This window comes from Perna viridis, chromosome 2 (genome assembly GCF_037379345.1).
Source record: "Perna viridis isolate PV_CMFRI_1.1 ecotype Kerala chromosome 2, ASM3737934v1, whole genome shotgun sequence".
In the NCBI taxonomy this organism is placed as follows: domain Eukaryota; kingdom Metazoa; phylum Mollusca; class Bivalvia; order Mytilida; family Mytilidae; genus Perna; species Perna viridis.
In genome coordinates, this window is record NC_142446.1 from 19,760,738 (window position 1) to 19,884,992 (window position 124,255).

Genomic DNA, 124,255 nt, shown 5'->3' on the forward strand with positions numbered 1-124,255 from the left:
TTGCCCTTTGTGGACATTTTTTTTTTTTTTTTTTTTTTTTTGGGGGGGGGGGGGGACTATTTTTGATTACATAACCTTCAAAAATCGTCTCCTAAGAAACTACATCACAGGAACATGGCTGCTGTAACTAAAAATAGAATATATGGGTCAGACAGCAGTTTTTCACATATATCTTCAAAACAGTTTGGGTTAGCCAAAATCTGACAGGGTACGAGTGTTCAACAAGATGAAATCTGCTTAAATTTAAATCAGTTATTCCATGCTGTAGTAACTGCCTTCTGTGAACATTTTTTTTTGGCTATTTTTGATTGTACAGAACCTGGTAAAATCAAGTTTTTAAAGCAAAATAATTTATTTGAATAACAGATGCAGTCACATATCTTACAACTACAAGTAAAAACAATGTCAATAATCAGTTTAACATGTGATTTTCACACTACACAATGTTCTCAGTCATTGTATGACCCTAAATACATGTACTACTGTATGTATCATTTACCTGCTTTGGTCTTGTAGTAATTCAACAATTAGGCAAATGAATGAAGAGAACAAAAACTTCCTCATTAATTGTCAATTTAAAACAAAATAATCATCACTTCACAAAAGTACAAAATAGTCTAATTGTGCATAAATGTTACAGAAATTTACTCCGATGTAAAAGTGTCATCAAAAAGGCTGTGTAATGATGGACAACCAATATATCTGTAGGTTGGACTTAAAAAATGAGTCCAACAACTATAAATATAGTATTAAGATTAGATACATATATACAGGGTCATCTTAGCACTAATAAACAAAGAATGCAACATACAGACGTTTGACCAACTACTGGTATTTTCCAGCAGTATCAATAATTAAGTAACAATAAAAAAGCACCAAAGTCATTGCACTACCTTGAACTGTATGTACACATTTGATTAACTTTGAATTACTCAAATGTTCTTAGTTATAAATGAGAACTAATAAGGTGCATGTGAGATTAAGGGGGTTGACCTAGGGTATGGGACACAACTCATTGGAACTTTTGTATTCAGCATTTTAAATCAATCTCACGAAAGCATCAAAGTAACTTGGAGTGAAAGAGTAACATAAAAAAGTAAACTAAAGGTGAAAAAGAAACAAGGCATACAGAGGCCAGAAATTCCTGACTTGGGAGAGGCGCAAAAAATGTGGGGGTTAAAGTACTTTAAATATATCACTTATTTCAAAAGTTATGTCCCTTACCCTAGGTTCACAATAGCATTGAGAGAAAAAAGATTCCCTATGCAGAAAAAGTCCAGCAATCTTTAAAGTGAATAGATAGAACTATATAGTGTCTACAAAACAGGCTGTATAATGATTATAGATCCCCGAAATTTAAAAAAATAAAAAGACAATGGTCTCCAATCCTACATATCATGGAATACTAGGTATATGTATGATAAATTAGAAGAAAACATCATGATCAATAAACAGATCATTGAACGACTTAGCCAACAAGATATCATCATGATGTAAAAGTCTCAGTCTCAGATTAAAGTGTGAAATTTTTACAAAACCCATTACACAGCCTATTGGGCAGAAACAGTTTTTAATTACTATCTTTGTTGAGGTCATTTAAGTTCACATTTTATTTATATTATTCAATTCTTAAAACCAGAATATCTTCACAAGCAAAATTTTATGAAACAGCCAGTAATAGTATTATGTAACTGAAGAGATCATGCTTTCCAACCAGACTTTTAAACAGGATAATTCCAGGAAGTGATAGCCCAGAATATGATTTTATTGCGACTCCAAGTTTCATAAATAAGATGACATTACATGTGTAAGAATAAAAGCTAAGATTTTATTGATGGATAAATAGAAGGTGGACAGAAGGGCAGAAGGGCATTCCAATCACGACATACTACCCAGCTTTAAATCAGGGTATAATAACATCAGAAAGGATGGCTACAACCGCTGATACAATACACATGTATTAAAATTCTTCACACTTTCTGAAACACAAACATACATTAACAAAGTCACATCTTATAAAATGTACTGTAATTTTAACATAAATAAATATATACCAATAAAAAATTTGATTAAGAATAGTTAAGTATTTAATGCTGACACATTTTCCTCTTTGAATACTGAATTACATGTATTTCATAATGATAAACCTAACAGGATAAAAAATATACAGCTATGGATTTGGAATAAAATGATAGAAATTGTTCATAATTCAAAATATACAGAAAATATCAATACTAAGTTTGTTTTTACATGATATTTTGTGTTTTAGGAAGCATGCAATTATCTGTACAGGGGAAACTATCACAGCAAGATAAAAAAGCACATCAATAACATTGAGAAAAGGCTGGAAAGTAGTCAAAAACACGGAAAATATTCTTTTTGACGAAAAGATGAAACAGTGACTTACACAAAAAACATGTATTGCAGTATATACAAAAAGTATCAGAAGTTGAATTTGATCATTGAAAGCATAAATCTGTATAAAAAAGAATGATTTCTAACATGTAATCAATATCATTCTGATCTTTTAGCTCAGGCCAAAAAATATGATGAGTGCTTCCTAGTATGCCTTCGAAATAATGGAGTAGGTACATGTACATGTAGGTAGGGATTTTTTTTTTATTTCATTACAGTATGTTGAACACTTCAGTCTTTTGAAGAAAAATTCTTAACATTTTAACAGTGCTTATCGAAAAATTACAAAAACACTTCAAGGTACACTATTTTAGCTGAAAAAATAGGGTGGGTAGGATAATAGGAAATAGACAACTTTTTCTTTAATTTAGCCTTAAAAGAACAAGATTTACCCATGACACCTATCATACATGGACTGATTTTGGTAGTTTAACTTGTTTTGATATGAAAGAGCTATTTGAGGTAGAAAAAAAAATTGATGCAACATTCACATATTGAAAGTGCTTGTGGCACAATTATAACAACACTAAAACTGTGAATAGTATCAAGGGTTCAGATCATATCTCCTGATTCTAACCTTCTGTTTGTAATGGTAGTACATTAAATATCCTTTCATAGATCTTGGAAGGGGAAGTTGATTTATATCATCATATTCTATTCTGTCACTAATAGCAGCACGACATAAATGCTGAAGTGAAAATGGAAAGTTACGATGAAGTGGAATTGTCAACATTGGCTCAAAGAACATACAACAGTTGGGATCTTTGTAGTGTTCTATCAGCCCACATACTGAATCAGAGGCAAACACCCCTGGATCATGACTGTCAAAACTGAACTTGTGGTTCCACTGCTCAATTCTAGCATGTAGAGATCGTCCATAACGTCGGAAACTGACAGAAAACAAATAATCTTCCTGTGCACTGTCTCGTAATAGGAATGTTCCTTCGGGTTTATTATCCAAAAGTTGTTCTGCTTGATATCTGTCCATAACACCCCAGTAAAAACTACAATTGGTTATGGCATTAATATCTGGTACCAGGCAGTGTATATAGTCAACTTGTGAGTGAGATTGTAATGGGTGGCTCTTTGGTCTATTCAATTGTGGTTGTGACAACATGGCTCGGGATGCAATCATTTCATGGGAAGTCATAAGAGAAGCTGGCAGGAATCTGCCTCGCATCTGCAGAGATAAAGCAAACTGGGCAATTCATAAATCAATAAATCAAATCATTTGACAAATGTTTCATGAAATAATTATTACTTAACATACAAATCATCTTCATCAGCTAAAAGGCACATGAATGTATTTAATACATGTAATAACTGAATCATTTTAAAAAAAAGAATTTACAATTACTGTTACATTGTAACTTGTTAATGTTTTTTTCCCAAAACTTACTACCCATCATCCTCTTTTAATATTAAGAGAAATTCAAAAATATGTTTTAATAGTTCATTTTTTTAAATTGAGGTTTATAGGTTTCATGATGAGTGAAAGTTGAATATCACAATATATCAACTTCAACATAAAAAAAAAAAAACGAGCCTCAATGCCTAGTCTATGACATCACCAAAGGTGTTGAGAAAACAACATTGCTTTTGAGTTTCAACCAGTTTGTGGAGATTTGTACTCATTTTAACACGGGTAAGGCATCTATATTTGATTATTTAACACTGAGTGACAGTGAGGTGTTAAATGAGAATATAAATGCAAACCTAAATGTTAAAATGAGTACAAATCTACCCCCAGAAGGAATTATTTGACAAAAATGGTATTATTTTGTGACAAAAATTTCCCTAGACGTAGCCAAAATAAAGGCTGTTCCATTTAACCTCCCTTGTATGGAAGTTGGATGAAATTTGTATATTTATGTCATCATATGTGTTCAATGTATGTATTTATATAATTAATTTCAATTAGATAACATCTCCGCCTTTAAATCATCACGTAATAATTTTTAAATGAGTGTTTTGTCTCGAAGTGACAGTGAAAGAAAAGAGACAGTGCGCAGGTGCTAAAGGTGGGGTTGTACAGACATATACTGTTTGATGATATGAAGATGTCATATTAGAAACCCTTGTATTTGTATTTAAAATCATTAACAACATTTGTAAATCATAGACAATTAATCAATGTACAGAAACATCCTATTTAACTTCTAATTGGGAAATGATTAAGAACATTTATATTTATATGAATTTAATTCTTCAATTACTAACACTACAACATACAGGACAGGGACTGGTATGCATAAGAGGGCGGACCTGAGCAGAAATAATTTGTCAACCTCCAAAAATGTTCTGGCTTCCCTTAGCTCAGCTTTCTACTCTATTTATGTCCCTAACCTTAAATCCGGGATCTGCCTTGGAATAAAAGCATTAATGTTGCACAAACTAGTCCCCATGTCAACTCGAGTAGGTCACTTACTTACGCTTAATTCTAGTTTCCTTTAACTATTGAAATAATGATACCAAAAATAGTTTTATTAATTCACCTACCTGAGGATATGACAATTCTCCATAGAAGTCATCCCTCCCATTACTGCTAGATCTGGACAATGGCCTATGGAAAGTATCAAGATTACCACCTACAGCACCTAGCAGAGGACTTTGATGAACCCAGACATCATTCACATCTATACCCTCCTCCATTTCCCTTGCCCTTTGAGCAATTCGCTGCTCATCAATATCTTCTGTGGGGTAAAGCTCATCAAAGTTTATCCTTTGATTAATTCTTTGAGACAAGAGTATGAAGTCTGTCTGACTCCATGGAGTATTTTGTCGTACTGGAGTTCCATTCTGACTAGTATCATTAGACATTGGAAGTGATCCTGTAGCACCTAAACTACAAGATGCTGAAGCCCCAGTTTCATTTTTCTGTCTATATGATGCAATAACACACTTTTTAGTATCTGAAGATGCGTCCCTATCTTGTTCATTGTTTTTACGAGATGCTTTTGGAGCATGAAGACGTCCACGTAGCTTTAGAGTAAAAAACTTTTTCCTCATTGTTCCTTTTTCTGGTCCATTTTCTGATTTTTTGCGTCTACAACCAGACAAAGGTTGTCTACGTACAATTCTTTCTGAAGCAACTTTGTCTTCTATACACAAAGCATTCATAAGATCACTTTCTTCTTCTTCATCATCTGTTATGTCAACATATTCTGTCTCTTCTGTACACTCATTAGGAATTTCTATGAATTCAGAAATACTGTTTAATGAAAACTGACTCCCACAACAAAAGAATGGTCTAACAGCAGATCTGTAAAGTCGTTGATTGCTCATATTAAATATTGCATTATTGCTTTGCTGGCATTGTTGAACTTTGTTTGATGTTTTGTTGGATGTTTTTTTATCCCAGTCTTCAAAATCTCCCTTATCATCTCCTAAAATGGAAATAATACAAATAGTGTTTATATCATCCAGTTAATCTAATACACAAAATCCTTCAAACTATTGACACATGATATTTATAGGCCAATCCCTATTTTCCTTCTGACAATAATGTGAATGCCTAGCATGCAACACTCATACTGTTTTGATATTCCATTCATAGAAACTTGTTGACGATTGTTACATTGATTAGCATTATATGAGGTCATTGACTTGGCAAGGCTGAGCTGATGTAATATAGGGAAAGCTACACAAATAAATGGTAAAAATTATGAAGATCAATATCCATAATAACTTGCATTAATATCTATTTTGAATAATTAATGATACATACATCTGCATACAATCAAGAGGGATTTTTTTTTTAATGACGACAAGGCATTATTAGTGCAAAATTAATATCTAAATTGTAATGTAAACCTCCAGGAAAAGCTAGCAATGTTTTAATGAGACTGTATTGGAAACATGAATGAGATATCACTCAGAAACAAATGATAAGAATAAATACTGGGTGTAAGTCATTAATAAAGTCCAAGTAAAAATAAAATTCAACAGTAAAAAAGTCATGATATGGGGAAAAAAAATAATTTGCATGTAACATTTCCACATAAAGTAAAGTTGATTTCCCCAAATACCTAACAGATCTCAATAAAATTTTATTCATGTACAAATGTACATAAATATTACTTTTTTCATGAATAACTCTATTTTGGGATTATGGGAAGAATACGGGAAGTTTCAAGTACCTTTACTAAAAAGTCAAAACAATTAAACCATTTTATGGTTCTTATAGAAAATTGTTAAGGATATAATGCCCTGGCAATACAAGTGATTGTGAGTTAAAAAAATATCACTTGCACTTAGTTTTAGCAATAATTTACAAATGTAGTCTTCATTAAGTACTTTATTGACTAACGTTCGAATATTAAGCTAAATATGATAACAACTGCCAATACAATACAAAATACAAAAGTGTGCCAATACGTGATTATTAGGCCAATCCCAATACCAGTTTTACCTGTTCTACACATCATATTGGCCTGGTTAAGATCAATATAGACCTAGGCCAATATGACCTATTGGATTACTTGGTCAATGGAGGTATAATTGTGTAAGGTTTTCTATATTGGCTGAATTATAGTATGGCTAGCCTTGGACCAATAACTAAGTTTTTAAACATGGGTAACAATAAATAAATATCCTAAAATAGCTTGCGGCATATAAAATTTGCTGACAGATCCTGTGAGAAAATCAATACAACCATGATACAATCAGAAATGCAGAACTCACATGATTCCAAATACAGCACCTCAGACAATGTGATTCCATGTAAGCATAATTTATCCCTACCTTTCTTGCTGAAAGCAAAGCATCCATATAATAAAGTCATCATTGATGAAATGCATACTTCAGTCTACTTTTTGAATAAGTAAAATGTATAAGTATCTGATGCTATAAACACAAGGAATCTTTACCAGTTTTCCCACTTGATGTTACTGCCTTAAGACATATGTTGTTGTAATTATCAATTTCCTGTACTTGTTACTCTGACTTCCTGTTTACACACAAAGCATTTGTAAAATGTGACATGTAAATTCAATTAACTTCATCCTATGGTTTTTAAGAAAGCCATTTCCTTCATTTTCTATCTGTTTCCATCTCCATAGTTAATTACTCAATTAGTGATTTCTGTCTGCTCTTAAGTGCATGACTGTATGACTACTTACAGTTTTTTTTTCTGTATGATGAAACACATCTGTTCAGTCCCTTTCTATCCATCTGTTGCAGCCATTAATTACTCTTATATGCATGAAATGATTTGATGGTTTTTATTTCACTGTTATATAAATTTCCAATAGTTTTACAACAGCAATCATCATGAAAACTTTAAATATATAATTTCCAAACCTAAAACACTTGTATTAGCATCAAATGCTTCCCAAGGTAGGACTTGATATGACTACAGAAGTCAAACCCTAACCACTTGGGACAAGAATGAAAACAACTTATGAAATTGATACAGCATTAATATTTGACAAGTTTCTGACCAGCATAAATATACTAAATGGTCTAAGAACTTTAGAAGTGTGTATGCATGTATATATGAAATAAGCAATTTGTAAAAGTTGAAGAAAATGCTGTTTCTGATGCCTTTTTTGTCCCTCATTCCACTGAGGACCATTACCCTATACATGTATAGCCATCAAAGCCCTCCTTTTGAGGGGTGGAACCTAATAGTACAATTAGCTGAAGAGGATGATTGTGACCTTCAGTCCATGTATTGGATGCCAAAATTCCACAAGAACCCATAAAAAATGCTTCATAGCTGGACCAACTACCAAGATGCTTGCAAAATTAATAATTTCCAAATTTAATGTGAATCCTAAAAAAATTCCTAAGATCTTCTTGAAACCCTAAATGCTAGATTATTATCAGAATATAGTAGTATCAAGACCTATGATTTTTCAACCCTTTATACTCATATTCCTCATACTCCTGACTCAAAAGCATTATACATTGTTGTTACTAAAAATAGATGGAACTCCTACATTGTTGTAAATACAAATAAGTTGTACTTAGAAGAGACTCAATATTTGGTAAGAAACAATCCAAATCATCTTTCAAACATACCGAGGAAGAAGTTTTCAAAATGCTGAAACTTTTTATTGACAGCATATTCCTTGAATCTCAAGCCTACCCTGTATAGCAGTGTTCTGGGATTCCTATTTCCCGTTACCCGGGGCAAGTGAAATTTGGGTCAGGGAAAGTTAGGTACTTAGTTACACTTTCCCGTGGCAAGTTGAAAATTTCATATGCTGTAAGGATTTGTTTGGTTAGGAAAACAGTTATTGACTGTGGGAAAGTTGATTTTATATGGATTTTTCCCGAGCAAACCTCAATTTCTGAAAAATCCTAGAACAGTGTATAGATGACATAGTGTCTTTAAACAATCGTAATTTCAGGGATTTTATACAACACATCTACTAGAGATAAGGACACTATTAACACTATGAAGTCAGCCTCATATGTGGACCTACACTTCGAGATCAATGGAAGGGAAAAACTAAACGAAAAATGCAATGACTTTTCATTCCATATTGTCAACTTTCCTTTAATCTGTGGCAAAATCACTTCAGCACCAGCCACCTGCATATGGTATTTTCATATTACAACTCATATGTAATGCCAAGCTTGCAAAACTACACAGACTTTTTATACCTTGCTAGATTCTTACAATTAAGCTTCTGGAACAGGGTTACTCTGAAAGTACCTTAATTAGTGGATACCATTTTTTGTGGATTCTTGAATTCGTGGTTCTGAGGTTTTCAGTTTACTGTATACATCTATGGAAATCTCCTTTTTGTTGGGAACCAAATTTCGTGGTTTGGTGTACCCATCAAAACCATGAAAATTGGTAACCCATGAACTAAAGTACTTACACAGTACCAGTATGTTGCTATAAGTTTAAAGGCATCACTAAAGAGGTTTTATGGTCATCATCATAAACGTGTGGAATTAGCCTCAAATCAATCCTGGCATCACTTTAATAATAATATTGAACCTTGCGGGATAATTCCATAGACATTCAATCACTTTCACACAAATTATTGTCCAGACATCAGGAAAATACTTGTTTCTGGTTCATTTTTGTCACATGATCAAATCACAACCCTTAAAATCAATCCTTTCGGTTCAGCACCCTGTGCCTGTGGTTCATTTCTTAGGATCTAATCTTCCATATGTTTGTACTATAGTTAATTACATGAAATGCTTATTTCTGGCCCTTTCTTGGCATAATAATTCCAAGACAGTTAGGACCATAACCCCAAAACTTCAAGAAAGCAAATTGTACAATTCAAACCATGATATTAATCAACTTCAGAATGATTAAGAGACAGAAATTTACGCTAACTATGAATACATATAAATTACAAAACATATATGGTAATACCAGAAGTAAAATCTTTGATTTTCTTGGTAATAAAGCATTGAGCTGTAAGTAGTACAATGCACAATTGTGGAGATGGAGTTTTATATCAACAAAACTCTGACTGCACAGAAGATATACACCTCCCATTTAGGTTTATTCAGACTTAATGTAAATAAGTTTAATTTTATTGTCATCCTTGTTTTTGTACATGTATATTTTTTTTTTTATCTAAAAATTCCCTTTCAAAGATTATTTATTAAACAAAGGAATTGCTCAAAATACCCTGCAAAAAATTGTACATGCAAGTTTATCAAATTTATCAAGGTAAAAACCAAAGTACTCATGTACTGAATCAGTTTATATTGATCGTTTAGATTTTTATGTCTCATATAATCTTTTAAAATTGCAAAAATCGGGGATAAAATAAACTGACAGGGATTGAATTAATATGTTTCAAACATGAGCTTATTGTTGTAAATGGTAGATATTGATTGCTTTGTTTTATTTTTAAATTCACCATTCTGATTACAAAGGACCATGATACATGTACATTACAGTAGTGTGCCAGCTTGCGTAATATCCACATTCTTTGTCTGTTTACATGGAACACCTTGATGAATTAAAACAAAACTCTCTGACATAGTATATAATTGAACTACGATCTACTAGTTGGCCTTTCCCAGTTTCTAAATTTTCAAGTCCAAAATCAATTTTTTGTCTTCTATCAAATCATTCAAACTTTAGCCACACTCATTGAAATAAATCATGTCTACAGATAAATGCCCTCCATCCCCCCCCCAACTTTATAAATTTCTTAGTAGATAAGCTATATAGCTCAAGTGCTACAAGTCATCACATTGATAAATATGTATCATGTAAAAGGCTTACTTTCGGGGCACCTAGTTCCAGAGACACCTACATTAACATTAAAGTCAGTCCTAGAATATAATTTCAACAATTATTTCTGGTGCAATTAACACTAGCCATGCACATTTACGGCCCTGAAGCACCTACAGCTCTACATGTATTATCATAACACATGGCCAAATAGCCAAATAGAATGATTATTACATTAAAATGCTTTGCAGGGTGTGGCTTGATATTTATTACATTAAAATGCTTTGCAGGGTGTGGCTTGATATGACTACAGGGATCGAACCTGAATAGTTGTGGTTAGTATGGATACACCATTCAAACTTGATACAACTTTGAATTTTGATTACAGTTAGATATATAACACAGCTGAAACTTGCAAAATCAATCCCAAACTTCCTTGGGGATATGGCACCTTGTACAATTTAGAAGTGGTTACTTCCCTTTCATTCGAGCTATCTTCCAGAAATCATTAAAAAACCTAGTTCTTAGCCCCTTTTTGACCCTTATTTTAACTTGGCATAAGTCACAACCCCAAAAATCAATCCTGGTCTTTCTTTTCTGGTATTGCATTTTGTACTTAAAATTATATGAGATTCATTCACTTTAATACAAGTTATTATCCTGACCTAAGGAAATACTTGTTTCATGTCCCTTTGTGACCCCTAATTTCTGAAAAGTTCAAGTCTGTTCCTCTAAAATTTATCCAAGTCAGAGCAATGTATTATAGAATATTGAACAATATCATGAGGGCATTCCAATATAATATATCACCCACTCGATTTTGAGCAGGTGTTGCACTGTATACCAGAACTAAACATTTTACATAATGAACTGCTGACACACTTTACTGTAACTTACATGTATGATCTTGTTTGATTAAAACTCATGCTCAGTTGGTTTCATCTTTCATATACATGTATTCATGCAATTGCTATGCTGCTGTAGCAGTCACTCAATATGTATTTTATGGACCTAAGAAACCTGTACAAAAATATGCCTATAGCTTTAATCTGCAAATTCATAGGTCCACAAAATCATATATTGAGTTCTACATGTACAAATGACTACAATTGTATTTGATTTAACCCAACTATCTGGAATGATTAAAACAGAATGTAGTCATACGGTAAACAAAATGGATAACACCCATATCCAAGCTGAATGCTGAAATTTCTCTTAAACATTTCTAAAGCTTATAACTTTTATAATTAGTTGTGTTTAAGTGCTGTTATTTCCAGTATCATAACTGCAAGGTGTTACATGCAAACTAAAATAAAGAACTACATGTTTGTCTTTTATGAATAGTTTCACATTATATATTTTGGGGCCTTTTACAGCTTCCTTTGTGGTATGGGTTTTGCCCATCATTGAAGACCATGTTGTGACCTTTGCTTGGCAATTGGTGGATGACAATCTCATTGGCAATCATAAACATAAACTATTTTTATATGTTCAATGTACATCCACAAATTGAAATGTGAATATCCCAACTAACAAAATCTTTAAAGAGAACTGGCAAAATGCCCAAAACTGCAATTTGATCCCTATAAGTGAATGAATTTAAGGATAAATACTTACTAAAAGCAAGTTATAAAATTCAATCTATATTCCCCAGATATTAAAAATTTAATTGTAGAATTCTATTTGAACATGTATTATACCCAAAAAAATGATAATTTTCAGTACCTGTTAAATTTAGCTAATGCCAATAATGGAAACATTTCTTAAATTCAATCCATGCCTGTATAATCTTAACAGTGCTCGCCTTTAGCCACTAGCCAAAAGCCAGGGGCTTTCTAATTGAACATCAAAAGTCAGTTCATTGTAAAGAAAATGTCTTTAGATTTGTTTACAAAAGCATGTCATCGGATGAAAAAAAGTGCACATTTACAGTTCTACAAGCTAATTGAATTATGTTTACACAAGAGCCAATGAATCTACCACTTCTTTTTTTAACAGTGAGCACATGTGCAAGTAAGCAGCGTGAAGAATGATGAGAACAAAAATTCATTATCCAGAAGTGACATGTCATCGAGAGAATCTAAAATAACAATAAATGTTCCCCATACTTTTTTTTAAAAACTAAATTGATTTTTTGAACATCTAAAAATCTAACTTAAACAGCAAAAGAGGATTGCAAGTATACATGTATGTACAATGTTCACATTATCACTGTCAGAACTTCATATTGTTAATGTTATCCCCTTTAGTTTCATCCCAAAGGACAACTGCAGTACAAATGCATTATTAAATAAGTGGCAAATACATACATGTATGCTGTTTAAAACCCACAAATACATGTGACCAAAATATGTCATATGTCATACAAATTAACTATGGAAAGTCAAATTAATGAAAAATGAACATTTTCTGAGGACTTGACAAATTAAAATATCAAACATATTTTCCTTCGTCTTAAAAACATTCTGCTTAGAAAAAATTAATGGAAATTAATAGTTAAGCAATATTTAACATTAGAAAATTTTCACAATGAACAAATTTAAGCTAATTTGGGATATTTTTTTTCATTTACAAATATATAAAAAATGAAGAAAAAACAGTATCACCCTGATGCTTAGAAATCTGCCTTCAATGCAGTACCGAAAGGATATTTTTGTTTTAGTTTTTTGGCTGCTGTTGATTTTATAAAAGTTGTTCAAATGTATAAATAAATTTAAGTAAGAATTAATTCAAATGAAAAAGAAGTTGCACAAAATGGTACATGAACCGGAAATGCATGGATTTAGGATACGACAACAATAACGGCAGATGATTGGCATTTGATTTTCAATCACTGGTGTAATAATTAAAGACATACACGTAACATAATTTACTGAAGTGGAAAGTAGAATGTCAGAATTTTATTTTAAAACATAATAATAGCGTAGTCTGGTCAAATCGGTAACTTGACTGAAAGAATATTATTTTGACCAACAGAATGGGGGTACTTCGTATATTTTAATGATAATTTTATTTCAAATAAATATGAATGGTAAATGTTCACTGCTGACTAACCTGTATACCGCTCATGCATGTGCCTTTAATTAACTATTTGTCACTTTCAGTGAAACCTAATACTGGTAAAAAAGAAATGCTATAATGGCTTGTAGGTACTGGCTACTCCATGTCAAGACAATAACAAAAGAACCGACATAGTGCTATATATACCTGCTTTTAATATGTTGAACCTGGGGCTGGGCCCTACTGTCCCTAGGCCTAGCCAGTTCGGCTGAAGTATTTGTGGGTTTTTATTCGGAGAACAACAAAAATACATTTGTATTTACCTTTCTCCGCCATTTGGTGTTAAACAGGTCTCTTTATTTTCATGTTCTCGTGAACGAAACAAGAAAGTGTGTTTGCGTAGGTGTGTAAAGTGACGTCATGTCACAATGATGTTGAGAATCTGGTTTCAGACCACAGATTTCCCATCTATAAAAGATCGATCATGAACATGAAACCAGTATTTACTAGATGAAAAATTATGTAGAATTCAACCACTACCGCTCTTCGTTTACAGGGAAAGAAAAGGATACCAGTAAAAGGCTACTGTGAAGTGCTGATATCTAAAATGATTAGAAACATAGATAGGAATTATATTAGAAGTGGTATACATAGTTGACCGAAGAAACAATGCCAGGTGATTAAAAGTTTGCAGATAGGAATTTTCAGTTCTCATGGTAGAAACCCCATTTTAGTTTGAGTATGGTAAATGTAAAGTCAGTAAGGGATGACCATTTGATCCTGACCCTGAAGTGGGGGCCTGGCAGATATTCCTCCTAGAAAATAAATAAATAAATATTCTGAACAACTGTCCCTAATACTTCATACAGTGAAATGGTAGTAAATAATTTTGCCCCGATGTGGTTGAAAATAAATTTTCTGACCCACATAATTTCCCAAATAAATATTCTGTCCTCAGAAATTTTGCGAGGCCCGCCTTAGAATTAAATGGTGTCCCCAAAAGAGTAAACAAGGCAAATAAGATTCCAGTAGATACCCCCAAAAAAATGCATATAGGAATAAAGTCTAGACAGGGAAAACAAACACACACAACCAGTTTTCAAAAATTGGGACAAGCCCTGAGTGACTAGCCAATGCTGGTAAGGCTTGCATAAATTTTGCTTCCAAGCCAATGTATTTGATATAAAATTCTTTGCAGATTAAGGGTAGGTCCTTATTGTCTGAAATTTAGATGACAGACTCAGCACAACACAAAATAACCAAACTAACACATACAAAGAAACAAAATAAATGTCCAGTAAATCTGGGGGCATGGACCAGGTCCACCAATAGGGTAAGTATCTTGTAGAAACACCTGCTGATTTGCTCATAAAATGTCACATCCAGGGCAGAAGAAAGAGAAAGAAAAACGGACATGGTGAACAAATCGGTTCTCATGATGCAGATGGATACACCATAACAATCCACTAGACCATGATGATAGTGAAAAATGTCTAAACATCCACATAAAAACACATGGCTTTGTAAGTCATAACACTATCCGGATGAAATCTTATCCTGTGGAAATTATTTCACATTAAGTATTTTCTGGAGGATTTATTTCACTATGGAAAAAACTTTCCACACCTACATGTATTATGGAAAAACTTTCCACACCTACATGTATTAAATTGTGTCCACTACTTGAACAATGAAATTTTTAAAATATAATTTATTGTGGAAAAGCTAGAGGTATTCACAATTGTGCACAGGATATTATTTCATATTATTTAATAATATCCTGAATATAATTCATATATCAATGATTTATTCCATTTCGTCCATGGGTGGACATAGGGCGACTACAGTTTCTCTCCATTCGCTTCGGTTTTGGGCGATGGTGTTACAATTCTTCCACGTTAGTTCTACTCTTTTCAGTTCAGAGTTCAAACCCCTCCTCCAGGTGTTCTTTGGTCTTCCTCTTTTTCTTTGCCCTTGGGGATTCCAATCTAAAGCTTGCTTTGTAGTGTTTTTATTGTTCTTCCTTAAAGTATGACCAATCCATTTCCATTTTCGGGTTCGAATGGTGTTTTCTATTGGTTGTTGTTTTGTTCTTTGCCAGAGTTTCTTGTTTGTTATTTTTTCTGGCCATCTGATATTCAGTATATTTCTTAGGCACTTGTTAACAAAGACTTGTATAGATTTCATGGTGTTTTCTGTTTCTCTCCAGGTCTCGCAACCATATAACAGGACAGACTTAACATTGCTGTTGAAAATTTTGATCTTAGTAGTCGTTCTCAGTGTTCTACTTTTCCATACTGGTTTTAGAATGGAAAAAGCCTGTAATGCTTTCATCTTTCTGGCTTGTACATCTTCGTCAGTGCCTCCAGTTGTACTCATGACACTTCCAAGGTACGTAAATTTATCTACATTCTCTATCTGTTGGTTATTTACCAATATTGGATCCATCTGGTTTTGTTGGATTATCATGGCTTTGGTTTTGGCTGTGTTGATATACAATCCTGTTCTTTTAGCTGTTTCTTCGAGATGGTTGACCTGGTGTTGGGAATCTTGAAGACGATGCGATAGTGTGCATATGTCGTCTACAAATTTGAGGTCTTCTAGACGAGATGTTAGTGTCCATTGTATACCATGAGGGTCGTTGTAAGCTGTTGTTGCTATCCAGTCGATGACTATGAGAAAGAGAAGGAGAGAGAGAATGCATCCTTGCCTTACGCCAGTTGTTACAGGGAAAGGATCCGTCAAAGTACCAGCATGTATGACCTGACAAGAGAATTCTTCATACAGTAACTTAATCATGGAAATAATCTTAGGAGGAATCCCATAGTGTCCTAGAATGTTCCACAAGACCTGATGATCTATGCTGTCAAATGCTTTCTGGAAGTCAATAAAGTTTAGATATAGGGATGACTGCTATTCAATCGTTTGCTCAATAATTATTCTGAGTGTTGCAATCTGGTCGACACATGATCGTTCTTGTCTAAATCCAGCTTGTTCATCTCTCAGCTTGCTATCAATCTCTTCTTTCATTCTTTGTAAGATTATACTGCATAGGATTTTACTTGGAATGGACAAAAGAGTTATTCCTCTCCAGTTGTTGCAATTGGATTTGTCCCCCTTTTTAGGATGAAAATTAATATCGAAAAGCATCCTGGATAACTTGTCATATCAAAAACTATCCAAATCCACCTATAACACTGTAAACTCTTTTTTCACCACAAAAAACCAAGTCCCACTTTTTTATACTATTCTTAAAGAAAGCCCCTTAAGACACTGGTATGTTTAATCATCATAAGGTTGAGTTAGGAAACAATTTAATAACCGCATTAAATTTGATATGATTTTTTTGCATCAGAAAGTATTTCACACAGAATACTATTGAATGTTACATGGCAGTCAGGCTGGTGGTCAATTTCTAATTATGTTGAACTGATCCAGTGATCTAACGATTACATGTACATATAAGTGGAACTGAGTTACATAATAATTTATGAAAAAAAAACTGTATTACATAGTAGTTGGTCCTGGCAGAAGTAAGCTAGTATTGCAATAGGTTTGTGTAGCGTGTATTTTGAGATGGTTGGGAAGTGAGGTAAAGTTTTGGGTCCATTGTGATTCAGTTGTATGTTATTTTGTATAACAAAGTGATTCTGCTATCATTTCTTCTTTGTTCTAATATTAGCTATTGCAGATAGTTTTGTATATTTAAACACTGCTGGTATTGTGGTATCAGTTGACATATATATATGGCGGCTCTGCAATGAACTTGCTCTAATTTTTTTAGCTCAAGTGGCCAAAGTGTGAGCTCTTCGTTTCTGAAACTACTTGACCAGTTAGGATCAAATTTAGTATAAATGTTTCTTGGGGTATCCTGCATAGAAATTGTGTGGGGATTTTTGATTCGTCAAAAAACATGCCTGCTGTTACTAAAAATAGAACATAGGGGTCAGACATTAGTTTTTTGCATATATTTCCAAAACCGTTTGAGCTAAATTCTGACGCAGGTTCAAGTGTTCAGCACAATGAGGTCTTTCTGTGGTCAAATTTTGGTTTTAATCTGTTGAGCCATTTTGGAGTGATTGCCCTTTTTCAACAATTTTTGCTATTTTTAATGTTATTTCTTTAAAAAATCTTCTCCTCTGACACTACTTGACCAATTGAAACCAAACTTGATATGAATGTTCCTTGGTGTATCCTGCATAGAACTTATGTGGGGATTTATGATCCATCAAAAAAACATGGCCCCTGTTACAAAAAATAGACTTGGCAGGTGTTTCTAGAAAAGCAGAGGATGCTTACCCTACCAGTGCACCTAGTCCATGCTCCCAGTTTTTAGTGGAGTCTGAGTTGCTCATTTGCTTTTGTTACTTTGTATGTATGATTTTAGTGACTTCATGTTCTTTGTTGTGTATGTCGAAAAACACGGCCACTGTTACTAAAAATAAACATAACAGTCAGACAGTAGTTTTTCACATATATCTTCATAACCGTTAGGTTTAGCTAAATTCTGATGGTGTAAAAGTGTTTAGCATGATGACATCTATCTGTGGTCAAATATTCGTTATAATCCATTGAGCAATGTTGAAGTTATTGCCCTTTTTTGACTGTTTTTTGCTATTTTTAATGTTATTTCTTTCAAAAATCTTCTCCTCTGACATTATTTGATCAAATAGAATCAAACATGGTATGAATGTTCCTTGGTGTATCCTGCATAGAACTGATATTGGGATTTATGATCTGTCGAAAAACATGGCTGCTGTTACTAAAAATAGAACATAGGGGTCAGACAGTAGTTTTTCGCATATATCTACAGAACCTTTTAGCCAAATTCTTTAAATAGCTGAAATGATCCTTATTATTCAGACTACAAAAGTCTTCAGGTATAAAACTTGGCAGATGACTCCTTGAAAGGGGAAAAATGACATTTTTTTCACTGTTTACAGTCAATATCTTATAAACTATGATAGATTAAAAGAAACTTTCAATTGTTGAAATGATCCTTATGATAAGTCCAGCAAAGACTTCTTGGGTCAAAATTGTTGGACAACTTCTTGTTCAATTTTTTGCCTTTGAAAGGCAAAATTTAACCAGATGAGTGATTCAGTCTCCTGGGAGCCTCTTGTTTTAGTTGTTTAGTGTATAATGACCAGACACTTGAGCAGTATTTCAGGCCAGACATTACTGTGGATTTAAAACAACACTTTTTGTCTCAGTATTTTGAATTTGTAAGTTTCCTCTTGAAAAACCTCAATAGGATAATTAATTGGAAAGAGTATGATTATGAGTGATAAAGAATGTCAAGATTTAATAAGTGCATAACTGCCAACTTTTGAAATTGTCCTTAGGTATTTTTATGCATGAAATAATTCCTAGCAACCAAGAAAACCTTTTCAGTAGCCTTCAAATTTATCAGTTGTGGTTTTCTGGTTATTTTATGACAAAACAAATCTAATGTAACTCTAACTGAATCTTGTATTGTAAATCATTGTCAATATTGCTCTTTGTATGTTTATATTTTGGAGAAAACTTTTGTTCTGTGTTCTTGGCATGGTTATGATGAGTGATTATATTTTAGTAACCAATTGATTATCTTTCTTATTATATAGATTTTCTCAGTAATTTATTATTTAAAAAAAAATAATACTAAGATTTTTTGATCAGCGGATTGAATTTCTGAATCTTCAGTGGCTTCAAATTAAGTTCACAATGATTTACAAGAGAAAAGCGTTGTTGCATTTTGGCGAGAGAAACTGAGAGATTGAATTTACAGAATTTATTTCACATGTGATATATCGAAATTAATTACAAAAGAAACAATTGAAAATTCACTGCTATTTCTATGATAATTGATATTGAGGTGAATAGTTAATGCTGTTTACAGGTGTGTTTATATCCCAATTCATCTGTTGTCATTGTTATGCAAAGCCATTTTGCGGTTGTCACTGATTCTAGCGTATGCCCTTTAAGAATGGAATAGTTTTGATATGGTGTTTGAAATCTTGTGATACTTAGTGAACTTCCTTTTTCTATGTGGACTTGTATTCCCAACTTATCTTTCAAAGCTGCTAAACTGTTTGTAAAATTGTTATAAAATTATACATCTTCTTTACCACATATTTGTTTGTAGAGATAAAAGTAATCAGCAAATAATCTTGTTTTTGGTATGACTGCTGCTTGGAGATTGTTAATAAAGATTATAAAAAGCAATGGACCCATTACAGAACCTTCAAAGTAGGACTAAACTTACTACTGGCAGTTGGCATAATACCATCCAAGGGAACTTTTTGCATGCTATTGCTGAAAAAATATGGTACCCTGGCCATTCCAGTTGTTCCCTCTTAATCTGAATTTGCTAAATTCCAAGTAATTGTGTGTGGTACCTAGTCAAAGGAGAAATCTAAAATAATATGGTCAGTTTACAGAGTGTAGGCTACTAAATAGTTTGTAGCTTAGTGTAAGCAGTTGTGCTTCACAGCTTCTGATGGCACAGAAACAGTATTTACAGTCAGTTTGTATTTTGTGAAAGTCCAGATGTTTAAGTGTGTAACTTAAAATTCATGGGTTGTAGTTCATGTTGCTTGCATCATGAACACATCTGAGAGATTCACCAGTCCTTTCAACAACAAAAAAAAAAAAATCCTACCGATAAGTCCTAAGTTCTGATGTCATGATAAATCAATGTATTGTTATGTCATAACTTACGACTAATTTACAACAAGGTTTCAAACTGTGGAAGGAAGATTATTATTGAATTTTTGGGGTTGACCCCAACTGCATTGGAATTTAGGGACAAAAAGGAGTCAGAAAAATAACCATTTTGTCTGGATTATAACTTGGCTGAAAATGAATGTGTTTCTTTGAAATTGTGCTGCAAGTTACCATTTTACAAAAAGAATGATTGGATTTATTTTTGGAGGTATGACTTCTTATCTTTTTTTCAAATATTTAATTGCAATCAAAATGCAGATCTGTATTATTAAGCTTAAATGGTGTGTCCCAACTGTTCAGAGGTTAACCTCTGTGGTGGTATCAAGCTGAGCCCTGGGAAGCATTTTTTGAAATTGGATTTACACTTGCATATCTCCAAACTTTTTGTGATGGAGATGTTTAATATAGTTGTTAGGTTTCACAAATTCTGTTGCAGATTGTTTTAGTATTCTATCTTGTGTTCAGTCTGTGGACCAGTGGCATTTAATACATCTAAATTATGAAATAAATTTTCTGTACCTTCTGTGGTAACTCTTACGTGTACCTGTAATTGTTGTGAATAGGTGATAGTTCCTGGTGTCTCAGACATATCACTGAAGTATTTCTGACTTTTGTTAGATGTCATCATCTAATTGCCCATTCTGAGGTGAACTACTCCTGAAATCTATTTGTTTGAGGCCAAGGGACATGGTAATGGTATTAGTCCCTCCATCCATTCGTAAGCGACATGGTGATGGTAGTAGTCCCTCCATCCATCCGTAAGATTTTATGGTCATTGTGAATGCAAAGTTCTCCATAATCACTTTACAGATTCTTTTGATATTTGATGTGGTATAGTGTTTCGTATGAAGTGTAGATGTGTATAATACACCAACATTTTCAATCACGGCTATCATTAATTAACTCTCTCTAAATTGGTGTATCAGAGAGAAACATTTCACAAAATATATGACTTTAACATTTGACATCTAAGTCTTTCATATTTATAAAAATATATTACATGCATTTGAGCTTGCTGTAGCCTAACTGTCAGCCAAATATACCCCTTCTATTATCGAGACATAAGACATATGTTTTCCTACATTTGGAATGTTGAACTTTGCCATATTTGGCCACTTTATGTTATGGACAGAACCTACTTTTTGTAATCTTAAACAGGAAAATATTGAACAATATTTAATTAATATGTAATCTTTGCAGTGTTTATATACATAACATGCATAAAGTGCTTTTTATTCATTGCTTCAATAAGAGAGTGCAAAAAACTATTGCAAAACGTATTAGTATCAAATTTATATTTATGTAGAGTTCATTGTAAGTGTTGTACCAACTTGACCCTAAAACTACTGACTCATGAGAGGATGAGATGAATTATATATGGTATATTGTTTTTATATTGAACTGAATTATTCTAAGATAGATTCAGTTTTTAAATGATTTTCTTTTTAGGGAAGGTATTGCTTTACATGTATCTCTTATTATATAAACTGTATCTATTTTATTTACAGCGAAAAAAAAAAGAAAAGCAGATCCAGTCATACCAGTGGATGAGAATTCACCTATTATTGCAGCCTATAGACAGTTTCAGTTAGAATTAGACACCCGACATGATAAACATGAGAGACTCGTCAAGTTAAGCAGGGATGTCACTATAGAAAGTAAAAGGACAATTTTCTTGCTCCAAAGACTTGTTGGGTAAATCATCAAACGTACTCAAGTATATAATTGTTTTGCATTTTTTTAAAGTTAACCAATATGAAATTATTGGTTACTTCAATCTAATTCTCTAATGGTGAAAGCATGTCTAGTAACCACTCAATTTTGTCCATCCCTCTTGCATACGGAGTACTTCCTTTGTTCATTCTGTAACTCAAAAAATATTGAATATAATATTTTATATTATGGACAATTATTACAAATGCAATATGAGTTTTTAGCTTCAGTCACATGAAAATCTCTATTTTTTTTTCAAAACATAGAAATCTTATGTAAAAAACATTGTATAGATTAAGTGTAAAAAAAACTCATGTCTCAAGAAGGATTAAAAAAACCTGTCCCTTAGTGCTTTAACCTATTTTGAAGAAAATTTATTGAAGTAATGGTATTCAACACCAAGAACAGTTTTGATACCCTGCCACATGAAGGGACAAAAACATTATGTGATACCATCCCAAAATTGTGTGTCCGCTTGTCCATGTGTCTGTCACAAAGTTCGTCAGTGCAACCCCACTCAAACTAGTGAACCAAATTTTATGAAACTTGATATGTAGTATATAGCAAGATCATCAAATGTAGTTGTACTTATTACCATGAAATTTGGATCCCCTACTCTTTGTAGGAGTTATGCCCCTTTGAACATAGAAATTTGCCAAAAATCCTCATAAATTACCTTGTCAGCGCAACTCCTCTGAAAATACAGAACCACATTTTATGAAATGTGTTATGTAACAAGATCATCATATGTAAATGTGCATAGTACCAGGATATTTTGATCCCCAAATTTTTGTAGGAATAATGCCCCTTTGAACTTAGAAATTTGCCAAAAATCCTCATAAATTACCTTTTCAACACCACTCCTCTGAAACAATTGAACCACATTTTATTAAACATGGTATGTAGCAATAAAATCATGTGCAGTTGTGCATGTTTCCAGCAAATTTTGATCCACTAATTTTTGTAGGAGTTATACCCCTTTGAACTTAGAAATTTGTCAAAAAAAATCCTCATAATTACCTTGTAAGTTCAAATTACTGTAGATCTTCAGCAACGTCTTTAAAAAAAAATTATTCAGGTATTACATGTATATAATAATTGTTATTAGAACTTTGCAATATTATATATAAACGAACTATATAATGATATAACTTACCAATAGAAGTTCATACTGAAAATAATCTAAAATAGGGAAACCATTTCTTTACCTGCATAGCTTTCATTTCTGCCCAGAACAACTTTCTGGACAGGGGGAGACATATGTTTTTGCAGACAAAAACAAACTTTTATTAGAATTTAAAAGGGCAAGATGCAATCATTTTGATAGGTATTTCAATAGACAATCAAGGATTTCAGTGTGTTTTTTTTTTCTTTGTGTTTCTGGTATTGTCTTGATGGAGGATTTTTCCTCATTGGCATCTTCAGTATTACATCTACTTCTTTGTAGTTGAAATAATTAAGCTTATTTTATTTAATTATTGTTCACTGCGTGCTGCAACCAGCTATTTTTCCACATAATCTTTGCCGATAAAAAGTAATCACCTTATGCAGTTGCTAATTCATTATTCCATATCAGTGGGTCCTTAATGTAAGGACTATTTATTTTTTTTATGTTTCAAATATAAAAATTTTTTCTATACCTTCATAAAGAAATTCTATGGTATATAGGAATCACTTTGTCCATCCCATGAATCTTGTGAATGGATTTTTTGAAACTCTGGATTGTTACTTGATACAACAATGTAAATTAGCCGTATCAGTTAAAGACATCTTAGCTATTTGATTTCTTCTATCAATAAGTTAAATTTTACTATTAGTAAATACTAATTTAATACAAAGCTCTAAGTCCACTTTCATTCACCTTTTCCTGACATTTCTTCAGTTAATTCCAAATATGTGCCCTGGGGTATCTGGACAGGTTCTTATGAATTGTAACAAAGAAAATATTGTCTATTCCAGTCCCAGCCTTCAGTTTTTAATATCAAAGCATATAAAATTGTAGAAATTTACATTTTGTGAAAATAAGTCTAAAACAGAGTCTAAAACACTACTTAGAACTATCAGAAATATATACTTTACTGGCTGGCGAAAGAGTACTTATGAACAAACCTTGACTTTCACCTACTAATCAATAGGAATAGAAATTAACCAAAACTTCAATTCAAGTACAAAACCTGTCAGTAGGAAAGGTGGACATTCATTCTTTGCCATGAATTCAATAAGCTCAAAATCAACCAATCCGATCGCCTTAACTACACTGTGCAATACTTTTGTCCTCCAAGTCATTCTTATTTACCTTGAAGTTTTACAATCAAACAAAAAGCTGTTGATTTACATGAATTAAACAAGTCGCAAAATTATTTTTGTTTGATGAATTTTGAAATTAAATGTGTGAGAATATGCTTGGACTTTCCCCTTTGGAGGTGTGCATTGATGAAAAACTCAAGTACATAGAAATACTATGAATGTTTGTAATTATTATTATACCCCTGCTCCGAAGGAAATGTGGGTATACTGTTTTACTCTTGTCCTTGCTTCCCTGTTTCCATCCATACCATTTTTTTCCATCACTGCTTTCTCAGCAACTACTCATCACAGCTGCTTTAAATTTTAAGACCTTCTTCCTTTAGGTATGTCATATCTAGGGAATCATTTTCAGAAAAATTCGACAACAATTTCCTGTTTACTGAGGACTTTGTTTATTTTTTTATATCGTGATTGAAAGTAGGGATATCACTAGTGAGCCATCACTCACAGATTTCTTGTTTGTCAAAGTGTTCAAAGGATACAACATTTAAACTATGTTTGATTTCAACACAAATTCTTGTCATTCTTAGATAGGCTGAATTTAACTGTGTTTAGAATTCTTCTCATTCTTAGATAGGCTGAATTTAACTGTGTTTAGAATTTTTCATTGTGGACCAAAATAGGTTAAGTGCAATTAAATTTTTTTAAAGATCTTTGACTGCATTTAACACATAAAAGAGGAAAACTTGTGAACAAATCAGTTCTCATGGTGCAGATGAATACATCATAAAGATACACAAGTTCATGATGCGCCCATAAAACTTTCATAGTGATGACTTATCTTGTAGCACCATAACCTAGTTCCAGAAGTCTGATTGTATGAAGTCTCGCATGGTATAAAAAGTTGATGGTGTGAGATAAGGTCATTACATTTGTCTTATACTACGGTAGTATTTCTTTCATGAGTTTTCACTTTCCATTGATATGAAAAATTCAAGTTTGAGAGGTGCCCATACTTGCCATACTTCAGTAGATGTTTCATGCTGCAACCCACCAACATTTTATGTGTTAAATATTTCAAAGTTCTAAATACAGTCTATATGAGTAAGTAGCTTATGCATTTTGAACATTTTAATTTTTTAGAAATTCTCCAGATGAGAAGATATTAGAGGAAGCATTGCAGAAGTTGAAGGAAATTGAGAAGTCAAAATTATTGTGCATTGCAAAAGAACTAGACTGTGAGGACCCATATAGGTTTCTACGAGCATACTCACCAGGTACTGTATTATATGTTAATAAATATATAATTTCATATTGGCCCTGTTATAGGTTTGAGGTCTGTCATATTGGTCAAGGCGGTCATATTGGCCCAGAGGCATCCCCGCGGGCCAATATGGCTGTCGAGGCCAATATGATCGACTGAAACCTATAACAGGGGCAATATGAAATTACATATTTATTGACAATTTTATTAACCAACTCAACTAGATGATTTGTAAAACGGTTGTTTTCATGTTTGAGCAAGAACATGTAGGTTAATTTGCATTAATCAGTCTTAAGTACCCTTTTGTATAAAATGGAAGATTTTTGTGTGTTTCTGTTGCTTTTAGTCCTTGTGATCAAAGTTCCTGAAATAACACAATTCTGAAAGCACATTTTAGATATACAAATGTGCAATTGAAGATATATTAAGTTCTTTTGTCTTAGACATTACAATAGGCTAGATAGATAGATTTATTTCGATTAAATATCAACATACAATACATGTACATATACAATACAATAAAAAACAATACATCACTAGTGAATGCATGATGCTTTAAAGTACAATGACACAGATTATGTTCAAAATCAAATTTTGATCCATAGTTGATATTTAACCGATGATATCCTGTGAAAGCCCTTAGGCTTATTTCCAACGGGGTCCCCAGCTGAAAAAAATAATTTAAATGTTAAAAAATAATAATGAACAACAACCGGCTCAAGACTTAGGCAGTAGCAATAAATAATCTGGGATTACCAGATATCAAGAAAAGTTTGCTTCATTTTATCAAAAAGAAAAAAAATTACCTTAGATTTAATTGTGCCTAGTGTTATAAGAGGTACATCTCTTGTTTTTACAAAATTAGTTCTCATATAGCGAGGACATTTATTATAAAATATTATATGAGCGTGGTTCAGTCTCATTTGTCGAACTCTATTGCTGACATTTAAAAATCCAACACTATCAAATACATTATAATCGCCTCTATGTCTATAATCCAAGCCTTTTATAAATCTTATAATTTTATTTTGCATAATTTGTAGCTTGTTTTGTAAAGTTTTGTTGACATTATTTAACTATGCTGAACAAGTGTAGTCAAAATGGCATTGTAATAGTGCCATACAAAGTGTTTTTCTTGAAAAGGTGGAATAAATTATTGATTTGCATATCATAATTATGTTGGATTCCTTTTTTTTTTTTGGTTTTCTATGTGCACATCCCTTGATTCTTGTTTGTCTTGTTAATGTTACATAATGAATGTTTTCATTTTGTTCTGAAGCTCCTTAGAGCTTGTGATTGTATTTGAATGACTTGCCAAATCAAAGTAAAGTTTTCTTACCTTATTCTAAGTTTCTTATTTGTTTGTTAAATTATATACATATTAAGGTACATATGCATAAGTAATCCATCAGGATAATGAAGTGAGAATATCTAATTCAAAATGGCAGTTTCAAATGACCAAAAATTCTGATGCCGTATTGGCCCTCTTTTTTCGTATTGGCCCCGTATAGATGCCCAGTTTGAATTCATATCAGTTGGTCAGTTTTTGACATATTGTAACATATTTTGGATAGTTGGTTAATAAAATACCTATATATGGCAATTCAATAAAAATAGATTTGCTCAATTATACCCCCACTCAATGAGTGGGTGGTATATTGGAACTGCTTTGTCCATCCAAATTTCGTCGCCATTATCTTGATTTTGAATTTGGTGTGTCGCTTCATATAGATGGGGCATAAAGTGTAAGTTTGTTTGTTCTATGATATTAAATTCATGTATGAGTGGGGGTATGCTTAACAAGACAGCTTGTGCAACTTCATGTTGATATCTTTAAGACAAGAACAATTATCAAAGGTCATAATATTGGAGAGTTTAAAATGAGGTAGAAAAAAATAAAATTTATAAATTTAAATCCTATTATATTTGACTTAAAAGATTGTCATAGTATTGAAATTGATCACATGAAGTGACATCTTATTCACAAATAGAATACTTCTGATATTTGCCAAACTTTTGAATCTGCAGTAAAACCAATCACAAAAATACTTACTGGATAATTTAGATTTCCATTTTTGGTCGTGCACATATTTGAATAATAGATACTTCCCAAATCAGATTAGAATCTTGTTTACTTATGAATGTGTTTGTGGATTTGACTTCTCATAGGTTGTTTGAGTGCAGACTTTGTGAATGTCTTTGTGGATTCCATTTCTAATCAATTTGAGTGTAGACTTTGTGATTGCATTTTTGGATTTGAATTTTTCATCGGTTGTTTGAGATTAGACCTTATGTAGACAGGTATATGCCTACTTTTTAATCAGGGCACTTGGACAATTTCTGCTAAACCAAAAGAAGGAATTATTACCTCATAAAATGTAAGTTAAACAATCTGCAGGACATTGTACTTCCTTACTTTTGGTGGCAGGAAAAATCACAACTACTTTGCCAAGAATTTTAGGTTTCATACCATAAATGGAAGGTTGGAATTATAAAGTATCAAGTGCCAAATAAATGGCAAAAAAAACCTCACATTTCATAGGATTTTAAAACTATATTACTCAAATAAAACTGTCTGTCTAGTTTCCAAACTTTGGCATGAGTGAAATTGTACCATAAGGATGATTTTTATTGAATTTTTGAGTTAAAACTGTAACAATTCAGGAAAATGGACCCCAAAAAGGCTATAAGAACACTTTTTTTATTACACTATACTTTGTTACAAAAGTATGTATGTATGGACATTCAAGTTGGATACAGCTCAAAATTTAGATGGTGTTGTGATGACCTGAATGAATGTAGTGTAATAAATTAAAATTTGCTATAAGACATATGTAATACTACTATTCATACACAGTTGATGAAAATGCTTATCAATAGTTATCTGCAGCCACTTGATATTTTGATAGAAGCATTATATAAGTATGCCTTATTGTGGGGATTTAAATTCAGACACAAGCAACATCAACTTCCTGTTTGACAACTTTGTTTATATTTTGACTTTATGTTTTTTGTGAAACTATGAGGGATGTTATATGACCACATGGATATGTGCATAGTGCATACTGTTGGACAAAAAATGTAGAAATGATGACAGTTTGAACTTCAGCATTTTTTTTAAAAAACTTGGTCTGGTGTGTTGTGCACAACTCCTCCTCAATTACTGGGAGGATTGTTATGAAACTAAATGGGGTGTTAAATTACCATATGGAAATGTGCATGTTTATGTTTGGGCAAATATTGTAAAAAAGACATTTGTTGGTACTAAGGTATTTTTCAGCAAAACTTGGTCAGATGCATTGTCTGCAACTCATCCTTGAGGACTTGCAGGATTTTTATGAAACTCAATGGAGTGTTAGATTACCATATGGAGATAAGCATTTTGTCAGTAATTAGTCATATTCTGTTATTGTGTTGTCATAAAAAATAGTACATACTGATTGCTGCTTGGAGTTTTAGAAAGGGCAGCAAATTATTTGTCGTAAGTGTAGGCTAGCTACCATAAAAAAAATGTGTTCAATATGAATTGTATGTCCATATTGGTCCCAAAATGTTCAGGGTTCAACACTCGGTGGGGGGTTTAGTCCTGTTCGGGGCAATGTCTAGTTCAGATTTGGGAAACATGGCATTCATTATAAAGGATTTAGCCCTGTTTGAGTAGCAAGACTGATTCATAGTTTGTATAAAATTTTGGGGAAATATAATAGTTCGCCAAGAATGGTGTGAATATTTTACCTGTAACCAGTGAGGTTAACATAACAATGATACAAGCTGGCAGCTTAACATAAATTCCAAATATGATTGCCATTCCTATCCTAAATGACCTTTGATTTGAATGATACAGTTTAAGTTTTATTTTTTCCAGGCTGTGTTTAAGTTCTTGTACATTCAGTGGAACAGTGAAGAAAGATGTGTAAATAAATCTATTTTTTCCAGAACTTTTTAAAACATGGCTGTTCCATTAATTGTATAATGAAAAAAAAAAAGAATGAAGTGAACAGGACTTAAATTGTCAATGATAAAAGTAAACACTAATTGTCATGCTGCAGAAATTTTGTTTCTGCTGAATACTGTACCAGTAAGGCTGATAAGTTTGAATGGGGGCCATCTAAAGAATGCTGTTTCCATACACTCTCACATTACTGTAAAGCTCACTTATTTGCTACTTAATTAAACTAGAGGTATGTGTGTATATGTATCTTTATTTCTTATATCTAAATTGCTAACTTTAAAGTATTTTGACCTCTCACTACTTACATTCTTGTCAAAAACATAAACTACAAATGTATGTTAAACATGTGATCAAAACTCATGATGATATCTGTAATAAACTTGTTTCAAATAATATATATTTGCCAAAACAGTTCCAAGCCAAGTTTGACTGTACAGTTGTCTCAAGCTATGCACTGTGCAGCATTTCAAGTTGTATGACTACATTTTAATGTGTCAGAAGCCTAAACTGTGTCAATTTTTCAGTTTGAGTGCAATGTCTGTATTTGTTTTATCTTTTAAGGGTTCAGTCTTTGAGGTTGTATCAGGTTGTTCCATGCTGTTTTGCTGTTTTAATGTTATAAAGAAATAATTTTATTATTTCAGGATTACAGGAGTACATAGAAGCAGTTTCATTTTATCATTACCTAAAGAACAAAAGACTAGTTTCATTGGAAGAAGTACAAGCTGATCTGACATTCAATAGTTCTGACTTGACTGTTGAGGGGATAGATAATGGGCTTTCACAACTAACCACACAGAAACCTGATTGTGACATTCCAGAATCACAAAAAAACTTACAAGACTGTAGCAATAGTAAAATACAAGTACATGTGCCTCCAACAGAGTATATGTTAGGGATAGCTGATTTAACTGGGGAGCTAATGAGACTAGCAGTAAGCAGTGTGGGGAAAGGGGATTTAGATACACCCCTACATGTTCGAGACTTTTTACAGTTAATGCTTGCAGGTTTTGTATCATTTGGAAATTGTGGACGAGAAATAGGAAGAAAAATACATACCCTGAAACAGAGTTTGCAAAAGGTGGAGACTGCTTGTTATACCATACAAGTGAGGGGATCAGAAATACCTAAACACATGTTAGTTGATGTTCTAAGCTCAGGGACCACTGAATACATTGGCAACTATGATAATGAGACAGTAGCTACTGATGATTAAAAAATATATGTTTCAAATAATATATGGTTTCATTTTTATAGACCTGTCAGAACCTCGTAAAGAATAAAAATTTAAAAGATATATTGACGATATATTGTCCATCAACAACCCTTGTTTTGGTAAATGGTTATCGTCAGTATATATCCACCAGAGCTTGAGATAAAGGAGACTACAGAAACAGAATGTTCTGCATCTTTTATGGGCCTACATCTCGAATTTGACAACAGTGGTCATCTCAGCACTAAGATTTATGATAAAAGAGACAACTTTTATTTTAATATAATAAATTTACCTTATCTTTGCAGCAATATTCCTTCATCTCCTGCATATGGTGTTTATATTTCATAATTGATCTGCTACGCTAGAGCAAGTACCCAGTACTAACTACTCTGATTTCTTTGAATGCCATAAATATCTGTGTAACAGACTCCTGAATCAGGGGTTCAAGGAAATGTGTCTTAAAAGGTCTCTTACTGAATTTTTTTTTAGATATCAATCCTTGGTTGAAAAATACTCAGTTTTATCTAAAACAGTGAGTAATGATTGTTTTTTGTGCTGATGTGACCGCTGATTTACTGATTATAACAATAGCATGAAAATGCTTTTTAATCACCACTGGTGTAGTCATGACGCAATGGAAGAGGGAGGTTTAGCGCACTGTAAAACCTAGATTTAACACACCATTTCATTTGAAGTGTTTGTACTAAGTCAGGACCATTGAAGTACCAGCTGCTCCGGTAGTGTAATATCTATTTTGCCAAATTTATTTTGGACTTGACTTGATTATGAATCGGATAAGTGTTCAGTAATTTTGTTGTTACCCTTATTTTCTAGTATGGTATACAAGTGGCTGTATGTCAGTTGGTCATTCACACTTTGCACAATAACTCAAAAATGCTGCCTCCAATTTTTGTGAATCGTTAGTGAATTGTTTCTTTTTGTTGATATGAGTTTTTTATTGTCATGGACAAGTTTTCGAAAATCTTCTTCTCTGAAAGTACTTGACCAACAGGATGTAAACTTGGCATGATTTTTCCTTAGAGTATTGTGAAGAAAATGACCATTGGGATTTTTGATCTGTTAGAAAACATGGCTTCCATTATTAAAAATAGAACATAGGGGTCTGATGGCAGTTTTTTTTTGCTAATAACTCAAAAACCATTGCCTCTTGAAAAATTCTTGCAGTGTAATATAATCACCATCATGAGATGGACCTGTGTTCAAATTTTCAAAACAATGATGTAGGAGCTGTGGCCCCTGAAACAGCTTTTTTTTGGCATTTTCCACATGTGCAACTATGAAAATCTTCTCAAAAACCATTCAACAGAATTCAATAAAAGTTTTCATATTTGTTCCTTGGGGTATCCTACTTAAAATTACTGTTGGGATTTTTGATCCATGAATAGATATGTCTGCCTGTACATAAAATGGAACATAGGGATTGGAAGAAATTTTTTTAAATAATTCAAAAACTGTTGCCTTTAGCAAAATTCTGGTTCAGGTCATAAAAATGTTGTTAAAAGCATTTCCAGCATTTGACAATTTAGTTGATTTTAACTTAGCTTGTTTCATTTCTCAAGTTTTCAAATAAGCTAATGGTTAACATGGTGGGCGATTCAGGCTCTCTTGATGCTCTAGTTTTTCATATTTTTCTCTTTTTTTTGGCATTTTTGGACTCTTTAATTGTATATAAAAAAAATGGGTCATTTATGTTTTTTTTTTAAACTCAGAAACTTTTGAAGCAGTATCGGTACAATTTTGGTGAATTGTGTAGTCATATTGATGTAAGCTCTTATTCCATTCTCATAAATTTCTGATTTTACAATTTAGAGTTATGAGACTTTATATATTAGAAGAAGAGGGTTTTGCAGTGAATCAGTGAATTGATTTCTATGAAGTTTTGCCACAAGGGTTCAATCCCACAAAAGTCATGCTTGGATTTTTTTTTTTTATGGCCTTAAGATTTGAGAAAGTGAGGGCCCAAAACAGAACAAAATAAAACCCCAACATTTTGCTTGTTTCCTTGAGTAAATGTGAATAGATCTATTTAAAATTGTACAAGGTTTATGCTAAAAAAGTTTGCTCACACACTTCTGTTTTTGGAAAATAATGGTTGAATTGAAAGAAAACCACTGAAGCGTGACATTGGGCACCCTTATTTGGTCAGTCAATGGGTCCTCCCATTTTTCAATTCCTGTATCCACCCATAATTTGAGGTAAAATATGCTGTGGCCTTACAGGGTTAAAACATTTTTCTGCTTTTTCAAAATTATTGGTGAAACAGTGTATGGATCTCTATAAAATTGTACCACCAGCAACCATTACTACAGACAAAGACTGGGATTTGACTATAGGGTTATGACCTTAACTGTTTTGGGGAATCTGTTCCTTAAACAAACACCATTTTTGTTTTGGGACAAAACTTTGGATATATGAAATTATTTTTAAGGCTCCATTTAATTCACAGCTAAAAGAACAGGATTGTATATCAACACAGCCAAAACCAAAGCCATGAGAATCCAACAAAACCAGATGGATCCAATATTGGTAAATAACCAACAGATAGAGAATGTAGATAAATTTACGTACCTTGGAAGTGTCATGACTACAACTGGAGGCACTGATGAAGATGTACAAGCCAGAAAGATGAAAGCATTACAGGCTTTTTCCATTCTAAAGCCAGTATGGAAAAGTAGAACACTGAGAACGGCTACTAAGATCAGAATTTTCAACAGCAATGTTAAGTCTGTCCTGTTATATGGTTGCGAGACCTGGAGAGAAACAGAAAACACCATGAAATCTATACAAGTCTTTTGTTAACAAGTGCCTAAGAAATATACTGAATATCAGATGGCCAGAAAAAATAACAAACAAGAAACTCTGGCAAAGAACAAAACAACAACCAATAGAAAACACCATTCGAACCCGAAAATGGAAATGGATTGGTCATACTTTAAGGAAGAACAATAAAAACACTACAAAGCAAGCTTTAGATTGGAATCCCCAAGGGCAAAGAAGACCAAAGAACACCTGGAGGAGGGGTTTGAACTCTGAACTGAAGAGAGTAGGACTAACGTGGAAGAATTGTAACACCATCGCCCAAAACCGAAGCGAATGGAGAGAAACTGTAGTCGCCCTATGTCCACCCATGGACAAAGTGGAATAAATTAAAAAAAAAAATCATAAATCATTTAATTCACAAAGGTGATGTTGAAATTGATACTTGAGATATGGCCTTAGCTGATTCAAATTATAGGCCATGTAAGGGTTTAAGACAAACATTATTATGGTTTCTGGATAATTGAGTAGAATTATACAGATCTTTTGAAATTACTGTAAACATATTACTTTTTTGGCAGTGTACTAATTTTTCACTATTTTCGCAGTGGACATGCATATGTGAAAAGTAATACCCTTGATGCTAATTTTAACACCATATAAACCCTTAACACTTTTAAAACTACGAAAATAAATACTCGCAAATATGTACATTTAACAATATCTACAAAAAATAAGCAACCACGAAAATTGATACCTTAACAGTATACTGCAAGGCTTCACATCACAAAAGGATTGATTATTGTCTTAGATGCTTAGGAATTAGTAGCCAAATTAGGGTTAAAAACAATTTTATTTTAGTTTGCTGACAATCCAGCAACTTAAGTGTATGAAACTGTATGAAATTTGTATCACAAAAGTCTGTAGGACAAAGGGAAGTATTGAACTAATTTTTTGAATGATGACCATTACCTTATTTCTTGACCATTCAATTGGGTTAGATTTTTGGGAAAAGTTATGGATGGTTCTTGGGTTTATAACCCTAATTGTTAGGTAAAAGAAGGACAGAGGCAAATATTTTTTTCTGGTTTCTGGACACTTTCTTAAATAGAAGTGTATGGATAGATCTCTGTGAAATTGTACCACAAAGTTACATACACATAATTTAGGCTCTGATTGATTTTAGGGGTTTTGACTGTAACAGAACAGTTCAGAAATGTGGTGTCTAAGGAGGGCAGAATTTGTTTTTTTTTCTGTTTAGTAAAAATGTACACATCGCTTTTAAATTGTACTATAAGGAGTTAGTCAATGGTTGATGTTATAGATAATAACCCTAATACTTTCATGATTAGGGGCCAAATTGGGTTAAAATATGGGTTCTGGACAATTGTGTGAAAGAGTACTGGTATTATTTTTGAACATTTACGAAAATGTACAACAAGGTTCCATACATTGAAAAAAAATTGGGATTTAGGGGTTATGACCCTAACTTCTCAGGAAAAAAGAGACAAAACACATTTTTCTCCATCGAGGCAAAAATTGAAGTGTAGTGTATAAGAATCGATATGAAATTAGACCACAAAATTTAATATCACACAAAAGAAAGTTGGGATTGGTTTCGAAGGTTTTAGAAAAACGTTTCCCTTCCCCATTTTTTTTCTAGTTTCAGCATGTCAATTTGAGTGAAAGTGGATGGATCTTTTTGAAATTGTGTTGTCTACAATATTCCAGTGTGGGATTTAAAATGCTTCAATTTTGAACCTTTTGAAGTGGAGTAGGACAAATTTAAATAAACATACATGTACCAACAATTCAGGGTTTGGCAAATGGGGTTATATCAAGCTGCATCATGTTGATCATTCCATTTTTGATGATTTGGAAACCCTACCAATTTCATTGAATTCTGTATAGTTGTTTCTTGGAGAAGATTTTTGAAAGTAATAACATCAAAAACAGCAAAAAACGTCCAAAATGGACAATAACTCCAACACAGGCCAACAGATTTTCACCAAAATTTGACCACAGATAGATTTCATCGTGCTGAATACTTTTATCCATGTAAGGATTTGGTTTAACCTAACGGCTTTGGGGATATATGCAAAATTCTGCTATCTGACCCCTATGTTCTATTTTTAGTAATGACGGCCGTGTTTTTTAACAGATCAAAAATCCAAATGGTCCTTTTGTCCAGGATACTCTAAGGAACAATCATCTTAAGTTTCATCCAAATCTATACAGTACCTTCAGAGGAGAAGATGTTAGAAGAAATTGTTAACGACGACAGACGACGACGACGGACGCCAAGTGATGGCAATAGCTCACATGGTCTATGGCCAGGTGAGCTAAAAAGAATGTTACCCTTTTCGTATAAAAAAATCTCACCAACCCTCCATGGAAATGATTGAAATGTTGAAATTGGGTATGCAGCACAAACGATTCAATTTTCTTGTTTTGTGTCATTTTTTAAGTTCAACATTCTTATTTCTATACGTTTCCTACTTTGCACTCCATTGTCATAACATCTAACTTGCTCAACTAAATAAAAAAATTAGATACCCTTAATGTAGCATCGTCACAATACTTCGGAAGGTCACAGGGGCAGGTGGATTTTTATTTTTTTTTACCTATAAATAGACGTATAACCATATGTAACAATTTGGAAACCCCGTCCTGTCCTTGTGTAAGGTCGACTCAAGTCCTAACTTTTGGCACATTGGTGTTTTATGTATACTAATTTGAAAAAAGGAAACATGTGCCTAAATCGGATACAGAAAATACATGTAAACAAATGTTAGCAAGAGAAATCCTTGAGAATGTGTTTTTGATATTTTTCCTTTAAATTGATCACTACCAATGTAGCACCTTTAATTTTCACCCAGCTTAATTACATGTAATTACTGAAATTTAGCAAAGATTTGTATAGTAGTCTACTATTCTACTATCAAAATCTTGAATATAGATATTACGAGTATGTCTTTAATCGGTTTACTTAATACAAGTTTTTCGTCAACATTTTCCAGAAATCAGTTTACGGCTTCTCCTTTTCATGGACTATCTAAAGAAATCGGTCTACGGGTATCATTTTGCGTGGACTATCTAAAGATAAACAGCCGTCATTGAAATTCAGCAAGAAACGGATAATGGTTTGTAAAATGCAGCTGCAAAACATGTTGTTCTTGTTAACCTTGCTAAGTGTTTATGGTCTAATATTTGATGCAATTCAATTTGTCACAATAGTACTGTAGCACAACTTGATTCCATGATCGATGCAGATATTGAGTACTGAATTTTTTACTATTTTTTACTATAATTATGTTATGCCAGAAATTGTTGTCTTTATTGAAGAAACAAAGATCTATTGTGAAAAGGTCATATAGCAGGGGCGGGTCAAGGAATTCATGTTGGGGTTTTAAATATTAGATACTGGTAGGCGAGGGAAGAACTTCATTTTTTATTTTATTTTGTTTTATTTTATTTTTTATTTATTTTTATTTATTTTATTTATTTATTTATTTTTTTTTTTATTTATTTATTTTTTTTTTTTTTTTGGGGGGGGGTAATTGAATTTGTGAAATATCAAGTTTTCATGCATGTTTTTTTCCAAAGTTGGGGGGCAATTTACCTAGCCCGTCCCCTGTGAATCCCCGCCTGTCTAGGTATGTAGAAAAAAAAACGGTTTAAGTTAGACTTTATTGGCAATATTATTCATGTTCTTCACAAAAAGTGGGCATGCATAAATACAAGTACTAGTTAGTATTTTAATTTTGAATTACTTCTATGAATTTGTTTACAACATAAAGGTATTACGCAACAGAGATATCATATATCATTTATCTGCTCATTCCTTTATGACATAAAGGATAATTTTGCGCATGAAAATGTTCTTTAAGTATTATCGGGTACTAACAGGAGGAAGTGTTCCTATTACATAGCCAATCATATTCAAGTTCCGTTTTATTCCAAGAATTCGTCTCGTGTGACTAAGAAATTTAAATATTCTAAAACACTTCGATTGTATTTAAAATATTTGTAAGTCCTATTTTTATAAATAGCTAATGTACATGCATACATTTGACTGAAAATATACCTAAAGGTAAGACATATAGCTTACTTTTTGTTAAAAAGTATATTTGAAACAAACCCAATTACTTATTTCAAAAATTTGTTCGTATTGTTTTATTGTAATGTCGCTGTCCCCTGTTTTCCGTCATAGCCCGGAAAGCCTCCGCTGCAATGACCCGATCACGTGCCCTGCGATAGCTCTGACGAAGTTCCAAGCGATGGGCATTGGCTACGACAAAGTTCGCTGCGATTGCCCGGCAAAATCCCCTCGGATAAGATTCTATGATTTCCATCAAATATTGAATAACACCACAAAACATGCAATTGTTACGGTCAAACTATTGTAAAGTACAATGTAACGGTCAAGATAATCGTTTAACCGTAACACAATAAACGCCAGAGATAAAAATGTAGGAAATGTTAAAAAAAAAATGGTGTATCAGAGTTTATAGAATATTTCAATTACCCAGTGTGTATATTCTATTAGTTAAAAGAATAAAGGAAATACATTTTGTATATTGTATGAAGGAACATTGTGCACACTGTCGGTCGATTGATGCCTTGAACGATAGCGTGGATAACTCTACAGGAAACATAAAAAATATCTAGTTGCACATATGTCGACAATTGGAAATTTTGTACAACTTCAACCTATAGTATAGTGCTCTACCCGGGACGGTGGTTATTTCGTACATAAGTGTACCACAGACAAGCGCGTAGCTGAGGCCAAATTGAAGTGTAGGCAAAATTACGGCAGGTCCAGGGGGCGAAGCCCCCCCCGAAGCTCCGCGGAGATAGCGTTTTAGAGCATCATTTATGCCTCTCCTGGATGTATTTTATCTCAAAAAAAAAAAAAAATTGGCAAAATTAAGTGCAGGCAAAAGCTTTTTTGCCTAACGGCAGCTACGCGCCTGACAGATAAAGATAGGTTATCGTGTCATTGTTACTTTTTAACAAAAACGATAACAAATTCGGCACAGTCGCTATCTAGAGGAACATGGTTACAACTTGCCGCATTGGCGATCTTTAAAAGAAAAGTTATCTTTGTTCTATTTATGTAGAATATCTGTTTTCTAAAACAATGATATGGGATATTTACCGATAAGACAATTATCCAGTCAAAAAGTCAAGAAAGGGGTCTGCATTCCATTGGTTGTCCAGAACACTGTATACATTACATTTCTTATTTAGATTAGGGTATGTTTTTTCTAGTATTTTTGTATCCCTTATGCAAAGTAAGGGGGGTATATAGTAAAAGGGTTGTGCGCCTACCCATCCTTCCGTCCGTACTTCCGTTACACAAAGGGGTGCCCTTCTATCCGCTACATCTCCTACACCACTGAATGGAATTGAATGTAACTTTCAGATTATTTATGTGATTTTTGGGGAGGATCTGGCGTAGGCTTTTGGCGTTTCCATGGCAAAACATGAATTTGCCTTTGATGATTTTTGGATATCCATCACTTATCTCACACCTTTGAATGGAATTTATTGGAATCTTCACAGTTTAAGATGCGCTCTTCGTATTTCAGATTTTGATCTGACCTTTTTTGGGGGGAGGGGTGGTTCCGTGAAGGGTAGCAACAAAATTACCGAACTGATAAACTCTTAAGCAATCGTTAAAGAGAAAAGTTAAAAGGTCAAGTCCGTATAACAATTAGCAATGTCAAGTAAAAACCGGAAAGTTGGAAATAGCAGAACATGGCCTTGCCTTTAATGATTATAGGATACCTATCTCTGACCTTCCATCCTTCCCACACCACTGAATGAAACCGAGTGAAATTTTCACGGATTATATCAATTATTGAAGCTGTGAAATCTACTTTTTCACAATTTTATCTGAATGTTATTTTTGGAAGTTTCTAAGCCTTAGATGAATACAGGCTGCAAGTTTTATGTCCAACTTCTCACATAATATGTTTTGCTATTTAAAAATCACCTTTTTATATCATCAACCCGAATAGATATTTAAACTTTTTGAATATTCGAAATTGATTTCATAATGTTACAAACTAAATTTTTAATAAAATAAAAATACGGCTTTTTATTACATTTGGAGTAGAAAAATAGAATTTCTAAATATTATTAAAAGTTCATTTTAAAATATCATATTTTTTAGACAGTGTTAAATACAAGTAAACTTTACAACAGGCTAAAAACCACTAATTCCACTTCCCATAGGCTTCTATGCTAATTTCACAATATTCAATGGCTTCTCTGGACTTTACCTTAACTTTAACCTGCAGAGGACTATATATCAGCATGATTCTACATATGTCAGCTCACAATCCTCAGAATGGCATGTGGGGTTAGCAGACTTGCAGTGCAGTACTGGTCACCGGAAGTGAAGGGTCTATAAATAACATGGGAAATCCCAGTGTTTTCACAAGATAGGGGTATATTTAAAAATCATTATGGAGATTAGGCTTCACATCATAAGAAGCAAAATGCACCTATAAAATGTACAAGAAATGTTTTTCCTTTCAGAAACTGTTTAAATTTTTTAAATAAGATGAGAACTTTTTTCACAGCACTATGAGGAACAGGGGTAATTTCTGCGTAGGACTATTTTTGCCTACGTTCCAAATGCTCATTTGCTGAATTGGTGGTCTGTAACCAACATAATAACAGCATCTGTAAAGTTCAGAATTATTGTTGACAGTCTGTTTTACAATCAATCTACTATAAAATCACAACGGTGAGTATTCTATAGAATAAAGGGTGTAATGAAAATTTCTGTGCTACAACAGTGCTGTAAATTACAGTTTTGTTGCAGCAATGTTAAATTTCAGTACGATAACAGTATTTTTAAAGACAATAGTGAAATTTTAAGTGCTGTAACAGTACTGTCAAATCTCAGTACTGTAACAGTACAGTAAGTACCAGTACTGAAACGGTACTGTCAAATTTCAGTACTGTAACAGTACTACAAATTTCAGTACTATAATAGTACAGTTAGTACCAGTACTGAAACGGTACTGTCAAATATCAGTAATGTAAGAGTACTGTAAACTGTACTGAAAAATTCATAACTGTAACTGTACTGTGAATTTCAGTACTGTAACTGTACTGAAATTTGTTAACGACAGTACTGTAACTATACTGTAGTAAACAGTGTTGTACCAACAGTCAATACAACAGTACACTCAGTTTTAGTACCAAAAAAAAATAAGTCATTAAGCCTTACAGTGGTAAATTATTAGTAGTGTATACCTGTGTCCGTCTCGATCACACATCGCACCATTACTCAAAAATGGTCCCACCAATTTTTGTCAAACTTTGGAGATTTTTTTTATTGATGTGAGCTCCCTTTCGATTTTTTTAAGTTTCCAGTTTTCTGTTTTTGAGTTATGTGATTTATCCGTAAAAAATTGGGCAAATTTATATTTCTGGAATATCTCAAAAATCTGTGTAGCAATTTCAATGAAACTTTAGTAAATTAATTCTTAATATTGATGAAATTTGAAATAATGTGATTTTACCATTTAGAGTTATTGGACTTCATTCGTGAGAAAGAGGAATTTTGCAGTTTTCAGACAATAACTCAATAGTGGTTGCTGCCTGCACTTATTTCCATAAATTTGAAGGTAACAGTTCCTTTTAAATGATGACAGCTCCCTTTCAATTTTCACAAATTTCTGATTTTTCATTTTTGAGTTATGGGACTTTATTTATTAAAAGGGGATATTTCCCATATTTGCGAAATAACCTGAAAATGCTTGCCAGTTTGTTGAATAATTTATTTCGATTAGTGTAAGCTCCTTTTCATTTTATATATATATATATATATATATTGGATATTACATTTTAGAGTTACAGGACTTAATTCATCCAAATATATTGTAATTTCATGTTGTTTGACTTAAACAAAATAATACACGATTGTACCCCCACTGAATGCCATAACATTGTGAATTGTTTTATTTCTTTTGATCTAGACTTTTGATTTCCGTATCATACCCTACTGACACAGAAACAAAATTATGGGATATGTAGAAAGCATGCAGTATGTTTGTCTGTCTGTTTGTCTGTTCATGATTTCTTTTAAAAGTCTTATCGCAAGTATTTAAGTTATCTGACCGCTTCAAATCTGGGTTAAATATTACCCTGTGTCAAACATTTAACCACAATCAAAATTCAGTGCTGTAGAAAGTTTAAATTGTGTGTCCATATATGCCCCATCTATTCAAGGTTCCAGTGCTGCGGGCATATCTATCTGCGCTCCCCAAGCATTTTATTACAAATGCCGTAGCATTTATAACACAGTGGTACATTTTGATTCTCGTCTTTTGAGTTCTCCAATGTCACATTATAAAATTGTATTGCAGTCTGAGGGAATAATACTTGCCGTACTAATTTGAGAGTCTAACGTATAAAGACATTGTGCGCAACACTACATACACTATTGACAGTTCAACTAAGGCCAAAACCATATAGACAATCACCTTACTTTTTCAAAAGTGTCATGCTCAAAATTTTATCTAGATTAATGTGTTAAGTGGTTTTCAGATAAAAGTAGCCACACTGTCTGACAGAGAATGTGGTTGAGTCTATTGTTTATAGCAGTCTTCCGATTATCTAAAATTATGGATTATACAAATGAAAAAAATGCAGGCAATTCATATAATGATACAGGGAAGATAACGTAAACTTATAGAAGGGTCTGAAAAATTCCCAACGATGTTAGAACTATCAAATTTGCGAAGCAAATTTTTGGTCGTTCCCTCCGCGGGACTCGAACTCGTACCGCTGTGACATCCATGGCAACACCACCTGCACGAAGTCCAGCGCCCTAGACCACTGGGCCAGCTAGGCTATATAAAAATATCGTTGGGAATTTTTCAGACCCTTCTATAAGTTCACGTTATCTTCCCTGTATCAATTTGATTGTTTTCCACAGTCAATCTTTATTTTTAATTTTGATAAAAAGACCCCCTTCGTTATGTTCATTCAGTTTTTTTTTATCATTTGCTTATGTGTACCTTTAATAAAGGCACAATCGCCAACAGCGTACGTGATTCAGCTTCTGAATCTGTTTTGATCTTGAACTTTATGAGTTTTATGCTGAAGAAGGATATCAGTTATCCGAAATATTCAATGTAAATTTTACCATCTTTTGGTAAATTTACATCTTTTATATATACACACATGTAAATAAATTTCTGTTAACGATATGGTCTTAAAATGCTTGATTTTCATAATTTGAGAGATCGATGGTACAGGAAAACTATTTGCCAAACTATAAGACAAACGCAATGACTTTTCATTCCGTATAGTCAACTTTTCTTTCATATAAATATAATAGTCTTGTTTCCTGTTACCAGCAAGAAAAACATAGGGTAGGTAGGGAAAATATTTTATTTCATCTAATCAATTTACATTGAGCTAATCGGAAATCTAGACTTTGACCGTGCTAGGTAGGGTAGCAAAAAACAGACATATTTTATTTGTTTTTTGTTTTTTTGTTTTTTGTTTTTTGTTTTTTGTTTTTTTTTGTGTTTTTTTTCGTTTTGCTATATTTATATATTTATATATATATATCTATTATTGTTTGTGGAAGTCCCTAAACGTTAGCAGCTTAGATTTTATCAATTCGAACTTTGATACTTTTATTTCAAATAAGAAATGATCTACGAAATTTGAACAATACAGGAAATGCGTGTTTTAAACTTTGTGGCGGAAATACCCGTGTGAATGCATTTGAAACGAGCGTATTTTATGACACCAAGTTAGGTAGGTCAATTTTAAAATTAGTTTTATAGCATTTTTGGTTTTTAGCTTATTTGAAAAATCTGTTGTAATAGTTATAGCGATTCTTAACGAATAAAACAGAAGAAATTTTAAACTGTTATCAGCATATGAATTTCCATAGCAAATATTAATACGCAGTAATACAAATTTTAATTTTCGCGTATTTATTTCTAACCTATATTATAAAAAGCCGATGACTGTAAGATCCACAACTTATATGTTTTTTTTTTTTAAATAAAAAGGTTTTTTTTGTTCCTCAGAATTATTAATTATTATAAGATAAAGTAATATTTTCATTATGGTCTAAGTCACTCCTGCTTACTTCATTCTTGTCGTTATTTAAATCTAACGCTCAACATATTTTTTCTTAAAATCAAACATTTGATTTTTCTGATTTTATCAGGCATACGATAAGCTGTTTCTAGACTTTACGGCTTTTACCTTTTTACCAGAGCCATTACTCAGAGAATCTCGTTTTCTATAAATCTTGAATTCTTACGTTTACCAAAGATCGAAAGGGAAGTGATCGGTAATTTATATAAAAGGTTCAAAGTTCACTTCCTCGTCAATTTTGCCGTATATCTTGGAAATTTAAATTTTCAATTTACAAATGCTAACTTTAATGACTTACAATTTAAATTTGTGGTACACACAGGATCATTGTAAATTTGTCAAGAAGACAGTTTATAAAAGGTAGGACCACTTTAAAACGATAGCAGAAGTAATAAGTACAACTGACAATGATTGATTTATTGTGTGGACTACTTCGCCTGCAAGCATTTTCCCGCTCTTCAGACAGGCAGAAACCTACTGCGACGAGAACAATAGAAGTCGCGCTCTCGTTTAGTTGAGGCGGAAACGTGGATCATGCTGATTATTGCCGTTGCTAATGATCTTAAAAGTTACTTTTAGACAAAAAAAGTAATTATTTCCAATTTAGATTACGAATATCATTATAAAACATTAAATTATCAACAGAAACTGCATCAAATAATACTAAGATAAAGCCTCGATCTTTTAATTGAAAGGAATTTGAGTGGGGGTACGTTTAATCAAAATTGGATCACGCTTTGTTTGATCACAAAAATATCAGAAAAAAAACAAGTCCGTCAAAAGTGTATCTACCAACATGCCAAATCTGGGATTTTTTCTAGCTTCAAGTAATCATAGAAAAAAAATTAAGTGAGTCGGGACATCGAAGGCTTGCCGATGTACACGACATATATCTACCTTGATTTACCTGTATAACCACGTCAATAAGCTTGTCAACAACTAAGTTCAAGGTTACATGTACGCGTATATCGGGAAAGTGTCATGGTTTAGGTTACAGACCACCAATTCAACCAATGAGCATTTGGAACGTAGGCAAAAATAGTCCTACGCAGAAATTACCCCTGTTCCTCATAGTGCTGTGAAAAAAGTTCTCATCTCATTTAAAAAATTTAAACAGTTTCTGAAAGGAAAAATATTTCTGTACATTTTATAGGTGCATTTTGCTTCTTGTGATGTGCAGCCTAATCTCCATAATGATTTCTAAATATACCCCTATCTTGTGAAAACACTGGGATTTCCCATGTTATTTATAGACACTTCACTTCCGGTGACCAGTACTGCACTGCAAGTCTGCTAACCCCACATGCCATTCTGAGCCGACATATGTAGAATCATGCTGATATATAGTCCTCTGCAGGTTAAAGTTAAGGTAAAGTCCAGAGAAGCCATTGAATATTGTGAACTTAGCATAGAAGCCTATGGGAAGTGGAATTAGTGGTTTCTAGCCTTAAGTACCAAAAGAGACTAAATTCAATTATACATCTATCAGTGATATTTACTTTTCACTCTATTTACTAAGAGTTTTAATCGCGAAAATCTGTAAATTTGATTAATTCTTGCTTTTGAGGTTGAACATGGCTTTTATTTAAAACTTTTCCGTTCGCAGATTTTCTCTCTCCGTCAAAATGTGCAAACTAAAAATCTGTTTTATCGTGATTCTGTTGAAATCTGTTGTATTGTCAGTTAAACAGCATTTAGTCTGTGAGGTTTTGTTTGTTTGTTTGTTTGTTTTTTGTTTAAAGTTATTCCATGCATTTTGTCTTATGAATTCAGTTTTACGTTTTACTCTTAATACCTTTCTCACGCTTCCAGTCCCGAATTTTTATGTTTGTGTAACAATAACACTATCTCTAATTCTATGGTTTACAAAATTTAACACCATGCTGATTTTTTTTAATTGAAAAGGCAATTACACTACACATGTGCACAAATTGTGCAGGACGCGGCATCGAAAAACACCCCGATGGCGGCATAACTTCTGGTTGGTCAGAGGACTAAGCGACATTCCTCAAAAAACCCAAAATTAATACAAACCTTTCTTCACCCTGTTTTAAAATTTTATTAATATCAACCTAATCTAGAGCAGACATGAATCTTTTCGTGAAGCTGAAAGCATGCATCTCACACCCTTTCTCATCAAAATTATTGAATCTATCTAAGTACATGTATAAATACTATTATACGATCACCCCCAATCAAAATTTCCTTAAGTTTCATCCTTTTTGCAAGTATATATGATGCAACCTAATATTAACAAATTATAATTCAACAAGGAATGTACAGCTTCCCGGATTGCAGTCTGACACGACCCTAAAGGTAAACCCCTCAACAATATAGACAAGTATTAACACAACATTCAAGTTTGATACAACTCTGAATTTTTCGTTTTATTAATAGTAACTAAACCAGGAATAGCGGAAATCAAAGGAATAACAGTGTGATAAATAAATATTGAATTTATTTCGTTTTTTAAACATTTTTTGTTCCAAACAGTTCTTGACTTCTTCACATATTTGATAAATATGTTCCTTCTATTGCTGTTCATCTAGGTATAAACACATGTTGATCCAATCCGACATAAGCTGTTCTATCACACTTTCCTGTACTTCCCCTGTGAAATAACAACTGCATTATATAGTAATACTGCAGAGGTAATACTGACTGTATTTATAACAATAGTATACATGTATGTATATTTAGATAAAAAAAAGTTAAGTTACTATAAATATATATGTGTATATGTCTTAAATACATACATGCACAAGTATAGCTACATATAATTTATATGTAGCTATACTTGTACATGTATTCTTTTCAGGTTTAAAAGTAGTAAATTTCTCTATTTCCTTACTGTTTTTTATCTTGTTAGCATTTATATCATAAATCCTACAAAGATGACAGATACGAAAATCCTATTATGGAAAACAAAGAAAATATTAAATAAATATAACATTAAGGAAATTAAGAAATTTACTACTTGTAAACCTGAAAAGAATACTTTTCAGTTGTTGCAGTGTACATGTACTATGTTTAATATTTAAGAAGTACTAGGGAATGCCAATCATATTTGTTAAATAATGAAAAAATTATAGGTACTGGTCGCATGCACTAAGTCTTGTTTCTATCACTATCCACACGTACATTTGTACATGTTCCCTGGGAAAAAATCTTCACAGGGTATTTGTGGATATTGATAGAAAGAAGTGCCTGACAAGGCTGTGCTATGCGGAACACTTTAAGAAAGAATGCTAGTTCAAAATTATAAATAATATATTTAGTTAACTAATAAAGACACAGACCATTTTTATCTTTCAGGAGGGGGTCGTGTGCTTATATTTTATTGTCAGATTATAATTAAAAATCAAAGAATTTGGTGCTCTTTTTTTTCAAAACGACCATACGATCTGGCCCCTCTTCATTTATAAATATGGTGCCTATAACAAAACCTTGTGACGAATTTTAACTAGCTTTCCGATTGTCATGTGCTCAGAATATAATATATATATAGCGTCGTAGCATTATATAGAACCTGTTCCAAAAAGGCAAAATCGTAACTTGTCACCTTGTGATTATACAAGAATCATGCATTAGCTATTATTAAATTCTACTCTCATCTTGAATGATTTTAAGATCGATACGATTGCCGCACGATGATTGAAATCAAGAATGAAGCTACAGGACAGTACATGTACGTTCTTCATTACAACCTTTGACCCTTCTGGTTTACTTAATAATGTACGTGTGTTGCGTCTTCAACGGTAAAAATTTAAGTTTAAGGGGATTACTTCTATATGCGACTTAACTAATAACATTTTTTTTACTTTCTAGGAAACTATAAATACTTACCATAAAATTAAAACGCATGATCCAATTTTAATCCACAGTTTACCACCAATATAAGATTTTTTCACAACTTATCCATCCAAAGAAATCATCGGTTTACAAATCTGTCAAGCAAACGGCACGATCTACACTTGTCGTTTCCTGTTCATCATACATGTAGAAAGCACTTTCCGCCAGTCATACATTATCAACACGTGAATGTCGTTCATATTAGATAATTTTCCGTGTCAGAACCAACAACGGCCTATCGCACCATTTCCTTCCCGATAGTCCGAATTTCCTTTGACCCTGCAACCCTCCTCTTTTTTATTTGGATATTGATATGTCGTGTTGGGGTCAGAACGATGTGCCATACAAAATGTTGGAGATTTAGGGGTACCGCGGAGTATCGCCCTTCAACCGCTTGCAACGACTTTCAGGTTCAAATTGTGCATGTCACACTACCTAGTTCGATTCCGGAATCATTTTCCTGTATGCTGATACCAAATTTGCTACAAAAAGTACATTTATTATTGAAGTTTCGATAATTTTCCACGAGAGACCCTGTTTTGTTGACATTTTAAACCGTAATAGAGAGTAGGCGGAGCTTGTTACCTTTGGAACGGAACGGAGCAGAAAGGATTTTTAAAACCGGAATCTAAATGAATATTTCAAAATTCCGCTGAAAAATTACGTGCCCGCTACCCTTCCATTCCAAAAGTAACAAGCTCCGTCTACTCTCTATTACGGTTCAAATTTAGAATTGTAATTAAGAAATGAATAATATGTTAATTCAGGATCCAATAACAAGACAAAGATTAAAAGATTAATCAAAAGGATTAAAACACCAAATTTAATGTGTAGGTTCAAAATCTGTATCTTGAAGTGCACAGAGAGACAGACTAGTTAGTTAATAAAGGTATAATTGCGTACGGTTTTCTTGATACTATATTATTATTCACATGCCCGGACTGATTACTAGTTATTGCCCCGGACCGATAACATATTTTTACACCCGATATCATTAAATATGTTAAATTGCACGTATCAAGATTGAATATGTGACAATGCCCTCATCACAAACAACTATAGTGTTTATTTCATTGAAGAAAGTCTTGTGGTAATGTCCCGAGCATTATCATATTAGAGGATTGACTACCTTTTGGGTCTCGGGCGGAATCGTGTGGTAATGCCCTCTTGACATAATGAATACAACTAACCCTGTGTCAACCTTTGCTAGAACTCTAACAAATAGGCTTCTGGAACAGGGTTATGTTGCTACAAGATTGAAGTCATCACTACAGAAGTTTTATGGTCGTCATCATAAACTGGTGGATCGTTATGGTGTATCCATCAGCACCATGAAAACTCATGTATTCAACGGGTCATAGTTTTCCTTTCCTCGTTTGTCTACCCCGGACTTGACTTTTTATGAGCAACTCGGCGGGTTTTTCTAGAAAAGCAGAGGACACTTACCCTACCGGTGCACCTGGTCCATGCTGCCAGTTTTTAATGGAGTCCGAGTTGCTCATTTACTTTCGTTACTTTGTATGTATGATTTTAGTTACTTTATGTTCTTTGTTGTGAATGTCTGTTTTCCATGTCTGGTCTTTGTCCCTGGATTACATTCTTTTGATTACCGCTATAACCTTGGTTCCCTTGATTACTCTTTAAGAATAGTTTATTCTCCTCTGATTTATTGATTGATTGATTATTGGGGTTTAAAGCCCGAGCAGCAATATTTCAGTTATATTCAGGCGATGAACATGAAATAGGATGGGATGATAAAATGAACATGAAATGATGATGATGGAAGGAAAAAAGGGATGGGGCACAAGGATAATAGGGTCGACAAATTTTGATTGCCACAAGAAAAAGGGAGGAATGGGTAGGGTCGGGCAATTTAGCCTCCTGTGGCGGAGCGTAAAGGTTCCTACTCCTATAGAATACCACAGCAGGGTTCGATGAATGTGGCATCTTTCCTAACTCGGTGCACCACTATGGTTTGCGGTCAGGTTTTCCGTATTATAGCCTGACAACCCCAGCATGTAACACGCCAAGGATACCCCATTCCGCCACCTGGGGCACTCAACCCAGTTGCTCTGTGGGCAGAGCACCTAGCCTCTGGCTAGGTTTCTGAGCGCTATTTAGTCGCCTTATACGACAAGCTTAGTGCTGCTGCAGGCATATTCTTTTGACACCCGGACCTGCACGGGACTATTCTTCTCTGAAATAACACATATTCAGTATAGTGATACATGTGTGTGAACGGAGAATATATGACTTTCAATATTTCTTGAATCTTGTTACTGCAATGAACCTGACGATTCTATTTCTTCTTTGTGGCTGAAGAGGATCTTGAGCAGCGGAAAGCTTATTCATGTAGAACTATATTTTTTGTCATATCAAATATTCGTGGATTAATATCAATTACAGGTAATTGATTTATAAATAACACATTTTTATATCACAGATCACAAGTACTAATTCGGTTTACATCGTTCTATAGGGATTATACCAATACAACGTCATATTGTGCAGGAACAGATATGAGCCTTGTCGTTTTTATCTTATTGCTCCGTTTAAAGTCCATCCTTGAAAACCTTAGGTGAAGAAAACAGTAACAAAATTCTGATATAATTTAGATATAAGAATTTTTGCCATCTCGTGGATAAGCCTGCCAAACATGGACGTGGTCATAGAAACCCAGTTAATTGAAGGTTTTTGAACCGTGATTAATCGTTTCGTTTAGTTATCCTTATAATAACGATCATCAATGAATGAATCACTTTGTTCACATTTACGCTAACTTACAAACATTTATTCGGTCGTGTTCGTCTTTCTGCATTAAATTACAAGAAATCTACGAAAAAATTACAGTTACGGCATTAATTATTTTTTGATAGTGGGTAAGTGCAGCTAAGAGTTAATCAAAGTTCATTAATTTACAATTTCCAAACGGATTCTCTTTCACTGGAGCAATTGTTTTGGCATGGCCTAGTTAACCAATATTTTAACGAAGTTCAACCCCACTGTGCTACCTAAAGTGATAAGATAGTGCATATGTTGATGATTTTCTTTCAATAGAACTCGTGTCAGTGTCCAATGAGAAAACAACTTATATGGACGAACTTCCAGGGCTTCTTTGTTGAGATTTACCATAAATATAATTCGTTAAAATTGTAGAAGTATGATAAATCATGTTCTGAAAATGAAGAAATACAAGCATGAGACTGGTAAGACATTTTGAATTTGCCTCTTTTTGCTAAAAAAAGGGGAATAAAAATGCACGCAAAATATTACTTATGCACAGGTCTTGCTCACATAATCAAATATGCAGTCCGTTTAGTATATGTTAAAACACGAAAGGGGTAAATACAGATTTAGGGATGCCTCGCTTCAACTCATTTTTTTCAAATAAAGTCAAATATATTACTATTCACTGCTCAGGAATCACTTAACAAATGATCAACCAAATTAAAACAAGTAAGTATCACCATCAAATCCTTCTAATCAAATCAAAGCAAGGATTTGAACATCCAAACTCCACATTTCTTCAATAGATTCAGGTCACCAGCGGTGGATATGCACAATAAAAGAGTAAATTGCCGCTTATGAGGTAAAATAAAAACCCAGACGAAATTATCTAAATTAACTTAATTATTGTGCCTTTGTATCGAACGGAAATATAAGTAATTTGAAATTAATATTTAAACGTTTCTTCTTTCAAATTTTAATATTAGAACGTATAAAAATAAAAAAAAAATAACGTCGTTTCCGCTCATCCAATCAAAAGATAGAGGACGTCACTGGCGACCCGGGGCTATATTTGAGAGAATCTTGTGGAAGGGCTGCCTGGTTACAGTGTATGGACTTTTTGTATCGCGCTAGATTTCTTATAAATAGGCTTCTGAAACAGGGTTATGTTGCTACAAGGTTGAAGTCATCACTACAGAAGTTTTATGGTCGTCATCGTGAACTCGTGGATCGTTACGGTATATCCATCTGTACTACGATAACTGATTTGTTCAACGTGTCATGGTTTTCCTTTCCTCTTTCATCTACCCTGGAGTCTTGACTTTTTATGAGCAACTCGGTGTGTGTTTTTAGAAAAGCAGAGGGCGCTTACCCTACCGTCGCATCCTGTCCAACTCTCCCAGTTTTTAGTAGTCAAGAGTTGCTCATTTACTTTTGTTACTTTGTAGTTGTATTATTTTGGTTATTTTATGTTCTTGGTTGTGTGTGTTTGTTTTTCCGTGTCTGGTCTTTGTCCCTGGATTACATTCTTTTGATTCCCGCTAGAATATTGGTTCCCTTGATTACTCTTTCAGCAGTAAGTAGTAGTTGTAATATATTGCAATTTTATTTGAAAAAAAATTTATTTGAAGCGAGGCATCCCCAAATCTTGGATCAACCTTTTCGTGTTTATATACTAGTCGGTCTGCACATTTGAGCCCCTGTGACTTTATGTTTGAACGTTATATTTTTGCTTTATATTATGATTATTTTACTGAAACTGTGGTGGGAGCAAGCCCCTGTGACTTTATTTATGTTTGAACGTTATATTTTCGCTTTATATTATGATTCTTTTTCTTAAACTTTGGTGAAAGTTCTAAAATTATTAGCAGTGGTTATTTTTAAAATATAAAATGAATGTAAGGTATATATGGTCGTTTTAAAACATTTTATTACGATTTTTCTATTTATAGACGCTAAAACTGCAATGGACAGAAAATGGAACACTGTTTCCCGTTGTGACAAATTCCCTACACATGCACTTTTTAAAGTTGTTGCTGTTGAAACAATATCAGTTTCCACTCATTTCATTATCATCTTTACGAGTAATGTCCCTTTTAAACAATTTCTTTCAATCGCTCATATCTTGAAAACCATAATAGATAGGATCAATCTGAAAACAGTTTCATGTACACAAGCAGAAGACCCAATTAATAAACATGTACTTTATTATCAAACCATACAGGAGTATAGCCCATAAAACATCATACTAAAGTTTTGAAAATTAATATTTCGTGAACTGGAAGTTGTAGAGACATGGGACCTTCATCAATGATCTTTGGTCCATGTAACCTTCATTGGAACTCGAGGTAAAAAATCACAGTGCTAGTTTTTGTTTACTTCCAACTTTTACTTTGACATGACCCAGTTTCGTCATCTTTCAAGATATCATTACCAAATTTGGACCATCGATAGAGCTCATTTAAGACTTATAGGATGATCCTCTGAAAAATTTCATCATCCATTGTAGAAATTACCTCCCGTTTATTAGCGTTTTTTTTACAAAATGGTCAACATGGTCCCCTAACACATTTTCACGATATCATAACCCTACTTAGTGAACATGTAGATGTCATTATATTCTGTTAAAGAAAAACCCTGCTAAGGATTTCGTTATCATCATTAAGAGTTATGTCCCTTTAAAACAATTTATTTCAATCGCTCATATCTGAAAACTGTTTCATGTACACAGTTTGAAGAACTGATGAATAAACATATACGTGTATTTTGTTATCAAACCATACAGGAGTTATATCCCTTGAAATATCATACGTAAGTTTTAAAAATCAATGATCTTCTATCCATGTGATCTTTCATTTGCATTCAGGGTCAAAGGTCAAAGAGTGTTTTCTTTAAACCTTTTCTATGATATGACCCTGTTTCGTTATATTTCAAGATATTTCCAAATTTGGACTATCAATAGTGATAATTTGTGACGTCTACAGGATGACCCTGTTAAGAATTGTATCATCCATCGTAGAAGTTACCTCCCGTTTGTTAGCGTTTTGTTCAAAATGGTCAACATGGTTCCCCGAACACATTTTTCGGGATATCATAATCTTACTTAGTGAACATGTATATGACAAGCCAAAGTTGACAAAAATCAATATTTTGTAATATTAGAAAATGAAAATGAATATTACAAAATCATTTTTTAAATATTAGAAAATATTTTTTAATATTAGAAATTCATTTTGTAATATTAAAAAATCATTTTCTAATATTAAAAAATCGTAACTGCATACGACAAATGCATTTTGTAATATTCGAAAATCAATTTCTAATGTTAAAAAGTCGTTTTTTAATATTAGAAATCTAACTTGTAATATTAGAAATTTAATTTGTAATATTAAAAAATGAATATGTAATATTGAAAAATCATTTTCTTAATATTAATAAAAAAAAACCACTTATTTTACAATATTAGAAAACATATTTTTAATATTAGAAATTCATTTTGTAATATTAAAATTTCATTTTCTAATATTACAAATTCCTGAATTTGTAATATTAGAAAATCACTTTGCAATATTGCAAAATCAGTCATATTATTTAATATTACAAACTGATTTTCTAATATTAAAATTCGTAATTGAATACAAGATATGCATTTTCTAATATTAGAAAATCAATTTCTAATATTAAAAAATCGTTTTTAATTCAATTGAATTTTAATATTAAAAAAGTGTTTTGTAATATAAGAAATATAATTTGTAATATTAGAAAATGAATTTGTAATATAAAAAAATCATTTTTTTAATATTAGAAAATACTCATTTTTGTCCACTTTGGCTTGCCATACATGTAGATGTTATTATGTTCTATTAGAAAGTAACCCTGCTAAGTATTTCATTATCATCTTTAAGAGTAATGTCCCTTTCAAACAATTTCTTTCAGTCGCTCATGTCTTGAAAACAGGATCAATCTGAAAACTGTTCCATGTGCACAAGCAGAAGACCTAATTAATAAACATAAACATGTATTTTGTTATCAAATCATACAGGAGTCATATCCCTTGAAATATCATACTTAAGTTTTAAACATTTATATTTCGAGAATCCGAAGTTGCAGAGGCACATTGGACCTTCATCAATAATCTTCGTTTCACGTGACCTTTCATTTAATCCAATGTCAAAGTTCATAGAGTGCTAGGAAGCCTTCTCACGGCAAACTCCAGGCCTTGATATTAAAAAAAACGATAAGAAGTAAGTGCATAAATACAGCGTATGAAATGACCCTCTCGATAAGCCATACATCTTGAGACCAAGTTTACATCTATCAGACCATCTGTTCAAAAGTTAATTTAACAATTTAAATGTTTTGCAGAATCCGGTTGGTGGCCTTGATATAATTGTATGACATTGACCTTGTAAGTTTCTTCAAGGTCAAGTAATCATAAGATGTATAGTGGTAGTTTCATGTCTTTACGACTTCCGGTTCTGGAGTTTATTATTGCATCACATTTCAATAATTATTGTGCTCAAAATGAGCTTCGGAATTGCCCATATTGTTTTTTTTTGTAATTTTGTTGCATATGTTCTGTAGATTATTACACAGTTTTCAGATTTGAGAAATCTAGTCTAGTTTTGGAACTATTAAAATTTCAGTTTTTCAGAGCGAGGGTATATATTTCAAAACCCACAACAGACACACAAATGATCAGTACACAAAATGAAAGATCTCTTCAAGTACAACTGTTTGACAAAACACCAAGGACTAATATAAAGAAACAATGATACTACAACAACTTAAAATTTTTCATATTTTCCAATGGTTTTATATATTTCAAAAATGTAACTTTGTTGGACCAAAAATGAAACGTTTTTCATGGCGTTCATGAATGCAGTTATGGGTTTATTTTGTTAGAAATTGCAGTATTTTGAAATTTAATTAAGATTTTACACCATGCATTAATAGGCTTTTTGTTACACATGTTAGCTGCTCATAACAGAAATTTATGAAGCTGCACCACGAGATTATAACATATCATGTATGCCGAAATCGGAATGGTACTTATGACGTGCGCAACGTCATAACATAAGAAAATTATTTTACGTTAGTGGTGCTGGTTTTCGCCTTCAGTAGCAAATATTATGATTTTCTCGCCAATACTTCGCAATTGCATAATTATGTCAACAGTTAATTTTCTTCGATCTAACTCATTTTTATGTGTAAGCCTTTGCTTCCTGAAATGCACTGTAGCTACGCCACCGATACCCAATTCAAGACGGATTCTGGACAGTCGAATCTGATCCCTCCCAAGACAATGTAATAAAAACATACCTTCTCCCATTTTCTCTTTGACAGTAAGAAGTTGCAGATATTACATAGACAAAAGAGTCAATTTTGGCATTGTTCAAACAGAATCCTCCTTGTCGTAGTGTTTTTCGCCGACGTGGTTTCCCCTGTTGAACACACCTAGCCAGAAAATGTGAAGAAAGATCATTGATGGCCGATTTTACATGGTGATTTTTCTTTGTTTTCTTTCTTAACGCCCTGCAATTGTTAAAATGTTATGTACGAGGATTTATTTAAAGTGTAGTGAGTGATTTCTGTTGTCAACAGTTCCGCTATGTTTCATGCGCCACTACCATGCTAAGGAGTAATCAAGGGAACCAAGGTTATAGCGGTGGTCAAAAGAATGTAATCCAGGGACAAAGACCAGACATGGAAAACAGACATACACAACAAAGAACATAAAGTAACTAAAATCATACATACAAAGTAACAAAAGTAAATGAGCAACTCGGACTTCACTAAAAACTGGGAGCATGGACCAGGTGCAAATAATGTATACTAATTACAGGTCTATGCATATACGAAACGGAGTTTCATATCTAATTCAAAATTATCAAGAATCCCTTTTTAAATTTATGTATTACATCCGCATTGTTCAACAACGTAATAAAAGTAAATTGTAACTGTGTAAGATATTATTTCCCACTTTTACTGAACTTTGTAAAGATCCCCCTATTAAAATTTTCTAGGAGCGAGTAGAACTCTCCTGTATTAAAGTTACAATAACTATTTATAAAAGATTTAGAGGCCTGAACGGGGTGGTAACACGGGTAAACAATGTAACTTGAACGTAAAAGTTGTTTAGAAGTTCTTAAAGTTGTTGAAACAAACATGAAGTTCTTACTTTGGATCATTAGAAACTATTGGTAAGTATTACAGCCACTTCTGTTAACTTAATATCGATGAATATGGACATCAAACGTAGGTGTGATTAATCGGGTCATCTAGGGTCGAACGGTCTGTCGAAACTCGTCTACACAATTTTCTAGGATACACAAATCGTCGCAAATAAATTGCTTACTCCAAATGCGTTCAATGTTAAGTGTTATTTTTTAATATTATTTAATATGTATATGTCGTCATTGGAGCTTGTTGTTAAAGTTTTAAGTACAAGTTCATTGGGTTAGTTTTTATTACACTAGTTATATTTAGAACATCAATATGTATGTATTGTAATACACATTTACTTGACCAACATTTTATACTTTCTTTATAAATCTCATTTTAAAAAAAATAATATTGTATTTTCATCTACTACTATTTATGGAAAGAATGGACATTTTGATAATTACGGAGCCTTTTTAAGCTTGTTAATATAGAATTAGCCTCACATTCATAACAAACTTCATTTCTACAATAACACCTCCAACATTTACTGGTATTACTTTTTTATTTCATTGACAGAAAAATTTAGTATGTTCATAATATACAATGCATTTTGTATGGAAATTTAGATACTTGTGTATTCGGTTGTATTTTACCAATAGAATATGTTTACCTAAGTTTTAACTAATGCTGAAAAGTAAAGTACAATGAATGTACATATGTTGCTCATATCCATGTCCCGATGAACATGTAATGAACAGTGTACATCTATTAAGAGTCTTAGGACAAACTTAACAATAGGATAAGGAGGGATACAAATCCAGGCATGTACAAAAATGTAGTTTGTAGTACGGCAGGTACTGTTAGAGCAGTACCAATAATTTTCATTGGTACAGCATGAAATATCTAAAATTCTGTAAAAACTGTACAAAACATGATTTTTACTCATTCTGTAGTACCAATCAACTTTGGGCTGCTACATCTCTGAGAGCAACACAGAATCATCACTAATTTTGATCTTTTTTTATTTGTTTACATCCCATTTAGGAAATTAAGTACATGTACATGTACTGTAATATAATTTAGTAAAGAAAACTGAGGCTGTACATACTTGATTGAAATATACAAATGATAAAAACTGATGAACATTTATTTATTTACTGGAACAAAATGCTAATAACTTTAAGACGGTTTGATTTTGAGAGTTATGACATGAGCTAATTAGGAGTCAAAAGGGCCAGAAACAAGCATTTTCTTGGTATCTGCACAATAACTTAAGTAAAATTGAATGGATCTCTTTTAAATTATTTAAAAATTGTGCCATGCCAAAAATGTAGGACTTGGATTGTTCTTTTTTTGGGGTTGAAACTTGGTCAGAGTAAGAATAAGGGTGTCACTTAGGAGCTGGAAACATGCAATGGCATTTTTCTGAATTGGATGACAACTTGAGCAAAAGTAAATAGAACACTTTTGTTATTGTACCACAAGGTGCTGTATACCTTATAGGAAGATTGGGATTGATTTGATGCTAATGACAGGAACCATTTATGACTTTAGGACCTTAAAGGAGCCTTTTTGGGTCTTGAAAAATTTATATTTTTTAGTATGAAATGTCGTATCTCAATCAAAATTCAAAGCTGTATCAAGTTTGAATGGTGTGCCTATACTGGTCCATTTGTTCAGGGTTTTACTTCTGCAATGGTATCAAGCTGTGCCCTGCAAAGCATTTTATTGACCAATGATTAGTACATGTAGCTGTATAAGCTTGTAATAAATTGGTTTTTACAGAAATCAGTTCTAAGAGACCTTGTTTTTTTTTTGGGGGGGGATTTAGTTAAAAAATTAATGATTTTGGCTTGTTGCCTGCATAATGCCATAATTTTTTTTATCTATTTCCTTCAAACTTTGGTGAATGGTTTGCAGCTACATTTATAAATGTAAGGATATGATTAATTTTCACAATCTAGCAAAAGGGACCAATTTTTGAAGGGGTCTTAGTAAAAACTTAATGATATACAAAATGTAGGCTTGTTGCCTGGATAGTGCCTCAACTTTGACCAATTTCCTTTTAACTTTGCTGAATAGTTTGTAGATATAAAGTCATAGATGAGATTGAATTTCTCAGAAGTCATTCATTGGGAACTACTTTTTTAGCAAGGAATTTTGTTTAACATCAATGATTTAGACTTATTGCCTGTATATTTAAAATGTATGTGTAATTTGCTTGTACATGTGCAAATGAAGTGGAAAAGTAAGCGATCAACAAAACAGAGATTAGAAAGTAACTTTGATGTTCATTCCATAAAGGCTGATGATCAACAATGATATTCCCACAAACTTCAATAAAAATGCTTGACAGACAGAGTATTGAATTGTCAGATGTAAATTTATGTCCTCCTCCTGCATTCACGATTAAAAAAAAACACCTGGCACTATAAGATCATCAAGCATTCTTATTAAGTTTTAATATATAGGAAGGGCTCACTGTTGTTTAACAATGAAAAGTTCTAAAATAGCAATATGTACATCGGAATTAATTTGCTATTGTTCAACAATGAAAATTTCCATTAAAAATTGCAAATTAACACTGACGTACATATTGCTCCTTTCTGTTGTAAGTTCATGCCTCCCTTTAATAGGTGGACAGTAATGAGTTCAATTATAAACTATACACTCAGGTGTTATGAAAAAAACGATATAGATTATTTAGTTATGATATTTAGTTAAAACGACACAAGGTTTTCTATTTGGCATTATTTTGTGATTAGAATTTTTACTATTTTTTTTGTATTTCAGACCAAGAATGTATATCAATATGATTGAGTACAAGAATGATCGTGATGCTTTACTTAACTACTACAACAACCTCCTTGAAAATAATGAAATTAGTGCCTGTAAAAGACGAAAGCTGTCAGACTCTGATTCAGAGTCAAATGGCCTGATATCTGAAGAAACAAGGAATAGAGAATCATGTAAGTTGGATATAAAAGGATGTAGCTTTTTGCCAAAAGAAGTCTCAGACTAGAATGTTTTGGTTATACTATTTTTGAGCGGGTGGGCTTTTTGACCTAATTTTATTACAATATTATTTTTCGATGCTGTTTGTCTAATAGTGAGCAAATGAGCTTATCAGCAACATGTGTATGCATGGAAATAGCAGTCTTAAGATGGCCTTAAGTGATAGTTATCAGCTAAACTGTATATAGTTTGGTAATAGAGCAGAAATTTCCGTTGTATAATGGGTTGACACTGTTGTCATTCTTTGTGGTCTGTGCCGTTGTCTTTGTAGACACTTGGTTTTCGTGTGATTAGTTGAGTATTGGTTGATCTTTATAAAATTTGATAATAAAGTTCCAAAGCACAAAAAGAAGTTTGTATTGATTTTGGTGGTTATAGCTCCTACCTATTTAGAATTATGGACCAAGAAGGAGTCAAAAACTAGCATTTCATAGAATTTAACTATATACGTTTAACTCCATAGGGATGTCTATAGTTCCATGATATTCTATACCATAATGGTCAGACTGGAATTGATTTTTTGGGTTAAAACTTGAATATTTTACTTCACTATTAGTGAAAGGATATCTTTGAAATTGTATAACAAGGTGCCATACTACCTAAGGAAGACAGGGATTGATTTTGGGGGTTGGGAATTGAACCTTTTGGAATTAATGACCTAAAAGGGACCTGAAACATGCATTTTCCTTATGTCTGGACAATTACTTCAGTAAATGAGTAAAAGTGATACTCATATAAATTTTACTACAAGGTGCCAGTATTATTCTTACCACAAAAGGAAGATTGGGATTGATTTTTTAGATTGTGACTTAAGCAATGTAAGAAATAGGGGCCACAAAGGGACCAGAAACAAGTATTTTATTTCTGGTTTCTGAATGACAATTTGAATAAAAGGGAATAGATTGTAAATTAGGTGCCATTACCTCCAAGGAAGGTTTGGATTAAAATGGAGGTTTTTACTGGAACCATTTAGGAATAAGGGCTAATTCTTATCCTGTGTTAAATATCTTATCATAATCCAAATTCAAAGCTATGTCAAATTTGAAAAGTGTATCTATACTTGCCCTGACTGTTCAGCATTTAACCTCTGCTTTGTTGAAATAGGGGGTCAAACTAAAGGAAATATGTGAGTATTTCTAGAAAGCCTGCTGTGCCCCTGTGTTCAAACAATCACTTCCTAACTATGTACTGGTATATCATTTTCAACAGAACAATTTTTAACCATTTATGCTTCAGACCCCTACATAATGTCCTTATTAGTAGATAACATAAATTTGTTCTGAGGAAAAATGAGTTAAGCCATAAGCAGATGCAGGAGTGGATGCTGGGGGCTTTGGCCCCATTTTAATTTGCAAAAATGAAAATATAGTATTTTTGTGTGTAAATACTTACATTTATTATCAAGGATTGATTTTTGCCCTCCCCCTCCTTTAAGTGATTCTTTGGATCCTCCACTGTTTAAAGCTTTATGAATTTTGTTATTTGAAATGAAAGCCTAAGTATTTTTAAGATCATGTACTCTGCTACCTATAGAAACCAACCCTTATGCACAGACAATTACTCTTAATTTTTGAAATTTTGGTCAACAGTTATATATATTTTCATAAAGTAATAAATATTTACTTGTTCATTTCAATAGAAAAGCCCAAGAAAATAACTTCTGTTTGCACGGAACTGAAAATTATTGTCATTCTCAAAAAGAACCAAAGCGTTCTAATATTGACCCTGATATTATTGCATTTAAAGTGCATGTTTGATCTTGGGTGTTGTCATCCTCCCAAGTCAGGGTTTTGAGTCCACCTTCACTCCCTCAAACCCCTGACATCACTCATTCACATTTAGCAGATATCGTCCAGCCTATTCCGATTGGTTGCTTCTCCGGGTGAGAAGCACCAATGAAAATCGATTTAACATAAAATGTCTGTGGAAAGGTAAACAATAATAATATGAGGTAATCGATGATCCGATATAGTAACTGAAAGTTGTATGATGTCACAAATGATGAAATATGAGCAAAAATGATAACTGTTGATTCTGTTTATATTCTTTACTGAAAAAAATGATGTTATGTGTAGTCACTTTGTAAGTTATATCGAAGAGTCTCTATTATGAGTGATTTGATTGGATTTTGGATCCGGGTTAAATTAAAGTAACTCACTAGATGGTGCTGGACGATACCCGCTAAATATGAATGAGTGATGTCAGGGGTTTGAGGGAGCGAGGGTGGACTCAAAACCCTGACTTTGGAGGATGGGGTGTTATGAAATGAACTTGTTGGACATTAGTGGCTTACACCCCCCGAAAAAGTTTTTTTCAGTCTCTCAAGAAATAATTTAAGTTGATAAGTATTCAGCTCTCTATATATATTTACCTAAATTTTTTGTGAAATTAGCATTTTTCAACAAACTGAAAGTGCTCCAACTGGAAGCGTGCATTAGTTCAGTGTTTAATAATAGTGTTGTAAAGCTAGCTCTATGATAGCATGGGGTAAAGCTAGCTCTATGATAGCATGGGGTAAAGCTAGCTCTGTGATAGCATGGGGTAAAGCTAGCTCTGTGATAGCATGGGGTAAAGCTAGCTCTGTGATAGCATAGGGTAAAGCTAGCTCTATGATAGCATGGGCAGAACCATGCTCATTAAGAATACCCTTACAATATTGAGCCAATTGCCTAACACTTTTTTGGGGAGGTATCAAGAAATCTACATTGTGTTTGTGTTTAGAACATACATGTCAACATCTACAATATAATGTATTAGAATTTAGTTTAAAAGTGTTATGTTAGTACAATTCCTACTCTACAATTACTGTTAGTATTTTATGCCACTAGTGTTAGTGCAAAAAGTGTAAAATTAACCATTCACCTGTAGCATTAAAACCCAGTGAATTGAGGCTCATTGAGGGTTCCATCAAAGATTAGGCAAGTAAGAACCAATGTTTTATTTTCAAAAATATGCTAAGTACTGTCACAGTGTAAAAGTAGTCTTCTTCCATGCTATTAAAAAATGGGACTCAACTGAATTTATACATTTTTGCAATTATTTCATGTCATGATGCGACTTTGATTAGTAATTTTATTGCCTTAAAGATAATTACATGTTCCTTTTACCAATAAAAGAATTTGAAATGTTACCTTGACTCAATTTTTAAAAAAAATATTGCATAATGGAAAAATCATTTTAAAGTTTGACTTCTATGCAAGTATGTCATGCACATCAAAAATTTCTTTTGAATATATTCATACTTTGTGCTTGGAAGATTTGACAACCTAGATTTAAAAAAAAAACTACAGACACATTAGTACATTACATTCAACAAGGACCAGGATATTGACTTTAAAAGCAAACCTTGTGAAGCAGTTGCAATCACAGGATAACATGTGCAGTAATAAACTATTTCAGTTGTTAATTTTTTTTCCAAAATTTGTGTTTTGTGTATTTACAACCTTTAGCAACCTTATTAACTGAAAATTTTATATTCATTCTGTCATATTTTTTTTCATCATGTACATGTAGTTATTGCAATTATAAAGGACTAATTTGCAAAAGACTATTATTTATCCATTTTCCAACAGAAATAATGTAACTGCCTTGTAACATTATTTATGCTTCCTTTATTTTTCTTCTGTTTGGATTGAAGAGAAACCTTGTGTAGATACTTAAAAAAGTTGACTAAATTAAATAGTTCCTCAGATTGTCAGCTAACACTAATGCCCTAACCCTTAAAAAAGCAAGTTAATGGAGAAGTGGCTTTATAATTTGGCATCATCCTCTGCAAGTTTGAGTAAATTACTGACAAGGAAATGCCTATAATCAGTAGGCAAAAAGTAAATTTCATCATTACTGATAATTTCTTTTGCTAGGGGCCATAGGATGCTACTCTTTTTAATCTCCAACTTAAAAAAAAAATTAGATTTTACAATGTACATTTGTATCATGGTATGGTACTGTTGTCTTTTTGTGAAATAACTTGAATAATGGGTAATTTATCTATATAATATTTTACAAGGCTCCAAACCATAATTGATTTTGGGATTGTTGCCTCTACCATTTTGGGATTAGGGCCAATTTACAATTGCAGGATAAAAACTGTGTTGACAAAAAGTCAATTTATTTATATTTTCCTAATAGAATATCTGAAGTGTAGCATTGTAGCTATATAAACACATATAGTCTCATTGTTACATAGATATGCAGTACATGAATATAAATAAAAAATACCAAGAAAATAAGTAATTAATTCTTTCCTTTAAAGAACTAGCTACTTCCTTGACTGGGACTTTAAATAATATTGTCATCCAGTCAGTTATTTCATGTGATATATTTCAGGAAAGACTTCCTTTATCCTTTATCTTATGCTCAATTTGACCTTGAACTGATTTGTATACAGGCTTCCCTATTTGTACACGTATATGTAAATCAAATTTAATACAAAATTGATCAGAATGAAAATTGATTTTCATTTAATGTGTTTTTTTAAAGACTCCTTAATATTTTTTTTTCCAGGATTAAACTCCAAGGTGTTTATTAGAAACTATAAGGCTTACATCTTAACAATCATGTTCATAATAAGGTTAAGGAGATTATTCTTGAAAATAAACACTTAAATACTTTCATTTCTAAGATTGCCTCTTGACTGAACTACATAATAAAAGCACACAAAGTTTAGGAATGTTTTAAATTACTATGACTCATTATAGAAATGATTTTCTAAATTTGGTAAGCTATCCTCTGACACACAACAAAGAGATATTGAAACTGGTTTTGATAAGCAGTTTTCATTATTTGCAAACTATGTAACTGTATTTCAAAATATTTCTGGATCCTTTCCATTTAGGTGGCAAACATCTGAGTTTCCAGAACATTACTACTTAAATTTTTTTGGATAACCAAATAAGAAGAAAAGCAGCTGGTAACAAAATATTCTCTGAATGAGGTCAAAGAGTATACTATGGACCTCTGAGTTAATCTTTGGTTTACATCTAAATCCTTAAAAAACAAACTGAAAAAAGGTAAAGAATGACAAGCAATACAATGGTTTCAGCATAAGCTAAGTTGAACCAATTGACTTTCTACAGTAATGCTCACATGAAGTTAGAACAATACATTGTAATTAGGCTGATTCAAGCCTATTGCACTTAGCATGAAGTTGCTTTTTAATGCCTTCGTTCTTGCTATGAGAAGTTTCCTATCCAGTTAAGTGAAGTGTGTTATACACTAGTGAATTGTAATATTGGTGTTCTACCATTTTGTATTTTACTAACTATACATGTATGTAGACGAGTTCAATTACTGCATGGTCTTCAGTCTAGAAAATGCAAATATTTGAATTAAGTTAAATCAGATTTCTTTTTTACAATATTAAATTCATTTTCTATAGGTTTGTCAAATGAACTTCAATCAGAAGATTTTCATCCATTGAAGATTTCACCATTTTTTTTTTAATATATAGTATAGATAAGATTAAAGATTTGTATTGACTACTTTGCTCAGATTTAAGTGCAAAATAGGAACCAACAAAAGTGATGTAAACATAATCAATAGTAAGATCATAATAAATTGAATTTTACAAGGCTTCTTTCTGTGTTTATTTCCTACTTCCGTGTTTTTCAGCTACTTGATGACTGTCCATAATATGATGTTATGATTGTAGGTGTCTCGACTTTGACCTGTTTTGAAACACTGCTTCATGCCAACTATTGAAGAAGTCAGTGACTTTTACCCAAGGTGTACATTTTTTACTTAAATTTTATAAAACCAGAAATTTTTGCAGCTTTGTAATGTCCAGGTGCTGTTTTCATCCATGTTGTTTCCTTAGTGATTATCTTTGATTAATGCAAAAAGATGTACTAAGTTTTTGTAGAATAACTTGAATATTTGTTAAAATAAAATTTTGAAAAGTTTCTTATCACAAAAGTAAGTTTTTGGTTTATTTTAAGGGTAATGACCTTTATCAAGAGCTCTCATTGTCAGCCAAATTATTGTACTTTAAAAAGACTTTTCAGTACAATAACTTGAGTACAAATGCATTGATCACTCAAGGTGCCAAACCACAAAAGGAAGACTAGATACAAACATTTTCTAGTGTGAGTTGACTGTACCTCTTTGAAATTTTACTACAAGGTGTCATACCACATAAAAAGGCTAATGTATAAAATTGTCCTCAAAAAAGCATTTTATTACTCAGGCAATATAACAGTAAACAGAGCAACAGGCTCCAAGGAGCCTGAATCACTCACCTGGTGAAATTTTTGCCTTTCAAGGGCAATAACTCTTAACAAGGAATTGTCTGACAATTTTGGCTCATGAAGACTTTGGTAGAACTTTTCATAAGGATCATTTCGTCAATCAAAAGTTTTTTTCTGTTTGACAACTTTGATCCCTTAAAGACTTTTGTAGGCCTTATGATAAGGATCGTTTCGGCAATGGAAGAATTTGGCTTTAACCTAATGGTTTTGGAGACATACCGGTAAGTGAAAAAACTTCTGACTGACCCCATTGTCCTATTTTTAGTAACAATGACCATTTTATTGCACGGATCAAAAATCCTTGCATCATATCTACACAGAATACCTTAAAGAATATTCATACTATGTTAAGTTCTTTTTGGTATGGTAGTTACAAAGGAAAAGATTTTGGAAAGAAAAAACATAAAAAATAGGGATAAATCATGGAAAAAGGGCAATAATTCCAACATGACTTAACAGATCAAAATTGGTTATTTGACCAGAGATACATGTCAGAATATGGCTAAACATAATGGTTATGAAGATATTTGCAAAAAACTTCTGTCTGACCCCTATGTTCTATTTTTAGTAACAACAGCCTTGTTATTTTCAATGGATAACATATACCTACATCAGTTTTATCAGAATACCCAAAGGAACATTAATACCAAATTTGGTTTCCTTTGGTCAAGTAATGTTAGGAAAGATTTTTAAAAACAATAACAATAAAAATAGCAAAAGAAAACCTGGAAAAAGGGCAGTAACTCCAACATGGCTTAACAGATAAAAATGAAAATTTTGATGAAGATAGATCTCATAATGCTGAACTTTTTTACCCTATGTCAGAATTTAGCTGAACCCAATAGTTTTGGAAACATATGGGAAAAAGTACTGTCTGATCCCTATGTTCTACTTTTAGTAATAGTGGCCATGTTTTTCGAAGAATAAAAAATCCCGACATCAATTCTGTGCAGAATACCCTAAGGAAGATTCATACCAAATTCCGTTCCAAATGGTCAAGTAATGTCATAGAAGAAGATTTTAGAAAAAATAATTATAAACATAGCAATAAAGCATAAAAAAACTCAAACATGGCTCGGCAGATTATGATAAAAAATTGACTGCAGATAAATCATGCTGAACACTTTCATCCTGTCAGAGTTTTGCTAAACCTAATGATTTTGGAGATATATGTGAAAAACTATTGTCTGACCACCCCCATGTTCTATTTTTATTAACAGCTTCCATGTTTTTCGACAGATCAAAAATCCCCATGTCAGTTCTATGCAGGATGCCCCAAGGAACATTCATACCAAGTTTTGGTTCAAATAAGGACAAAGGAGAAGAGTTTTGAAAATTTTTTATTGATGAAAGATGCCAAGTTATGATAATAGCTCACTTGGCCTTTGGCCAGGTGAGCAAATTAAACTGATAGTCTGAATTGGCTAGTCTGCTGAGAATTTGTCAGGAAATCCCCCCTTAAATAATCCATCTGTAAAACTACAGATTTTGTTGTTTCACTATTTATGTTATAATCAGTAAGTGCAAAATATAATACATGTGCAATTGATTTATAAAACACTACAGCAAACACTGCTACCTTGGTAGATTTTCATTTGAAAATATTCCCAATAATTGATACTCTTACAGTATTTAACATGATTGTATTATAATACTAGTGAAATAATAGAACTTATTTCATGATCTTTTTTTTTTTAAGAAATTCAAAAGTAATTAGCTAATAAACTACTTTTAAGTTGTCTTTGTATCATATCCATGGGTTCCACTTACTGACTTCAAAAATGTTTAAAAAAAACATAAGTAGCTTTTTTTGTTTGCATATTGGTATGTTTAAAGGTTGAATTGATATTACAATTTGTGTAGGATTGACATTTGATATAGGGGGAAGAAGGGGTATTACATACTTATTTATTAAAAGCAAACTTGTGAGCTTCCATGGTTCAAATTTAAGGTTTCATATATTTATTTATTTTTATACAACAAGAAATATTTTATTATGTTGTCACCAGTACCTTTCTGCAGTTCATTAGGCTTTTCTGCTTTTTTTGAATCAAGTAAGTGCACAGATATATTTCTGTTCATGGACATGAAAAATTGTTGGTGTGGATTTCACGAAATCAATCCCAAGAAGAAAGGCACTGGGATTTGATATTTTTTGACAAACTTAACACTTTCAACTTTTTTTTTCAAATTGACCACTGGTTTATAAAACAGCATGTAGGATCACCCCCAGTTATGAATATATACTATTTAAATACATGTAGGTATGTACATGTATAACATAGAAAGTAATATACATATGTACCAGGTACTGCTTATTGAGGTATGTCCATGTATTACTTTGAGAGGTATGTGCATGTATTACTTAGAGAGATATGTACATGTATTATTATAGAGGTACTTACATGTATTACTTAGAGGGATATGTACATGTATTACTTAAAGAGGTACTTACATGTATTACTTAGAGAGGTATGTACATGTATTACTTAGAGAGGTACTTACATGTTTTACTTAAAGAGGTATGCACATGTATTACTTAGAGATTTATGTACATGTATTACTTGGAGAGGTATGTACATGTATTACTTAAAGGGATATGGAAATGTATTACTTAAAGGGATATATAAATGTATTACTAAAAAGGGTACTTAAATGATTTACTGAAAGAGGTATGTACATGTATTACTTAGAGAGGTACTTACATGTTTTACTTAAAGAGGTATGTACATGTATTACTTAGAGAGGTATGTACATGTATTTCTTAAAGGGGTATGTAAATGTATTACTTAAAAGGGTACTTAAATGTTTTACATAAAGAGGTATGTACATGTATTACTTAGAGAGGTATGTACATGTATTACTTAAAGGGATATGTAAATGTATTACTTAAAAGGGTACTTAAATGTTTTATTGAAAGAGGTATGTACATGTATTACTTAGAGAGCTACTTAGATGTTTTACTTAAAGAGGTATGTACATGTATTACTTAGAGAGGTATGTACATGTATTACTTAAAGGGGTATGTAAATGTATTACTTAGAAAATTATGTACATGTATTACTTTGAGAAGCATGTACATGTATTACTTAGGGAGGAATGTACATGTTTAAGTACATATTTAAGTTTGATTACTCATTATGGACAGACATTTAAAAGGAAAATATTTATTGATTTACTCATAAAGTTTCAATAAGGATCTCCTTATAAAAGGATATTATATCAAGTTCAGTTGCAAATAACTGCAGTTAATTTTTTTATAATTTTATATATTACAGCTCTTAATTCACCATCAGCATCATCATCCTCTGGCAGTGAGCATGGATGTGATTCTGATGCTTCGAAAGACACAGGAAGTGGAAAGACCACTTCCCAAGAGCTTCCAGATACTCAAAAGGATAATACAGACCTTCCACAACAGACTGGCCCAGAGCAAGGATCCTACCCATGCCCCCAATGTGAGAAAAGTTTTGCCTACATGGGAAACTTGAAACGACATATCAAAATGCACCACGGAGAGTACAGACCATTTAAATGTACTCTATGTACGAAGAGGTTCTGGGGCAGTGATAGCCTAGAGCAACACTTTAAACGAGTTCATACTCAGGATCGTCCCTATGCCTGTGCACATTGTGAAAAGAAGTATTCAGTGTGTTATGACCTACAGAAGCATGTTAGAGCAGTTCATGGTAAAGATATTGATTGGGAAGGAGCTATACCAACAAGACATGATACTGAAGTTCCTGGTACTCACAAAGTCACAGGTATTAAAACAGTTGCTCTTGATCAGCTTAACTTTAAATGCAAATTTTGCAGCAGAGGGTTTGCAACGGTTAATGGACTTGGTGTTCATCTTAAAATGCACTTCAGATGCAAAATTTGTATGAAGGGTTTTAATACTGAAGATTCCTTGAAAATCCATATGAAAAAAGCTCATGATATGAGTATGAATCAAGAATATGTATTGTAATTTACAAACTTTAGAAAATATCAATTTCCTTGTATATCAGGTCTTGCCACATCAGAATATTCCATATTGTGACAAAGTCTCAGAATGGGTTGTATTGAATGAAATGTTTGTACTTTTATATTTACTATACAATGTCTCAGTATTGATGCCTTATTGAAAGTCCCACCTAGAATTCCTACTTCATATACTAATAATGTACACAATTCAGGTAAACAATGGCTTGATATTGCATAATATCATTGAGAATGTTAAATATAATTTGTTAAAATTTGTTAAGTCTTTGTTAATTTTAATTTGTTAATGAATAAGAATTTTTGACAAAGTGATGAAAATTTATAATAAATGAAAAGTGATTTTCAATTCCATTATTCTTCTGGTATTTACATGTACAAGGGCTTCAAAAAATTGAATTGGGTTGTGTTTTAAAAATCGCACAGGCAAATAATCTGATTCCTACAGCAGTTTGTTTTCTCTTTTCATTCCTAGGTTGGCTTGGAAAAGTTTTCTAGAATTTGTGAAAGGATCTTAACATTGTAGATATCTCTAGTGTCAGTTTACATAAAGTATAAACATTTAAAGGTCTCAGAAATGTGGACCTGTAATAGGTGTATACTGTGTATTTAAACCCCTAGAATCAGTGATCCATTAAATCTCAGAAATCTAATACTTGATGAATGAGGTCATTGTTTTTTTTGATCTTCATATATCAATGTTTACACAAATACCAGTTTTTAGTTATAAGTTTATTCAGTTCACTTTGTCAAAAATTCATTGCATTGGTTTTAATGCTTGTATTTGTATTATTGTTTAACATAATGTATGAATCAAACATATAAAAACAATTGACTAAAGTGCCTTATATGCTTGACTGTGATTTTAATGTTATTGTTATTGTATGATATTTAAAACTTCCTATTGAATTTTACATTCCAGTGACCATATTCATTTAATAATGGATGTTTTCATTATAACATATATAGTCAAATATGCAGTATATGTACAATGTACAGTTTTATTATAACACTTTTTTGGACCTTAGTGAACACAGATGCACTGAAACGTTTTTAAACCAAACCCCCTCTGGACATTTGTTCAGTTCAGACAGATGTTTGGTTCACTGACGTACATTATAATTGACTGTAGAAAGTGTGTGGTTTATTCAGGTTTTCAGATTATTGTGTATTTGGTTTAGACAGGTTTCACTATATTATTCAGGATTTGGTTAAGTCAGGTCTCAGTGCAATTATTTTTAGTTCTCTCATCTTAAATTTGGAACAGCACAAACAGGACTTCAGAGCTCTTCAGTACTTATGAACTTTCGGCTTACATACTCTACATACTAGAATTTAAATTCCTATTAAGAACAAAGAGCTTTGCTAGGAGTGTATTAAAACCTTAAAACATATTTGAAATTATGGCTGTCACTGCCTTACGATGCAGTAAAAACAATAGTTAAATAATTACGTGCATCATACCCTGGTATTGCTTCAGAAAAAGTATAATAGTAGATCCAGGTCTCTTGGAAAAAGTAGTTAAACAGTAATACTGTTTTGTCATATTCCACCAAATCTTTGATTAAAACCTGTCATTAAATTTATAAAGTCGACTTAAGTTATGTTACTTTTGGGTAATATGTTGCTATGACCCAAAATTATGTTGGAATAGAGTGCTGAATATATTATTTACATTCTTTAATAAAGGATCCCAAGTTTATTGATAGTACATGTAATATTGTATGTATTATTTATTATAATATGTCATTACCTTCATTATATATACTGATAGAGTTCTAAATTTTTTGAATGCAATTGAAAAAAACTTTGGAAATTTGGATTAAAGATAAAGTACAATACCTAATCATAAAACTAAAAAAAGACTACAGAGTTACAATATTTAAATGTCCTATTTAGAAAACTACTTTGTAAGCCACAGCACTTACTGTATGGAGGGTCATTTTTGTTTATATTAATTCCCAAAATTTCAAGAAGTCTTTTTTATTAAAATTTAAAATGTAATATCTTTTATGATGTTAATGAGATGAATATTTTACATGCAAAGATATGAAATGGTTTTGTTTTTTTGAGTTCCCATGTGATGATGTGTCTCTGAGACCTGACAGGGTAGTCAAGGATGTTCAGTCAGGCTCATGTGACTTACAAAAAAAGCTATTAACAGGCATGCGATAAAGTGAAATCCTCTGCATGTTCGTATTGGAATGCTGGTTTTTACCTAATGAATTCTGTGAATGTCCTCTGAATGTTTTTTTTTTAGCAAGAAGTTTTCTGAGTGCAGTATAATTCTTCTATACTTCTTTTATTGTGTGTTCAGTAAATATGATTTATTTCAGTATTGTGGAGAGAAGATGGGCTATATTGCATTTTATTGCTATTTGTTTACACATGTTTAACACTTTAATGAAATTAAACTTGTAACTGTAACTTTTATGGAGAATGTACAAAGTAAATAATAATATATTTTGTACTGCTATATCAGAAAGTAATGTTATACAAGAAGTAATGGGTTAATGCAACGGCCACTTGACTTATAAGTCGATAAAAATATTTAGAACTTCTTGTTGAACCAGTTGTATTAATGCACAAATAGCACTTGTGAAATTTGAAACATTGCAGTATGTTCATGGTTACATCATTTTCTAAATATTTTACTTTAGAATATGTGTGTTTTGAAAAACATTTTTTTTATTGGCATTATTACATTTCATCTTTGGCTAGTAAAAATCTTTATCTTGACTTTGTAATGTTTTGACAAAATAATTCAAAGTTGACTGGATGTAAAAAAAAATAGAACAATAATGTGTCTCAAACATTTAGATAGTAAGCACAATTAGTCTAGAGGTCAGTGTTTTCATGAATGGTTTGTTGATTAATGTTTTATTGCTTCAGTTTTGCTATACACTTGATATATCCAGCACTTTCTAAATCGATAATTCCTTATAGAATGTTGTTAATATTAAATAGTGTATTTTGGGAGCATTTTATCTGTTGGAGAAGGCTTACATAAGAATTCAGTGTAGGTGAGAACTTGTTAAATGGAAAAATTCTGACAAAATCAGCTATACTCTGTGATTACATTTTGTATATCCCAGAATAAAATACTGTATAGCTTTGTTCACAAAATTGTGTGAGTTTTTCTAAAGAAAATTATGATTTTCCATTGATGTTCTATGATTTATAGGATTGTGTAATCATCAAAGGTATTGGAGGAGAGAGTTGGGGGCATTCAACTTTATTTGTTATTATTTTATCACTTTTTATGTTACATTTCTTGCATTAGTACGTTTATGTTTTAATATTTAAAATATAAGACCAAAGCTTATGGAAACTAAATGGGGGCATTCCAGTAAACCCAGTTTTATTGTTTTCAAAATATGAACAAATTCATAATGCTTTATATACATTAATGATTGTGCTAATCTATATTTTATTCTCAGTATAAGTTATCCAATTTGTAGCTGAATTTTTGACATGAAGAATCACTGAATTGGAATGAATTGTAATTCATGAGGGTGCAAGTATCCTAAAAAGGATAGTGTGTTTTTGGGTACATTTAATTGTTTTAGATCATGTATCATAATAATAACCATATTTGGTTACAGTCTATTGTCAGTAATGTCAAAATATAGTAATAGAAATTTTGTTGGAATCTTAGAATAAATATAAAACAATCTAACATCATCATCTTCATTTTTCTTGTTTGTGACAATGGACATCTGTTTTTTATTTATTTCAAGTAAAAGAAAATATTTGAAAAATAGATTTGTAAGCATAATAATAATTAAAGTCATACTGCTACCACTACTACTACTAATTATAATTGTTTAGGTTAAAAATAATGGTTCTCATCAAACGTTTTGCATAGATTGATCTGCTAAAAAAAGTGCCATAATATTCAGTTCAAAAGTACTGCATGTCATTACAAATATCTCCCTATAATCCGGTAAATGACCAGTTGATTCCACTCAGTCCTACATATTTTTTTTGTTTTATGTCAGAATAACATAGTTATTAGCAGTTATTTCCTCACACCATCATCTCAATATTACTTGCATGTAAACTATTTAGCAATATGGATAAATAAAAATTTTATAGAAGTTTATAATTTTCTTGATAAATAGAAAAAAAGATTTGTGCAAATCCAATGTTTTTCTAAGCTATAAGAAATCCTTCTCTTAAAAAAAATAAACTTATCTTTTTTTGTACTAGATACATTAGTTTAGGGACTTTATAGTGCAGTATTTGAGTTTTTATATTACTTTTTATTTCCTTGCTGTAATTGTATTTGGTTTGGTAGATAAACTGTACAAATTGTAATTAGTGTGACTAATGATTAGGGCATTATTGTGTTTTAACCTAGATTAACATAGTATAGAATGTTTTAACGCTTGCTTTTAACCCTATCAACATCTTTACATACTGGTGTTTCAAGTAACAATTTGTATCAATTTCACAAATTTAGTTACTGATGTACTGTTCTCTGTAAGAATCAGGATGTGTAGGGAAAATGGAGAGAGATTTTGTAATTTCATCTGAAGTCCATCAAAATTAAGAACTACCTTAGCTACATCTTTTCATAAATTTGAGTAATATTTACACTGAAGTTTACTGCAAATGAAAATTTTGATTGCAGATGACTAAAATGCACCTTTTGGGGGGGGGGGGGTGGGGGAACAGACACAAGTGACATCATTTGGGTTAATTACAATGTCAGATTTGTGTTTTTGTTACGTATTTGTTTTCCATTTTATTGCCTGATTCTTACTCCCTTTAATGGATGCCATTGTTTTCATCTCATTTAAGTTTATTCTTTACAAAACCTTAATTTAAATTATATAAACTTCATTCAAATCCTTGATTTCAAAATCCATGATTAAAAATGCTAAAAAAAATGTTACCAGATGAATTTAATTTTGTAATATGGAAGTTCAGTACAAAATTTTACTATTGCATAGATGTCTTAAGCAGGAGGTCTCCTTCTCAGCAGCAGAGCAGGAGATTTGCTGAGTTTTTGTTTTCATGACATGTTTTTACAGGAATTGAATTAATTCAGTACAATTAGAAGCTGAAAACTGAAAAAATATAGAAGTAGTCCACGAATGCAGGTAAATTCTCCGCTTTGACAAGGGCATATAAGAGGGGGAATACTTAATCTATCATGAAATATTGGGAGGCTCCCACTAAAAGCTAGTGACTTACAACCTACACTATTGTGATGAATCTGGGATGTTGTTATAACTGACTTATGAAATAGCTGGTGTTTTATTGTTATGTTAGTGTTAATAATCAAATATATTTGTTGCATATTTAGTGCTGGTGTATGTCATTTTCTTTAATTAACTTACTATGACAAAGATGACAGTTTAGTTATTGTTGGACTTAATTCCTACAAGTTAAAAAGTTTTGTAATTAGATTTTTTACTTAGTTATAAATATTTGATTGTTAAAGACAATAACAGTAGAAAGGGAAAATGAAACTGTATTTCATTTATTTATTTCCCTTATTATAAATAATTAAATGAAATGAAAGGTTAAAGTTAAGTTTTGATGCTTTGTAGATTCATTTATTATTTGCTCATTTAATCAAAGGGAAGATCATTTGAAATCTGTAAGAAAATTAAATATTTCCTTGTGGTGACATATGGCTTTTAAATATTACAGGAAGAAATTAACAATTAAAAAACTTTGAAAAATTTTCATTTCAGAGAACCAGATATTTTTAAAAATAATTTTACTATCTAGCTTAATTCATAGTGCTAACAATAGCAATATAAGGACTGGTGAAATATTATACACATGTTTTCAATTTTGGTTTTAGAATAAAATAATTTAAAAAAAAATTTGTATGTTTTTTTTTCCACTTTGTATGTGTAGAAGGCACTTATTTTTGAATATTGATTTTTTTTCCAATGAATATTCTTTTGTTTATTGTGTCATAAAGAAACGTACATAAGAAAGTAGAGATTAATGAAGGTGCCTGTTAGTTGTTTTTGCTAAACTATTGAAAAAGAATTCCAGATGTAAACAAAAGATGATGTTAATGAAAAATAGTGTTGATTGTATGACTTAAGAAATCAACACCAAGCAAATTCATCGATTTGTAGTATTATAAGCGAATTATAGAAAGGTAGGGAACATTTATTTTTGTATATATCTTTTTAATGAAAATCCCACCATGCATATTTATATATATATAAAACATGGCTTCCATTTTACTTAACATGTGTCAGAAGTTTTCTATGCAATAGAGAGATGTAGTTTTTATGCAGTATATTTATAACAAATTTGCACATTATATATGCATATTTAGTTTGGTCATTATTTCTATCATTTATTAATAAAGAATTTTGATAGTATAAAAGTTATTTTTATTTTTATTTAAAGGCAGATAAAGGACTTAATCACTTTCTATCAGATGAACCACTTTACTGCTCTGTCTCATGATGGATACAACTTATTGCAATAACAAGAAACTTTCTAAACTAATAATTTAAAGCTGTCACATTGAACCCTGTAGAAATATAAGACACATGTACAATTCTCCTTTGTCTTACTTTTTATATTTACAAACCTAAGAATTTTTTAATCTTAATCGAAAACTTTTTATGACTTAAGGGAGACAACTCTAGTTGTGAATATTGACATCATTATATTTAAAATAATTACATATGTTCAGTTCAAGGCTTAATTATTTTTAAAGTTTAGATATTTTTAACATTAAACATTACAACAATATCTATTTGGAAAGAATTTAGCTGGTTCATCTGCACAAACCTGTAATTAATTAGACTCTTGATCATTCATCATTAAGTAACCAATACCATAGACATGTAAATTACAGGAAAATCATCAAGTATTGGTAATCTTGCTTTTCTGAAGTTAGGGAGAATGAACAAGTACTGGTAACCTTGCTTCCTTAAGTTCGGGAGACTGTTCAAGTATTGGTAACCTTGTTTTCTTAAGTTAGGGAAAATTATCAAGTGTTGGTAACCTTGCTTTCCTAAAGTTTGTAAGAATGATCCAGTATTGTTAACCTTGCTTTCCTGTAGTTAGGAAGAATGATCAAGTACTGGTAACCTTGCTTTTCAAGTTAGGAAGAGTAATCAAGGGAACCAAGGTTATAGCGGTAATCAAAAGAATGCAACCCAGGGACTAAGACCAGACATGGAAAACAGACATACACAACAAAGAACGTAAAGTAACTAAAATCATACATACAAAATAACAAAAGCAAATGAGCACCAGTAGGGTAAGCGTCCTCTGCTTTTCTAGAAAAACCCACCGAGTTACTCATAAAAAGACAATCCAGGGTAGACAAACGAGGAAAGGAAAACTATGACCCGTTGAATGAATCAGTTTTATGGTGCAGATGGATACACCATAACGATGCACGAGTTCATGATGACGACCATAAAACTTCTGTAATGATGACTCCAATCTTGTAGCAACATAACCCTGTTCCAGAAGCCTATTTGTTAGCGTTCTAGCGCGATACAAAAAGACTTAGTAGTTTGGCAAGCTCTGGCATAACGTATGAGTTGTAATATGAACACTCCATTCGCAGGTGCTGAAGGGATGTTGCCACAGATGAAAGGAAAGTTGACAATTCTGAATGAAAAGTTATCAGGAAGAATGATCAAGTATTGGTAACCTTGCTTTCCTAAAGTTGGGGGGAAGGATCAAGTACTGGTAATCTTACTTTCCTGCGGTTAGGGAGAATGATCAAGTACTGATAACCTTGCTGTCCTCAAGATAGGGAGAATGATAAAGTACTGGGAACCTTGCTTTCCTGAAGTTAGGGAGAATGATTCAGTACTGGTAACATTGCTTTCCTCAAGTTTGGGAGAATGATAAAGGATTAAATTTTTGCACCTAATTACAGGAAAAAACACATGGATACGTACACTCACATAAAAAACAAACATTACTACGATGTGTACATGTCGTTGCACAAAATAAGAGATAACATTCACAGGTAGATTTTTAGCATGGCGTTTAAATGACTATTTTTACCGTTCACCACTATCTTTTAATCAACATGAAACAAATGTTTCTTCTTCAGATAAGATATACAGGAAACATAAGAACCAATAAGTTGACCACGGTACCATCATTAAAATTGTATTTAGAAAAAAGTATAGTGTATACTAGGCTGATCAATACATCGGATCATAATGGTCGTTTGTTTATAACTATAAATCACATACAAATGCTTTTTTTACAGTAATTAATACTTGTAGCTGAACAATCATTCATAAGTGACAGTAAATAATTTTATAATATTAATTGTAAGTCAAAATACTTACTATCTTCTTCTTTCAGAAAATCACAATTTACTTCCCAATATGTAATTCGTGGAAAAAGGTTGGGTTTCGATTCTTAGAACATTATACCATTTTTACATTACTTCACTCTCTTATTAGACCGTACTATTATAGATGAATTTCATGAGGGTTGTGTAATGTAAACTACATATTAAACTGCATTAGATTCAGTACGAGCGATAAAAAGGGCATGGGTTCGATTTTCTCGCACAAAATTTCTAGTTCTTCCTTATAAATAAAGGCTCTGCTGAGCAATTTTATTGGGTTCGGACCAATTCGAAAATCAAAGTTAATGTCATGTCCATGCAATGTTATGGTCAATGTGTATAATTAGAAATTATACATAATTCCTAAAAAAAAAATCAGTAAATATGTAAAATAACTGGAGTCTCCTGTGTTTAATAAATAAAATACTAACCAGGAATTATCTATAATAACTGAAATATTATCAAGAAATATTTTTTTAACTTACGTTTAATTCATAAGAATAGTAATACTATAAAACTGAAAATATTTGTATGATATATCTAAATATATCGAAATACAAAAAACTGCATATTTCAGAAGATTGTGGCATTTATTCTGACAAGATAAGTTTGCATTGGATTGTATATGCTGTCATTAAATTTTACAAGATTAGTTCGAGTTAGATGGCACACGTAATAAAAAGGAATGGTATATGATGTCCGTCGTCTTCGTCTAAACAAAAATGTTGAAACTGAGCTATAACAATATGTTAATCATACACCTATGTTCTTGACGTACCACCCCTATGTGTCTGTATCTGCACAAAAATGTTTATATATGAAGAACAAATTGAAAATAAAACACTAATCCATGACAAGGTTACTCTGGTGACATTCACAACGGTAGCTGTCTATTCAACGCTGTGTCTGTCGTTCTATGTGGAACTGAGCAAATTTCATCAGAACTTTGCGTGCACACTTGAAATGGTCATCAACAAAGCCAGGTATACATCTCATCCCAAGACCAGTGATCTCATATGGGTTTCATCCATTTAAACTGCAGATACAAGCTTCCTCCAAATTTATAAGGCAGGTGCTTCAAGATTCAGAGTCAGCTCTTTGCGATTTTCATCAAATCAGAAACACCAAAGTACAACCAGAAGCAGACGAAAGTAGCTGATACCATCAAATAAGGGTAACAACAAAATTAGCGAACACTAATCTGATTCATAATCAAGTCAAGTCCAGTATAAATATGGCAAATAAATATTACACCACCGGAGCAGCTGGTACCGCAATGGTCCTGACTTGGTACAGGCACCAACTGAAGTGGTGGGTTAAATCTAGGTTTTACAGCGCGCTAAACCTCCTCTTAACCAGTTGTGATTAAAAAGCACATGCATGCTATTCGGTAAATCAGCGGTCACATCAGCACAAGGAATAATTTACAAAAAATCAATCCTTATTCATTGTCTTAGTAGACGTAAAAACAATCCTTATTCATTGTTTTAGAAGAAACTGAGTATTTTTTAAACCAAGGACTGATATCTAAAAATAATTTGGTAAGAGACCTTTAAAGACGCATTTCCTCATACCCATGATTCAGTAGTCTGATACGCAGATATTTATGGCGTTCAAGGAAATCAGAGTAGTTAGTTCTTGCTCTAGCGTAGCGAATCAATTGTGAAATATAAACACCATATGCAGGAGATGAAGGAATATTGCTGCATAGTCAAAGTCATCTCTTTTATCATAAATCTTTGTGCTGAGATGACCACTGTTGTCAAATTCGAGAAAAAAGATGCAGAACAGTCTGTTTCTGTAGTCTCCTTGTTCTCGAGCTCTGGTGGATATACAGTTGTGATCACTTCTGACCTCTCTACGACATTTTTGAAGAATTTTGACTGAAATATAATAGTTGCAGTCAACCACATGATGGTTATATTACAAAAAAGCATTTTAGTCAAATTTTAGACCCTCATGGAAATTAAAAGTGCTCGCGCTCATACATTTTGCAAGAATATGACATTTTTAAAGAATTTTGACTCAAATTAATGGGTTGCAGCCACCACATGATAGTTATATCGAAAATTTATAATTTAGTCATTAATTTTAGACCCTCATGGAAATTAAAAGTGCTCGCACTCGTACATTTTGCAAGAATATGACATTTTAAAGAATTTTGACTCAAATTAATGTGTTGCAGCCACCACATGATAGTTATATCGAACATTTAGCAATTTAGTCATTCATTTTAGACCCTCATGGAAATTAAAAGTGCTCGCACTCAAACATTTTGCAAGAATATGACATTGAAAAAAATAATTGACTCAAATTAATGTGTCGCAGCCACCACATGGTAGTTAAATAACACAATAACAAAAAGCACTTTCCGTATATATTATAAAGCTAGAACATCGTTGATTCTAGGAGATAATTCGACTATCTTTGGGTATAAACCACTAACATCCCCAAAATCTTTCGTAACACAGTCTTAGCTAATCATTTGCTCGATATTAGTGACGCTGACAATCAGCTGACTGTTCATATACATGGTTTAATTTTCTTTTCGTGGTAACATATATACTCAATACTGATAGACCCGGTTTGCACTCATATGTGTAACACATGACGGACTGAGGTGTTTCTTAACGTCCTTGGCTATCGTTTGGGGTCTCTCGCGTACGGTGTAAAGCATCCAGGCGTCCCCGGGCATAGTCAAACCCGTGAATGCAGGTCATTGTGTATTCGGGGAAATTGCATTATCACATGATTTAATGTCGATTGGTGACCTAGTGATTCAATTTGTAATATGCACGCTATATACAACGTCGTGTAGCCTGCAGCAGCATTTGCTGATTCTTTGACACTGAAAAATACTTTTTTGGATAAAATCAACACTTTCCAGTGCATGTAAGACAGATATTTGTGCATGCCAGCTGTCAATTGATGAGAAATTGCCAAGGCCGAAAAAAATAATTTTATGTTTCCGAGCACTATTCTAAAAGTTTGTAAGGTCGGTAGGTAAGGATTTTTATTTTCATTTGATATTTTTGAAACGAAATAAGTCATGAAGATGCAATGTCTGGCAAGCTTTTTTTCTGACTTGGCTTGGTGTATGAAAGAACGGATTTCCAACCTCTTACATCAATTGTCTATATACATACAAATAAAGATTCAAAGAAAAGATAATGACAGTGTTGTGAAGTGCTGAATGTACATACACGTTATGTTGGTTCTGAAACTAAATGATTCTGACAGTGCCTCTTGATATATTTTATACAGCTGCAAAACAAGTATACAGTTTTTGTCCAAGGAAACATTTTTTTTCGGGCTGTAAATGTATGTGACTAATTAGAATGAGGAAAACAATGTTTGATACAAGATTTAGTTGAAATATTGATATTGAAATGTTAATTGTGAGTTAGTACCGATGGATGTAGCCTTAAAGTCCTTTATATACCGGTATTGTATTTTTGTTTCATAAGAATTTCGAAAGTTTTTCGTTGAGTACATGACTGTAAGTGGGAATTTTTTCCATTATAGAGTTTTATTCTCCTTTGCTAAAGGACTGTTTAACTATGACTATTGCAAAAACAAAGACATTATAGATGTAAATTCATAGCAAATCATACACTACTAATTTGGTCCTGAGGAAGAGTAATTGACAGACTTTGTAGGGAATTGAAAATGGATCATGTTGAAATCCCGACTTTGCCTATATTAATGATGCATGTCACAACAAATCAATATTATACAAACGTCTCAGAATGTGACGACTCTATTCGCTACACTGCTCCATCGGATCAAATTGATACAGGGAAGATAATGTAAACTTATAGAAGGGTCTGAAAAATTCCCAAACGATGTTAGAAATGTCAAATTTGCGATGCAAATGTTTGGTCGTTCCCACCGTGGGCTCGAACGCGTACCGCTGTGTGTATTTAATTCGTATAAAAAAGCGTGAACGTATATCGTTTGTAATCGAGGAATATAAATGTGGACCGCATGAGACTTCTTATTAGTCCATGGGCAGGGAGGGTCTTCCGTGCATCCCTCCCTCATCAACTTCATGGTGATTTTCAGGCACCTTTATACCCCCATTACCGAATCAATTTTTCGCCAAAGAATATTCTCTGATTTTATTTCAGTATAAACCTATATTTGTACCCCACTGGGTCAGAAAGCCAAGTTTAGTTTTTACTCAACTGTTAGAGCGTCAAGGTCTCCCCGGGACAGCAGATATAAAGAAACTAAACACATATAGATTTCGTCATGCAGCCATTTGTCTCAAATATCTCAGCTTTTACAATGGTACCCAGAAAGTTGTGGTAACACTTAAAGGAGACATTACACAAAAATATCATTTTTTAAACGTTTATATTAATAAAAACTATAGTATGTTTAGATACGAGTATAACAAACGTTTTCTCATCAGGTTAGCGCTAAATAAAGTTAGAATGATTTATTTGTGTTATCACGACGACCTAATCAATATGCATAAATGAAAACCGGTAGTAACACCCACTTACCATATATGGAAGTGCTACGTCATTGGTTCTCAATCTCGATTTGGGTGCATTGAAAATGTATACACGTGCCCGAAAAAATTAACAAGTCTTCAAAAATAGCTTGTATATATAATGCAGAGTGGTCCATTGATCTGTGTATGAGTGCGATAATCGTGTTTCGAAAGTAAGACTGAAGTTCTTCTCGTTTTCTGTCAGTTTTTCATACATCCCCGCGTGGCGAAAAGGCAACTACTTTGCAGGACTTGAACAGGAGGGTGCAGATACATTGTGACACTCTGTGCATCGTTCTTTCTTTGCCGATGAGTTATATAAATTAAGAAGCTCGGTAGATTTAATTATGGCCAAGAGGAAGAGTGGACGGCTTCTTTTATCTTTACATAGTTCGGCATCTCGTGACACAGGTGTCGACGCAGGTCTATGACTTCGATAATTGAAATGTAATTGCATTTCTTTTGCATTACGAATTTCGAAATAAAATAATTTACACGGAGAATTTGACCCAATACACATTTTATAATAGCAGGCGACCCTAGGTGTGATTAAGAAAGCTTTTCTGGTACGAATTATATTTTTATAGGTCAGTTAAAAAAAAGCAAAAAAAGCTTTATAGAACACGAGGACGCTTCAGCACGAAACCGATATGGGTTCTCAAATAAAATTATCAAAATCCAATAAAAAATAAATGTTTGTATCATCCTATAGCTTTACTTGCGGGGTACTGGTACACATATGAGTAACGTACCGTAAAAAGGGGTGAAAGCAGTATTTTCATTGAAGATCGAGATCGGAACAGTTTAAATCTTAAAATATGAATTTAATTTACTTCATGTAAAAAGTTCAATCGAACATGACAGAACATAATGAAATATTTCTATGTAATTTTCGAAAAAAAAAAGTGGTGTCGTCTCTCTGTGGATTCTAGTCTTCACACATGTAATAGTTACATATTTCTGCAATTGTTTATCTTTTTTTTTTTCTCGAAGTTGTTTAAATTGATACAACTGTAAGTATATATTCGCTGGCAAACCCAAAACTTTTAATATTTTCACTCTCAGTTGTAGAAGTCACGTAAAAAGTGCAGAAGCCCCACCCATTTCAACCACTCGGTCTATCTAGCATGGACTAATTAAAATTCGTATGGCTTGGGACATCGTCGATTTCGAATCAATTTATCTTCAACTAAACAACGTAAGTGACTACAAGGGGCGTTTTTATGATATATATATATATATTAGGTGTAATAAATCAAATAAACCAAAAATTGAAAAAATAATTTTTTGAGTTATGTCTCATTCAAGATTTGGAGTAAAATTAAAATTACATTTTTGTCAGAAATGTATCTCTACAACACCGAAAAATCGCTTAAATTGACATATTTTTTCAATGTCAAAAGCCCTATAGCATTTCTGCCTCAATAAAAATGAATTATTTGGAATTTTATGTTTAGTATCACAATCAATACTTCCGGGATTCTTTTGATAACTTGTGGCGATTTTCGTGGTCAGAATATGTCAATTTATTTCGTTTTGTAGAAAGAAGAATATCGAAGAATCAAAAACATAAGAAAAATGGATTTTGCCACAACGAGCTATAAAAAGTAGCAAAAAATACAAAAATGCTTAGTTTTTTTTTCTTTTTTTTTTTTTGGCGACAAAATCATTCGTAAATGAGAGGTTTAAAGGTTACTGAAAATCAAATATTTTGATGAGCAGAGGGGTGAACGGGGGTTTTCTCAGCCCACATACTATATCAAACACACAGGTAAGTACGACTACAATTAATTGAACGACCACATCAATTTGTTCATTAAAAACTTCATACTGAAGCATTCGATTTTTATATTGAAAAATTAAGCAATTTGGTCATTAATTTTAGACCCTCATGGAAATTAAAAGTGCTCGCACTCATATATCTTGTAAAAATATGTAAATTTTAAGAATTTGGTTAAAATATTTGTGTCGTATGATACTTATTTTTACAATTTTTGCATTTTATACAGTATTTTTTGACTGGTATGGAATTTAAAAGTGCTCACACTCATACATTTTGCAAGAATATGACATTTTTAAAGAATTTGGGCTCAAATTAATGTGACTCAGCTTTCTACATGATAGTTATATTAAAAAATTATGAAAAGCAACACTGCTTGTACTCATATATTTTGCAGAATTTGTAGAAATTTTACTTAAATACAGGTGTCACAGTCAGTAATATGAAACTAATATTTATAGTTTCTACATTTTCTACATATAAGACCATATCGGTAAATTGGAATTGCTCACACTCATGTTTGCTGCTAAAAAATGCTTTTTGAAGAATTTTGACCGAAATATTTAGGTATCAGTCACCCAATTAATGCTATAATTGTCAATTTTAACATTTAAATAGAATGATTTGTGCCCCTAATGTTATTTAAAAGTAGCTTTCACCCAAAAAGTACTTTGTCAATCTTGAACTTCGTGAGAATTATCAAACAACTGAGTTATCTGTTACCGTTTTTACACTTAGAACAGAAACATAAATCTTTATTTTTACAATTAAATAATTTAAAATAATTGCAGGTCTATGACAGAATGTAAAACAATTATACATATAAACAATATGTAAATAAATATACATATAAACAATGGTAATTTTTGTACGATGAATTACTGGGCCGTTATCGACGAAAATTGGAACATAAGCAATGATCGAGTGATTGTGGGATGATGATCCCGACGAGCTCTATATAATTGGAAATTCAACGTAAATTTTGAAATCAAGATTTTTTTCCTAATCGGATTTGCTAATTTACATTAGTCACAGTTTCCATTATTAATCGCGGACTTCCTGTTCTAACTTACGTCATACAGAATAGAAAGATTTATTGTGAGGAACTGTCTAGGGGTAGTTTTAGAACAGTTTTAGAACAGCTTTTCGTATTTTCTTTGTCACGACCAAGGCCAGTTTCTGTCAGGATCTGTCAAGGAATAGTGCAAAATATGTCCTGACCCAGAACAGACTCTGTCAGACCCTGTCAGGATCTGCCAGTTCTAACTACTGTCATAGAACAGTTTTCCTGACAGATTCTGAAAGAATATAAGAGAGATTAGAACTGCAACTGTATTGACGCTAACCATTTTCCAAAAGAAGGGTTGTTGATGGACAATACACCATCAATATATCTGTATGTAAAGTTGAAGGATTTAGCATCTTTTAAATTTTCATTCTTTACAAGGTTCTGGAGAAATCCAGACTCGTATGAATATATAAACAATGTGGCTAGGAGATTAGCACAGTAAGTGCCCACTGAAATGCCAAATTGTTGTTGAAAAACGGCTCCTCCAAATGTGACAAATATGTCATCAATGAGGAAATCAAGCATGTCGCAAACCTACTTTTTTGTGTAGTTCACTTCTGCGATGTTCTAGAAACAACTATGTGGATTTGTAACCAAATACAACATGATTTTTTGAAACAGCAAACATTTACTAATAAGTCCTTTCAAACAAAATTTCAATTTATCATGTGGTAACGTAGTGTAAAGAGTTGAGAAGTCAAAAGTTTAGAGAGAACTAATTTTCGAAAAGCTGAGGGATTTTAGGTTTTAAAGTAAATCTTTAGAATTTTTAAGTATCTAGATATGATTAATGCCACTACAATAGTAGGTGGTATTGTAATAATCCTTTTCCAAATATACAGAGGTAGATGTTTACAAAATGCTTGAATTTTTAATCGACAACATATTTGTCCAGTGTGGTCGACGTATTTTTCAACAAACGATCGGCATTCTAATAGGAACAAATTGTGCTCCTTTACTTGCTGAGCTTTTCCTTCACTCTTATGGGGCTGACTTTATAGCTGATCTAATCCGAAAAAAAGAATATCGTTTAGCTAGTTCCTTTAATCTCAGTTTCCGCTATATAGGTGACGTACTATCTTTAAACAATCCTAATCGAGGATCTGATACATCGCATCTACTCCAAAAACCTTGAGATAAAGGATACTACAGACACTGTGAAGTCAGCCTAATATCTTGACCTACACTTAGAAATCGATGGTAAAGGAAAACTATTGACCACACTCTACGACAAACGTGGTGACTTTTCATTCAAAATTGTCAACTTTCCTTTCATCTGCGTATGGAGTGTTAATATCAAAACTCATACGTTATGCCAGAGCTTGCCGAAACTACTCAGACTGTTTGTATCGCGCTAGAACTCTAACAAATAGGCTTCTTGAACAGGGTTATGTTGCTACTAGATTGAAGTCATCATTACAGAAGTTTTATGGTCGTTATCATGAACTCGTGCATCGTTATGGTGTATCCATCTGCACCATGAAAACTGATTGATTCAACGGGTCATAGTTTTCCTTTCCTCGTTTGTCTACCCCGGACTTGACTATTTATGAGCAACTCGGCGGGTGTTTCTAGAAAAACAGAGGACGCTTATCCTACCGATGCACCTGGTTCATGCTCCCAGTTATAGTGGAGTCCGAGTTGCTCATTTGCTTTTGTTACTTTGTATGTATGATTTTAGTTACTTTACGTTCTTTGTTGTGTATGTCTGGCCTTTGTCCCTGGATTACATTTTTTTGATTACCGCTATAACCTTGGTTCCCTTGATTACTCTTTCAAGATCAGATAGAAAAGAACGAGCATTTTTCAGTAAATTTTGATGAGATATATTGAAATTGGCTAGTTGATGCTTAGCTTCATGATATAATAAATCAATCAGACTGAAAGAACCATTAAAAAGAATGTTATTCCCCCTGTGATGAAAACTATTGGATTTTTTTTCCAGAGGTAAAGGGGAGGAAACCTTTAGGAATAATTCCTTGATGTGAATATGCTTCTAAATTTGATATATGATGTTCAGCTTTGGTCATTTTTAGAGTCAGAGCCCTAAATTTGTTGAAACAATATTGGAATTGCATAGTAAGAATGATTGGATCGTGTCGTAAAACACGATACAGACTGAAAAGCACAAAATAATAATTAATCGCCTAAATAAAAGTTAATAATCACACTCACGGGGTGATGGATCGTTAAAAACGATGCGAAACATAACAATAAATTAAGTTATTTTTATCCATTACTACATAACTTGGGTCATTTATTGACACATTTTTGCACGGTCGGATGGCACGTATCCAATCTGACAATAACTCGATTTCTGGTTCTTGGTCCTTTGATCTCTTTACTATGATCTGGCATAATCTTCAACAGCATACCCTATGGTTTTGAAAAATTAAGTTTCCAATTGAGGCGGCGTGGTTCTCTGAATTTTGGACCACGAGAAACCACCTTACGTAGGAGTTAATTCTCAATGATATTCAAATCTCCAGTGATGACATGACCAGAAGAACTGTAATTAAATAAAGAAGAACCACAGTCAAGAAGAGATACTCTATCCAGTGAATGAAGACGATTTCGTCAAAGAAGTTGTTTCACAGTGAAAAAACCACAGGCTGTCATTTGTTTCACTTCCGAACAGTTAACTGACATGCAGAATTTTCTTAAAATGAACAGTAATTGTATACTTAGTATCGATAGAACATTCAAGAAGAAACCATCAACTGTATAGACTTGACAGTTGGCAGTGATTTCATACTGTTTATTTATTCATTTCTTTTAAGGGCCTTTTTCAAAATTGGCTTTACGATTTTTCATAAAAAAACAACAAAAAATGTAAAATCCAAAAACAAAACGCGCCCCAAAAAAACAAAAATCAAAGAGCGTTGTTAAAAGTCATATTTTCATTACTCTAATCACTTATAAACTATATTCCTACATGTAACTGTTAACCCACGACAATGTTTATTCTGTCGGCATCTATTCAGTCATGGTCTGTTACACACGGGATTGTAGGCACGTGCCGGAAATTTAAGCACAAAATATTACAAATCAAATGATTCAATATCTGTTTTTATTCTAAATTTGGTATATTTTATGTATTTTTCAATTACTTTCCAGCGTTAGTATTTTTACTTCGAAAAAATGTCAGCTCGTGGGTCTTAATTAGTGCTACGGCTTTGCGACGATCAGCTAATATGAAGGATGAATTTAAGTACATCATACTGATTCAAAACATTTAGTACCTTATATTTCATGATTTTATACAAAGTCGACGAAGTTAAATCAGTAAACTTGTAGAAAAACTTGAGAAAAACAATCAGCAATATGTATAATTATTTGTCAGAATTAGAAACTATGTATACTTCCAGAGAGGTTAAGTAATTACACATATTTACTGAAGTTTCATTAATTATATATAGTGTAGGTGTCATTTTTGGTTAAGTCGAAATCGGCAAAATTTCGACGGGTTTTTTTTTGTATTACGATGTACATCGTTCTATAATAGTAAGAAAGAAATGTGCTTATTTCATTTTTTACATAATATAACACACATGACATGTTATCTGATTCGGTATTAATTTTTGGTACGTTTTGATCAAATGAAATGATCAGATTACATCCTGATATGGTGAATAGTTTGGCATCAATCATTTAAAAATATATAAAGGAAATTTTATCAATATAAGATAAATGTTAGGAATAATAAAAACAAATTTCGTGATGCGTTACAAAAAATTTGAAAGACACTCACTACAACAGAAAGCAAACAAATCTACAAGCAAAAAAGTCAGTAGCCACCCCACCCCAGCGTGTAAAGTGAATTTATTTCTTCCTTATTTGTTTTCATATCTTTAATGTAATGTTGATTTTTCCGAACGCACGTACTCGTTTCGGAACTTTATAAGGTCTATTGCTAAATAGAAAACATTTCGAGAAAACAAAATCTTCGCAATTCTCCCTCTTTGAGAAAATTTGAGAGCGAAATCTCCCGTTTTCATTATACGACCGCAAAACATTTGCGGTCGTATAATGTTATGGTGCAGTTGTCGTGGTCTGCGGCGTCGTCGTCGTCCGCGTCGTCATCGTCTGTGTATACTTTGTTCCCTTGCGTTAACTCTAGTTGTGGTTGACGAATTATTCTGAAACTTTGTTAACCATTGTTGACGATCAGCTGAGTGCTCCTATACTTGGTGTAATTGCCCTTTTCGGGCTAAGAATTGAGTATTCTCAATAATTTGCACCCATATGTGGTATTTGTAATATATGATCATGACCGACTGCGGGATTTCTTAATGTGTTTGACTATTATTTGTTCATAAAATCATTTACGCATTTTAGTATGCGAAAAATTGTTACATAAGTATCACAACTGCATTTGTTTTAAATATGGATTAAATGTATCCCCCGCGGTCAACAGCGTTTTCATGAAAATCACAAGTTTTGACAAGTTTTCAATGTTATACATCTGTGTATTTTTTTCTATTACGTGAAAAGTTTGGACCCTGCAGTACCCATGACCATCTCAATTGGAAGCGGATAAAACAATTCTGCGGAGGGGGTATTTAAGTTTACACTGTGTGTAAGTATCTTTTAAGAAAGTTGAGTACTTATATTAATTAATATTTTATACATATTTCAGTATTATATCCTCTAATATTTCGTGTGATGTACGATTTAAAGAGAAATACTAGATTTGATAACTATAAATCTAACTATAGTCCCCCGAACACCTGCACATGAGAAAATTCCAATTTTACACGTCAATTTGTTTCTCCTCATCAATACAGATGAGTCTAAAAAATTAATAGGGGTGTTTATGATTTCTTACAATCAAATTGATGGTTATGCGTGTTTCATTTCTTTATTTTTAAGATTAATTAAATTAACAATAAAGTGTTCAACGGACAGTGCAAATGCAATTTAGATTGATCGGTCACCTATATTATAGACTTACCAATATTGCGTGGGAAATAAGTGTCGTTATTTAAATAATTTCCTGAGAGGAAGACAATGTTACGAAAAAAAGTTAGTTTGACTAGAAATAAAAGTTTTAGGTCTTATATGGTTCCATAAGGCAAGGGGTTAGTTAAGTCATTACAAGGATTTAATTCTATTTAATATGAAAATGGCTATCAAGCAGACATATTTGTTAACAAGAATTCATAAAATTCCAAAATTTATCCACATATTGGTGATACATGTGTAAAATGTATTAGATGAAACTGAGTAACCCAGATTCGGAAATCTTAATTAATTAGAGCATTTGAAGAATACATGTGCTGTTTCCTTTATGCACACGCATCTACAAAAAAGAGCTCTGAACAGCTTAAATTGCTCCACTGGTAATGTTAGAAATTTGTAATGTTACTAATTTATTTGTTCCAGCAGATTTTTTTACAATTTACATGGGCATATCCTAATACACTGGATATTTTTTTGTAATATCCATATCTATATTGCTCTATCACAGGAATCATATATCAACATCTCTACAATTAGCTACAGCATGTACTACAAGTATTATGCATGGTTTTCTAGATACAAGTTGAAGGACCCTGGCCTGTCTCTGTTCACACTACACACAATAACTTGAAAACTCTTCCATCAATTTTAATAACATTTAATTAATTGTGTTTTTATTCGACTTGAAAAAATATACCGTCTGACACATAATGATTTGACACTGTTATCTGTTGTCAATGCAAGTCCATAGACACATAGTTTTGTTTGATATATGTAGTATAAGTATAAGTTGGTTGCTCAAGTTTTCAAATCCAAAAGGAAGGTTGGTATTGAATATGGGAGATATGACCTCAAGCATTAGGGCCAAAAGCAAGCATTTCATAGAATTTAACTATATACGTTACTCAAGTAAAAGCAAATAAATGTATCTGATATTGCCCTACAATTTTCTATATCACTGTTAGACTGGTTTTGAACCGTTAAGGAATGAAGGGCCCAAAATAAGGCCCGAAACCAGCATTTTCCTTAAGTACCAGGTACAAGTAAATTGATCTTTTTTGGCGGGTTGTGACTTGATCTGATTAAGAACTCGGGGTCAAAAACAAGAATTATCCTGAAGTCTTGATGATAACTTGAGTAAGAATTGATCTCTTTAACATTGTACCACAATGTGCCTTTTCTTCAAAGGAAAGATCAGACTGATTTGAACCAAATGATGGTCAAAAAGGGCCACATTGATTCTGGTGAAATTCTTTCTCCGAAGGAAAGTTCAGATTGATTTGAACCAAATAAGGTAAAAAAAAACAAGTCACATTGATTCTGGTGAAATTCTCATCCTGTGTAAATGCAATAAAAACTCATACCTGTAGCAACCTTGAATAGTGTGTCCATACTTGCTCCTGCTTTTTCAAGGTTCAACCCTGTAGTCATATGTATATGAAGTTATCATAGAGGATGTATTTTACAGGGGTATGGGATTTTACATTTTTTTAGAATACAAAGATTTATCTGTATGACATACACTGTGTAGATGTAATATTTTTATTTATCATTGTGTTTCCAGGTCATTTGAGTAAAAGTTAATTCTGCCAAAGAGTCTGCTAAGGGGTTTTCTTATTATACCAGGGAAATTTCATATTTTCAATAAAATAAACTGAAGTAAATTTTGAACTGAATTTAACAATACCATCCAAAATATTTCTTATTATAAACGTATCATGTATTACCTTCAAAATATTTGTAGTAATATTACAAGTGCAATTGACAGTGCATGGGGAATTCATATCACCAAACTGTCTTAAAATCTCAACACAAATCTACAGCGTACGGACATTGCATGATTGTGTGGACCCATTGATGGTCCAAACATTTACACATTCATTTGTTATAGAACAACTAAAGACACAGAAAAAATACTGCAATTCGATACGCGTTCAACCAAATACCATTATTTCTAGAATATACTATCTGCAGCATATACATATATATATATATATATATATATATATATATATATATATATATAAACAAACGTCTCAGAATGTGACGACTCTATTCGCTACACTGCTCCATCGGATCATTTTGATACAGGGAAGATATGTAAACGTATAGAAAGGTCTATAAATTCCCAACGATGTTAGAACTGTCAAATTTGCGATGCAAATTTTTGGTCGTTCCCTCCGCGGAACTCGAACTCGTACCGCTGTGACATCTATGGCAACACCGCCTTCACAAAGTCCAGCGCCCTAGACCACTCGGTCAGCTAGGCTCTATAAAATATAGCTTTCGCTGGCCGGGTCATTCCTCCTCGTAGGATTAATCTAGGGCTGTAAATCAGTACACGAGGTATGGTAGTACGGGACAGTTCATTAAGATGTTATACAAACGTCTCAGAATGTGACGACTCTATTCGCTACACTGCTCCATCGGATCATATTGTGAAATGTCCCGTACTACCATACATCGTGTACTGAGTTACAGCCCTAGTTTAAGCCTACGAGGAGGAATGACCCGGCCAGCGAAAGCTATATTTTATAGAGCCTAGCTGACCCACACACACACACACACACACACACACACACACACACACACATATATATATAGATATATATATGTGTGTGTGTGAAAAATTCAAAATTTCATAGTTACTGGTTCAGTCAAAGCTAACGAAAAAAGCTTTTGGTAAAGACCGGGTAGCACGCAACTTGTAGAAAACGTCGCTTAAAAAGACAGCGTGACATAACAACATATGTGCGTATTTATCTATTAGACAAAACAATACAATATTTTTAGAATAAACGTGATATTCTGAACATTTATACGACTTTTAGACGTGAATATACTTTTGTAAAAATACTATTCGTTGTCATATTTTTACAACCCAAAGCAAGAAAGTGGCCAGTGGCCAACTTTTAAAAAAATAGATTTGGGACATAATTGAAATGCAGGCAAAAAGACTGATTGAGCATTTTATACAAAATTTAATCGGGGATATGTAATAAATTGTCAATATAAATAATAAAAGTCTCCAAAACGCTGTTCTCATAACTTTAAAAAAAAAATTGTTTTTCAAATCTGTTTCTTTCCATTTTTTCAATAGCCACATCAAAGGGGAGACATTTGTGATAATGTATTACGCTTTGATCTTATCATTACATTATGAAAAATTATGACGCCATTTGCAGCAAAAAACTGCTCTTTCCAGAAAAGTTTGTTTTATCAAAACACACCAAGAAACAACTTAGATATATTGGTGAAATGGGAAGCAAACATTTCTTAATGTTAAGCATCCACATATAAAAATGACCGTGATCGGATAGTGCTTTCTCTCCACAATTAATCCCATCTGTCAAAAATTTATGATTGTAATCTCAAAACAACAACCATTTTTTAACATTTTAATATCTATACTGCCTTTGATAATCCCACATTCTAAAAGCCTCATTTCAGTTTTCAAAATTAGCTCCAGTTTTATCGTATGTCACACCAACAACGTACGCAACGTCATAATAAAAGATCGTGTATACAATTTTACTTTAACATTTATACTGCAACACAGAATCTGACAAGAAAGAAGAAATGAATCCCCCAAAACAATTGTCCGTTCGAGTATGAGAAATGCTTAATTCGCTTATATGCCAATTTCAAAATTCAAATACTTTAAAAGCTATGAGAAAATGGTCGCAGAGAGTTCTCTCACATTTAAAAGTATTATCAAATGGAAATGTCTTTCAATCGGAGCAGTAACAACTCCTATATAACATTAATAAGAGGTTTAGAAGTCAATCTTATATTTATTGCGACCAAACAATCGTTTAAAATGTATAAAACATTTTTAAGTTTAACACATGGAATGTCCCAGTGGTTTAATAGCTCTACTGCTGATTTGTCAGTTGGTAACATAAGCATGTATACGATTGATATTTTTGTCAATGAAGCCACGTCAGTGACTGAAATTGACCTAGACATCACATGAAATTTTGGTTCGCTGTATAACATATAACATATTTTATAGTAGCACCCACGAGCATCCGCGATCAAGTTTCCAGGCACAGACCATAGTCAATGGAAAGCAGGGAAACGTTAAATGGAAAGGATTAAACATAACCATAGAATTCATAGTTTAGCAAACCCTGCATACAAGATAAATGTCGCATCTTTCTTTTCATTTAGAAGTAGGTAAAATATGTTTGCACTATTGTAAAGCGAGGACAACGAACTAATTATTGACAAAGAATGAACTACTAGAAGAGATTAGTCAGGGATGCATATGAAAAGGTCCTAAGAAAGAAAACCAACAAAAAGAAAGAATGGATGTCTGATGGTTGAAGACAGGCGTAATTGAAAGAAAAAGTCAACATTGCAAAAACAAGGGCACAAAAGTACGAGGCGCATGCTAAACACCGAGTAATGGTTAAGGAAGTTAAACAATCTAGCAGGCAGGACGGACGAGGTATTTAATGAACTTAAAAGCCACATACTTGGGTGATATAAAGACATTTCACAACATCACAAAAGCTTTAAGTAAGCATAAAACATCAAGATCTAAAACAGTCAAAGACAAAAATGCAAAGGTACTAACCAAGCTAAATGAACAGATGGAAAGATGGAGAGAATACTTCAATGATGTATGAAAAAAAAACAGAACCAGACCAACCAGTAACCTTTAAACCAGGGGAAGAACTAAACACAAAAGTCGATAACATCAAGAAACGTGAGATCAAGAACGCCATAAAGTTGCTTACGAATGGGAATTCAGCTGAAGTTGATGGAATAGCACCTGAAGCTTTGAAATAATGGAGAAGAGATTTGTGACTTTTTTTTATTGAAATTGCTGAATAAAATCTGGGAGCTGAACAAATTCCTACCGAATGGAAAAGGGGCTGCTTGTTAAACTGCATGAAAAAGGAGACCTAAGCTGTTGCAAGAATTGGAGATGAATGAGGCTATAGAAGAAGTTCCCTGCGATGAACAGGCAGGATTCCGATCAAATAGAAGCTGCAATGACCAAATTGAAACTCTAAGAATAATCAGTTGAATGGCAATCTTCACTGTGTATAAACTTTATATCTTTAGAAAAGCCTATGACAGTGTCAACCGAAATGTGGCGAGTACTTAGACACTATTAAGACTCAATATGATAATTATTCAATGCAAGAAATACATAAAGCAATGTTCACTGACCCTTTAAACAGTAGTGAAACAAGGATGTTTACTGTCACCCACACTATCCTTAATATTCATCGACTGGATAACAAAATAGCTATTTGATAAATTTAAGGTTAGAAGTTTGAAGGTTAGAAGACCTGGATTTTGAAGATGGCTTTGCCCTACTGTCCTACCAGATTAAGGACATAAGGAAGAAAACAAGCAGAATGAACGATACTGGAAAGAAAACATTTCTTAAAATCAACAAAAACAAACAAACGTAAAAAACACAAAATTATGAAGATCAAAACTAGAAAAGAAGGAGCAGTAACAATTGGAGGGGATAAACCGGAAAGAGTGAACAAATTACATACTTAGAAAGTGTCATAAGTAAGACCGGTGACACTTATAGGAGATGACATTTACTGCATCAAATTATCAGTAAAATGGGAAAGGAAAACTATGATACGATGAACAAATCGGTTCTCATCATGCTGGTGGATACCCCATTACGATCCATGAGTACATGATGACGACCCCAAAACTTTTGTATTGATGACTTTAATCTTGTAGCATCATATCCGTGTTTAAGAAGACTAATTCTTAGAAATCCAGCACGGTACAATATGTCCGTGTAGTTTCGGTAAGCTCTGGCAAAACGTAAGGGCTATATGTAATAGCGACTATGTGGATTTTTAACTGTGTTTTACTCTTACTCTAAGGCTTCTGGAGCTTGGTTATGTTGTTAGAAGATGAGTGGAGTCTGAGTTGTTCATATAGTTTCAGCTCGCCTGGCCTAAAATGTCATTTTGACATTTTTATCAGTATTTGCCTTTTATTTAGAGAACAAAATCAGATTGGTGATTAATGAAAATTGGTAACATATACAGTATTTCAATATGCATTTTTGTTGCAAATTTCAGAAAAAAAAAAGACAGTTGCTCCTTTTAGGAACTATGGCCCATGAAGGTGTCATTTTTGACGTTTTTATCAGTTTTTGTGTATTATTTAGAAATTGAAAGCAGATTGATGATTAGTATAACTGACAAAATGTTCATTTTTGGTGCAAGTTTCAGAAAAAATATGTTGACCCTTCTTGAAATCATGGCCCTTGAAAATGTCAGTTTTGACATGTTTATCAGTTTTTTGCCTGTTATTTAGAAAACGGAAGCAGATTAATGATTAATGTAAATTAAATAAAATGTTTGGTATTTCAATATCAATTTTAGTGCAAATTTCAGAAAAATCTGACGACTTCTTGTAGATATGGCCCTTAGAAATGTCATTTTTGACCTTTTTTATCAGTTTTTGACTGTAATTTAGAAAACAAGAACAGGTTGATAATTGATGTATACTGTCTGGTATTACAATGTCTATTTTTGTTTCAAATATCAGAAAAAATATGTTGTGGCCCCTGAAAGTGTCATTTTGACCAATTCCCAAGTTTTTGCCTGTTGTTAATGAAACAATAGCAGATTGTTGATTCATTTATACATGTTAATTATTAAAAAAAATTATTAAGTATGTAAAAATCTATGATTGGTGCAAATTTGGTAAAAATATGATGATTGCATTTTTAATGTTTTTTTTCTCTCTCTCTCATTTTTAACCTGTTATTCGAATATGATAAGTATACAGTATCATGACAAATATCTGTGCAAGTTTGGTCAAAGGTGCTTGACCATTTTTATCAATTTAGATCGAAGATCAGAATTGATATAGCAGTCGCTAGAGCCTTTAGATTTGTAAAGCTTGATAACGTCTGCAATTATCGTACACTACCACAGTAAAATAGTCCCTTTGGCATACCCCATTTAGGTTCAAATGCAGATAGTTAGGTCAATTTATAGGTATTTCTAATATATACTAATTTAATTCTATGTTATTTACGCCAATAAACAAACCCAATAAACAACTTTTACTTAATATGCTGATTAATTAAGATTGTTCATTTGTATAATAATAACGATATAATTACCAATAGTTGACCTATACTTTCTTATCTGTACCTGTTTATTTCTATGCGATCATTCGTGCGCTGTTGATATATTCAAGATGTCTATTTATTTTAGACGCATAATATAGATAGAAATGAAAACCCTGCGAGGCTATGAATAGTCGGAATGCTGACTCTGATTTTTCATGCAGACCCTAGCGGATCCAAATATTTACAAAAAGGTTGCAGTAGATCCAATCAAGAAACTTATATAAAGAAAGAATGGGGTTCCATGCTTTCATTCGTGACTTTTTTTGCTAAATGTTTTACAAAAGGGTAGCATAACCCCCGAAACCATCCCGATGTATCACTCACTGTACTGTGTATTTTATTCAATTACCGCCTGTAGACATCTGAAACCCGAAGAAGATAAATAAAATAAAATTTTGCTTAGACGATTGCATAGGAATTTCGATAATGCTTTTCACGGGAATGGTGTTAGTCTGTGGTCTGGTGATATTGCTTTTTTGTAATAATCATTCTATTGTTGGGCTTTTTTAGCCATGTGTACAGATAATTGAGCTGCAGCAGCTCCGGGTGCTCCAGGGCCTTAAACGTGCATGGCGGAGATTTTTTTCTTTTATCTAGGTGTTGCATATAAACCGACACCGAACCTGAATATTACACAAACAACGATGCATTATGAAATTGGTGTTTGTGTGTGTTTTTGTAATGTAATCAGAATTGTGAATTTAAAAATAGACCAATGAGTTCAACATTTAACTATTGACAACAATAAGCTTATTTTTAGATGCGTTTGAATTCGATCCCCGTACTTTCCTTTTATCCCAAATGCTTGCAATTTGACGACATTTGAGGCGCAAAACTGCGATTTAAATAGATTCAATAAATGAGAACTTTGATTAGTTTTTGCATGCATTTAACTTTTTTAAGTTATTGTAGCGCATAGGGGTAAAGCAGATAAATAAAGAGAATCTGACTTTATTAAAATATTTTGAGAATGCCAATAATCTCTATTGAGAATATGATATTTCTTCTGTCGCTTGGTTGTTGTTGTCTCCGGACTTTATTATTGCTATTTTTTGTTGTTGAGTAAATGGGCAAGATTCCAACTTTTAATAAATTTATTATTTCTAATATCAATTCAGACAGAACTACATGAAATTTTACATCAAAATCATTCAATATCAACCTTATATATGAAACATTGTGACAGAAATACCACAAAAATAGAGTTCTCTGTCAGTTCAGAGATCCCAAATAGTAACCAAAGTACTGAAGTACTGAGTCAATGAAGGCCTCATATTTTGCTTTGTTCACATTTCAAATAATAAAAAAATGGATTGTATAATATTTAATACAGTTTTACCCTTATCTGTGTTTCTTGTTTATTTTGGACTATATTCTGAAAGTTGAAATTTTCGTAGAACTTTTTTAAGCATCTACTCATCACAGCGGTTTGGAATTTTATTATATTTTTCCTATAGTTATGCCATATGTTGGGATCTATTTTCAGAAATTCCTGTCTGCCGAGGACTTTGCTTAATTTAACATTATATTTTGCAAGTTGAAATTTTTTCGTCGAACTTTCTCAGCAACTACTCATCACAGTAGCTTGAGGTTTAAGCATTGTATTCGTACTGTGGTATGCCATATGGTACGATAAATTATCCGAAAAATCGACAACAACTGCCTGTTAATCGAGGACTTTATTTTTGACTTTATATTTTGAAAATTGACATTTTTGTCGCACTTTTCTCGGCAACTACTCATCACAGACTTGAAATAGTAACACATTTTTTCCGTAGTTATGCTTTCAAAAATTTCTTGCTGAACTTTTACTCTGTTAGACACAAAGCTTTTTTCTAAAGAAGGTTGTAAACCGAGCAGTCATGACACCTAGACGATAACAAATGGGAGAAAAATTACCCACAACTTTTTCAACTTTTCAGACACATAGATTTGATGATACACATTTAAAAATATCCATGTTAAATCAATCTCCCATGTTTTTTTTCTGTTTCACCAATTTCACTACAAAGCATTTGCTTCTGCTTATCATAGGATTGAACCAAATTTTATTACATGTATGTCTAAAAGGCTTTAAAATTAGGGTTATCCCAAAGTCACATAAGTGCATTGTAGGCTTTTGTAATTATTGAATCCAGTCGAAGCATTTCGATTTGACTTTTTGCTGTCTAATTACCATCAATATGAATGAAATGACCATATAATCAGGCAAGAGAATCAACACAGCAGCCTAACCAGTAGTATAGACATGTTATGAGTTCTATCCGATTACCCAAAGGCTGGATACCTCTTCAATACTAAATACAGTTACAAACACAATCCCAATAAGGAACAGTCCTGAGAGACTCAAAAGGGTATTCAAACAGCTTGTATCTTTCAGTACTTTATGATTCCATATACTCGATGGCTAAATTAGAGAATTAGCAAGTCCCATTCTAATTAACTGCATTGGTATGAAATAGTCCCAATGAACATAAATTAAAGACTTTTGGTGAATAAAATCTTTACCATCTAACTAAGACAAGAACTAATATGTTACACATTTTTCAACGGGTGTTGTTAAATGCTACGTGTTTACGTGTTAAGATAACAAATAATAATAGGAATATAATTATGGAAACTGAGCTTGTTATATGTACAATGATTTTGATACTGCTTACAAGTAACAATATGTAAAAAAAGAGTTCGTTGGTACATATGACATACAATATCTATACTTTTGATGTTGTTCAAACCTTCTTACGTTAGTAACATGACTATAATCATGTCGTAAATAGCGAAAAAAAGGACAAAGCCTCGGAAAAGAGCTAATTATAGTTTTTTTTTTATCTATTTATCGTAAGTCAAGGGCAAAGAAGACTACAATTATTGTATATTGCTGATTTAAAAAGTTTCCCATGAATACAATATTTTATAATTTAAATATGATTTAAAATATAGACTGACTGAAATAATACATGTACTTCATAGTATTGTATATGATTTTAAGTCGATGTTCTCTTTCAAGGCATTTGAAAAAAAAGAAATGGCACATTTTGTTCAAAAGTATAAAATGCATGTAACAGTACTATCTAGTGAAGTAGACATTTTTTTTATAGAAGTAGACAATTATTGAAATGGTATATTATAAAATAAAACCTGTTATATTCATATATGCTGCATCGTATTTCCATAATTTAGTATCACATTTTCGCAGAAATAGTGTTACGTTTCTGCATAAGAATCTTTGTTTAAGGCTGTTTAACATCTACATCTTGGAATAATCCGGCAAATTAAAAAAAAAAAAATCAGAACTTGACATGATGCTTATCTGGTGAAGGGTGACGCGATGGTACTAACTATAACTATAATTAACGAAACAAGTCGTAAAATAGTGCTAATTATACGGACTTCTAAATGAAATGAAAGATGAGAACTTTCTCTTGCATGCTGGTTTTGATAAACTTTGTATTTTATGATTATTTTTAATCATTTCCATTTCACGTTTCACTCCATTCCATGGACTATGGTCTGTGCCTAGAAACTTGATCGCGGATGCTTGTGAGTGCTACAGTAAAATATGATATCCGGTAAACGAAGCAAGATTTCGCGTGATGCCTATGTCAGTTTCAGCCACTGTCGTGGCTTCATTGACAAATATAGTATGTGAAAGTAAACTATCAGTTTAGATTATTTTAAAATACAATTACACAAATACAGGCAAAGTTCTGCTCTAGAATTATTTATTAATTAATAATTTCAGGAAGTTTGAAGTCAGTTTCCCAAACTCTGTTTTATTTATTGCTAAAGAAATTAGAGTAATGTAATTATGTAACCTTAACAAAACTGAGTTCCCAATCAGTTATGGAAACTTTCCTTAACGTTATTAGTTTTAAATTACAGTCATCCAAGATCCGTTACTTGAGCAAGAGTAATAACTTTTACGCTCCCTGCGTAAGGCACTGTAGCGTATCCTAACAGCTGATTTTAATCAAATTGAGTTGACCCTTACAAGTTTGAAACTTGATTTGTGATTGGATTGCCCTGACCTTGATTAGACCCCTTTTGACCATGAAATCCTCTGTTATTGCCCCAGTACTTTTCACCATCTCTATTTTGTTGGTTATTACGTCCAGATATGGCCCAGAATTACTATTTTGATATCGGTTTTGGTTATTATACTGTTCCCGCTGACATGATCCTACATTGTTTTGATCCCTATTTTGGGAATCATATTGTCCCCTCATGATAAAAGCTCTAAATTACTGTTTTGATAATTAGTTTGGTATTGGCTCATATAGGGGTCCATTCCACATTGACATGCAAGGTGATCAGTTTGGCCACAACGATAGCATGCTCTAGAATTAGGGAAGCCCCATTTTGGTTTGGATAAGGTGGGTGTCTATGATCTAATTTAGTAGTAGATTTGAAAGACTGGTCTTTCCTTTGACTTTCTATTCTTTGATCAATGAGCTTTTTCAATTTCTTCTTCGGTATTGACTTGTTTTTTGATTGGGATTTTATTGGTTTCTCATTTTCCATACTATTTTGGAAATTTATTGTGCTATCTTTTGACTTCTTGTTATTTGATTTTTGCAAAGTCATTTTTTATGAAATTGTCTAATAGATTTTCTATTTGTTTCTTCTATATTTAGATTTTAAATTGTTTCACAGTAAACTACAACTTCCTGTAAAGCTTCTTCAATTGTCTCAGGGTCCCTATTTAATTCTACATGGATTCTGCCTTAATAGTCTTGAAGACCTAATACAAATCTTTGGGTCAAGTCTTCCTGTCTTATTATTTGATCCCTATATTTATAGGCCTCATTATACAGTCTTTTTAATTCTGAAGCGAAATTTTCTGGTGTTTCCCCAGGTAATTGTTTACGTCGCCCAAATTGTAACTTGTAGATTCTAGAACTTTCTAGTGACCCAAAACGACTTTTCAGTTCTATGATAAGTCTTTTATAATTCTCAATGGTTTTAGTATGGAGTTGGTCAAAAACAAAATCTGCTGCCTTCCCTTATAATCAAGGCAACATTTATTTCAGTCTATCTGTTTTGTCCCAGTCGTTCAGTTTGGCTACCATTTCAAATCTATTGAACCAAACTTCCCATTTTTCTTTGCCTGTGAAGGCTGGTAGTTTTGCATTTGGACCATTATGTGTCTTTGACTCTGACCGTACAATTTGTTCTAACTTGTCGCTAGTCTAGGCCACTGTCATATTCACTTGTACATGTATCAGAATCTGGTATATGTTTTCTGGATTTAGGTATTCTAGACTAGATTTCTTTTATCTGACTTTGCAGTGGATATATCAGATTTTGACCTTTTTGACCTTTTGTCATTTGTGGGATCTTTAGACATGTGGTCTTGATAACTGATACTATTTCTGTCGTCATGGCCTGAAATGCGTCTCTTAGAGTATTCTGTAGGAATGTACCTAAATTATCCCATTGTTACCCTTGTATTCCCTTGGATCTAGAATTAGGAATGTTTTCTTTACTTTTGGTTACTGTTTTGTTAGAATGGCTCTCACGTAACTACACACTTCTATGTGGTGTATTTTCGACTAGCATGTTATTTGGTTTATCACTACGATGACGTAGTCGATTTTGTGTTTTTTCTATAATTGTGTCTTCATAATCATCAGAATCCATGTCATAACCTGGATTCTCAGCAGTAGACTCTTCAAAATCGTCTGATTATTCTGTCTCAATTTCTGTCCCTGTCTCAAGGTCAGACTGGGTTTTTCTTTTAACCATTTTTATCATTTAGGTTCGTATCACTAGACTAATTTTTTTTAAAAATCAATCGAGGATGCCAAATTTGTAGCGCACAGGTGTATAAATGATAAAGAGAAATCTGACTTTATTAAAATATTTTGAGACTTCATTATTGTTATTTTTTGTTGTTTAGTGAATTTGCAAAATTCCAACTTTTAATAAATTTATTATTTCTAATAATCCATTCACACAGAACTATATGATTTTTTTTTATCAAAATCATTCAATTGTTAGCCAGTTCACTTACAGCGTTATCAACCTTATATATGAAAAATGTGACAGAAATACCACAAAAATATAGAGTTCTCTGTCAGTTCAGAGATCCCAAATAGTAAAAATGTGAAAGTATACTATCAGTTTAGATTAATTTAAAATTCAATTACACATATACAGGCAGAGTTCTGCTCTAGAATTATTTATTAATTAGTAATTTCAGGAAGTTTGAGGTTGAAGGCAGTTCCCCACACTCTGTTTTATTTATTGCTAAAGAAATTAGAGTTACAAACAATTATGTAAACCTAATACAACTGAGTTCCCAATCAGTTATGGAAACTTTCCTTAACCTTATTAGTTTTAAATTACAATCACCCAAGATCCTTTACCTGAGCAAGAGTAATAACTTTTCAGACCAATCCTAAAAGTTCCTTTAACTGCTTAAGTTCCTGTTCATTTCCTATTTATGGAAAACAGACAAAAATTTACCAGAACATTTTCTTATGAGAACTGATGCTTTTGTCAGCAAAATCAGTATATTAATAATATCTATCTTTAATATTTAACAAGATCAACAGCTTCAGCAAATTTAGAATGAAATTGGGAGACCAGCTCGAGTCTGCTAAAAAATCACTTCAAAATAATGAAACTTAATCATTTTTGGTCTCATTTCCTTCAAATGAATAGTTAAGTTAAAATAATTTAGAAAAATCCAAAGCTACACCGAAAATTTCTTAAAATGTAAAATACGTCTGTCTCGATCAAAAGATAAAACAGAACTGAAGTACGTTGGAACGTAGATGACGCCAATACTCTAGTTAGAGCGTCATAAAAATGTTGGAATATTGAATGAGGAAATTAAATCTCCCACTAAATCAACTTTCAATTGCAATAATTCTAAAATTTTAACAATCGTATAATTTTATTTCTATTACAATAGGAATCACTTTGTAGCCTCCGCTTTCTAAAAATAAACTAGTTTGGTTGCCAACACTGTAGCGACCCCGACCGTTACGGTAGTAGTGACTGATAGTCTCCACCAAATGTGTAACGACCTTGACCGCTACGACTGAAGTGACTTACTACTGACCGACAGACAAGTACCTCTGGAACGACAGACGCAAGTAATGGACCAGTAATGCAGTTGGTTTAATACACTGGCATAAGTGATGGGAACGTATTAAAATAGATTACTATTTAATTGTATTCATTTGAATAGTTTAACATAAAACTTCATAACATTTGCAAGCGGTATACAACTTGGAATAGCTCTGGTCAAGCGCTTCGTGTCGACGAAGAATGATATATAGCAAAAATAAAGTAAGTTTATGCATTTGATATATAAAATCCGGTTTGTATTTTTAGTTAGGTTGTGTTCGCACTGGTTATATTTTATTCAGGTGACATCATAGTTATTTCTTGGTTATTTAACCCGGTATGGTGTATTTATGTGATCATTGGATTATTTAATCCATCGAAAATATCATTACTACGAATGTATTGGTATCTGGTGCGAAATTCAACGAAGTTATAAACTTATGTAGACTCTTATATTTATCAGAACTTTAGTATAGCGTCTCTTATGCTACAATTCTTTATTGATAATGACCTTTTTGAAATATGACCTCTAGTTGCTTGGAAGCAGCGCTGTAAAGACAATATGTTTGTCGTTATAATAAACGTCGGCTGATATGCGAACTTCAACTAGGCAGTTAGTCTCACGTATAACGTGTATTAGGCAGAAGTGATACACTTCGGAGGTCGTATAACGACTGATCAGTTCTGATGATTGGGGGTTTTTACGGTCTTGACTATCCTTACGGATCTCGCACGACCGCCTCTAACGGGTATTCTGTTAGTAATGCCGGTTAGTAGTAGAAGGTAGCGGAGCCCAGCCTTCGGGATACCTGACCCAAGAACTCGGTCAGATTATGTCCTACTAGCGGCTGGGCTGCTGTGTTGACGCCTTGGCCTACTCCCAGACCCCACGTGGGTCCGAGAGCGTTTCACCTTCTAACTGTTTGGGAGTACGTCAACTTGTAGAGTGAGATCAGTTCTATCGAATTTTCTCCTTTTATACCACTTGACAGCTTGTGCAACATATGACGTCATGACGTAAAGACTTACTTACGGTAACGTCAAAAAAAAAAAAAAAATTGAGATACATAGCTGAGTACAGTTTTCCAATCGCCGGATCGGTTAAACAATTCAAAACGGTAACAAATGTGGTGACTATCCATATTTTGTTTGTATGAAAAACAAGGTTTTCAGTAAAACAATTTTTCCTTAATAATGAATTACATTATTAACAATACAATATTGAAGATGTGTGCTTACTACCATCATACACATTAAACAGAATCAGATTTTACCCTATGAAATAAAAGTTAGACCATTTTGACTTTTCATAAAAAAAACACATCTCAATGGATCACCACGATTTCTGTGTACACAATATAGACCAGGCTATCCTACAAATGACATATTTTAATAATCCAACACATTTCATAAACATGAGTGATGATAATAGAACGGTTTTTTTAATCCGTTACAATATAAAAAATAAATAGCACCGCTCCGGAAGCTATACTCGCCACTAACATCGCAGCCAAAACTATGAAAACAGGCCGCTGAGAAAAGTGAGCTTTCAAACATCGGACGGCACGACAACAACAAATAACTAGGTAGGTTAATTCTAAATACATATGAATGGACAGTGCCTATAACGATGAGAACATTCGGGAAAACGTAAATTATGAAATAGGAGCGTGAACTTTGTGAAGTGCTACGAGTAAAAATGGATCGTTCTACGCATGCGTCTCATGCAAATTGGAAATAAAATAGGACAGCAAGTGTACGTTACGCATGAACTTTATTCATTCTACAAGAACATTTAGCGGCAACAATGTGAGATGAAACTATGTAAAGTAACAACTGCAGTGGACTGGTAAGTGTCAATTTTTTTACAAACTTCATATTTTACTCTTAACTCTCCAATAGAAACAGACAAAAGCTAATTTTGGGAAATCAAAAATATGACCATAAATTAACTTGCATGACTCATGACTTGTTCTAAATTGATAAATTGTTGATTGTACCATTAGTAAATGGCGTACAATCGCATGTCTATCTCTTTTATTTACTAAGTTGTTCTTTTAGTTTTGTTTTGACTACTTCATGTGTTCTTATTTTGAAAAAAACCTGAAATACCGGGTAACATAAACTTGTAATTATATCGGGTGTATACTTTGCTGTTTTTAGATTTGATAACACGTCTTATAACACATTTTTTGCTAGGTAACAGTTCCATTGATGAACAAAGATGTACACATTGTTGGGTTTAAGTTTAACTGGACAACAATCACAGCGTATGAAATTATGGTTCCAAGCACCTGCAAAGATCAGTAAAATAAGTTTCTTGAAAATTACAAAAAAGATGATAAAACTAACTTTGATTCACAAAAGTACTCTGAATTTTACAAGCAATCGATTATTAATTAAATATATTCAATAATCATTAATAAGGCTTACTAAAATGATATATAATACTCTAAGAAATTATATAGCAATTTCCTTATTCAAATTGCATCAGTCCGTAAACGTTATATGGACCGGCTGGGAATTATATTGGACCGGTAGGCGTGCCTTATTTTCACTGACAGTCTCGTTCGGATTCGATCCCGTTATTTGATTTTCAATCAAAACAAAAATGTCGTCTTGCAGATTTGCTTCGTTAGACGAAAACGCATTGAAGGCTATACAGGAGTCAAAAGACTCCAAAACGTACAATCCGTGGAACAAAAAAACTCGGTCAAATTATTCAGAGATTATTGTTTAATTGGAAAAGTATGATATAGCAAATAGTTATTTGTACGGAAGGTCAAATGGCATTATATGAACTGGTATGTGACCCTTAAAAATTATATGCACCTCAGCTGCGCTTCGGGCCATTTAATTTTTTCGGGTCGACATACCAGTCCATATAATGCCATATGACCCTCCGTACAATTAACTATTTGCTAAATATTGAACCATTGACTGATGGCACCAAACTTCCAAGTCGGAAAATAAAAAGTTTTAAAAATTAAGCCGAACGTGAGTCTCAAATATATTGAATGTAGGATACCTACCATTAGAATTGCTGAATGGTCAATTACAAACAACCCATACACACTGACACCAATAGTTGGTCCAGACAGTCTTGCCATGAAAATTTGTATCTATACATAAAATCCAAGTAATTATTCATTTCGTTTTAAACGTCACAGAACATAAGAAATAAAATTTTATAAAACTTAAAATAGATAAATAAATAAACAAAACAATACAAAACAAAAAGTATTATATTTAGTATTTTACATTAGGTTATTCAGGAGAAGGTTGGACGAATATCAATAGTCAACAATTTCAGTGTATGCACACGCTATAGCTAATACGTGTTATAAAACTGATACATACACCCGCAGAAGCAAGCACAGCTCGTCTTTTTTGTAATGAGTTTTGACTGTTTAATTTTTTTCTTTTCTATGGCCACTGAACCAGTGCTATGGATTAATTACTTGTTTACCAGTATAATATAGTATATAAAATACCTGACTTATATCGTGTTGTGACATCATGTCAAAATCTACCTTGAATAGTTCATGAAAAGGTCCGTGTGCCTGAAAGTAGGATGAATAATCTATATACCTTTGATTTTAAGCAATATCATTTTCCCATAGAAAGCAATGCATCATTTGCGTGCAATAAATTTTCATATCGCACCAGTGCAAATACAGTGAAAATTTGTGATGTTATCCATGACAGATAATACCGTTTTTCAAACTTTTGTATTTTTAAAATTATCATTAATTACAAGCTTGTACGGTGTATCTTTACTGTAACACCGGTATTTGGAAGTCATATATATTTAGTGGAACATGTGGTGATTAGACGTTTTATCATTTAAGTACATCTTTTACTCGCATTCTTGAAATAGAGCACATGTGGTCAACTCTATGCGTATAAAATCAACTGAAATACGAAAAATAAAAAAAAAGTATCATTTCAAGTTAAGTTTAATGGTGCTGACAGTTTCAGTACTACATTACCAACAATGAATACTTGCATGTAAAAATATAATATCCTCTCATTTTATAAAGCAGTATAGCTACGTTTGGCGACATTTGTCAAATCCATATATTCATTGATGAAATTGAGTATATACTTTTTAATCTGAAGAAAGAGGTGTATATCAGATCAAAGAGGAATGACTGCAGTTCTGATGTATTTAACTATCGCTGATTTATCGGTAAATCAAATTAGTAAATGAGAGTTTTACATAAATGTGGTCGTAGGCTAATGTGAACTACTCGGAACTACTCGGCTATTTCCGCTTTACTAAAATTAACATCGGATGCAGAAAGGAAAATTTCTTCTTGAAAAATTGCCGGATTTGTAGTCATACGCGACTCAAAATAGTTCTATCCACCAGGTGGCACTAAAAAATTGGTTAGATGTCACTAGAAATAATAACTGTCAAGAATTTTGGCCGAAACGAGAAGGCTGGAAAAAAAGTAATGGTAAAAATTCAACCATTAAAACTATAATTTTAGAATCGGATCGATCAAATTCCGGACATATTCTGGTTACAGGCTAAAAACCACTAATTCCACTTCCCATAGGCTTCTATGCTAATTTCACAATATTCAATGGCTTCTCTGGACTTTGCCTTAACTTTAACCTGCAGAGGACTATATATCAGCATGATTCTACATATGTCAGCTCACAATCCTCAGAATGGCATGTGGGGTTAGCAGACTTGCAGTGCAGTACTGGTCACCGGAAGTGAAGGGTCTATAAATAGCATGGGAAATCCCAGTGTTTTCACAAGATAGGGGTATATTTAAAAATCATTATGGAGATTAGGCTTCACATCACAAGAAGCAAAATGCACCTATAAAATGTACAGAAATGTTTTTCCTGTCAGAAACTGTTTAAATTTTTTAAATAAGATGAGAACTTTTTTCACAGCACTATGAGGAACAGGGGTAATTTCTGCGTAGGACTATTTTTGCGTACGTTCCAGATGCTCATTGGTTGAATTGGTGGTCTGTAACCTAAAGAGTCACTTTTTGTCTTAGAAAAAATAAATCACTATACAGGTATCTTCCTACACACATACTGAATGCATTTGCAAAGTTTCAGTGAAATGTGATAAGCACTTTTTTAAATATTTGATTTCTAAATATAGGGTAACCAAGTTGTGCGAGCAAAAAAGTGACAATATTCTACCATACTTAAATGCATTAAATATTTGCAAAGAACTTTTTCTGACTTTTCAAATAAAAAATATCAATCACAACTTGTTTTTTAACAATATTAATGAAGAAATAGTTTTAAAAGTAATCATTTTCTGAGAAATTGGTCTATTTTTAAAAATTTATTTCTGACATGCCTCCCCCTTTTTCTGGATCACATGTCAAAAATCCTAAATCTTTAAATTTTCACAAAAGGTGATATATTTGGCTTTAAATTTGTAAATACAGTGTTTTCACATTACAACATGACCAGTAAAGGGCACCTAAAGCAAAAAAAGTGCTCAATAATGGATTTTCCATGTTGCCATAGGGGAATGCTTATATAGCCTTAACCGCAGTAATGAAAGTGAGTTTTTCCTCATTTCTAACCTAATTTTTGCTCAAATCTACACAAAACTTGATTTCAAGTGCTTATTACCACCATATTTAGGTAAATATAGCCCTCAAAGTTTAATATTTGATATTTTTACTAAATTTTCTACACTTTTTACAAGATAGGACATAAAAATCAGCCAAAAAGACCAATTTTCCATAATTTGGACCTATAACTTAAAAAAATGCATATTTTGAAGGATTTTTGTTGTGTATTCCTCTCATGGCAAAGTTAACAAGATCTTCAAGTAGTTTAAAGCTATTTCAAGAAACTTTTCATTTTGCCATGGCTTCATCTTAAGGCTAAAAACCACTAATTCCACTTCCCATAGGCTTCTATGCTAATTTCACAATATTCAATGGCTTCTCTGGACTTTGCCTTAACTTTAACCTGCAGAGGACTATATATCAGCATGATTCTACATATGTCAGCTCACAATCCTCAGAATGGCATGTGGGGTTAGCAGACTTGCAGTGCAGTACTGGTCACCGGAAGTGAAGGGTCTATAAATAGCATGGGAAATCCCAGTGTTTTCACAAGATAGGGGTATATTTAAAAATCATTATGGAGATTAGGCTTCACATCACAAGAAGCAAAATGCACCTATAAAATGTACAGAAATGTTTTTCCTGTCAGAAACTGTTTAAATTTTTTAAATAAGATGAGAACTTTTTTCACAGCACTATGAGGAACAGGGGTAATTTCTGCGTAGGACTATTTTTGCGTACGTTCCAGATGCTCATTGGTTGAATTGGTGGTCTGTAACCTACATACCACTAATTCAACCAATGAGCTTTTAGAACGTGCTCAAAAAAAGTCCTACACAAGTTTTAGTGCACTTGTGTTATGTTGCTGTGGAAAAAGTGCACATCAAATCTGCACAAGTGCGGTTGTGTTTGGCGGGGAATTATATTTGCTTTATTTCTACATTAAATGGCCGCTGTAACTTACTGAATTAAATATTTTTTACGAGTTCTGTAGGAATACCCTTTTTTGGTGAAATGTAGGGGAATTTCCATTCTATGTTTAGCTCATTGTCTTCTAGGAGCCGATGTCGACTGCAAGGCAGTTAACCTCCTCATTAAGTGCCATAATTAGTGTCATTATACAGTATGGTGTTCTTTAAACAGATAAGTATAAAAAGGGGGAGCTTATCATTACTAGATTTATCTTATATTGTTTTTTTTTTATTTCTTCATTATATCTTTATTTTTATTTAAATTATTTGTAATTTCATTGTCATTGTGTAATAAAGTCAAATTGATTGAGCACTTTCGATAGATGTTTTTAGCAGATGTCCTTCAACCGGGTTTTTTGAATGTATTGATTTATAAGTGGCTTTGTTTATGAATACATTTATGGTGCAACTCGGATGTTTGATTTTTTATCATTATTTTTTTTTGTAGTTTAATTATTTTTTGTGTAATTTAATTATTTGTTTATGATTTGATTTTCTTTGTGTTCAATGGATTATGTAGTTTGTTTGAATAGGTAAGACAGATGTTTAAAACTCTCATTTTACTGGTTATTTCAATAGCCCATGTACTGATTTTTAACCGTTTTTATTGTGCTTTATGAATACATTACAGGTGTTAGGACATGTTGTGCAATGTTTACCTATGTGGCATTAATTTTTATCATTGTTTTTATTATTTTTGTTTAAGAATGTTTAACATTTCTTGTATAATTCAGTTTGAATAATTAATGTTGCTATTTTGACTACCGTCTAATGATAATGCGGACAATTGTAAGGTTTACACGCTGTGCAATTGATATTTACATTCGGAACGTTAAGAGCTTTCATTTTTGTCATAATTATATTGATTTTTTATTGACCATTTCATCACCTATTACAGACCCCTTTCTTCCCTATTCAGTAATTTCACGATCAGATCTTCTGACGATTCCGCTTTAATATAAGTCTTCTTGCCGTCCCAGTATCGTTGGCGTCAAGACTATTTTTTTCCACTCAATATGACCTTCACTACCTTTTGTTCCTCGATAATATGACTTCTGGTCTTTGAACTAGGTTTCCATTGTATATCCCATATAGCTCTTTTTAATGAAGCATCCTCTCCCATATAGCTATTTTGATGAAACATCCTCTCATTATATAAAGTCCTGGTATCGTAGATCAATACGATTCATCTAGTTGAACTTTTGTAACTTCCTTAATTTATTAAGGTAGTTTTTTCTAATGTAAGGACTTCTGCACGACACTCTGCTCTGGTGTCCACTTTTATTTGATATTCTGACGTTGTACCACTTTTTAACTTTCTTAATACAGCTGCAAGATCTTTGTTCCGAAATCCTCTCTATACAGTTCCATTTATAGGTGTCGCATCCGTTTTCTTGCCGGCTTTTTTCTTTCCTCAAGTTGGTCTACCACGAGGTTTTTTAGGCCTCACTTTCTTTTGTCAGTTCATTTCTTGGTTTGCATTGTGTACATACTTTCGTCCATTCCACGTGTATGGCATCACGACTGGGGATCTCTTCTAAATGAATCCATCAACAGGGGACTATCTTGTAAATCTAGATTGCTTCAGATGCGTCCATCTCCTTTGCGAGTCAGCCGAATGGTGACCACACATCCTTTTTCTAGTTTGTTTTTAGGTCTAGTCCTTACTTTTGTTCTTACTTTCATTAGACTTTTCTTTTTCTATGTAAACCCTTACACCTCTTCAACCCTAACCCTAAGTGTTGTGACTATGTCTAATGTATTTTTAGGTCTATTCTGTATTATTGTGCTAAGTGTTTTCTATTGTGTCAATTCTTACCCCAAGGCTTACCTTAACCCTATCCTTGACTCTTACCTTAACTTTGACGCTTGTTTGTTTTTTTCTATTGTTTTAACACTAATCTGAACCTTGACTTTACCCTGGTCTTAATCCTTGTTCTGATCGTTTTTCTATTGTTTAAACACTAACCCTAATCTTGACTCTTACCTTTCCCCAAATCTTTGCTGAGGTTTTCTATTGTCTGAACACATACCCTAATCCCAAGTATTTAGTGTTGTGCATCGTCCTGATTCATTTTCTATTATTCTAACCCTAACCCTAACAATAAATCCAACGATAGCACTAACCCTAACACTAATCCTAACACTAGCTCTAACCTTGACTCTAACCCTAACCCTTACCCTAATCCTTATCCTAATCTAACCTAACACTAATCCTACTTTATAGTGTTCAGTTAGTCTTTTCCGTATTGTTCTGATTCATTTTCTATTATTCTCACCCTAACCCTAACCATCACTTTAACCCTCACTCTAACCTAACTCTAACTGTAACCCAAGCCCTAACCCTAATCTTCGTTCTGGTTGGTTTTTTCTTCTATTGTCTGAACACTAATCCTAATCCCAAGTCTCTAGTGTTCTGTAAGTCTGATCAGTATTGTTCTGATTCATTTTCTATTTTTCTCACTTGAACCCTAACCCCGACTCTAACCTTAACCCTAACCCTAGCCCTAACCCTAACTCTAACCCTTACCCTAGCAACTCTAACCCTTTTGTGTTCAGACAATAGAAAACCACAGCAAAGATTAGGGGAAGGGTAAGAGTCAAGAATAGGGTTACTGTAACAACAATAGAAAAACGACTAGAACAAGGAATAAGACCAGGGTAAGATTCAAGGTTCGGATGAGTGTTAAAACAATAGAAAAAAAACAAACAAACAGAACATGAGTTAAAGTTAAGGTAATAGTCAGGGATAGGGTCAGGAGTAAGACTTCACACAATAGAAAACAGTCAGCACAATAATACGAAATAGACCTAAAGAACACATTATACTTAGTCACATGACTTAGGGTTAGGGTTGAGGAGTTGTTAGGGTTTACATAGGAAAGACATGTTTAATGAAAGTTAGGGTTTGTAATAGAAAGAAGTATCAGAACAAAAGTAAGGACTAGACCTAAAAACAAATAAAAAAGTCAGTGTTTGAATTAGATTATATGTTGGGATAGAGTCATGGTAAAGGTGGCGCTGATTAAACACAGAAAAGACCGGACTAAAGAGAGTCAGGGTAAACACTAGGATAAGTTTTATATTGAGGGTGTATAGGTCACGGGTTAGGGTTTAGTGTTTGATCTCGGTAAGGTCTTCTTTTTTGGTACAGTTAGATCTAGGATAAGGTCTTCGTCTTGATTACAGTTAAATCTATAGTTTGTTCTTGTGTTAGGTCCAATTTTATGATTAAGTGTAGGGTTTGGACCAGTTCTTAGTAATTGTCTTGGGGTAGGGTTTTGTCTGGGGTTAGGGTTAGGTTTAGAGATAGGTTTAGGTTAGGTTATGGTTAAAGTTAGATCTACAGTTAGGTCTTGTGTTAAGTTTTAGTCTTGATGGTCTTTGATGAAAGTTAGATTTATACTTAGTTATAGGGTTAGGGTAAGATACAGGTACTTGTTTCGTTTTAGGGTTAGGTTTAGGGTTAGTGTTTGGAATAGGGTTAAAGCGTTTGAGTTAACGTAAAAGAAACTGTCATAATAAAATTAGAACTAGGTTTAGGGTCTAAGTTTCAGATAAGGTCTAGTGTCAAGAAAGTTGTAAGAGTCAACCGTTAGATATATGCTCAGGTCTTTGGTAAGGGTAAAGTTTATGAACAAGTGTCGAGTTAGGCTAAGTGTTATATTTAGGGTTTGGATCAGATGTTGATGTTTGTCTAGGTTTATGATTAAGACTGAGTTAGGGTTAGGGTTTTAGAATTATAGTAATAGAGTTAAATTCAGTCAACAGGTTAGGGTTAAGAAGAGTGAAGAGCAAATCGTAGGTGACTAGAATAGAGTAGAGTAGAGTCAAGAGTCAAGAGTTGGAGTAGAAAATCGGGAGTCAGAGTCAAGAGTTGGAGTAAAGTGTTGGGAGTAATAGTCAAGAGACGGTGGAAAGGGTCAAGAGTCGAAGTAAAGAGTCAAAAGTTAAAGTAAAGAGTCGGGAGTAAAAGTATAAATAGAGATGAAAAAGGATGTGTGGTCACCTCTTGGTCGACTCGCAAAGGAGTTGGACGCATCTGGAGCAATCAAGATTAACAAGATACTAGGCTGTCGAGGGATTCATTTAGAAGAGATCACCAGTCGTGATGCCATACACGTGGAATGGACGAAAGTATGTGCACAATGCAAACCAAGAAATGAACTGACAAAAAAAGTGAGGCCTAAAAAACCTCGTGGTAGACCAGCTTAAGGAAAGAAAAAAGCCGACAAGAAAACGGATGCGACACCTATAAATGGAACTGTATAAACAGGATTTCGAAAAAAGATCGTGCAGCTGTATTAAGAACGTGAAATAGTGGTGCAATGTCAGAATATCAAATAAAAGTGGAAACCAGAGCGGAGTATCGCGCAGAGGTCCTTGCATAAGAATCAACGACCTTAATAAATCAAGGAAGTTACAAAAGATGAATTATATTGATCTATGACACCAGGACCTTATATAATGATAGGATGTTTCATCAAAATAGCAGGAGCTATATGGGTTAACAATGAACACCTAGTCCAAAGACCAGAAGTCATATTACCGAGGAAAAGGGAAGTGAAGGTCAAATTGAGTGGAAAAATCAGTCTTGACGCCAACGATACTGGGACGGCAAGGAGATTCATATTAAAGCGGAATCATAAGGACATTGGATCGTGAAATTACTTAATGGGGGAATAAAGAATGGTTTATGGAACAGACCATGAAGCAGGACCCGGATTCGAAAAAAGACGATTTCCCGACGAATGGAACAATGAATATGAATTGTAAATAAAATGTAGAAGAAAAACAATTGTTGTGTAATAAAATTTTACTAAAAAAGATCTCCTTACAAAAAAAGGTAGCTCACACTGATAGCAAGTATCAAAACCTTTAGCGACAGCATAACACGCATTATTTTCAGAGCCTCATAACACGGATAGAAGTTTGAGTGTAAGTTACTTGAAAACATCGAGAATACTACAGAAGTAAACAGTCCAAGATCCTAATAAGAAACAAACGATCATACAAGGTCGGGTTAAACAAAAAAAAATACTGGTAGGAAGCAAACTACGAATGAAAAATATGAAGAGAAAAAAAAATGAAATTCGCAAATCAGTTGTTACGCAACCGGCGCACCTGGTCCATGTTCCGAGGTTTTAGTGGAGTCCGAGTTGCTAATTTGCTTTTGGCGTATAATTGTAGATAATAGACGATGAACTCGTCGACAATAAAAAATCTGATTATAATAAAAATGAAAGGCAATCCTCCATTCAAAAGCTCTTAAGTTCCGAATGTAAACATCAATTGTACAACGTATAAACCTTACCACTGTCCGTATTATCTTTAGACTTAGTCAAAATAGCAACATTAATTATTCAAACTGAATTATACAAAAAAAATATTAAACATGATTATACAAAAATAATTCAAACAATGATATGAATTAATGTCCCAGAGGTAAACATTGCAACATGTCCTAACACCTGTAATGTATTCAAAAAGCGCAATGAGGACACCTATGGAGGTTCGTTTCCTCCATCCTAACCTGTAAGCCCCCTTCCTATAGCACGGGTCCCCATGTTCCCATTATTGGTCATGGATCCCCTATGTAAGTCAACTTCCGGTCACCCAGGGTCCACTTTCGGTCATACCCAAGGTCACTTCCGGTCACTCATACCATACTACTGCTACTAGTGTACACTTGCAGGTGATGTATAGTCTTCTTCAGGTTAACCTTAAGGTAGAAGCTCCATAACTCGTTGAAATTAGCATTGGAGCCTATGGGAAATAGTATTAGTGGTTTGTAGCCTTGTTTCGCAGAGCCTCCGAGGTTTTTTTGTATAACTAGAACGGCTGAGGAGTTCCGATTGAATAAAATCAAACATTTGGCAACAAAATCCAAAATCAGCAGTCTGTCTTATAACCAAAAAGGTAATAATATATATAAGAAACTTTGGTGAAAAAATGGTCTTTGTTTTTGGTATTGATTCCAAAGACCTAGTTCTATATGCTCCGCTATGCGAATTATTTCCACCTGTAAAATATTAATGCAACATTTTTGGACGGAATTTACTGCTTACATGAAATTGAATAAGAAAAAATAATTAAAAAAAATAAAAGCGGGAGATCTTCTTCAATATTTTTAGATCATTTTCGATCAAACCGATAGAAATTTGGATCAAATATTTAGAACATGCGGACACAGTTTTCTATAAATGAAAATGGGAATAACCTACAATTCATCATTTCACAGCTACATACAGAAATTGGTTTTTACTGAATCCTTGTTTTTGTTAAAATCATATAATGAATTTAAAAAATATTTTGCTTATGAATGCCCTATTTATGATATTTTTACAAATTAAACAGGTTCTAAAGTTTTTTTCTTTGTGGCATACTAACGGTATAGTATATAATGCGTCTTGAAATATCGTCGCATGAATAATTGTAAATATGACACTTACTGCTTCACTTAAATAAGCTCCCATTACAGTAACTATGAATACTTCTATAATTGCAATCCCCATCGTAAGTGACATATTTAGAACATCCACCGTATCCAAACTACTTGTGGTTACTCCGTACAGCATTAAACAAATACTTGGAATACCATACACATAAAGAAAAGCAGCATTTTGTTTTAGTATGGGATTCCCAATGGTAACTAGCTCTGTCAAACGTTCATGCTGCTTACGTAAGGAGAATATAAGAGTAAAGTTTTGATTTAAAATGCATTTTTTAATCTCTTTAGATATAAAGGTAAATTCCTTTTCAATGATGTATAAACTCGCCAGTTGGAAAACACCATTTGATATAAGTATAGCGTGGCATTCTATTGCAAAAATTGCATAAACAAAGCCGACAACGAAAAACGTTACTCCCGAGGTATGGTCAAAAGGAACAAAGTGACTTTTTATGAGAAGTTGTCGTTTTTCATAGTGTAATAGTGATGGATAAGTACAAGCAAATACGAAAACAAACGCAACGCAGATAGCAATGACTGTTCTTTTCAATTTGTTTCTCATTGTTTGTATATCAAAATATGTTCTATAATCCTGCTCATATTGATCGAAAGTGGTGGTAAATTCCCGAAGATATTTACAATTTGAGAAGAGGTAAATGACACAAAAAGATGATAAACAGATGTAAAAGTATGCAAACGACACTAAACCCATTGTTTTATAGACTTTGTCACAATCCTTGCTGAATACTGTGAAATATCGTAAAGAAAGTAATACAACCAGAATATTCATTAGAATGCAATATCCAAAATGATATGTTAATGTCTTTATTCCTTGCCCATCCTTTCTTTCAGAATACGTTCCACACACTTTCATAAATGTTATAATAGGTCCAAATGTGTCACTCGCTTTTTCACGAACGTTATCTTCTTCCAAAATGGACACTTGTCTCTTAACTGTTTGTTTCGCAGGCTGCACTCGTATCATTATTGTAAACTTGACAAAGAATAATGCGGCACAGACAACAGTACTGAAATTGATATAAAACAATACTGATATGAACTTTTCTCTTATACAAATGCTTATTCTGTTACTACGAAGTTATTGGATCGATTACTGCAATTCTATTTAAACAATTAAATAACGCAATATCCTTCCCCCTCCCTCTTTGGAACTAGTAATTAAAACTATGATCTTCAGAGAATATATTTGTTTGTTTAATGGTGCTATCCTATCATTTAATGAAATGTTTCCAAACAACATATAGTAACGCGATTGATTTTTTACTTTAAAAACGTTTTGTTAACGACGACGACGACGCACGCCAAGTGATGGCAATAGCTCACCTATTTACAATTTTTCTTCTCCTCTAACACCTTTTGACCAGTTAAAACCAAACTTGGATGTTCCTTGGGGTATCCTGAATAGAAGTGATTTGAGGATTTTTCACCCGTCAAAAAACATGTTACTAAAAATAGAAGATAGGGACCAGGCAGTAGGTTTTCGCAGATATTTCTTAAACCGCTAAGTGTAGCCAAATTTTAGCTCACAGTGTTGAACATGATACGATCTATCTGTGGTCAAATTTTCATTGTGATTTGTGAAGCCATGTTGGAGTTATTGCCCTTTTTCGACTTTTTTTCTGCTATTTTTAATGTTATTTCCTTCAAAAATATTTTCCTCTGACACTACTTGACCGATTAGAACCAAACTTCATATTAATGTTTCTTGGGATATCGTGCATAGAACTGGTGTGGGGATTTTAGATCCGTCGAAAAACATGGCCGCTGTTACCAAAAATAGTACAAAGGGGTCAGACAGTAGTTTTTTGCACATATCTCCAAAACCGTTAGGTTTAGCCAAATTCTGATATGGTATTCAAGTCTTTAACATGATGAGGTCTATCTGTGGTCAAATTTTCATTTTAACCTGTTAAGCCATGTTTGAGTTATTGCTCTTTTTTGAAGTTTTTTTTTGTTTTTTGTTTTTTTTTTTGTTGTTGTTTTTTTTTAATGTTATCTCTTTCAGAAATCTTCTCCTCTATTACTACTTGACCAATTGGAACAGAACTTGGTGCGAACTTTCCTTTGGTTATACTGCATAGAACTGATGTGGGGATTGTTGTTCCGTCCAAAAAACATGGCTGCTGTTACTAAAAATAGAACAATGGGGTCGGACAGTAGTTTTTCACATATATCCCCAAAACCGTTAGGTTTAGCAAAATTATTTCTGTAGCTGAAATTACACTTATTATAAGGCCTTCAAAAGTCTTCAGGGATCAAGGTTGTCAGGTGGCTCCTTGTAAGAGTTATTGAATTTGTAAGACGAAAAATAAAATGACTTTTTTACAGTTATCAGCCAATATCTTGAAAACTATGATTGATAGGAAGAAACTTTCAATTTCTGAAATGATCATTATGATAGTCCTACCAAAGTCTTCTTGAGTCAAAATGTTTGGACAACTCCTTGTTAAATTTATTGCCCTTGAAGGACAAACTTTAACCAGGTGAGCAATGCAGGCTCCTTGGGGCCTTTTTTAAAATTTCATTTTAATCTGTGAAGCTATGTTGGAGTCATTGTCCTTTTTAGCTCACCTGGCCGAAGGCCTCCGTCGTCGTTGTCGTTAACAAAATTTCTTCTTCTCTGACACTACTTCACCAATTGGAACCAAACTTGGTATGAACCTTTCTTGGGGTATCCTAAATAGAACTGATGAGAGGATTTTTGATCCGTCGAAAAACATGGCCACCGTTACTAAAATAGAACATAGGGGTCAGACATTAGTTTTTCGCATATATCTCCAAAACCGTTAGGTTTAGCCAAATTCTTTCAATTTCTGAAATGATCCTTATGATAAGTCCTTCCAACGTCTTCTTGAGTCAAAATTGTTGGACAACTTCTTGTTAAATTGATAGCCCTTAAAGACAAAATTCAACCAGGTGAGTGATTCAGGCTCCTTGGAGCCACTTGTTTGTTATTGTTATTGCTTGATTACATGCAATATGAACAATCAAAACCCAAGTACCGCGAAAACAGATTCTGAAGTGCAAAACAAAAACCTGACATATCTTGAAGTGCAATAATAAAGTCTTTTACGAAATTATTTTAAATTGAAAAAATATATATATAACATTAAATTACATGACCATCTGTCCTTGTGACTTGCATAAAATAAGAGTTACATTTAGGCCATTAATATCCCATTTTGAATATCGTATTTTGAGTAAAATGTTGTGTTACGGGCCGAGCCTCTTGCACCAATTAAAGCCGATTCGGAATAATATCAATATTAGCCCGGAATACACACCTAAACTGTTTGACGTCAGATTAAAAAGTTTGGGTTTTGCATACGGTATGGATTTCAATGATAAACCCTCTCCACTAAAACAAATCAACACGCAACTTCCCAATATATAAAAATATATGTGTTATCATTAAATATACTGGTACGCATACACACAGTTATTATTCCAACAAAGCATTGATGGCCATTCTGCGTTATTATGGTAAGTAGCACATCTTTATTAAATCACTTACTTTCAAATTCATGACAAAAACATAATGGAAATAAGAGTTTAAAAAATTTCATTCAATGCCATCATATTTTGGTTTTGAACCTACACTTTGTGACAAAGCGTGCTAAAATCTTTAATATTACCTACAATAAGCTAGAATTAGGATAGTAACGTCATCACTCTAAATATGAAATGAGTCGGCGGCCTTCTCAATTTACTTAAGTACACGGTATGTTCATGACTTCCATACAAAGAAACAGCTATACATGTATTTACCTGGTCTTTTGTTCCTATTTTTTGTTAATATCTGTTCCTAACTTAAGTCAGTACTTGTCTCTATGGAAGATGTTAGCGCTTGTACTTCATATGTAATTGTTCTTAATTTAAAATTTTTAATGGAGTCCTACAGTTTGATCTTTAGCCTGCTTCAGTTTTTGTACATAATTAGCAGCTGCTCCTTCTCGGAAACTGAATTCGCATTTTTCTCACCATTGAACAAAACAAAGGATAACGCGTTTTATTGTTCCTTACAAAAGTAATTAATTATATATACACACATTCGTATTCACGATAACTCAAAGAATGCTGAAAACATTGCACTTTACTTACAAGTTAGTTTGAGTGCATCATAATCGTCATAGTAGTCATTGACATTTCCAGACCAAATTAAAAATGCGCTGATTTACAATTAGTTACCAAATAATTATACCAACAATCCGTGTTAGTATACTAAATATTGAATAAAAGGGAAATCAAAGGGAACCAGGATTTGGACGCAAAATAGACATAAATAACAAAAAAACATCGAATAAGGAAATAACATGTACATATAACAAAAATAAATCCAATAAAAATGTCTATGAATACACTTTGGTCATTGTGTTCCATCAGGACAGTACCAAATGTTTTATCAACACGTATTAGCTTTCCAAAAATGCTTGCCTGACTTTGCATTTGATAAATATGTTAGTTCACATATATAATGTGTAGGTCAAGATAATTAGAAGTTTGCCAATTTCGTAGAATTAAAGTTTAAGTAGGTACTTGCACAGAATCTTTTAGGAATGATTTTTATAGGCAACTAGACATCGATGAAATGGCAACCATCTCTGTTGGCCCTGCAAGTGGGGGACCAATATTTACTCTCTATTTGTCTTTGTCACATGCACTACATGGTGGATAGACAATACATATTTGCTACATGCATATCATTATAGATAGTGGTTAAGTGTGAGTGAAAATTTTTAAATAATACTATAACAATAAAGTTGAAAGCGATAGCACTTTCCGTATATCTGTTACATCCTTCATTTCGTTTATTATAAAACTAAGACAACGTAGCTTAGAGGATATAATTTGAATGTATTTGTGGATAAAAACCACAAAATCCCCCCCCCCCCAAAAAAAAGAAAAAAAATTCGTAACGCAGTTTTAACCAATCAAACGCACGATATGAGTGACGCTGACGATCAGCTGATTGTTCCTATATTTTGTGTAATTGCCGTTTGCCGTTGAATATATACTCAACCCTTTGCACTCATATGTGGTATTTGCAATATATGAGCATGACCAACTAAGGGATCTCTTAACGTTCTTGGCTACAATTTGTTCATGAAAATTATGCACTTTAGTAAGCGAAACATTTTTAGATGATTGTCACAGTAGCAACTTTTTTTTAAAATATTAATTATTTAAAAAAAAAATTAAAGATTAAATTAACAATAAACTGTTCTACGAACAGCACAAATGCAGTTTAGATTGTTAATCATTGTAAGTCATCCGTCACCTATAAGATATAACCCAATATTACGTGAGAAGAAGATATGACGGAAAAATTATGTAAGTTATTTTATTATTCAAAATGTGTTTAATTTTACTACGTTTTAGATCTTACAATATGGTTCCACAAGGCAATGGGTTAGTTAAATCACTACAAGAATTTAATTCTATCTAATATAAACATGCACTATTAAGTAGACATTTTTTTTTAAAACAAGCATTCATAAAATGCGAAAAAAATCTCTACATATTGGTGCTACATGTGTACAATTTATTAAGGGCACAATTGAGTGACCCAGATTAGCAAGTTTTAATTAATACCAGCATAGTACATGTATTATTTTTCTTGATGTACATGTATATACAAAAAGAGGTCTGAACAGCCTTAATTGCTCAACTGGTAATGTTAGAAAACTGGTTATTATTTTATTTGTTCCAGTAGAACATTTATTTTAATTTACAGAGGCCTATCCTATTTTTGTGATATTCATATATAACACTGCCTTTGTTCACACTACACACAATTACTTGAAAACTCTTCTACCAATTTCCATAAAACTTGATTAATTGTGTTTTTATTCGACTTTTTTTAGGGCAAAAAGCATAAAATTGAACTACATGCATGTCACTCAAGTAAAAGCAAATGAAGTCTCTGATATTACTGTCCACTTATCTATACCACTAAGATTTGACTGGTTTTAAACCTTTAAGGAATGATGGACCAAAAAGGGCCAGGAACCAGCATTTTCCTGAAGTACCAGGTACAAGTAATTTGATCATTTTGAGATTGTACTACAAGCTGCCATTTTGGGGGTTGTGACATTATCTGATTAAGAACAATGGATCAAAAACGAGCATTTTCCTGATGTCTGGATGATAAATTGTGTAAATCAGAACTGATCTCTTTGAAAGGGCCACATTGAATCTGGTGACAATCTTTTTCTGTGAATGAAAGTTTTAGATTGATTTGAACCAAAAAGGCCACGTTGATTCTGGTGAAATTCTCATCCTGTGTCAATGCAATCAAAATTCGAAGCTGTATCAACCTTGAATAGTGTGTCCATACTTGCCTCTACTTTTTCAAGGTACAGCTTTGCAGTCATATAAAGCTGTCATAGAGGATGTATTTTATAGGGTCATGGGATTTTACATTTTTCAAATTTTAGGGTACAAAGATTTAACTGTATGACATACACTGTGTATATGTGTTCTTTTCTGCAGGGAATTACAGTGTAGTTATTATTGTGTTACCAGGCCAATTGAGTAGAAGTTAATTCTGACATAGAGTCCTACAGAGGTATATTTCTTATTATACCAGATCAGTTTCATATTTTAAATCAATTAAATTGAAGTACATTTTGAACAAAATTCCAATTGGCATGGAGTGTATGGTCCCAACGTTTACACATTCATTCATTTGTTAGAAAACAATATATCATCTTTCACTAATTTTATTATTTATTTTGCAGTCTCTGAAGAGTCAGTACTGACGCAACGCACAGGAAATTGTTTCTTGAAATAAATTATTGCTTGCAAGAAGTTTCTTTGCGTTCTTTC

At 32.9% G+C, this 124,255-nt stretch overlaps 4 protein-coding genes and 1 long non-coding RNA gene across 16 annotated transcripts; 2 read left to right on the forward strand and 3 right to left on the reverse strand.

Annotated features, from left to right (window-relative positions):
• Positions 1–333: 333 nt before the first annotated feature.
• On the reverse strand, positions 334–14,046 carry LOC148623968 (uncharacterized). Of its 3 annotated transcripts, none has more exons than XM_088566338.1 (3): positions 13,900–14,046; positions 4,915–5,801; positions 334–3,595 (listed from the first exon to the last, which is right to left on the reverse strand). In XM_088566338.1, exons 1-3 carry the CDS (start codon positions 13,910–13,912, stop codon positions 2,960–2,962), a joined length of 1,536 nt encoding a protein of 511 aa, XP_088422464.1. In that variant the 5' UTR covers positions 13,913–14,046; the 3' UTR covers positions 334–2,959. The 3 variants fall into 3 exon arrangements, with proteins under 3 accessions (XP_088422464.1, XP_088422462.1, XP_088422463.1); XM_088566336.1 differs by having other exon boundaries at positions 13,784–13,981; XM_088566337.1 differs by lacking the exon at positions 13,900–14,046 and adding an exon at positions 7,159–7,744.
• Positions 14,047–14,106: 60 nt separating this feature from the next.
• LOC148623969 (translin-associated protein X-like) lies at positions 14,107–30,696 on the forward strand. The gene is made up of 4 exons (XM_088566348.1): positions 14,107–14,252; positions 21,793–21,979; positions 25,388–25,521; positions 30,105–30,696. Exons 1-4 carry the CDS (start codon positions 14,246–14,248, stop codon positions 30,674–30,676), a joined length of 900 nt encoding a protein of 299 aa, XP_088422474.1. The 5' UTR covers positions 14,107–14,245; the 3' UTR covers positions 30,677–30,696.
• Positions 30,697–37,526: 6,830 nt separating this feature from the next.
• Positions 37,527–75,550, forward strand: LOC148623970 (uncharacterized). 8 transcript variants are annotated; one of them, XM_088566347.1, is made up of 3 exons: positions 37,527–37,547; positions 59,138–59,313; positions 68,883–75,550. In XM_088566347.1, exons 2-3 carry the CDS (start codon positions 59,145–59,147, stop codon positions 69,572–69,574), a joined length of 861 nt encoding a protein of 286 aa, XP_088422473.1. In that variant the 5' UTR covers positions 37,527–37,547; positions 59,138–59,144; the 3' UTR covers positions 69,575–75,550. The 8 variants fall into 8 exon arrangements, with proteins under 8 accessions (XP_088422473.1, XP_088422470.1, XP_088422467.1 ...); XM_088566344.1 differs by lacking the exon at positions 37,527–37,547 and adding an exon at positions 40,055–40,214; XM_088566341.1 differs by lacking the exon at positions 37,527–37,547 and adding an exon at positions 43,149–43,249.
• Positions 46,042–77,995, reverse strand: LOC148623971 (uncharacterized). Of its 3 annotated transcripts, none has more exons than XR_015919584.1 (4): positions 77,895–77,995; positions 55,502–55,714; positions 47,447–47,934; positions 46,042–46,211 (listed from the first exon to the last, which is right to left on the reverse strand). It is a non-coding gene; the product is annotated as an uncharacterized LOC148623971 (long non-coding RNA). The 3 variants fall into 3 exon arrangements; XR_015919585.1 differs by having other exon boundaries at positions 55,502–55,636; positions 77,895–77,989; XR_015919586.1 differs by lacking the exon at positions 55,502–55,714 and having other exon boundaries at positions 77,895–77,977.
• A 27,953-nt stretch (positions 77,996–105,948) lies between these two features.
• Positions 105,949–118,422, reverse strand: LOC148623972 (uncharacterized). Its single transcript, XM_088566349.1, has 4 exons — positions 117,408–118,422; positions 107,918–107,986; positions 107,456–107,545; positions 105,949–106,717 (listed from the first exon to the last, which is right to left on the reverse strand). Exons 1-4 carry the CDS (start codon positions 118,389–118,391, stop codon positions 106,619–106,621), a joined length of 1,242 nt encoding a protein of 413 aa, XP_088422475.1. The 5' UTR covers positions 118,392–118,422; the 3' UTR covers positions 105,949–106,618.
• Positions 118,423–124,255: the final 5,833 nt, after the last annotated feature.

Excerpts from the sequence above, each read along its gene's own strand:
- LOC148623968 (XM_088566336.1), bottom strand. The coding sequence starts at position 13,889 with ATGTATTTTTGTTGTTCTCCGAATAAAAACCCACAAATACTTCAGCCG. Across the intron at positions 5,802-13,783 it reads GTTCAACATATTAAAAGCAG|GAGATGATAAGGGAGATTTT; the intron begins GTATATATAGCA and ends TTTCCATTTTAG. Across the intron at positions 3,596-4,914 it reads GAGAATTGTCATATCCTCAG|ATGCGAGGCAGATTCCTGCC; the intron begins GTAGGTGAATTA and ends TTATCTCTGCAG.
- LOC148623969 (XM_088566348.1), top strand. Across the intron at positions 21,980-25,387 it reads TTGCTCCAAAGACTTGTTGG|AAATTCTCCAGATGAGAAGA; the intron begins GTAAATCATCAA and ends TTAATTTTTTAG. Across the intron at positions 25,522-30,104 it reads TCTACGAGCATACTCACCAG|GATTACAGGAGTACATAGAA; the intron begins GTACTGTATTAT and ends TTATTATTTCAG.
- LOC148623970 (XM_088566339.1), top strand. The coding sequence starts at position 43,878 with ATGCTAACTTTAATGACTTACAATTTAAATTTGTGGTACACACAGGAT. Across the intron at positions 43,961-59,137 it reads AAGAAGACAGTTTATAAAAG|ACCAAGAATGTATATCAATA; the intron begins GTAGGACCACTT and ends TTTGTATTTCAG. Across the intron at positions 59,314-68,882 it reads AACAAGGAATAGAGAATCAT|CTCTTAATTCACCATCAGCA; the intron begins GTAAGTTGGATA and ends TATATATTACAG.
- LOC148623972 (XM_088566349.1), bottom strand. The coding sequence starts at position 118,391 with ATGATACGAGTGCAGCCTGCGAAACAAACAGTTAAGAGACAAGTGTCC. Across the intron at positions 107,987-117,407 it reads GAGCTTATTTAAGTGAAGCA|GCACACGGACCTTTTCATGA; the intron begins GTAAGTGTCATA and ends TCCTACTTTCAG. Across the intron at positions 107,546-107,917 it reads CACAACACGATATAAGTCAG|ATACAAATTTTCATGGCAAG; the intron begins GTATTTTATATA and ends TTTTATGTATAG.